The sequence below is a fragment of the Notothenia rossii genome, assembly GCF_949606895.1.
Source record: "Notothenia rossii genome assembly, chromosome: 4".
Classification (NCBI taxonomy): Eukaryota; Metazoa; Chordata; class Actinopteri; order Perciformes; family Nototheniidae; genus Notothenia; species Notothenia rossii.
The window spans coordinates 16,685,336-16,829,514 of NC_136902.1; the positions used below are offsets into that span (position 1 = coordinate 16,685,336).

The window sequence follows — 144,179 nt, forward strand, 5'->3', positions numbered from 1 at the left end:
GGGTAGATGCACCCTTAGAATTCACCTATACTGCCTATGCCAAGGGCCGGCCCTGAAATTATACACAAGGCAGCAGCAGGATCACTGTTACTCTATGCTGTGTTCAGCATAGTGATGCGTGTTTAGCTGGATCCTTTGTGACCTCTGTGAGCAAACGCAGTTCAAACAACACAAAACATCAAAATAAAACATGAGGGTTGCTCAGTATGTGGTTGCTCTGCACCATTTCTACCTTTTACTGGCACCCAGTGATCTGCTAGACTCGTGTTAGCACAGGAAGTTTGTGCAGAGCTTTGGTCTCTGCGTCTTGCTCGCTCCCCGCTGGACTGCAGGCCAGATGGGTCAGGGACTGTGGAGTCGGCCCCTTCTGTTCTCTGTGAGGGTCCACTCATGGGACTGAGACCCCAGAGACCAGAGTTACAGGAAGGTAGTTGGATTGCAAGCTGAGCGGGGATATTCACACACATATGCATTCAGTGCACACACACACTCAGATACATTGAGGAACAAAACGAAGTGTGCACACGCAGATTTGTTTTACACTCCTGGAGAAGAGAGATCTGTCAGAGGACATGATGTTTTTCAGATTAACATTAAAAAATGCTTTTATTGAATAAACTAGCAGTTGGCAGCAGAGCTTTTTATCATTTTCGACAAGCTGTTCAGGAGGGTTACATTATCCAAGTGAGATATTTCTTGCTATGTCATGTGGAAATTTAGTCAAGTCATCTTCAACTGTTATTGCAGTCCATTAACTCCATTGTGAAGATACATAATTGATGCAGCCTTTGGGTAGAGTTTAATCAAATGAGGGTGCTCCACACTCCACCGCCAACTGAAAAATGAGACACACGATCTTTAGCGATGTAGTTTGTGTGGTTAGACTATAATTCACACTTTGGATTGATTTATAATCATTTGACTGTACACTTCCTGCACAATGCCCAAAGCAAAACTCTTAAGATTTTTGATTTATGTGGTTTATTTATGAGCCCAATTTAAAACATATAAAGACACATTATGAAAGTATTAAACCAGACAGCTGTTTCTACCCTCGCAACAAGAACACTTGTACCGTGTGATTTATCCTCTGTACCTTTCAGGTTTCACATTTAATGTTTGATGTAGATTTATTTCACTCTTCCTCAACTTTTCATTTCCATATCAGTATTTGTTTTCTCTCGCGGCACTTACTTTTCTTTGAAATAACAGTGAACTGTGTGGGATGTGAAAATGCATTGTTTATGCTATTCTCCTTGAAATTAAGAGCTTTCTGGTTAAATTTCACAGGCAGCCAGCACTTATCTCTGTCAACTCCTGTTCAAGACACAAATGATTTGTCTTGCTTTGAAAGCTGTTGTCTTTTGTTGGTTGTGTGGACCTGAGCTGTGATTTCAAGCAACAAATGTACTACCTTATTTTATTCAGTCTTCTGAACGTGATTCATCTTTCATGCAGTCGAAGCACAACACATATGCAACATATTCACAAAATGCATGTTGCACTGGGTTCCTATTTTCTCCATGAATGCCTTTTTCTGACGGGGGAAATTGGGAGAAAGCAGCAGATTAGTGCACCAACTCAACAGTGAATTCTGAAGAGCATTTAATTTCAGTCAGCCGTCTCAATAACACAGCAGTCAATTAAAATCCATGAAGTCAGATAGGTTATTCTCAAATCATCATTAACTGGGGGGTAGATGGAATTAGAAGTTTGGATATGGAAGAGATGGGAGGGAAAAATGGCAGGAGAGGTATCACAGTTATTACAGCAGAAGCAACATCGTACTAAATCACCCAGCCAACAATGAGTGAAGATAAAGGAGGTGACTGAGCTAATTGTGTACTGTCAGAATCCATATCTCTAACGACTGTCAAATGAGCAAATTTCAAATGTATTCTGTCCACCCACTCAACTCGCCCCAGGAGCAAAAGTGGTGAGAGAGAGAGAGAGGGAGAAATAAATACCAGGAGACACTAATGTGATGAGAATGATGCCTGGTCTCTTCCGCTGATTAAAAATGCAATAACGCTGTGACAAACACACTCACGCACACACTCGCTGTGCAGCCTAAGCTGAGCATGAAGTAGGTCTGTGGAGTCAGAGATAAGAAATGTCTCAGAGTGACCAACACTAATTTATTACTTGCAAAAGAGGCACTGTATCTTTTTCTTGGATCGCTCGCAGAAAAACAAACAGCATCTCGCCTCAGACCCTGTTTTTAGAAAATGTAGTCTGCTTTAGTTGGTAATTAGTGCCTATGAGGAGATGATTCATATCTGACCAATGGCCATCTTACTGTAGAGCTAATTGTAAATTCTTTGTGTCACTATGTGCTGCTTACAGTAACTGGCCTCATTTCATCGGAGCACAGCAGATAAAGGAAGAGAAAAAAAGATGCCGGTAAACAAAAGGCCTCATAAGTAGGTTTTGAGTACAAGATGCAGCAGGGGGGAAATAAGAAGAGTGAAGAGTGTCTTTATCCACCCCACGTTATATCAGGCCTCAGTTGGTCACTGACGGGAAGCAGATAAGGTTTCAGTCTGGCTGGAGTTGGATAATTGGACATTTATGGAGAGATAGGAGAGCCCAGGGCCCAGGAGCCATGAAACAGAGCTAATCTAGACTCCACATCAGTAAATTGTCTGTGAAAGAGCGCATCAGGAGTTCTGACAAGATAAGGAAGGCTTTCTTCAAAGGCGGAGCTGGACCAAAGTGACATGAAAACTCGAGATAGAAGAAAGCCGTTTGGCGCTGGGACTTCTACATGTCACATGTGGCACACGCTGAAAAATACTTTTCGTCTAGCAGTGCTGTCACCTTGTCACCTAAATTGGGTCAGGCACACTTGTAATTCTTACACAGTGAGGACACTTTTGACAGCGTTAAAACCAGACAGCTCTTAAGAGTCAAGACTCTTTGGAAAGCCTGTGTACATTTTCAAAGTTTTTAAAGTACATTCTTCAACTTCACTTGCGTATAAAACCTGCGATTGACTGTCCTTAGAGTTTGAAACATTTAAACTCCTGGTGGAATGTGCCCTGCTCTCTATCAGTCCGCCGTGATTAATTTCCTCTCTTTGATGTTTCCCAGGAAACTGCTGCCTACAGAACAGGTGCGTACTGAGCAGGTGGGCCCTTACGTAGGAGCCTTGGGAGTTTGAGCTGGAGAAATGCATACCTCGCACTATTTTCAGTGAGTAAAAAAAGATCCCTGAATAATGCCATGTCATAAATATGTTCTGCATATCAATGCTTGCTTCATTCAATGTTTTTTCTTAATATCAAGGTCCAACATACTTCTGATGGAGCTGTTTACTATTGGTTTGCTTTTTGCTGAGCTGCAACTCTAAATCCGGTGCAACCTCTATGATTTCTTAAACACAGACACTGACACAGGCAATTAATTTGGTGGGGGAGAGGCTAGTCGTAATTGGGCTTAAGTGGGATTTTTCTTGGCTGTGTTCAACACAAAATGACAGACTGTGTGTATGAGAAGTAAAGACCATCTGGTCCCACAGGAGCTGAGAGAGAAGTCAGACAAATGGAAAGAGAAACAACAGAAAACCTGTGTGGGTAAGGATTTCATTCCCTCGTTCCCCCACTATCTCTCTCTTCCTCACACACTCACAGAATAGACGAATCAGCAACTCTTGGCAATATATCATTTGCGGGTGTAACAGCCAAGAGGGAGATGCTTACCGGGTGTGGAAACAGAAGTCTCTCATGCGTGGCCTATTCATGTTTTGTATAATAATCAATATTGAAAATACTAACATTATGCTTGCTGGCCGGCACAGGAATGAAGAGCGGTTAGCTCGTAAAGGCTGGCCCATCAGCAGGACAAATTGATCCGACATGTTTTATTATTCATGTAGGGGAATGGTGTTGAGACTGTGGTGGAGCAACAACGAGAGACAAACAACGGATGTGACAGAAAAGAGCAAAAGGTGAGTAGAGGAGTCTGATGGTGGACATCCCCTCCTCTCGCAGGGTCTCATCTTCATTGCATGGCAGCACATGTTCAGCGAGACGCTAATGTGCCCTGTCATGGGGCGAGACAGTAAACGAGAACACAACATTTCCATTGGTTTACAGAAGCCCATAAACAACACAGTGATTAATTATACTTGTACATACAGCAGTTTAAACATGCAGCGCTCTCTCGTGCTAGAAAAACAAACATGCCCACTCATACTCACGCACAAGCATAGAAATAACTAAGATATATGCTGTCTGATTTAATTGTATAAAAGATAACAAAATTATTTTATTACATGTTCATAATTTGACAGACATCACAACATACTTGCATGATTGTTCTGATATTTCCCACACAATAATGAGGCATAATTTACCCAGTACGAAACTATATTTAAAACAAACATGCTTGCAGATACAGGGAAGGTCAATTCAACAACAGATTAAAGCCATATTCTGTCATTTAATGAAGTTCAGTTCTGGATAAAGAAACAAACGGCAGAAGGATGCTGAGGCTTATTATCATTTTCAGGATTTATTTCATTTTTTTTTTGGTTTACATCAAATAGAACAGACATACATTGGCACATGCAAAGTGAACACTTTGTGGTGCTTTTCATAACCATCCAAATCCAATTGAACAAAGAGTGGATATCTATTTTTGTACTCCAAACATGAAAATACTCTCAACTATTTACAAAAAATATACTTATAATGCCCATCACTCTAACATAATATTAATCTGGGACTGATTGGAGTTGATTCAGTAAAACAAAGTACTGTATGTGGCAGAGCTTGCTGTTCAAGGTAATTAAATCAACTGCAAGAAGAAGAGGCACAGAAGAAAACCACGTAAACGATACAAAACAGAAATCAGATAATAGGAACCCCAAGAGAATATGGCTTTAATGACATTTTAAAAGAAAATATCTTGAAAGCACATCCACTGTCCTTTTTTTTTTGTTCGTGGTTTGTCCTCGTTCACAGTGACCCCTTTTAGCAGGCAAGTTGTTCTCTGTCAGAGAGAGGGGGCCACAACACACGTTTAAAACCTTCAGTTTAGTGAGGCGGAGCCAGCCACACTGACCTACAGCCACTAGTCTCTGTCAGGACTCATGTATCATGTCTGGATGAAGATTGGATGCTTTCCACAGTCCTGGAGTGCATAGGTACTGCAGGTGGTGCTGGGATGCCAGCGCTCGCTCTCATGTCTCTGTCTGTCTGTCTGTCTCTGTTTCTCTACAGCTCCCTTCCCTTTTCAAATCACAGATACAGTAAAGGACAAACGGCATTCATTTTCAAGCAGATCAGATCCTGAGGTTGTTGTAACTCACATATGTTTTCTTGGTTGCTTGACCTGAAAACAGAGAAAAAGCTAATTAAGATTCACTTCGAGCATGGCTGAAAGAAAAACAAGAAAAAGATCTTGAAGAACCAAACATCGACAGATTTTTAAAACTCTTTCTTCTGTGCTGTGCATCCTTATCACCAGCTGTGTGCAATCAGTTGCAATATTTTTGAGCTCAGTGTATCATTTCAACTCACAATGCCCCCGTGTGCAGCCTTAGTTTCTATTTTCAGATGTAACTAGGGATAAAAAACACAAACACCACAGAAGTGAGCACCGAACAAATGCTAGGGCATGCAATGTGATCCCAGCCTGGATTGCCATGGAAACATATCAGAATGTGGCTGAGTGCCTAGGTGCTGTGTGTGTCTGTGTGCGCTTCCTCCCGTTTATCCATCGTTATGAGAACCAATTACAAACCTTCAGAGTGAAGGCATTTCCGGCTTGTCGTGACTTCCGTTGAAGGTTGTTAGGTGTAAAGGTTGGTACTTTATTTACTTTAATGTGACATGATATTAAGGGGGTTAGGACGAAGGGGTGTGTGTGTGTGTGTGTGTGTGTGTGTGTGTGTGTGTGTGTGTGTGTGTGTGTGTGTGTGTGTGTGTGTGTGTGTGTGTGTGTGTGTGTGTGTGTGTGTGTGTGTGTGTGTGTGTGTGTGTGTGTGTGTGTGTGTGTGTGTGTGTGTGTGTGTGTGTGTGTGTGTGTGTGTGTGTGTGTGTGTGTGTGTGTGTGTGTGTGTGTGCTGTCTTTTCTGTACAGAGGAGGGGAAGATCCTCGTACATTTTCTTAATCAGACATTTCTATATAAATTCTTATTCTACTGCTTTAATGTTGCTATGGCGACCAGCTCCCATGGGCTATGCAATTAAAGTCGCACCATTTCTTTACAGCTGCATTTTGTAGTCTTGCCCAGCAAGTATGATGAATAAAACATTAGTAATACAACAGATTCTCGCTCTTAACCTTAAACCAGGAAGATCAGTCTTTTTTTTAACCAGTGTGTGTGTGTGTGTGTGTGTGTGTGTGTGTGTGTGTGTGTGTGTGTGTGTGTGTGTGTGTGTGTGTGTGTGTGTGTGTGTGTGTGTGTGTGTGTGTGTGTGTGTGTGTGTGGGGGTGGGTGGGGGTGGGGGGGTGGGGGTGTGTGTGTGTGTGTGATTTATACATTCCTTAGTAGTTCAATAGTTCAATCGCAGAGTAGATATTTAATCTCAGCCCATAACTTCCCCTTTATTATGTTGGCCAATTTTTGTAAGGTTAAGTTTTCTTCCCACAGTATTTATTGTATATTAAACGAAATCTGAAGAAAAACATCAACTCGTCCGAGAAAGCCTGCTTTGGTTAATCTATATTGGAAAAGAAAGTGAAGCATTTCAATATCTCAAATTTGCAAGGTCTTTTAGAGGCGTAATCATGAGCATATTACACAGTATCAGTATCAATGTAAATCTGCCGACCAGCTAATGCTCTTAATCCCGTAAATCACTCCGAGTCATCTAACACGGGGCTGATGGGTACTGAAATGGAGGTATTTGGCGCTCTGATGGTTACAGGAATTGACGGACAGTCTCACGGGACGGTTAAGGCCCGGTTCAGGTTTTCAGGGCGGTCATGCACATAAATTTGCGATTAATAAATGTCACTTATTTTGCAGTCAAAAAAGAAGGGCAAGGGGAGGAGAGTGAGCTGGGAGGGGCGATGAGGGGAGAAGACATTCAGGTAGGAGAGACAGAAGGTGAGAGACACACAGAACAGATGACACGGTGCACTTTTGGGAGGGCCTTACGTAGACTGCATGCCCTGCTTTGGGACTTTTGATGTGCTGCTGCGACAGATGTTAAGCTTTCACCCTCAATGAAGAGTGAATTTGCTCATTGAGCCACATGTGCGAATGGCAAGGATACGTTCCCGATCCCCTGATACTCTTGCATCAGCGGTCTGATTTATATGTGCGTAACTCACACATCCAGTCACACACAGTGAAACACAAACGCACAGATACACACTTATAGTTGTACGTGCACACAAGCGTATTCTGATACTGACAGATGAGTGGGACAACTGTTGGGTGTCTAGAGAAATTCCCAGTTAAATCTGTCATCTCGTAGGCATAATTCAAAGAGAGGTTTGAGGGACTCGTGCACCTGTGGGTGCCATGATCGCTCTGTGATTAGAAAGCGCTGCAGGAGGAGGCCTTTGGAGACTGTGATGTGTGATTTGCATGAGCTGTCAATCATTTTCGTCTCCATCCTGTCAACTAGACAAGAGCAAATCTAAATTCCAGCTTTGGCAGCTTTTTCTTCTCTCGAAAACCCTTTCAATTTGTGGTGTTTCTCGCCACAAACAAACACTGTCGTACCCAACTATTGAAGACTGTAGGCATCCCCACTCCCATCCTAAGACCCAGTATTATCTTTTCTAACAGGATCATGCTTACTGTTTTGGATGAAGGGTAGCATGAGTAACATGCAGCCACAGCGTCAGATTATCTCCTCCACTCTCGCATCAAAGCCCTGCTTCTCAAAATCTCTTCCCAGAGCCCCCCCCTCTCCCCCTTCTTTTGAGCTCACTGTTGTGCACTTGAGCTAAAGGTCTAACCATTTATCAGGGAACCCAAAATAACCAGGTCCATTCTAAGGGGAAATTAAATATACTTCTTACCCAAGTAACCACCCAATTAAATCCATGGAATGAAGGAAACAGGAGAAAGTAGCTAAAGACATCTCATCACCCCTCTTGGGAATATAGGATATACGACCAATCAAAAGCTTAGCACAGATATATATGCAGATCTCAGCTCCTTGCTCTCCTGGCTCTATAAACCCCTGATCTCTATTTAAGCTTTATTAACTAATTGGCAATCTCAGGACCCATTGACTATCTGTTTGAAAGCGATGAGTACCTGGGGGCAAAAGCCACTATTTCCAGAAGATCTGGTGTAGCCAGCGGATATCTGTGCCAAGATGACCTTTTCTGTGCGCTGCTAATTGTTTATACTCTAACTAACGCTAGGATGGAGTTTGAGTTGAGAGAAGACGTCTATGACAAGATTGTTTTACAAGTAGCTAGTAAACAAGCTAATTCATCAAAAGCTAAATCATTGGCTGTTTTCTGCCTGTTTTGCTCTCCACAAGGACCTTTTACATGCATTCAACCAAAGCCTGCTGAAACATTAGTCAATAATACTCAAACTACAAAGTGAAACCAAATCTTGTGTCATTCCTAAATATTTCTACATGTAAATGCATCATCTGTTTATCGATATCAACTCTTTGTAGTCTAAAGAGATAGACTGTGCCGACATGTTTGCAAACGCTGATGAATAATTTGACTTGATTTTGACATCCCAGAACCAACAGTGATATATTTAGGCTATGTGTTCAAACATAGAAAAGCATTCATGTTGTGTTTTACAAGTTATTAACTCAGTTAATAGTTAGCCTATTATACGCTCTTTGAATACTTTTTTTGGGGGAAAGTGTTTAAAAGAGTGAAAGAAAGGCCTATTGGATATTATGTTTGATTTTGAAAGTTGTGCTTGGACTTGGATACAATTACCACACTACTTTTCCACCAGGAAATCATTGGGTACGTAATGCTTTTCTTCACGATTTGAACAATATAGATAATGCGATACATTTAGAAATGTATTATTGTAAAATGTCTCATTGTGTTTTCTTTGTATCAGATGTGTGAACTTCCAATCATTCTTTCCCCTGACCCATAGAACAGATTTTGGGCAGACACGCATTACACATGCATTACGGCCAAATAACTATTGCATTCTAAGCTTGAAAGCAGTGGTACATATTTTCACTACACCATAAAAATGGTCTGAACGTGTGTGGTTCTTTGTGCATAGGGATACTCACTCATGGGGTCAGCAGCAGGGTTCTCACACAGCTCAGTCTTAGCCTCTCCGTTGGGTCTCTCGTTGGGTTTCTGGGCCAGACGGGATGACATTGTTGCAGCTGTGACCACAGCCTTGAAGCTACGCTTCCGCTTTTGTACGTTCATCTCAGGGTGGAAGATAATAATGTACACCTTGGGCATGTAGAGCATGCCCAGTGCTACTGAGGCACTAAGGTTCATGGAGATGGTCAGGGTGGTTGTTTGAATATACAGCTGGAAGAGAGCACAGACAGGAGAAAGGTGATGTTAGTACAGACTGGAATGGCAACATACATAATACAAAAGGGCAATTCCTTTTTATGAGATTAGGCAGTTCTATGTAGCACACACATTAGTAATTTTAAACCCTTATCAAGAAAAATGAGAGACAAAGGCGCTATGATGGTTTAACATCTGTGTCCAATTACAGACAGTCACACTGTGGAGCACAGCGAGGAGGCAAAACCTAATAATAACCATTGCCTGATAACAGAATGTGAGCATCCAGCGAAAAAAATTCATTGCCATTTCTTCAACACTGGAGTATAGAGAAACTTTTATCAAGCATCATTGGAGAATAGCTTTGTTTTACTTATATAATGCAACACTTTTTCATAATACCTAACTAGTTCTTTCTTTGATAACCAAATATTATAATCCGATACATACTGTAGGGATGTGGATATTTGCTATGTGTGGCTGTGGAGAACAGAGCAATCATGCGTACGGTGAAACAACCCAGCAGCGTTATTGAAAGCCTGACCTAGAGCTACTTAGTCAAGTTGAAGATTGTTCAAGCGAATTAATGACAAAAGCAGAAGCATCACCATGACTGTAGCAAAACATCCTCAGCCGGCCTCCTTTCTACCACTTTGTCCACCCAGACCCTTGATTGATAGACTTCACTGTCCGTCACATGTTGCAGTCTTCTTTCCTCTGCCCTCATTTTGGATCATTTATCTCCCCACTCACAAATTCATCAGACCAATGTTTAGCCGCTGAGCTACTTCCTCCTCCACTAAGAATTCCTGGAGCCAGTCGCAGTCCTAGAGTACAGCATGGACTAACAACACTGCATCTGCACTATACAGCAGGTCTACCATTTATTTTTCAAAAGCTCTGCATGCAGTGGAGAGCAGCCTGTGAAGGGCTCTCACTGTGTTAAGTGGCAAGATCATTCACAAGACTACCATTCATGGGAGCACTACACAGGTACGTTCTCTTAAATGTGTTCCACATAACATTCCCTTCAGAGGTTACATAACACCTTTCACATTCACATGTGATAATTACGAGCTTACATAACCCAGATCACGCTGCAATATAAGTTGACTCATATTTGATATTGCCACTTCGTCCTATGATGCTGATTTCACAAAAGGGTAGGGAGGGCAGTTATTCAGCACGTAAGAGCCTCTTTTTTCATGTAAGGGTCTTAGAGGAGAAAGAATTGCTTCAAGAGAGGAAATTATTGTTTCAAGAGCAGACCACCCAAGCCCCCTCAATAATCTACTGCACTCGAAAGCATTAGATGTCACTTATATGCTGCCAGCCACTGGGGATGGGAGCAGAGAGGGGATACCATTGTAAACACATCAGCCAGTGCAGTGTATCTGCAGAGCAGCGAAATGCTCACTGATTCATTGAGAGGCAGAAATGTCACCATTTGCATAGAGTTTTCTTGGTAAATAGCAAGACTAACAGTAATTTATTTCCTACAAGGCACTCATTTACATGCCAGTCATGCCTTTGTCTACCATTCTCCATTGTGAAGCGTGATATCATCAACATGCCAATACACTCAACTGCCTCTGTCTCTCTCCATTGCCTCCTGTTTGCGGAGCAGCATGAGAGGCAGCAATCTGGCTGGCGCACCATGCATAACTGTATGAATATCACAATGCCCTCAGTGAGCTCTGTTCTGTGTGACTCCGAGCTTTGGGTGAGCGTAAATGTTTTACTCTGGCTGGAGTCTGAGTTATGAACTCGTGATTAGATATTCGTGGCGACCGATCAAAGCATTGCGAGCAGTACATGGGGTCAAATATAAATCACCAGAGAATCTCCATCATGGGCTTTGCTTCCATGTTTGGTAGTTGGTAACCTGTCTGGTATCCATAGCAACACCACAGAGTTTGGTGAGAGCAACTAAACACAGCTGGAATAAGCTTTAATGAGATTCTGATACCTTCGACGCGGCAATGCTGACCCTATCAGAACTGATTTATTGACGATGCAGAGGAGTTGATTCGGAAGCGGGCGCACAATGAGTGTTTGGTGCTTACTTATATTCATATCACACAAGCAAACACACACACAAATAACGTGTAGATATGTAGGCTCCACTCTCTCAGACACAGCTACACATGCTCACACACACAACACACCAAATCCTTTTTCTTACTGCCTCTAATCACCGAGACAGGATTTATCATTGTGCCTCTCGATGAGCTTGACCCAAATTCGTAGCCCCTCTCACCCACCACTCGAATGTTTAGCTTGTCACAGAACATTCATAATTAATTCCCGTTGCTTTAACATAAATACATACATGAAGTAATTTTCACAACTGCTTGGCAACCCTGTATTTATAGCTGCAGTAATGATTTATTAACGTCCTCATCAAGCATCAAATCAAACGGTTGCTTTTGCATGTTACATCCCACAGACAAGCGAAATGCCAACAACAGCCACAAGAAGCGACATTTAGACAACAAGCTGTTGAAGGGTGATCCTCATAATTACACCCACCAGGGATATACTTACTGCAAAGGCAATTTAGTGTGGTATGGTTGAGTACTACAAATGCACATAGTGATAAGGACTTGATTCAGTAAGTGACAATTAGGATGCACTCTTGCCTGTTCGAGAATGCCTTCAATAATGAATCCAGGCGATTTGCAGTCTCCTCTAAACTACCTGGATGTCTCTTGTTGTTTTGGGTGGCCTACTTTCTAGCTGGGCTCGTCATGAATTACTCTGTCTGGCTTTGTGATGCAAAGACCTTTTCCAAATTGGAGGCAGTGCTCTCTGTGTGGACGGCTTCCCCTCATTTTGACTCTAGTTTGAAGCCCAGAAATAGGGACTTCCTGCACAGAAATAAATATGATGTGACACATATAAGCTTCTGAACATGTGTCAGGGCAGATCATTAGTAGATCATCAATCTGACATTCTTGCTATTGATGTTTCCCTGACATCATTCGTTGTGTTTACACCTGCTGATATGTTTGTCTCTCTAATTAATGCCTGTATCCATCAAGCTCGAGTTGGAAATCAGTGCTGCTGTGTACACAATTCTACTGGTGGCCCATGTTTGATCCAAACTTTAGCAATAAGGGTGAAATTGTATGATAGTTCTTAACTTTTACAACCAGGGCAATATTTATGAGAGGAGAAATGTTTTGGAAACGCTTGATGGCAATAACCTCTTGACATTTTTTGACACTTTCTACCGAAACCTCACAACTTGTTTTGCTGTGGGGAATATGCATCTTTCCAACAATGATTATTCTGTCAGAACAAAGAATTTACAGGGTTATAAATAAAACTTTTACTGCTCAAACCTTACAAACATTATATTCATGAAGAGAGGTAAAATGGCAGGGCTACATAATTTGAAACATGTGACCACATTGTTTCACTTTATTTCCCAAGACAGGCTAGTTTACAGAAATATATTATTTCTCACACCTGGACAAAGACCTAAAGTAGAACAATGCATGTTCTCAGTGGAGGGGCGTGCCACAGCCCACAGATGGTTTCAACATCTTTGCTTTGTGTTCACTAAACAACAGATGGAGTTTGTGTGTGGCATGTTTGGTAAAACAACGTGGATTGATAGCACTTATCATTTCATGGAGCTGAGTCAAATTACCTGCTATTTCAATTTGCATGAAATGTTTTTAGCCAGACGAGCGGCTTGCCAGTGTTTACTTAACGTTCATTATATAAATCAAATATTTCTACAAATCATTATTCATGCTATTTATTACATTCTCCAAGGAGATTTGTTTTCAATTTTTTTTCTCTGTTTGTCAGTGAGATAATGGAAGAAATACTGGGTCGACTTTTATGGAACGTGGTGGAATGATTTCCATATTACATTTTGGAGTGGATCCGAATCCAGGTAAAGCAGAGATATACCTTATTTGAATAACCTCCTATGTAATTTTGGTATATTTCAACATATATATTGTTGGCAATAAGTAACCTGCAAGTACTTCAGACACGTATACCTCAAACTGCTGAATGTAATCATAATTTCTACCTTGTAGAGGATGTTGTTCAAATGACGTCTCCCTCTCTTGATTAATACATCTTCTTTATCTAGATAATCATCATCATTTTCAAAATGAAACCCACAAACTTCTATAACACTTGAGCAGCACTAGAGCTTCTTGCCTCTGGTGCAATGTGCTCCGATTGAAACTAAGTAAAACAACTGAGGCAGAAGCTTTAGTTTATTAATACAAAATGGGGAAAACTCAATTTCTTACTTGGTTGTTATAAAAGGTTGACACACACACACGTAATCCCAAATCCACACATGTACAACAGGACCAATACACATGCATTATATATGGGGAGATGACGGGCGCTTCCAGGTCGGTGCCTGGTGACTTGCTACCTGTGACCCTTTTGTTCTCGAGCCGATTCATGAGCTACTCCTGCCTCTAAAAGACTCCCATATCTCCGCGAGAAGTGTCTAGTTCAATTCCCCTCAAATCCATTTGTTCTTTTGAGAGACACAGGAGAATTAGAAGTTGCAATTTAAATGTAACCCACTGGAATAAGGACGTGTTGGGCAAGTATAGAATGTCAGTACTAATGATACTTGGCAGTTTCGTCTCTTAAAAAAAGGCTTGTGGGTAAAGGAGACATCTTAAAAGGGCATAAGTGGTTTCTATACACATATTGAGGTATGTTAGTTTTCATGACATGAAGTTCTCCTTCAAGCGTGACTAAATCTTGTGGGTGTTTTACTAGAAAGTTTCCGTCTAGATGGATTCAGCCTCAGGGAAAATGTTTCAATCGACAGTATCGTACTCCTACTCCTCTTAACTGTGAGGTACATTCTGCTTTGTGGTCAAAGACGTAACCAAACAATTGACTTCTCATGTTTAGTGACAGCGACCTTTTACATGTATTCATTAGTGCCTTTGCTTAGAAAATAGCTGTCATGTTAAAAACAGTGTTTTGTGATTTTGTTAGTGCTTTTTCTTTCACAGTTCTATGCTGTCTGATGTTCAAAGCTCTGTTTGAACAGTGACTTGCCAGAGTTTCTTTTATGTGGCCCGAGGACAGCTGAATTTGGATGCTGGTGACTCTGATGAGTGTTAAGTAGTGTACTCAGGACATGCAGGTGCATCGGAGGCGAGGGGAGGGCTCTGTGATCTTTTGTTACGGTTTTCGCATGGCTTCCCTCAACATGGGTTTGAATGGGAAAAACAGAGGGGAGGGGGAGGGAGTCACAGGTGTGGAAAATATGGGCATCTGAATGGTGTTGAATTAAAGAAATTACACTCAGTGCACAGTCATGTTTGCACAATAAAACGTAAGGTCGACCAGCCATCATTTTGGATTATCACTTGCATCTGGCATCATTCTATTTTTGTAATCGGCAAGTATTATTTAGCCATGTCTAAAATTAAAGAATAGGTACTTCTGGAGTCAGGATATGGTGAAATGCATCACACTGTATCCCATTGAGCCTCCAACAGTTCATTCACACGCACCCCCAGAGCATCCATCTGTCATCTATCGCCAATGACACATTTCCTTCTTTTTGTTTCGGGATCTGGGGGATGTTGTGAGGAATGTGTGCTCATACTGAAAATGTAAGTATAAGAAAGCTGTAACAAGTCGATGATAAGGGAGACCTTTGTTACCCTGCAGATTCTGCAAAGGATGTGTTCAAGACATGCAAAGGCTCTTCTCACTTGCAGTGGCTAGGGAGTGAGCAGGAGTGCGCCCACAAAGGCCATTACACCATGATGCTGTGCTGTGAACTGAAGTTGAGTGCAAGGCAGGAGCTGGTGTGAAGAAAGAGTTAACTGTATAAAGGGGAAAGATAAACACATTACTGCCTCGCTAGTCGCTGCGAGTAACATAATGAACTCCTAATCGCCGCTGAGGGTGTAATTCATCTATGAAATCAGCTGCAAATTGAGATGAAGAAAATCAGTTTCTGATCCATCTCATGCGGTAGCTTAGTAGGAAGGATATTGAACGGCGTGCCTCTCAAAAGGTTAGGAGTAACACTTTCCTGTCAGCATCGATATTCTGAGAGTGGAAAACTTCCCCTACACGCCGTCATATACACACGGCCTGCCAAGCAGCAGGCGCAGCTCACAAGTCCTGCCGATGCATCTGTAGTCTGCCGTGTGCTTGCCAGATAAGCAATGACTAGCGTCTCGGGTCAAAATGTCATATTCTCAATCAACTCCAGTAGCAGCGAATGTCAAATGCTTTGTTGAGTAGAGCGCAACTGTCAAGAGAGGGAATGTGGTGAATCAAACTTGCATTTATCCCCCCCTTTCTCCATGCATTCCTCTTCTCCCTCCACGTCCACAGCCAGCTTGTCTCTATCTCCAGAATAATGCATAATAGTGAGGCCAAGGGAGGGGACGCGTGAAGTTGATGGCATCTGGAGCCGCCGGAACCCCCATCCGTATCAACCCTTTGGAATTTAGGATTCTTGTGCTTAACATCTACCTTCTCTCCGCCTTTCTATGCATATTTTTGTCTGGGGTGGTCCTAGCGTGGGTTTCCATGCACTTCGGAGGCGTGTGAATGTGAAATCAAAAGAAAATGAACTCATAACTTATACATTCACTAAATATGTGTGTGTTTGTGCTCCCTTTATAAACTGCTTGAATGTTCATGTTTGTACAAATACATGTGCGCATGTGTTTGAACAAGATAAAAACAGGGCGAAAGAATGAAAGAGACATTTGTAAGAGGAGGGAGAGAAACAGACAAAGAAAAGGGTGGCGACAAAGAGAGGGAGAGGAGGCTAAAGAAAAATAAATGACTCACCTTCTCCGCCGACTGGGCTGTGCCAAAGAAAATCGGGATGAATGCCAGCCAGACTATGCATGTGGTGTACATAGTGAGCCCAATGGGCTTTGCTTCATTGAAGTCTTCTGGTACATCCCTTGTCTTGATGGCATAGATGGTGCAGGTAACCATCAACAGGATGCTGTAGCCCAAGGAGCAGATTATCTGGAGGTCTGTGATGTCACACTTCAGCACGCCGCGGGCCAGCTTGGGGTTGATGGTTTTCTGCTCATCGTAGTCGATAATGGTGTTAGGAGGGTCCACAGCGAACCACATCAAAACGCCTAGCAGCTGCACGCAGATCAGAGTGGAGGTTATGGCAATCTGTGAGGTGGGACTGATGAAGCGAGGGGCCGTGACCGTCTGCTTGCCCTGCTCGAAGATACGATAGATGCGGTTGGTCTTGGTGAGCAGCGCTGCGTAGCTGATGCACATGCCCAGGCCCAGGAAGATCCTCCTGAAGGCACACACGGCTACATCAGGCTTGGCGATCATGAGGAAGGTGATGATGTAACACAGAAAGATGCCTGTTAGCAGCACGTAGCTCAGCTCCCGGCCCGATGCCCGCACGATGGGCGTATCATTGTAGCGAACAAATGTCGCCATGACAAAGATGGTGGCAATGATCCCCAGCATGGCCAGGAAGACGGGGATGATTGCCCAGGGAGAGTGCCACTCCAGCTTGACAATTGGAATGGGCTGGCAGGCGGTTCGGTTGGGATTGGGCCTCATGTTGTAGACACAGAGTCTGCAGGAAGTCTCATCATACTGGTACTGGTAGCCATCACATAGCTCACAGTGCCAGCAGCATGGCATGCCCTTTACCCTCTTCTTCCTCTCTCCAGTTTTGCAGGGCAGGCTGCACACAGAGATTGGCACCTCCTGCTCCCCATCTGGCCACTGAAGCTCCTCCAGCTGGTAGAGAGATGACACACAGAGCAAGAAGTTAGGGTTAGTGATGGAGCAGTAAGCCAGAAGTACCACTGAATATAAAAATGTATGGGGATAGTGTTGTGTTTTGTGCATGCCCAAACATACACTCCTAATTCCTTTATTGTTCTTCTCATGAGGTAACGTTCTTTGCAAAAACCAAGTACAATGCAGCGGAAGAAAAAAATTACCTAATACAGCAAAGCATCTTTATTGCCAATTTCAGAGGGATTGTCTTTTCTTATACTTGAATTTAATTGAAATCACCATGGCAACAGAGCTTACCTTTGTTCAGTGAAATAAAGAAATGTGAAATGCAAAAGACATTGTGTTGTAATACAGAAGCCAGTGAGGTATGAAATATGTGATGATAAAGAAGGAACATGGGACTCTAGGATTGCAAATGCCTCTTTTAGACGTTGCAGAGCTATTTCTATTTATGATCTTGTCATCAATATGAAAAGTGCAGTATACAGGCAGAGAAGAGTTATCTGAAAGTCCAATTCAAAAAGGCCCTGAGGTGTTTCATGGTTTAGGATCAAACTATAATCTCAATGTGCAAGTTGCCTTAAAAAACCGTGAAGAAATTGAATTTTTTAGGGTTCTTACATATTTTGTTAGTGTGCGAAAAAAGCTTTCATAAAACTCTGAGCTGATCTTTTGATTTATTTTGAAAGTGCACTGAACCATAACTTTAAAAGCAGCAGAAGATTAATGATTCTCCAATGTGGCAGTTCCACAGCAACACACGGTATGAGCCAAGTAATCAAAATAAATCATTTGGAGTCCAAAGAAACATAGAGAACTACATATTCCAGTAGTATGATGGTTAAACAGATTTGTATTGCCCTCTAAAACTGATTTAGTATGACAGATTTAAAGGGTGCTTTGAGACAATGAGTTTGAAACAGCCTACATTAAAATCGTTGAGTGGCATGGCATAAAACTATATTGAAAATGAATAGCAATTCATTTCCAGTATAATTTCTATTGTTTGCATTGTGCCTTGATGTGAATTGAATTCATGAAAAGGAACCCTGTGGAGATTCAGAGCTATAATAGCTCTTTGAAGCATGATCTAACGGAAAGTCATAGTATGCTGTAAAAATTCATAGTACTATAGTATGTCATAAAGTTAATACAATTCATGGGTAAGTATGCCTTAAAAAGTCAGAGTATAGTGTGCCATTAAAAGTTATTGCCTATAATTTAATAAAAGTTAAAAGAGGAACACTATAGTGTGTCCTGTACATTAACAAAGGTTCATAGTATAGTATTTAATACAGTATAAAGTCATAAAAACGTCATAATGAATTATGCCGTAACCAGTCAGGGTATAGTATATCATAAAAAGTCATACTGTATTATACTATGAAAAAAAAAGTCATGAAAAGTCATGTTGTAGTGTGTCGTAAAATGTCATAGTTACTGTAAGTATGCTGTAAAAATTCATAATTTAGTAAGTCATAATAAGTAAGGAAAAATTATAATTTAAAAAAGTCATAAAAAGTCGTAATATATGCTGATATAATGGTCATATAAAATCATAAAACGTCATAGTGAAGTCTGTCGTAAAAAGTTATAGTATTCCATTAAAAATAATATTAAATATCATTAAAAATCATAAAAGCTCAAAGTATAATATGTCGTAAAAAAGCTCATAGTATAATAAGCCGTAGAAAGTCGTAGTTTAGTATATCATTAAAAGGTTCAAAGAATATAAAAGTATAGTATGATGCTACATTTATAGTAAAGTACACATTTTTTACATTTAGAATGTTTGGTTGCAAAAAATCGTATTATCTGACTACAGTAAGACTGCAGGCTAACCCAACACAATTCTCCATTTTCTTTTAATGGTAAGATGCAGGAAATATTATCTGACTATAATATCATGACAAAGTATATGTCAATACATGTTTAAAAAAGCTAAAGTATAGTATTTTGAAAAATGTCATTAAAAGTCATAAAATATGATGTCTGAAATATTCATAGTTTAGTATTTAATTAAATATGTCCAAGTATAAACAAAGCAATAGAAAGGTATTTTGAAAAAGTCATACTACTGTATAGTTTGTCAGAATTTTATGAAAAAAGTCATAGTATGTTTAAAAAGATAATATTATAGTATGTTGAAGATGTCATTACAAATCACTGTACAGAAGGTCAAAAATGTCATTACAAAAATCATGTATGTCCAACATTTTAATAATAAAGTTATAGTGAAGTATGTCAGGCTGCCTCGGGTAAATATACGCAGATCGAGAAGCAGTCAAACTTGACAACCACCCTGGTCCCTGGTAGACCCCCCCCCCCCCCCCCCCCACACACACACACACACACACACACGCACACACGCACACACGCACACGCACACGCACACACACACACACACACACACACACACACACACACAGCAAAACACACTGTAACTCATCTGCAGTGCAATATATACTGTATATACTGTGGTAAACTTCTACTACTGGCTGCTTATTCTTTTTGCACTGCTAAATACTTGTCAAAACAATGTTGTAGCATAACAGTGTGCAATATATACTTCAATGTTTTGTACTTCATTCAGTTATTTCATATTTGTATATTCAGAATATTACTACTGACCTTTTCAGACTTGGAATTTATAATTATAATGTAATTTGATGCAACAGTGTAACAAACAAATGTCCCCTCTTTAAGAAAAATAAAGGAATTAAAAATGTCGAAAAAAGTCACACAACGGGTTTTTTATGCCGAAAGAAAGTCATATTAGTCATATATAGTATAGTATGTTGAATATATCAGAAAAAAACGTCCCGTATACCGAAAAATATCAGAATAAAAACATTATAGTATGTCGTGAAAAAGTAATAGGTTCGTCATAGTATAGTATGTCGAACAATATAAAAGTCATAGTACTTTATGTTGAAAAATACCAATATTTCTTTATAATGTATAATAATTTTATGTCAACCTTCTCTCTATTCCTCATTTCTAGTCTACACTGTCAAATCAAGGCAACAAATAATATAATAAAATTTATAGAAATGTCTTTTCGCACACACACACACACACACACACACACCCCCACACACACACACACACACACACACACACACACACACACACACACACACACACGCAGACACACACAGTGTTTTTATTGTGTACCTGTTTGACAAATGTGTTGTTTCTGTAGTGTCTCTGTAGATTATCATCTGCCATTTATCTGGGGGCATGAAGGTGCCATTTGTTATTTGGACAATGAATGGTGCACACTGGAAAACCTCCGGATTACACACAGCATGGTAACAGTAATGAGACCAACAGCTCTGTTGCTATGGAGACTGGATGCAAGAATGTTGACACTTTGGACTCATTTTCATTTGGGGTTTCACTTCAGCTGTTAATTATACAGTTAATTTGAGTTTTTGTGAACAGGAACAGCCTTACATTGAATTATCAAGGATCAAAACGTGTAAAAGAATATCCTTTGAATTATCCTTATGTGTTACTAAACAAGGTGATAGCTATTGGAATATAATGCACTTTAAGAGCATTTTGTTAGTAATCACGCTAAAACAGAATGCAGCACAAATCTCCAGCAACAGACGTTGTTCCACCTTTGCCATCCAATCCATTTGGTGAGTTTAATTATTGTGAACCAGAGCCATTATGCAAATGTTACCTCATCTGTATATAAATGTCATGTTTTTTTGGGGTGTAATCTGAGTTACGTAGAAATGTTCATCTTAGGTTTCATCCTTTCAAACAGTCTGGACATTTTCAACCATGTTTGCCTTGAAATAAAAATAAAACTCATCAGTTGCTTTATTGTCCACATGAATCACCCAAGCCCATTCTTGTGTTGTGACAGTGAGATCTATCATTGTAGCTGCAAACCAACACCTTTCACCTATAAAAAGCAGCACAGCGGCTGTGTTCCAGCTCTACACCTAGCCTGATATTAGGCACTATTTTTTGTGTAGGTAGTTATTCAAAGCTAGCATGAAATGAAAAATACCCAATCCATGTCGGTATCTCATGGGCTCAACTATATGCAAAAAAAAGACATCATTTGTATTGATATGATTTATCTTGCTCTATAGATGTACCTTAAATTCCATATGATTATAGATTTAGAGTTTAATCATGTATAGTAGGACCAGGCGTGGGGAAACTACCGAGCACAGGAGTAACATAGGAGGTGTTTATTTAGGTGTCAGTTCCCAACAACAGCTCTCTGCTGCCAAAAACTGAATATATATGGTTTGACAGTTTGGGTTAACAACATGTTTTTCTCCTCCACCCACTGAAATCACCGTCAGTTCTCTAAACCTATGCAGAGGGAAAAGAGAGATCTGAACAATGCAGTGCTGTCTGTTGGTAACTGTCTCTATTATTTTTTTTACTTTCTTACTTTGTAATGTATAACTCTAAAATCAAGCCCTCAATAATGTTAAGTCATGCCCTGATATCCTTTCACAAGAGGAAAAATATCAAACTCCTTTTAACAGCAAATCAAATGTGACACACTAGCATTTCCCTCACAAACTGATTTAAAAGAAAGATTGTCAGTTCAATTGCATGTTTTTTTGTATCTCTACACAAGCTTCTGGTGACACATTTGATACTGAATGAAGAAATAAAATGCTTCATTTAATTAAGTCTAGACTAAAAGTAACTTCCTGTAAAACTTTGGAATACGATTAACATTTGCCTTAAATTAGTAGGCAGCACATCAACTAAAGTGTGGGTGAACATGTTTCTCTTTTCATTGTTGGAGGAATATATTACTTGATTTATCTTCTGGGTGGAGAGTAACACTCCCTCTTTCTTGCTAAATTGCACAAACACAATCATTTTGTACCCGAAAAACACCAATTAGACTGAAAGAGAAACATGTCTGCACCTGAGCCCTCTCCGTATTTGAAATAATGTGCACCACCTTGTCATTTCAATTTTCAGAAACCACACAATATATTCAGGCTTGTAAATCTGTCGCATCACTGAGCTTAGACATCCTGTTTAGATAGTATTCAAATGGCATTTTGTCAGTGTGTTGTGTATCCAGTGAGTCGTCATACCCTGAGCTGGAGGTTCTCCACCCACTGTCCTACTATCTTATACTCTGGGGTGGAGGAGTTGGTCATCTGGAACTGGTACAGGTCATAGCGTCCTGAAGCATCGCCGTTTTTGTTAAACACAACAGAGGTACCGGCACTGCCTGTACAGAGCGAGAGAGAGAAAGGATAGAAAAGTGTTAGCTGTTGTGACACAGAGAGAAACACATACACTTTGAACCCTTGTGTTTTTCTGTGTGGTGTTGTACGTGGGCCACACCTGGGAGCACAGAGTGTTTGATCTGTTACTCCCAGTTAAAAGCTCAACACACAGTGACCGATATCCTCAACCTTTTATGATAATCACGTACAGGGAAGCATGCTCCCTACTGACCAATACAGCCCTTCCTCACCTGCTTGCTATGCAGCATCACGGCCGCCACAATGGCCTCTGGAGGAATATATTTTCATATCCCTAACACTTGGATATATCAACTCTCAGCTGTGCTTTCATATCGGAAATTCGAATTAACGCATACCTCCTCAGGTAGGAAGAAATGCATTTCAATCACACAGTGGACAACAACAGGAGATGCAGGGAGGATAAACAGGTCACCCGAAGCATCATACGGTCCCCATATGCTCGCAGTGTGCAGCAGCCTGTCTCAAGCAGAGCCCTGAAGATTTCTCTAATTAGCTCAGAGATCTGCAGACACCTGAAACATTACGCATGAGGAAAATGCATTTTTTCAATTTGAGGGAGCTCTCGAGTCTGTCAGTTGTGTCTACCTGTGCATATCACTCAATTATGACTGCAGATCATGTGCAGAGTAGTGTGTTAATTCCAGGTTAATTCAGATGTCAATCAACTCGAGATCTCTCTTATAGCAGTAAATGTTGAATGGCATTAATGTTTTCCCATTAATGCCATTCAACATTTACTGCTATAAGAGACTGTAGTACTTTATTTTTATACATGAGGTATGCATTGTTAATGAAGTCAGTTGAACCATCCCAGAATGTTTAGAGACAATGAGGTCTCTGCAGGTCTCCCTTGAAAAAGAGATCATTGATCTCAATGGGATTTTACCTGGATAAATAAAGGTTTTGAATTGAATTGAATGAACAAGTGGTGCGTTTCACAAGTCTATTCACCTTGACACTGCATATAGTAGCTTGTAAGCACAAATGGAGATACCATTTTTTAAATGGGACAGGGGGGAGTCTGATGCCACTTGGCATGGGAATTAAGTACTTTAATAGCTTTGGCTATAAAAAGTAAAGAGAGAGGACCAGCAGCATATGTCCAAAACACTTTGGGAACATGTTGTCTTTTGTATCTGGAACAGTGCTCGTGGCTCTTGGATGCAAGGCCACTGCACCTTTTCCTTAGTTTCCAGCCAGGAGGGAATTTTGTCTGCCTCCAGTGTTTCTTCCAAGGACATTTGTCATTGAGCATTCAACAAAAGTTTCTGGCCAAAAAGACTCTTGTTAAACAAGAAAGGCAGAGGTAACACTAGCAGGAGAAAAAACAATGTCAGACAACAGAATATGAGCCCAGTGTATTAAAACACTGTGGACATGCACCCAAAGGCTCCTTTTTGACCTTGTGACGCCGCTGGGCATTGAGAATGTCAGTTTATAAGACTTGAAGTGTCCTTTGCAATGTTGATGCAGAGCCACAAATCCTTTACTATCTGCTGTTGCGCTTTGTGACAGGACAATATATATATTAACGATTACATTAATATGTGCAGTGAGAACCGCAGAGCGCTTCACCAGGACGGAGCTGCCATCCATGGAGGACCTCTACACCCGGCGGCTCAGGAAAAAAGCTCTCAGGATTATAAAAGACAACCATCACCCCAGCCACAAACTGTTCTGTCTGCAGCATCAGGAGTAAAACCACCAGACTCAGGGACAGTTTCATCCTACAGGCCGTAAGACTATTCTTCACCTGAGCTTGCACTATTTTTATTTGTATTGTTGTTTTTTATATTTATTTTGTTATATCTTGAAGAACCTGCGATCTGAGTTTTTTTTTAAACATTACATAACTACACCGTAGCTGTGTATATGTTATGACAATAAACCTTTGAATCTTGAATGCAGATATGCCAATACTGGAGTAATTTGCCGGTGCAGTCTTTTTGTTTCAAAGTAGAACACTAATCATAGCTATTCATGTGTCTGCACAGAAAATGAATCAGAATTAATTTTGAGTGAGTAGGTGGTGAACACTCTCTTAGTGTAAAAACCCAACAAAGAACTCGGTGGGTGACAGTCACCCTCCTGTCACTTCTGCTTCCACAAAAACAGAGAGTAGACTGGTTGACACAGTGAATAAAGATGTTGACAAGGTATTGACTCCTGTGAGCAGGAGCCCTGGCAGGGGAGCGATCCTTACTTTACGCTTCAGCAAAAACATGCATCAAAACAAACAAACACACAAAGTCATTCAGTAAAGTGACATGAGTGATTGGGCACTTGGCGCTCTTCAGCTTTAGAGCAAATAATTAAGCCGTGTCTCTGCATGTGGAGATACAAATGCATTAGAAATTCCTTTTTTGTTTTCTATTGCCTGATATTTTCAAGGGAGCAAAATGGTCTGTATTGGCTCCTTAGTGAGAACGCTGTCTAAGATGAAAGATTTATGCATTTGCATGTGGCTCTGAACTAAAACATGACAAAAAAGTTCACCACCGCTGTGCCGAGCAGAGTGGGTGGACCGGGGATCCACTGCTGTGTTTCTCTCGCATCATTATTCTCTCCTTTTCTTCTGCCTCTCAATCTTCAGCTCTGTGACTCCAGCACAGTGGGGAGATCAACAAAGGAGGCTTACACTCCTTCGCTCTCAAACATACATTAGCAGAGGCACGTACACAGAATAATGTGCGTGGTTCCAGTCTTTGAATGCAATAAGGGGCAGTGAGATGTGCCTGACGGAGCCTCAACCGAACAACCTCTGCCTGCCAGGGAAAAGGTTTGAGAATATAAAAGCCAGACAGGAAGGAGAACAGGAGGTGAAGTAGGTATTCTTGGCTCGGGTGAAATGAACCGGCTTATTTGTCAGCGCCACAGGAGGGTAAATGTTTTTTAGAAAATGAAAATACCCCCAAGAAGTCAACACAACCTCAGAGGGTTATTTAGATTTAGGACTGCAGATGCTCAGTCCCATGCATGAATTTACCTAGTTAAAGTCTGCTGAAAAAGTTAGCCGTGCAAAGGCAATTTCATATATTTGGTACTTTAGTTCCACCTAAAAATGTCTCCTCACCTGCTGGAACTCTGCCCTGCTGCCATAGCGACAGAGTTAAAGTAGAGAGAGGCTCTTTAGGCTTTATCTCACTGACAGAGGTTTGGTTTCACGTTTGTTTACAAGGAGTTGTAAGGCAAGGCAAGGCAAGGCAATTTTATTTATATAGCACTTTTCAGCACGTGGCGATTCAAAGTGCTTTACAGATTAAAAGACATTTAAGAACAAATACAGCATAAATACATTATTAAAAAGGCATTTAAAGACTTGTAAAGACTTAACCGTGTAAACATGATCAACATGCTGCTTACACTGATAAAACAAATGTGCATAGGATCAATGGATTAATTTATATTCAGGATGAGATGCTATTGTTTTAATCCCTTAAAATAAAGATTATGGAGACATTTCATACTTTTTTTACGATCCCCAATACCAAATAAAAACAAAAAGGTCACATCAGTGTGCACCAGGTGACATGCTCCCTCATTGTGATAAATATGGTCTAGTAATCTGCAGCTAGAAAGACTCCTGTTTGAGTAAAGTTTGCTACCATCTATTATGCCCAAAAAATACTAAGCCTTTAAAAAATGCAATTATACATTTAAGACATATTTATAAGATTAACGTCTTCAGTAGGAATGAATGTGACAGCCTATGCTATAGGGAGGCAGAATAGGCAAGTCAATCTAAAATATAGATATATTTCAACGCTGTATCCAAATAGACTAGTAGAAATGTCAGAAGTTGGATCCTGCCCTCTGCTTCACTCAGCATAAAATGAGGAATGTTTTACATGAAGCATAATGGATCAGGCTTTAGCAGCATTACCTTGTGAAACCCTGTGTTGCATCATGATAATATATGATCCTTGAATCTGGTTCTCAGCTGTAAAAATAGGTCTGTGTTGTTAGTTGAAATTATTTTCAGCCAAGGTTACTTATAGGAACAAAGATCTTCCTGTGCCAGAGCCAGAGGAATTAATACAAATCAAGAAATAACAACTCAAAATGTATGTTTCGACTGAAACTGATCTCAACGGGATGGATTTGTCACTCGCTTACAGATTAATTAGGAAGACACAAAACAACACAACCTCCCAAACTGAAAGCAGCTACCATGACAGAATAATGACGCAAAATTAAATGGCAATTTAGTCGTATAATAAGGCTAGAAATCTGTTCAAACTCCTCAAGTTCTACCTCTGTTAATGACTGATGACACTATTATAGCGGGATTTAATCGGTTTTGCTACCGAGAGTTTGTTCTTTTTTGAACACGTGACACACTGAATGAAAGAAATATTTTAAGTTTTTAAGTTACAGTATGTTTTAACAAAAGGTATTTGAAAGAAATATGAATCCAGAATGTCCATGTATTGTATGTTCATTCATTTAAGAAACAACAAATATGTTGTTTATTAGAATTAAGTTTATATTTTGTGCATAATTTTATGTTGAAAATATACACTGAAATAAGACATAATAAAGAATAGGGTTGCAAAATTCTGGGAATTTTCAAAGATGGAAACTGTCCACGGGAATTTATGGGAATAAACTGGGAATTTTCAAAATTGAAGGTTGGCTCTTCATAGGGAACTTAAATATAGTTGGGGAAAGTATATTTTAGCATAATCTTGACTAAAACAAACAGATGCCATTCAAGTACACTTGAATATCCATGCCATAGCACACTGCTTACTGCATGGCTATTGAGACCACACAAAGTTTCGCAACAGACTCACAAATGTGAGAGTGGAAAAACTGGTTGGCATTCGGGCAAACCTAAGGCTCTGTGAGCCTGACACAGAGCCATCCTCAACAAGGCTGGACAGTGACACTAAAGAGGAAGTCTCAGAGTGTGATGTTGATGAGGCAGGAAGGGCCCGTTGACTGAAAGGGTTTAGCAAAAATGCAGAGGATCGCTTGAAGGAAGATGAGCATGTTTAATGGGACTTTTTGGAGGGAGAAGGGCTCTTTCCATTTAACATTTGAATGGGACTTTGTGGGGATTTTTGGATGGGAGGTGCATTTTTGTTCATTTTTTAACGAGTGGGGTTGGGGGGGATGAGTCATATTTAACTCAACATTCCTGTTTTCGTTCTTCAATGAAACAAATAATTGTTCAATTAAATAATTAAAACTTGTTCTGTTCTACTTAAAAAGAACAGAAAAAAAAAAATCTGTTGAAATGTCATGTTCTTTGTTTAATTTTGCATCGAATATTTCCAAAATTCCCCAGCTTAACTTCCCATGGAAACTTTCCAGAAATTTACCGCAAATGTTCCGCCCCTTTGCAACACTAATGAAGAATCAGGATCTAATCTTTAGCTAGTATGTCTATCCCACTGAGTTTTTCCTATATATCTAATAAAAACCCACATGGAAACATTCAACACTTAAGGACACAAAAAAAGATGGGCCCTCCTTTCAAAGTAGGCCAGTTTTGTTAGAAGATAACGCTGATTCTGTACTTTAAACAGCTGAATCTTATCCAGAACATTTTTTGAAGACACAATGTACTTCAGAAGAGCCTATAATGATCAGTGGCTGACATACATGCCAGTACATTTGTAACGACAAAAGGTTTCTCTTGTTTTAAACTCATCTCTCATCTGGCTCTCTTCCTCCACTCACTCCTGCATTTCAGAGCAGTTGTCATTAATATCTATTTGCCATTAATTGTTAAATATCTTCCCCATCTCTGAATAATGCAGAAGTTCAAGTACTGGCAGACCCATAATATGTCATATTGGCTCATAATATAACACAGTTCAAGAATATAATAATGGGTTTGAGCTATCATTTAAATGCTGTTTCAATTTAAATTGAAGCCGACACACAAGCAAGTGCATATGGCAAGTATAGAGAATGGGGGGGTATTTACTTTTTTCTACTTTTTTATTTACTTGTTTTAGTCTGAAACTAGCTTTATGTCCACACTTATGATTTTCTCTAAATTGTATTTTCAATTGACACTGGGGAATGATGTGGACACGGCAGCTTCGAGCAAATACTTGGAGGATAATCTAGTAGTTAAAGGAATAGATAGCACGTTTTAAGAAATACATCTATTTACTTTCTTGCCAAAAGTTAGATAAGAACATTCATGTAAACTTTCCTCTCAGGGCCAGTGTGTGGCGAAATACCTATCAATCCAATACCAATCCCTCAAAAAATCAAAACAATGATAGAGCACACCATGTTTTTTTTCAGTTTGAAGGGTTCTTGTTTTGCTTTGGATGTTGTATTTTGCTTTGATTTGACCTTTTGTCAGGAGTACACCTCCTCCCGCTCACTCTGCCCACCCTCATCTGGTCTGCTAACCATCCCTACTTCACGCCTCGTCACCATGGGTGCTCGGGCTTTCAGCCGCTCTGCTCCCTGACAGTAGAACTCCCTCCCGCCACACATCCGACAGTCTGAGACCATCACAACATCCAAATCCACCTCAAAGTCACCTGTTCAGATATCCTGCTCACTGAAGGGCTCACCAGTCTCTACGTGTCCCTGAAATGTTATTGTTCTTGTCCCCCTCATTTGGGTATTTGGTTGTTTGTATGGTGAACACTGAGGCGGATAGCTACACATGTTTTGTTAAAATATATTTTATATTATGATTTACAGAATTTGTATTGATATACTTTAGATTTGAGAAAATATTGTCCAAATATTCAATCAACTCTGAGCAAGAAGAACATTTTACAGAAAAATGTCCAATCATTTTAAAACCACGTCTTTAAAGGTCCCATGTCATGCTTTTCCGGTTATTACCCGTCCCCTTGTGTGTTATGAAGGTTTTTATATATGTAAACAGTCTGCAGAGTCACAAACCCTCAAAGTACACCCTGTAGGGAGTAAAACTCTAACACAGAAAAGACCTGTCCAAAACGCCTCATTGGAGATTTTTCATTTTCTTCCTGGGTACTCTGACGTGGGGATACCCAGAGGCCACACCCTCTGCCAGCCTTTCACGAAACAAAGCTTCCCAAACCTTTCAGCGATTCATGCCGGATATGTACAGTGTAGGGCACTGAAGAACGATGCTGTTCCTACTTTGTTTGGACCAGCGGGAGATTCGGGTACACAACCTGTAAGTACTCATTGTTGTTTGTGTATTTATGATGTTTAAAACAAACAAGGTATCTACCACGACTGTTAAATGGGTAAACGTTTTTCGGGCTGCTAAGTTGGGATCACGGAGAAATGCTCTCCGCAGACCCATGCTCACAGCGTTATAAACCTTTTTCTTACTCAATATCAAGCCACACTTATTGTTTTTACTTCGGCTGTGAGTGTTTGTGTGTGCTCAGGATGAATTTCGCGTGTTCTCGCTGTATCAACGAGAGGCTCGTTCGCTCCTCTCAGCAGATTGCAGCAACGAGCCTCTCAACGTCCCGACCAATCAGAGCACAGCGGGCTCACAGGGAGGGGGTGCAGGAGCTCCAACAAGCCATTTAGGACAGAGAGTGAATACACATACTTTACAGAGATGCTGTATGAGAAACCAATGTGAGTTTGGAAAATTGCACAGTATGAATCTATTCTAGTAGACCTCAACAATGGAATTATGATCAGTAGAAATGGCCATGACATGGGACATTTAACTATTCTTGTTTTTTTCATGAAATTGTCCAAAACTAAAAACAAGTTTTAACCTTTATTTTCCCCTTCACACATTTTGGCAGTATTTTCTGATCTTTACAATGCGATACTCACCGTTGAAGCTGGTGTTTCGTATGTACTTCAGCAGAACCTTTCCCTCGGCAGTGTCCATTTGCGGACAAATGCCAGGATGATCAGGACACAAGTCTCTATGCATGTTGTGCAGAGCGTGGGCCATGGCGTACACCGCGTCAATCACAAACTGCACCTTGCCTTCCTGCTCGTACTTAGAATCTGCACCGATGCGCTCCTTGCCTGAGGGGAGAAAAGGAAAGAGGAGGACTTGTAGCAAAATACACCATGAGCCATTAGACATTACATCCTCCCCGCACGGCCTATCATCTCCAGCTTCATTTTTATTCCTCCATTTACCATTTTCTGCCAGTGACTTCAATTGTGATTTTGTAGAAATGAATCCTAAAGGGACAATGTGGCACAGCAAATAAGAAGACACATTTAATTCCCACATGGAAGATATCAAGCCGGGCTGCGAGACAAAGTGTTTGTCAGAAATACAGCCGGCACATATTGAATTACTGAGGTGTATTATAAAGTAATAAGCTGCTAAGATTGGACCTCACTAGTCCCATCTGCAAGGTGATGAAGATCCCCATGAACTTTTGTAACATACTCTTGTTCAGGGGCTTCCTGCTTTTTTATATCCTCCTTCTGGAGCACTGCCCTTTCACTACTGGCTGCTGTAAAGGTGTTGCCTCATGCTGCTGATGCTCTGCATGAATACATAATTTACAACCTCTGCTGGATTTCTGTTTTTGTTACGAAACGGAATTAGCCTTTTATTTCTCTAGTAGATGAAAGCTGTATTTCAAGGACTGAATGGAAATTATAAAAACAAAAATACTGCCATTATGTTCAGTAATAATCATTATAATCATCATGAACATCATCATAACTTCGATATTCAAGCTCCCAGATAACAAAAAAATGCACCACTGAGGAAATAAATCCGAATACTGTAATACTCTCCTCACTGATAGCTTCTCACAGCTCACATTGAGAGCTCAGCAGGGGGATAGATGTTGATAACAACACACATATAAGGAAGTGGGAGACTTCCATAAAGGGTCACTAGCATTCTGTGCTGACATTTCAAGTAATTCTTTTCAGATCTACACATACATTTCAGCCCACACATAACCTTTTAGCTTTCAGAGCTCTGTGCTAAATGGACAGGCTTTGAATGCAAACGCCTCCCGTTTTTATTTAACATCCATAAATATCAGCTCAGCTTGAGGTGTAAAAAAAGAATATAGAAACAGTTGTAAAGCAAGAAAAGACAAAAGACATTTACAGGCATTTTAAAGCGGGTTTGTGGGGCTCAGTGAGTGGACGAGCATCTCCTGTCTTTGACGCATGATAAAAGACACCAAACAGGAGATTATAAAGGAAACACAATCCCCCAGCAAACAGTAATTTGTGTCAAACTGCCATTACCGTCATCACATATGCAAGCAAGATTAATACAGCATCCCACATCACAGGCATCATCCCCTTTGATAATGAATGCAGCGCAATGCCTGTCACAGCGTTGACAGGCAGGGTTTAGGTAATAGGAGAATGCATCACTGTTAACAACACTATCATTAATGTTTCCATAAAGATGGTAATAAAGCATAATGGGGGCATGTGCCGTTTTCACTCAGCTTTTGTCATTTTGCCTGTAATTTGCAAGCTAAAGAAAGTGTGCCTCGGCTCTGTGCGGTTAGCACACACGGCACGACTCTGCTGAGCTGTCAAGGTGACTGGGTTAAGGAGGAAGAGGGTGGGAATATGGGATTTAAGAGTTACAGGACATTAGCTACAGGAGCAGCCGGTGTGTGTAGTATGACTAAGACAGGTAATACATTATTATTCTAATAATAAACTCTGCCTGTCCTGCACCCGCTGGGTAAAAACACCTGGTGTAAGACTTTCTTGTGGGAATTAAAACCCAAACAGTGGATCTGCAGTTAGTGATGCGAATAAAAGGTCAAGTTCACATCAACCTGACAAGCGAGGGTGAAAATATGCATCGTCTATTAGTGTAATACAGACTTGTCTTACATTGTTCGTGCCAAAAACTCATGTACCTGTGCATTTACGGCTCGTATCCTCTCTCTTCGAGGCACTGAGGAGCCTGCAGTCAAAGTTTTCCTCCCAGAATTCAGCAAACCACACGTTTCTGCGGTTGTTCTCCAGAGTGAGCCCAGTAAAGTATTCATCAAACCCTGGGAGCGGAGGAGAGAGGAGAATGGCTCAGTTCCGGACCAATTATCAACCAATTCAAACCTGGGGGAAATGAAGCGAGACTTGCTGCAGTGGGTGCCCTGGAGGTGGGGGTGCCGGCCGCTAGATGTTGGAAGCACACCGGCAAGCACTACTTCATAAAAAATTGACCACGGAGTTTCCTCTTCCTCTCAAGCCCCCATGGAACTTTAATAACTTCTTTCATCTAGGAAATTACATTAATTAAAAAACAGGATGCATAATAAATAACGCAGAGATTGTAAATGGTGCTGCAGCCTGTTGCCCCGGGCTGCGAGGTCCTGCAGGTGCTGAACAGGTTTTTTATTCCCTTCATTTGATACACTACAATGGAAAAGGATTGAAGGCATGATGCATTCGCTTAAGACTAATTTAAAAAGGAATTAGACGCCTGTATCCAGAGCATTTGCTTCAGGAAGGGTAACTTGCTGCAACAAAGGAAATACAAAGCTTGTATGGTGAATTTGTTCTTGTTTGTGCAACTTTACCACCCAATGTGGGTCAGGGAAGTAAGCTGGAACATAACTTCATTTGTGATGCAGTATTTTTTTTAAAACCTGTTTCACAATTCTCTTGAGAATAATCTGTAATTTCACATTTTTACGTCTCTCTGTCTGTGTTATCCAGTCATATCAGATGAGTCGTGGGTAGAGGTGATAATGGCTAATCAGAGCTGAATGACTTTCTTTTCAAAAGACCATCAATGATGCATGGTGGATTAATAATATCCTCACTGCCTACAGAGCGTACATTTGTCCTGAGTAGACCTCACTTAATTACAGGAAGCTTCATAAAACTCAAGACTTTCAAATTTCCTCGATTGTATTAAGGAGCAGTTATTGGGACTGGGAAACTGGATGGAACATAAAATAAATGGCACATGCTGCGAATACTCCATTTCTGCTCAATCTGTTCAGTGTGTAGTATAAGTTCTTCCTTTTTCTTGTTGGTGAACTACAGTTTAAAATCTACTCTTAATTTGAAAAGTTATTAATAATAGTATTTCTTTTGGGGATATAAAAAAGAAACCCTATCAGTTCTTATTATTAAAATCTGAATTAAAGCTTTTCTCCAATCCAATTATTCAACAATGATACCGTAGAGACCAGAGATACTAATTCCTCCGCAGCAGGCTGAGATTTAAGATTATTATTATTATTGCACAATTTTGTAAAACCACACGAATGAATGTACCTGGGATGACACAGCAAAGGCTGAAATAGTTAAATGTAAGAGTTTTGTGATCAAAGTACCCAATTTGCCCATACTGACTTTAGTCTGGTCATGTACTACCCACGGCCAAAGGCAAGAACAAGGTCACACTTGTTCTCTGAGGATTGTTGGAAAGTCAATGTGAAAAGTAGAAGATTGCCAACTAAAGTGGAAATAGATGAGGCAGAGGGCAAAGTGGGTGCACCATTTGTATTTATGTTGTGAAAGGGGTCACTCCAGGTGATGAACCCAGAGAGAACGATCACCTGACTCTGCATTTCCTCTCAGGTAGGGGCCCCTAAGCTCTAAATCGTTGTTAATGCTAAAAGCAGCTGTTTGCCTACAAATTCACCATATCAACAGTTTAGGGAGACCGGATGAATGTGTCTGAAGTTTGTTTTGCTGCCTCCCTCGAAAAAGATCCCCCAAAACAGCTGTGATCGATATTATTTATTAACAACAGATTGCACGTCTACTTCACCCAAATAGAGCCAAAAGGAGATTTAATAGTAAAAACATGACTCCAAATAAATGCTTAAGGGACCCTTGAACTGCTGAAAATGTAAAAAGGCAATGTGAGTATGGGGATCACAACTTGTTTTACATAGGTGACCCAAACGAACGATGATTGCCTGATATTTTTCATAGAATTTTATAATAATATCTTTGAAATGTTTTCTTTTTTTTGAGTAATTATTCACACACAACCTACAGACACCAAAAAGACTACACAATTGAGAAATACACTGTACATTTTGAGCAATAATCTGGTTTTCAGCATAAATATGTTATTAACAATATACCATTGTGTACATTTGATATTGTATATTTTATACATTTTGAAATATTTATGGTTTTTATAACTGTAGTACAATGAGCACATTTGAGCTCTTAAGTTGATGTAAATACATATATTTTGTTGTATTTATTTTATTTTCATTTTGTTTATATATATGATATTATTTGATGTCATTCTAAAATGAAGCGAACGTAACAAAACCAAATTTCCCTCCTGGATTAATAAATTATTCTGATTCTGATTATAGTAATACCAACAATATCTAAATGAAAATATAAAAACAACACGTGGTGAAGTATGACGTGTGAGCGTACCTTCGATGGAGGAGCGTTTGGGCAGGATCGTGACGGCTCCCACTGCTACATCCTCGAGCTGGAGGATTGGGTTGCCTTTGGACCCCCAGCTGTCAGATCCAATCCACAGGAAATGGCCCACCTGATTTGCTCTCTTGGTGGCATTGAGAACTCCCCTGCAAGGACATCCATATGAGAATTAGGAGAGAGCACAGGGGGTATGTGCAACCTAATATATATTACACAAAAGCACAGCTGGTTTAAGGACTTGGAAATTACACCTCTGGTTTGTACACTTCTTCAATTTGTCTCGTTAAAGCTGAGAGAAAAAGGAGAGGATGTATTGTTATGGTTTTCTATTGTTTATATATGTCATGTGTGTTTACGATAACAGGGAGTTATAATAATTAACCACCATGTCTTCCACTCCTCTTTTCTTTTCCATTTCATGAGCATTCATTCTAAATGTACAAGTAATAAATATTTGATTCTTTGCTTCTTTACATAAATATATCCCAAGGGGAAATGTAAGAGAAACAGTATCTCTCTGTTGCTTTGTTGTGATCTGTATTTCAACTTCTCCCGCAAGGCATGATAGTGTTTGTGTTGTTGGAGGTATGTTTGTGTAGCAGTGATCCTGTATGCATTGCAAATCGGTGCCTGGAGCCTGTCTTCAGGAGCTGCTACTCAAAGATTAAAGACCTCAACGTGGCAACCCATCAACGCGCCTAAACAACACGAGAGCAGCCAGAATGTGCAGTGCTCCTCACCGTATGTCTTCTTCACTGGCGAAGATGATGACTGCCCGCGAGTGCGGCGTTTCCAGCAGTTGTTGGATGGCTTTGTCAAAATCCTCCAGCTTGGGGTTGTGGGGAATTTTCAACGACTGGGCCATGCAGATTCCACCTTTTTTACGAGGGAGGAGTAAGAAATGATAAGGCCTCTGGGATGATCCACCCATTATCACTCTAACACACAGATGTACAGTGGGTACACTATTACAAAAAAGCCTGGGGTCACAATAGCTGCTGTTTTCCGATGGAAATCTCAAGAATATTGAAATGGTATACATGTCAACACAATAGTGAGATTTGATGATGCAATCATGGTTGCAATAGAGCCTAAATGATGGTCTTACAGTGTATACATTTACATTTTGGCAATGATATGAAAATCACAGGGGCATGCAGTATAACACTCAAACTGCAGCTTTCGACTGAGCAGTGCAGTCATTCCACAGAGAGAGGGAGTTATAAACATATCAGCTATAACAAATTCAATAATCCACGCCAACAGGGACATATCGCTACACGTTTCATAATATGGATTTTAGAAAATCCAACAGCTTGCCATTGACTTTTCATTAAAAGTCATTATCAAACATAACTTGTTGGACCAATCAGATAGCACAGCTGGCAATAACAAACAAAGAGGATATTAATACTGACCATAAATCATTCTCAGACAGGTCGCTGCTGATGAGTTTTTACAGGATGAAGGGTACTGATTGCTTCCATGCTTCTATTAAGCTCAATATTTTGTGTAGAAACAAAATTATATCTTAAAAAAAAAAAGTTGAGCTTTCCTCCATTATGGTAATTACAGGTGGAGAGGACAAACTGACCTTTGAGGCCCTTTGGATAAACAGATAATAAGATCACCTGTGCTGTGCAAAGGAACTACTTTAGGCCTGATTTGAGGGAGCAGTCTCTGTCCTTAGTCAACAGCAAAGCTCTACACAAACCAATTAAAATGTATACCACTCAAGCATTTTAATAGCCTCGCCAATAACCTTTCAGTTTGAGTTTCCCTGAGTAGACATGGAAGAATCTTCTAATTGCCAGTCTCCTCAGGCTCATTACTTGAGTATAAACAGCTTTTAGCTGGCAGATCACACATCTCCAGGCTCAGTTTACTGTGGCATTTCTAAAGGAAGAAGATGGAAAAATGACAAATGCTGAGTCTCCTCTTAACTGTCCATTTTTAAGTATCAGCCGACAGAATTAGGAATATTTTCAACGCGAGAAAAAAAATGCGCCAAAAGACCGCTGGGATGGCTGCTGTTATCCTCCCTAAGTGGACTCAACACAAAAATGGAGATCCTGCAAATGGCCTAGCTGTTGCTTAAGGGTTTGTGGGATCCTGTTAAAGTGTAACGTGTTTGGTGTCAATTGTGCAGAGCAGACAGCGTTGTAGGTCTCCAAGGGACAGCACTAAAGCTCTCTCTCAGCACAGGGATTTCAGTTCAGCCAGAAATCCTACAATGACACTGCACTTCTAGGTTTATAGTTCAGGAACTCCTAGCACTGTAAAACATGATATTCTGGCATATAAGCAGCACCTTTCAGTTATAGGGGGATGGTATGTCTGCCGGTAGTTAACACATTAGCGTTAAATCCAGAGTAGAAAAAAAGAAAAAGCCTATGTTTTTCACTGGTAACTTAAAGGTAGGGTAGGTAAGAATGGAGAAACCACCTCGAGTGCGCTAGAATTTGAAAATACACTTCCTTCAGACTTCCTTACAGAGCCCCTCCTCCAACACACACAAATGCGCACATGACCAATGAGGGCACGAGATAAGTTTGTGCACAGATGGAAGGCTGACAGGCAGGTAGGCCATCCAGCTATTTTAGCCGGGCCGGCTAAAATGATTGGTCGTGCTTTTTACAGCGCTACGGCTTCCACAGATGAAATGTTTTTATGTATTTATTGTCAAAGCATTTAATATATTCATTGCTCTCGGGATGTTAAGAGCATTCCATGGAATATAACAAAAAGTGTTTCTGAAGTGAATTACCTACCCTACCTTTAAGTCTCATGAAAATGCATTAACTCCATTAAGACGTAAAACCTTGGGGGCTTGTGTGAAGAGTTATAATGGTATAACAGTCTTGAACAGAGACATATTAAAGGTCACAACAGTCAATAATACAGACCACAGAAGCCACTGATAAAGATAAGAAGCATTTGGAGCAGATCCCATCTTCAGAGAGAGACGGAGCAAAGAGCTGAACACTGAGCGGGATTAAGGATGCCCTTAAGACTGCGGCTAGGCAGTTAAGCAGCGGTGGCTAAATTATTGAAAGCCTGCAGAATACCTCATCTGTCAGTCAGTCGGATGGCCAGTTAGTCAGGGAGTCAGACATGATGGTTATGAAAGTATCGTATCTATACTTCTAAAGTGGCTGGCTGTGGGTCGTCACGCCCTCACCTGTCACTGAAAGACAACTCGACTCAAACCGTGGGTTTCAAGAAGAGTTGCATGTCTGTCTTGGCCGAAGGTGTGTGATGTGAGACAGCTAAATGTCAGGCATGGGGAGAAGAGAGGGTTTAACTCCAACTCGTTGAAGTGTTATCAAAGAAATAGCATTGTATCAAAATAACGTAGAGTGCATTCTGGCTTCCACTAACATGGCAGTAAGCGTCATCAGAAATACATGGCAGATGGTCACATGGATAACACCGAGGGGTGAATTCATTGAAGGATTGTACACCATTTCTTGCCGCTAAGTGCAAGTGCAAATTGGATAAAAATGAAAAGTATGCACCCCATTCTGCTATGCCATGCAAAATGCGCTTCCTGGGCTATTTGCACACATTTAAATGTGGTAATATGCATATATTTGGCGTAAAATTGGCTCCAATTAATGCAAATGAGCCCCATTGCAAAAACACTCCAGCTCTTCTAGCCACACGCAATAACAATTCGCTTATTCAGATAATTTGAAGTATCTGAAACCCATTTAAAAAGGATGGACGGTACTACTCAAGCCATGTCATTAAAAATAAATTAATACATTTCCCGGTACTGTACAAGGCATGTTTTTGAAAATGAGGAAAAACAAAAAGAAAGATAAGGTTTATATAAACGAAAAATTATTTCTTCCCTCTCCGTCCTTTCCCAAATCCTGGGCTTACATTTTTCGCTTTCCTCACTCTCAATTGCCTTCAAGAGGATTTAAGGGAAGCGGCACATGGCAAGCCTCTCCTGACAAGACCGCTGACTGAGACTGACTCTCAGCTTTTACAACCAATCCGCTGTCCTCAAACGCTTTTTATAGTTTCACCACCATCAGATGCACAAACATTGAAATTGCACTTAGCCTTACAACTTTATGGGTGTGTTTGTGCTGTAACAACTTCATTAGTGCCATATGATTTGTGATTCAGGGTAGAGAGTGGTTGCCAGAGACGCACTACTCTTGATATCAGCGTCCACAAACCCTTCTTTGGTGCATTCACCCCTCAAAATGCTGCATGCTCACATCAGAAGGGAGTTTGTGACACTGCCATTCGTAGCAGAGCTTTACTCCTTTACCTAAAGTATCATCCTCCAACATTGGCCTAATTCAAAAACTAAATTCACCATAAACTCTACCCTCTGCTCCACATTTGATTAATATATCAAAGACGACATAATAATCACGATGGCTAAATTCATCAAGCCCTTGGAAGTTCTCCGCTTATCTGTCTGAGTGGCATAGGTCATGCACTGCATTAACTACTTCAATTATTCAACCTCAACGCCCTCGTTTCTGAAAAATGCACTCCACGGCCAGGAATCCAGTTTTGCCATTTTGCTTGGTAAAATACAAATCCTTTTAAATTAAAGGCTCTTGATGGATTCGACCCCCAGCCCGCCTACTGAACACCCTCCAAACCCAAACCCTCCAGGGGATCCATTATGCTGCAATTATATTTATCCCCTCGGCAGTCCGAAGGCATACCCGCTTTCTCCAGGTTCCCCCCTCAACACGTGGGAGCACATCAAAATGAGCTGACATGTGGCTGACATTCACATTCTACATCTGTGTGCCCTTCTACTGCCGGTCGGGGACTTGCCAATGTCGGAGGGTCATGCAGAAGTATGGTGCTTTTTTTAAACGGTCTTTAAAGATGTGTCAGGCTTCCTCCCCAGTCCTCTTCTACTGCTAAACATCAGTGCCTTACTTATCTGGCAGAGCCCCCCGACAGTCATCTAAGAATGCATGGTGTTGGCAATGTGCTGCAATCTATTCCACAGTGATACTTTGTGGGAGGTTTTCCTCAAATGCAAGTCTTTTTATCAAATGGGAAAACTGAACTCCATTGGTCTGGCTTTGGTCCAGACAGACAGAGGAAAATACAAACACGATTAATCTCTGCCAGATTCACCTGGAGCCAGGATGAAGGTGCACAATGGGAACAGTGCCTAAACAGGGGGAGAGAAAGTGGAATGAAAAAAAAACAAGAATAGAAAAAAACAGAAGAGATCAATACAGGCTGACCATCACTCCAGACTCAGCTTGGGGTAATGGGTAGCCATATTGCATTAGTCCACTAGATGGTTCTGCTTGAAGTGGTGAAGCGAGGATCCTACTAATGCATCTGACGTTTCACTGCAACCAAACAGGGCAGCCACACAAAAAAACACATCTAGAGGCCTTACTGAGCAGCTGCAGGGATGCTGCAAAACACCTACAGCAACCTAAAGTGTTTGTTGTTGTTTCACAGTTTCTGTTAAATACAACCACTCACACCCTATGTTCTTTCAGATATTCTCTTTCTATATTCCCCAGGACGTCTACTTCTTCAATCCATTGCAGTCTGTTCTGGTGCAGAACCGATGCCTTTGAATGGATTCTCCGGATGTAATGTTATGCTATTACATAATTAATGTGTTTATTAAAGATAAGATGCCTTGGGTACTGGAAGCTTTTTACTTTGGAGAAAATAATTCCAATTTTGTATATGAACACAAAATATTGCAAAGTAACTGCCGCTCAGTAGCAATAGGATGAGTCAACAACAACAATGGCTTATAATTTCATACTCCTTGTGAAGCTGTTCAAGAGTCATAATAATATCAGTGTGTTTACTCCTCTTTGCATAGTAAAAAAAAGAGAAACATCAGTGAGAAATGCATCTAAGGAAACTAGCTAGAAGAAACTGCTTATCCACAGGATTTAAGATAAAGGGGCATTTCCAAAATAAGCCTTAAATCAGAGGCTTCCCTATTTGTTCCTATACCGTTGCCTTCTCGCTCTCTGCATCGATGCAAATTACACTTCCACAAACAGCTTCCTAACATTTTAATGAGCAATCACACTGGACGCGAATGCACACAGATAAAATATTCATGCACGCTGGACTTCTGATCAGTGCCTGTGGGATATCATTAGCTTTCCTCATTTAAGAGGTTTCCGTACATTAGAAGAGACAGAGATCACTCCCTGCAGATGTACAGGAAATGGATTGGGATCCATTGAAGGTTGACGTGAGAAGCAGAAAACACTTTCTCTTATTGTCTTGAGCCAATGGGGTGTGTGAACTCTTGAGATCTACGGGATATTTGTATGGTAGTGCGTTATGTACACACTGAGTAGTTTACTAAGACGGCCTGCTGGGTACAGCTCACCACATCAATGTCAATGTTTGTGTGAGTTTTTTAAACCTATTTTAATGTATACTCTAGTATTTCTAGGGGATACAACAGTGTCATGGCAGGTTTATTACTCAGGACCAAAGGCAGCACTGCGTCGTGTTTGAAGTTGTTTTGATGAGTGGTTTAAGGGGAAAGCTGCAAGCAGCAATACCACATGCCAAGCAATCAGCCTGTTCGAAAACAGGCACGTTTTGAAGAGGCACTGCATATTTACAAATATGGAAAAAGGGATTGGGAACAGCAATTGCCAACACTTTTAACTGCTGTTAAAATAATCAGTAAATTCAAACTCACTGGACTGTATTATAAAATGTATCCGTGTTCTACTCTTGCAGAATTGCTGAAGGGCAGCAGATTGTAAACCACATGATTTGACAAATATAGCCGACCCGTTGTACTGTATAGCAACGGAGTGTCTCCTGGCGACAGCAGTGACTGCTGATTCACATGTACCACCACATGCCCACAACGGCATCAATGTGGAAAGAGCAGGTGAGTCAAGCATGTGCACAATTGTCAGCCCAGTTACAGGCAGAAACACGCCAATACCTTGTCTGAATGCACATCTCTGTTGTGAATACTCTTCAACATCCTTATTCTAACCCTGCTAAACCAAAATGGAAACTAAATAACTTAACACTTAAACATGAAGAAAAAGTATCATAGCCACTTTAAACAATCACCATTAATGTTGCATTACAACAAACAAGACAGTTTCTAATAGCTTGTTTCCAGCTCATTCAGTCGGTTGGCTCTCTGTGTAATCACGGCTCCTGAGAGAAATGTCTAGAGACATCTACTTAAGAAGGCTGGCTTCTTCTCTAAAAAGACTTAATATCTAAAATGCTGCGGCTTCATGCACACAACCAGGCCAGAGTGGTTTGAACTGACTGACAACGAGGCCGACTGACCATCATTACTACCCTCAGAGTGCCGCATTCTCACTAGCAGGGATACCAAATTGAGGTTGAGTGAAACAGAAAAGGCAGAGAGTGAAAGAAAATCGTGTCTCCCACATGACCCGCTCAGACCAGTCCTCTCTCTTCTGTGCTGGCTAAAAAGAAGAAATTAGACATTTTTAAACAATTCATTTTCGGCGTCTGCGAACAGCTAAATTAAAACTACTATAGTTACATACAGTATATTACATTGACAAGGGCACAGGCTATGCTCATTATAGTGACGCAGCAGCTGTTTCTCTAGTTTTTTTCTTCCAGTCACAACTCACTGGGGGACTTAAACAGCAGTTGCCAAACAGATCAATAATTCATCCACCCAAAACAGATTTAATGTTAAATAGGAAATGCAAAGTTGAAAAAAGTATATGTTTAAATCATTGAAACAGTAACATTAAATAATTTGTATTCTGTTTAGTGCCCATTGCTGATCATCGTTTCTTACCTGCTTCTTTGGAGAGTTGTGTGAAGGCCTCCACGCCCTTCTCTCCGTAGCTGCCCTCTGAGGCGATGGTGGAGACGTAGGACCAGCCCAGGGCTTGGATAATGTCCACCATGGCCTGGGCCTGGAACGAGTCTGGAGGAACCACCCGTGAGAAGAAGTCATAGCGCCTGTCATCACTCAACTCCGGGGCTGTTGACGCATAGCTGATCTGCGGGATCTTGAAGGGGACAAGAGGGGTCGGGAGGGCAAGGAAATGTTAACTCGGAGCTATTCTGGTAGTGATTAATAGTAGAAGAATCACAGTTTTTAATGGTTGCGTTGAAAATCACTGACCTATTTAGCAGTTAGGGGTAAACTGTCTGCCATTTAAGATCATTTAAAAATGTAGGGTCAACATGCCCTTAGTCCAGTGTTCTCAATCAAAGAAATATAGCGTATTTTTTACATGTTAGATGCAAAAATTACAGTTGTTGCCAGGATCAGCTATTTTCTGCCTTTAAGGGATACGTTTGACATTTTGATGAACATGCTTATTCGCTTTCTCGGTGGCTATCAGACTATCAATAAAACTCTCATTCCTGTGCGCTACAAATGCAACTACTCCATCAAACTAGCTGTGCTTATCACAAAGTCATTTATTTCTGCTGTTCTACTCTATCCAGCTGCTGGATGTTACTCAATATTAAACATACATAGGTGATAGTGGTATCAATCTTACCACACAATGCTCAGAAAGAAAGCAAATGCCTATATTCCCCAACATATACATGTTATATTAATGTGTTACTTTATTGTGTGCTGGCAAGAAAGATAAGGTTCAGCTATAATTTAAGTTGACACCTTTATGCATTGTTTATAGGTGAAATAACTATGTAGGCTATGAGAGAATATTATGTATCATTAATAAAATATCCCTTCCCATGAATAGATAATAGCAAAGTTTTTATTGCATACACATTGTCAGATAAGATACAGTAACTGATTTTCACATAAGTTTCCTTTATGAACAATATATTTGTCTCATTAATTAATAGATTATACATTTGACTGAAAATATACTTAGTTTGTAGCCCACATAGACAGCTGATGCCTTGCAGAACAAACAAACGATACATGTTTCATATATTTCACATTACCATGTCAATTGATCATCTTAGAATATACTTGCATTATGTTATGTAATATTGTACAGAGCCTATATTGGGTCTGTTACCTGGGCAACCTGCTGTGCTGTCACTTTCCTTTTTCAACATATCAATGGAGACTTACCGCAGAAATGTATTTGCAGCACTTTTTGTATGAACTAGCAGCACAAGCGCTCCTTTACACTTCCCTCCTGGTGAGACCAAGGTCTGTCTTCACCACCCCGCAGCAAATCAAGATATTAAACCTTCTATTAAATTCAGTTTTCAATTGCATCTCACAATCTTACTCAGCTTTCAAGTCTTTGAAGAAAGACGGTTTATAATGTGACCCAGGTTCCCTACTTGTCAAAAGATGAAAACTCAATCTGCTGAGGAAGACAGCAACATACCATTTAAAGTTCACGATAGCTTTTCTGTCAAACTGTCAATGATCAAGAATTAACTTATGTGGGGAATTTGTGAATGGAAGTTAAATGTGTTACTAATCAACCTAATAGCTTAATGTTCCCTCCCTAAGAAAGGCAGCTTAATCACACTAAATTATAACTGAGGCATATTATCAACTGGAACAGTGAAGATGTAGGTAACTCAAAGAATCTCATAGGATAAACATGGACTATATCAATCAAGTTCTTTAGAGGAAATGCAAGATAGGCATTTTCCTAATGTTCAGGAGCCCCCTTAATAGTCGGCAGGTGTTCTTGTCACCCTTCTTTAAATTGCTCTAATTTTTTAGCAAAGCTTGCAGCATTGCTCTGGAGAAATGACAATCTGTGAGTTAACATGCTGAGGTGGTGATCATGGAAAGCATTACGCCTTCTTGGCATAAGCATCTTTAGTATTGTCATTTTCATCATGCCAACCTTTCCAAATCCAAAAGAGGTAGGTTTGTGCGCGGCAAATGTGCACACCCAAATTAAGTAATCAGAATAAATGGAACCCCAGAAATGACATGTATAAACCATGTATTTAACATATATTGCATCATTTTATTCATTTTTCACAAAAAGTGGTAGTTTGGTAAACAGTGACATCAACGACATGTTGGGTCTGTAAAATGCCTGAAAAGTAAAAGAATGGGAGATAAATATCCCAAAGTCATTTTATTATATTTTTTATGTGTTTCTGGTCCTCTTTAAGTTGAGACAGTGTAGATGAAGGATGTGTCAGGATGTAGGAAAGCCAGAACTCTTGCGTGAACATTGGATAAAGCCAGGTTCATATTCTTGTTTCATGTTGTTGACATATTAGAGTCAAAGGTTTGCACAGAGCGAAATATCTTTGTGTTGCGCCATAAATCAGAAACTACTGCATTAAAAAAAGTACTGCATTTCTCTACTGATAAAGTGTGATATAAATAATGTACAGGCTTTCAAATTGCTGTAGTTCACTAAACAGAGGCATTGACGAGATGTTTGGTGTTGAAAATGTCAGAAAAAGTGAAAGACTGGGAGATAAATATCCCCAAATCTCAAAATGGTATTATATTTTGTGTGTGTTTGTGGTCCTCTTTCAGTTGAGACACTGTAGATGAAGGATGCTTCAGGAAAAGACCAAACACTGGATGTCTTTCAGTCGCCAACATGTATTTTCGAGACACTGATATTAAGGGGGAAACCCTGCAGGACTCAAATGCCTAGTCTCTGTTCCCCAAACTCATTTGGGAGTGATTACCCATCAGCCCCAGGGGTAACGCTGCCCTTCCTCTGCACGTTGTTTCTCTTTCAGAAACACAGAGGACTGTTTGTATGATGGGATCACAGACACGCTGCAAACGCTGTCCGCCAAAAGTCGAGTCCAGTGTCTATGTAGAGTCATTTTTATTTTTTATTGTTTGGGAAGATTGAAAATCGGTAGGGAAAGCCAGCTAAGTCGGTAGGCGGTAGAAACATGTCAAAAGTGGTAGACTACCGCCCAAATCGGTATGGGTTGGCAGGTATGCATTTTGAGCATGTTAGCAGGCTGGAGTTAGCATTTAGCACAAATCTGTACTGCCTCACAGAGCAATGGCCAGTTTGCCAGTGGTTCTTTGTTGTTCTCTTTCTTTGGGGCAAATACATATATATAGTCCTAGTTGTCAAATGTGCATCTTGTTCATGCCAGCTAAACCTCCCTGAACAAGTAAAATAATTACATTGGATTTACATATCTGAATGTATTCATCATCACAAATCAAGATTAAAGTAAATCAGTTGATACATGGAGGTTGTTTGAGGTTGTTCACAACGCTGCCTGCTTAAGACCTTAATATCTAATCAGCAACTGTGTTTGACGTTTTAAAACAGCAATCACAGCTGGTGAGACGTCTGGGCTCAAACTGGATACCCCCATTAGAGAGGTGGATGCACATGCAGAGACATGAATCATTTTCTCCTGAACCCATCGCAGAGCGTCATCACAGAGTCTAATCTAAGCACTCGATGAATGCCATCCATTGCTGTTAGGGTGATCAGAAGCAGCCGGACACTGGGGAAACACAGGAATGAGGACGCAGCGGATGCTGATGGGATTCCTTCAACTCACAGTGTGTGAGTTATAGCTTTAACCCACAACTCAAAAGGGGTCAACCGCACCAAAGCTGACAAATTGAGGAGTCAGACTCGAGACGACTCAATAGGTTTCAGTTGCCAAAGAGAAAAATAATGGAAACTACAAAACCGGCAAACAAAAGAATCAGCGATGCAATTAAAGGAATTCACAGGTGGGAATCCTGCCGCGATGCCACACGTTAAATCACTCCAGGGCTGCCTGAATCGAGTGTAGTGGGTCAAAGAGGGATCGCTGCAAAGTAATGGAAAAGCAACAGCAGCAGTGATTTGCATTTAAAAAGACTCTTCTTTCCAAAAAGTAAAGCATCTATTTGAAACATTTGATAGGGGATTTATTTTTAACAGAGCAGCTGAAGTAATAGTATGCAGTCAAAAGGTGTTATAGGTTTGTTGAATCACGTCCCATCTTCGCCCCAGCTGGGAAAATAAGCTGCTTGAACATTTGTCTCTCGAGCTTTTTGCTGCAGGGAACCATTTAAGAAGGCAATGTCTTTTTACTTTGTCCTAGGCTTGTACGCTGCTGGTATCGTTTTTCAATTCAATATTCCCCAGAAATCTAAAAAACCTCTATGTCTTCAGACTGCATATTTTTAATTACCACTTTGACCTCCAGGTAACACAAGTGCTAAACCTTGATTGATAATTGCAAGGGTGTGAGGATTAAACCTGCTGGAATTATCAAACAAGGAGATACTAACTAACTAATACTGATAAGAATATAACACCTTTGTATTTTTAACTCTGGAAGAGGATGGGCTGCAAATCAAGTGGAACCCAAGTTAGTAATTAAACCTTCTTTATGAAATAGAGGATTTAATTAAAACCTTCTCAACTTGATTAATATCTTTCTGAGTAGATGAAAAAACAGAAAGTTTAACTTTGCCACTTCACAGCTACATGATTGATTTCCCGATGGTTTCAACAAAATAAGCTCTTGATCTGCACATTTAAAACAGATTTGAATTTATTGATAATGCCAAGATAATAGGGCGACAAGAGTGTATATTTTATCAACATTTTAGAACACTTGATATTAAGCCCAGAATGAGGAAAGGATTATTTTCTCTAAATACTTAATCTTTTATAGGATTTTGCATGTTTCACCGTTGCTTACCATACTGCTTGCATCTCCTTATTTTATTAAGTAGGTTTTAATCTATAAGATTTGAAACATGGCGTCACACATCAGAATATAATCACTGCCCCTGTGGCAACAAGGTGAAAAGGTGAGGGTGATGCCTGCAAGCGTTCTGATTTTGACAACTACTACAGAAACCGTAAAACCGATCATGAGCAACTGAGTTGAGGCCAAGAGAGCGATGATTAACGATGCCCCCTCTCAGTGTAACAATTACCCAAAGCTGATGTCTGGCACCTGTCAACTGCTGTATACATCAAAGTTAGGATTGCAGAGGGTAATGGCCTTGCTTGCTCTTGAATGTATCTGTGCTGACAGGATCGATGGAAGGAAAACACAGAGGTCTGTTATGGGGGACACTGTTTTATTGATTTAGCACCACAAAGTGCTGTGGCCAACCTGAATATAAATCTGTTGCTGAAGTCTAAAAAAGGTTACGAAAAAAAGAAGGAAGGGGTTGGGAGGTGGTGTGTGGGGGGGTGGAGGTAGTCTGCTTACTGACATTAAATGAGAATTTCAACCTGGGTGTTTAAGAAAAGATGTGACTAAGCGAGGTTGTGTAAAGGTTAGACACGTTCACAGTAAGTGGGAATGCCAGGTGAAGTTAATTAGAGTGCCTTGGCCTTTCTGTTGCATTTTCCCATACAGCAGTCCACAAGCACCACGGGCAGCTCTGCAGAAAGGTGAGAGAAAGGAATGTTGTGCTATAATCGCCCTGCTCCGCTAATGCAAGGGTGATGCTTCTGACGAGCTCAGAGCAAACCTTGCAGCTAGCCCCGCTGCGCTCATCCGTCTCTTCTCTCACACGTTCGATGCAGAAAGAAATGTTATTTGAAGAAAAATGGGCAGCATATGGCACAACACGACTCTCAGTTGGGGTAATGGCAACCATCTATCCTTGTCATCTGAGAGGAGAGCAATCTGCAGATATGAAAAGACAGAGGGGTACGACAGTCCACGAGTTCTTAAACAAAAACAAAAGCCATCTTTCAAACGCCTAGCTTTTCCTACAAAAGGCAGCACTGAGCAGACACCACTCAGTGTCGAAGATTAAGCAGAGAGAAGTAGAGTGTTGTCCATACTGGGTTTGGTATCCATTAATCTGAGAGCAACCCTCTAAAACATAGCTGTGAGTGGCAGAGCTAAAATGTTTCCCATGAATGGCTCTAACTGGGGCGAGTGCTGCCAGGCAGTTGCTGTTGCAGGAATCCCTGTGCTTCTATTTGCTGCATGATTAGCTTCTAAGTATATCTTGACATCAGTCCGCTCGATTCGGCTGTTTGCAACAATCTCCACGGTGACGGTGGAAATGACAGCGGGTTTAGACCCGACTCTAACCCCATGCTGTCTGTGGCCGGACGCCAGTGCACAGATTGTCCTTGTGACACCAGCACAATGACACAGTAAGTATGATCCCATGGACTAGCCAAGGAGCCATTTTGAAAGCAATTCAAAAACCACACACCCCACCTTTGATAGAATAAATATTTGCTCACAAAAAACATCCCCTGTCAGAAAATGTATTTGCAGCTCCACAGCCTGGCGTTGAAAAGCAGCAACGGTCGATATCCTATAAACAAAATAATACAGTATGATACAGGCCCATAAAGATATTGAGTAGTAATCAAGTTGTACATCTTTCCTGCTATATCAAGGCTTAGCTACTCTGTGACAAAGGGGGGGAGGGGGGGATCAGACAGTCACTGGTTTGTATCCAGACAGCAGAGTTAGCAGGGCAGAGGTAATGACTGTGTCCATACATTCAACCTCAGGCTGGGCATTGGTAATCTCCCTCTCCCAGAGCATGGCACTGCCAACAGTGTCGCGGAGGCAAGGAGGAAGGGCGGGGAGAACCGACAGCTTCCCCTCCCTCACTTTGTCACTCACTCCCCCTCTCTTCCTGCCCATCTGTGTCTCTCACTCAAACTCTGCTTTTGTGAAGGCTGTGTTTCATCATCCTGCCCTTACACAACCTGTGACTTTCAGCCTTGCTCCACTGTTCTCCGCCCCTCTGTGTGTTTCAGCCCCGTCAAAGAGGGTGAGACAAGTGAGTCTCATCTTCCATCATCCCTGCCTCCCTCCATGTCCTCTGCCTGCATGCAGCCCAGCCCACACAGATGATCAGCGGACACTTCCTGCCCTGAGAGGTCCTCTGGCAGCCAATTTCCCCCACAATCAGAGACAATCTGCACTCAGTATTTTGCTCACATGCCACCCAACTTTTCCCTCCTAATCTTTTCCCCCCTTTTTTCTCTATAATTTTCTTCTAAACCCTTGCTCCTAATATCTACGCTCAGGTATGACCCACTCGCATTAGTAGGTACGTTTTGTCAAAAAATGTAATTCCACCGAGCCACGGATTTCATCAACATTGTAACTGTGAACGTTTATTTTCCAAACAATATTTGCACGTGGCAATCATGATTATTATTCTGATGGTCGTTTTTAGGAAACTCGAAACTTTAGTTTGAATTATAATAATAGATTTTAGCAACATAGCGGAAACACACAACTCTAATATATTCTGACTTTATAATAATACAATTGGCAAACGTGTTAAAAAACGTTTGCTCATTAACACATCTATAGGACTCTTATAGCTCTATTACTGGTCCACATGGTTCATTGATCATGTATTGTTATTGATTAAAGCAGTTTTGAGAAAAACGATAGAAAAATGATAGTCACAGCTGACTATTAAAAAGTATCTCATACTTGTAGCATTAGATGAGACAAATTAGTATATTTAGCATAATTAGATGCGTTACTTTTGAATTCCCTCTCCCCCACACTTCTCACCAAGGCAAGCATCACATCACACTCCTACTTCATTCCACCAGTTACACGCCTTTTTTATTTTTTGCAAGGAACCTTACCTGAATAGCGTTTACTGTGCTTTGCTGAAGCTTTCTGCACCAGGACTCTCCAGATTGCAGAGTTGCCCACACGGCTGAACTACACTTTGTGTTACATGACGGAAAGTTAGGCTTTTGTAATCCTTTATCCAACACGACCTTCCACGTCTCCTTCTTTCCGCCCACTTCTGCTTTTCCCAGTCGATTCCCTCACCCTCCGTCTCTCCCGCTCGAACCACGCCGGTCCCCCGGGCCGCTCCAGTGCTCGGTGCCGGCCTGCAGCTCTTGCATGGCTGCCCTGCCAGAGTGTATTTTAAGACAACCAGCATGTTTCTCCACGGGTACACAGGCTAGGTATGACTCACGAATCAGATATTTGACCAGCAGAGCCACCCAGTAGAGTAGAGCCGAGGCGTGGGAGAAAAGTGTGGATCGCTCACAAAGGGAACCTGACCGACCTCTTTCTTCCCATCTGGTAAACAGACTGCTATTTCAACTCTATTGCTGTTTCAAATAAATAATCGTTTCCAAACACTCAACAACTCTCGAAGCCACATCGGAGACAAGTCTATACTGAGGAGAGGCTTTATGTATAGAATGAACTGTAAATGTGCAGTGATGCTGGTATGAGCACATGCCATAAATGAAGCCTATACAACGACTTAAGGATCTTGCCTTCCAAGCTGACATGACAGTCAAACCTTTACGCTGTCACCCGTGAGAGTTATTTGTACAGATACTGTATCTTTTCAAGTAATTTTGTAAAGAACCTTTTTGACTTAAGCTTCAAACAAAGCGAGGCCCTGCAGAGAACAATGCGGTTCAGAAGAGCAGCCTTGATCATCGTGGCTGTGCCGTGTGCTCTCTCAAGGTGTGACACAAACTGAGTAAAACACAGCCTGCAGGTTTATGACTAAGTATTATCAAATGTATTCCTTTATATCCACAGGGTCTCACATTACAGATGGCTGTATTGATTTTTCCCGACTGCAAAGTGCACTGGACGCAGCCTTGTTTTCTCTTCTGTGCTGTTTTACAGCCAGCATGACTTCATTTTTTTCTCTCTCAGAGAAATATTAAATATCCATAAACCAATATTGAAATATGCACGACATTATGCCCCAGGTCAGGAGAACAAGAACAATTATTCCAACAGAAACAAACTAATACAAATCTCTGTTTGTGTTTGGGGGAATTGTCGATGTGTGCAATATCTTTTCATGTCTGCACTGCCTCATTGCTCTGTCCATTACTGTGACAATCTGTGAATCACTCACACATTATTCACCAAAGATATGGCATAGGTGCATGTTTTTTTCCCCACCTACACCTGGTGCATCCAGGGTCTGACACATACATTGTCACTCGTGCACCTGCAACACTCTGACCTGCATTGCAATGACTCCCTCTGCTCTTCTCCCCCCCCCCCCCCCCCCCACCATCTCTCCCTGTATAGCTCTCTCTTCAGACTCGACAGAGCATCATCACCAGGCCCATTTCTCCCCTAATAGTGCAGGCAATGCGGGTGAGCCTCCTCGATCTTATCTTCCCTCTCTGTCTGATCCTCGCAAAGAATTCTTTAGCAGGGCATGTAATTACGAACTGATCACAGCCGTGGAAAATATAACAGATATCCTATTCCTTCAGTTAGTGTGTCTGAACCTCTACTTGATGCCATGCACTTGAGATATTCGGTACCAGTTAAGTACAGACCGCCACACTTTAATAGGCAGTTATTTGAATGCTTGGCAATTCTTCGGGTGTTGCCTTGTACCTCTCAAGAGATTATAGTATCTCATCAGCTATCCCTAAATTCATAACATATGCCAAATCCACTGTCAGCCCGTATGGATCTGGAGTGTCAGAGAAGTTGCAATGTCATTAGGAATGCACAGATGAATACACTTTCCTGCAAAACTTTCCGTGAGCATTCAAATTGCTAGAACGGATGTTATGCCTGCTGTTTTGAGCTATACATTAAGGAAACTGCAACAATTTTCACAGGGGGGTGTTTGGAAATGAATGTATGCAGCCGTCGTGTGATTACGCAGAGATTACATTCTAGAAGGAAAAATGCAGAATATGCTGCTTAAACTGCTAATCACACGAAGATACTCACTCATCGAGCAGTGCTTTAAAATACTGGAAAAAGAACATTAACATCTTTAAAAAGGCAAGTCAAATCCAGAAACACATTTACAAGAAAAGTAGTTAAAAATAAATGGATAAACAATTGAAGGAATAAATGAACAAAAACTAAAGATAAAACATCCAGACTGTACCAGGATAAAACTACAAGTAGGCAAAACCCCGAGTACACCAGAGGATAAGACTGATAATAAAAGCAATTTGAAAGACAACCTTGAGTGTGGGTATGAAAAAAAAGTCTTCAAGGTAGGGCATTTCACAGTCAACGAAAGGACTTTGTTGTAGCTGCAGCGGCAGACCTTCCTCCAAGGCTTTATACAAATCTCTCCTCCTCTGCTAGAATTGTCAGATTCAGAACAGGCTCTTACATTTACTATCTGTAAGCATAAGCATTTAATTGGTAGACGTTGCTGATGAAAGTGTAAACCCCCAACCCGGGAGGCTCAGTTCAGGGCACTAAAGTCCCTTCTCTCCCGCAGTGTTTGCATCCTGGTGGCAAAAGCACAGTCACCTTTCCTCTACTGTCAAGACAGGGGACATTCAGAACGGCCTGAAGATATCATGCTTAACGTGACTCATAAGAAGAAAAAAAGAAGGTCTGCTGAGAGTCAGAATAGCGGTCGGCTATATGTCCACAGATCATAAAAATGTTCAAATGAGAAAATGCTAAAATCAAGAATGTATGGTCCCTCAATGGTTCTGAAATTCTGTCTGCTGCATTTTTAATGACTCGGATGCTTGAGGCAAGAACATGGAAAGTGAAAAGTCAAGCTCTTAATGTAGAGGCAAATATATGGTAAGGGTTGGTTTTGCAAATGGTTGTTTTTTCACTTTTCAGTCACATGTTTCTAGGATTGGCAATTCTGTTTTTTTTGTCACTCTACGTGCAGAGATTTAATATGACACTTCGGTTTATTGGCCATTCAAGTGGCATGGCTTTATTGATGGAAATTGTGTCCTCTCAGTCTACCACTTTGGTCCAGACTGAAGTATTTCAAGAATTGTTGGATGGATTGACAATTTTGTTCAGGTTTTCCTGTGAAATGCCTTAAAAATGGTCCGCGGAGAATACAAATAACTTTGGTAATCTCCTGACTTTTGCTATAGTGCCACTATGAAGTTGACATCTGTGATTTAAAGTAAAAAAATGTAACTGTTATTAGATGACTTGCCATGAAATTGGGTGCAGACATTTATGTCCCCTTAGGCTGAATTCGAATCACTTTGCGATCCCCTCTCTTCTAACCTAGCGCCATCATTAAGCCAGAAATGGACTGTAGTTTGCCCAGTACTGGTTTATGGCTCAATAATGACATTGGCATCACCCTCAACTGTTTTATGTTTTTAGTACTGATTAGGTATTAGCATGTTCGCAGGGTAAATTAAGATTGCAAACTTTCAAAAAAAAATCACTGGGTTAGCAATATCTTTTTGAGCATGCTAACATTAGAATTTTGTTCTAAGTAGTACAGCCTCACAAAGCCGATTGAAGGACTGTAAGCGTTTACTCTTGTTAGACACTTGTGAGTTTTATAAGGCTTAATTCTATCACCTACAGTCAACTTATAGGATTTAAGTTGCTGATTACTTTATTTAATTATTGCAGTCTGCACAGGCTGCTGTGCTTCAGACACTTTAATGCATGTCTCGTCTCAATTACAGGCATCCATTGTCTTCTGTTCATTTCTACAAAATACAAATATATTATTCAAATGTCTTGAGTTGTGTAACCCATCACAGTTCACATCAGATCTGCACTCTGTTTTGTCACAGTCACATATAAGTGATCCGGTAATGCAGTACAGACTCCAAATCATTCTGCTCTTTCAGTGCATTACTCCGCAATGATAAAGTAACATTAGGCAAACACGCTGGTACGGTCATTTAACCTTTCAAATATTTAATAACACTACCACTGCGACTACTGCTTCTAATCAACATCATACTGTTCTGTGAGCAATGGGGTGTGAAGAAAGGTGGCTGTTATATGGTTGAAAACGTTAGGTAAAGATTATTAAAGTCGCACTATGTTTGCTACTTTCACTGCGGCTCACTCTGAGGATAATGATCCTGAGTGCAGTCGTGATCTCTCTGCTCTGTGCTGCAGGTGTGGAGCATCACTCAGGGCATCTGACCAGGTAGTCGTGTCAGCAACACACTGGCTCTGCCACGTAGCCAACAATGGACAATGGTGCTCTCAGTGAGCACAAAAAGCTTTATTTTGTTCCATACTGAACAATTTGCCAACTCCGAATGAACTGGACACAGTTTTCCAAAGAGCTTTTCTTTGTCAATAGACTCATTCTCACTGAGATCATGATTCATCAGAGCAAGTGTCTTGACTAATGGACCGGGAAGATTTATGTGTAATGTGTTTTTGTGACACGCATATTTCACATAACTTCCACTCGCAGTGAGACAAAGTGTCAGAAGGCTGAACACTGACATGTATTTCAGAGCCAGAAGCAGAGATGCGCAACAGACGCCAGATCAGACAATTACCCTCAGACAAGTTAACCAGCCGAAACAGGAATAGACCCAGATGAATACAATGGAACTGTCACACACTGCTACTGAAGGCTTATCTTTATTTTCAACAAGAGCACTAACATGACTCTTCCCCAAAACAACTCATGTGGAGATCAAGTCTGCTCAAAACACAATCTGTCAAACGAGATGAAATAAGACAAAAACAATCCCTTGCATAGAAGATCTGAAAAACAGGCTTTTAAACGTGTTGCCTTACTGATCATTGAAAATAAGGAATAGTGTTGATCTATTTCACTTAGTCTTTTAAATGTGAGTTATATTAAGTATAACTGGTATAAACAGATTGTGGTTTTAAGAATCAAGAGGACAATTCCTCTAAATCAGTATTATAAAAGCTAAACATATGAACACTGGCAGAAAAGTATGATGTTAACTGCATTTGGCCTAAACAGATACAATGTTAAAATATTCATGGTAGTGTGACTGTACAGAAAAATAAATCAAAGTCTTCGGGTAAACTCGATTACTCACAGCCACTTGTAATATGACCAGCTGAGTGGGTGAATTTAAGTGCCTTGTGTTTATTTATTTATTCATTTTATGTTCATTAGAGCACATTGAAAATCATAACATCTGTACGGATGGTTTCTCCAAATAGAAAGATGGGACGTGTTCCCAACTGCGCACAGGAATTGGAAAATTGAAGGTAGGATTAATGCCACCCTAAAACTCACAGAATTCTAGGACATTGTAATTACACATGTTCAAAGCACAGATGTGTTTACCTACCATTAACCATAAACACAACATGTCTAACTGCAACCCTCACCCCAAAATAGCCTGAAGCAAACACTAAATATAGCAGTATAGTTAATAGTTAACCTTGCAGGGACCAGCGTTTAATCTCCAGAGGTTTGAGACCTTGTAATAATCAATGGGAGTATACGTGACTTATCTAGAGCCAGTTGAGTAGCACTTGAAATGTTTTACAGTAGCTCTATGAAACCTGATGTACTTATATAATTCTGTTTTCTTCAAGTTTGTATTTTGTTGGTCGAACGCACTTATTGTAAGTCGCTTTGGATTAAAGCGTCAGCTAAATGTAATGTAATGTAATACACACTTGCCTTGACTCAAGATTGATCTAAAGTTGTTAATTAGGGGCTTATTGCATGAAGCTGCCAAAGCTACGCTTTAGGCTATGCTGTGTCAGAATTGGGCCGCCATAAAAATGTGACAATACATTCGGTAAAAGAAAACCCATGGGAAATGCAAGAACTGGGACAAGTCTGTTTCTGTTTCTGATGCTAATAGTGAAGACGATGTTATGGAAGTTGAGTTGAAACACTCAGTAGTGTTCGCCATTAATAAACATCGAGCGAAGAAATGGAAAACCTTCTGTTCATTGAAACCCCCACTCTCTATCGCAGCATGATGGAACGTAAACACGGCCACTGCTCAGGGAGTACTCGCCAGTTCGGTAATGAGTCAAGGCGAGATACAGTAGGCATTTAACCTGGATGTAAGTATTTGTGTAGCCCATTGCTGTTCAATATACAAAGATAATGGAAAAATGTAAATAACAGTTCATGTGGGGAATACAAAACAAGATATAGTCTTATCACGTACAATTCATGTGTCTAGTGTTGCTGTGGTGCCATAAACTGGTGGATTCTGACGCTAAATTATAAATCAAAACCTACTCTGGGGGCATCTGGCGGGGTCCTGTGTTAACCACATGCGTCAAGCATAAAACTGGGTTTCCATAAATTCTTTGGAGACCTGTTTTAAGCTTAACCACTGCATGCCTAGCCATAATATCACTCCTGCAGTAACCAGAAACCAAATGAAAGCCCTGAGATGGTTAACCTTGAGGGGCCACCTCCCCAGGATGTGAATATTTTAACATATTGTTGTCCCATTAACATGACTGATGGATGGAAATAAAAACAAAACCATCAGTCACAATATGGAACAAGCTGACGGAAGTATTTCATCAGGTTCGTACGATAGCTTTCTTAAAACAGATCATAATCCTCCATAATAAAATATCAAAAATATATTCTATAAGTGTATCTACTGGCAGAAGTGGGGGAAAGAGATGTTCTGGAAGATGCATACAGATGGTGGTGCCTCCCAAAGGTCTGAGTATATTTACAGTCAAATATTGTCCTTCGACCTCCAGGTAGAGAGCTCTTGACAGCTCTATGCATAATCCATTGATAAATGACATGCTATTGATCCTCCTCTCTTCGTTGAGGGCCATATGCGAGTGCTCCAACACTGATAAGGCAGTTAAAAAACACTACATTCTGTCAGCAATAGCTCCCGTCCACTAGTCAATTTTAGTTTAAGCAACCCTATTTGAAAGGAAAGAGCTTAATTTGCAAAACGTCAATGGTGATTGAGGTCTTCCCCGAGATCAATGTTAGTGTCAGAAGCAGGGGTTCAGGCAGCGCTTGAATCCCACAAGATTTGCATCTGAAAACAGTTATCCTGTCAAAGGATTTTTTATGTATGCTCTGGCTGCTGCGGTATACTTTTCAAGCTCAAAAGAGCAGAAACACATGACTATGTTCAGACAGAACCGACACGCCACTGTACAGCCAACCAGAGAAAAGAAAAAAACCCACGCTTACAAAGCATCGTCTCGAGGGGAATAGACCAAATTCAATTGAATCTAATGAAACACCAAAGTTACACTCTTTCATTTCATGTAAAATCAACAGGTATTTTAGCATAACTACCCGAGGCCCATGCTGCACTCTAATAATTTAGTGTTCCTTTAAAGGTCTACACTGGACTGGCTGATATAATGGTTATATATTACTGAGTGTTGTTAGCAACCGTTATGATGCACCCTCAGGCCCTGCTGTAATATGAAGGACAAGGAATGAATCCTGGTGACAGTTTATTATGTATACTGTGAGCACACTGGATCCTGACATCCACGAGATCCAAAAGTACACACACACATCCACACACACGCAGTCCAACAAGCGCACATACATTTTTCTGCTACTTGATAGTTCAACCTCTTCAAATTTCAGAGGGGTTTTTACACACAAAACATATAATCAGCTTAAAAAAGGTCATTCCTATTGTAATAAATCAAGCTATGAAACAAATATATATTATTTGAAATTTGCTTGACAGTCATAACAGTAAAATGCTATTTACACAATTATGCAACATTTATAATATTTAAATAATTAATACAAATTATAATAAAACCCTTGCATGACCGGCTTGATACTAGAGGTAACACTGTGGAAGGACTATTGTGTTTTCTCTCCCTCTCTGCTGCGTGCTGCTCTTCAGTGGCATGCCATCTACATTAGAGCCCTCACATGGGTGTGCAGTCTAAACAGAGCCTCGTGCCACCAGCCTCCAGAGACAGTAAGACAGCCCTGTTAGCTGTGCACCTCCTGTCCCTTTTAAGTTTGCAGCACATTGCACACATTTCTTTAGACCCTGAAGATGTGTGCATCCATGTGCAGAGCGTGGATATGAAGCTGTTGTTCTGTTAGCCATACTAGGGGTGTAGCTTTCGGCAGTGGTGCTTTGTATCCTCAGAAAGCAGAGCCCACCCTCTACTTTTTTCCATATTTCATGACGCCATCACCCTTTGTAAATTACTGCCTGCTCTTTCAAATGATTTTCCATGTCTGTGGATCTTTTATATAGTGCCAACTGCTTTTTCCTCAAATAATTTCTGACCTTTACCTTTTCCTGATATCATTTCATTTTGCTTGGCCACATGCTGTCTTTAGCTAGCGTCTCACCACAGATGACACATTGTGTGTGTCCGAGACACCTTCCTATCCTTCATTAAGACCTACGTTAAGGTAACTCTTGAGATGTAGCCCTTGCTTTTTATTTTTCTACTGATGAGTCATCAGCACTTTTTCTCACACATTCTGTGTCATTCATTAAAAACAGGGATGCTCTGACTGCAGGAATAACGAGGACGAGCTGCTAACAAGATGGTGAAAGTGACTCAGAGTCAGAGTCTTTTATCAGAGGTGTTGAGGTCGTAGAAGGGTGGTCTAATAAGCAGCCTACTATTTTGAGCACAAAAATATATATATTTTTAAAATAATTTGATGTGAAGCCTTTTATAAAAAAGATCCAGAAAGTGTGTTGTTGTGATTTTAGATAAGTAAATATGTAAATCTAACTTTGACAATATCAGAGCAGACATATCTTTGCAAACCTCTGTGATCCTTAGCGCCAAGGGGACTGTCCCATGGGACCATTGTTTGTATTGGTGGCGAGTCTGACGGTCTACATTGATCCAGACTAAATCATCTTGACAATTATTGGATTGGATGGATTGCCATGAATTGTGTACGGAAATGTATTGCTAGAAATAACTTTGGAGATCACAAGCCTTTTCCTCTTGTCCCATCATAAGGTCAATTCTGACTAATTACAACCAAAGACCTGAGAAACATACCCACTAGCTTTAGTTTGAATTGTACGATGTATTTAGTACCAATTAGCAAATAATAATTACCACTCCCGGTTCCCTCGTCTCAGAGTCAATTGGATTTCGCCATAGGATTTTGGAAAATAGCTGGAAATAAGGTCTGTGGTTGACACAAATTTAAAAGACGGATCACATTTTGTTCTGCAAGATTAAATACATCAGCAGCAGTGACCCCACTGGTGATTTTTGAAGTGTCTGAAAAACGATGGTTGTTAACAAGTGGCTGAATAGGACTACAGAAGTTGTCGAGGACATTGTACGTAATTACTCCCACTAAGTTTGTTTGCCCCTGTTCTGCCTGTAAACAGGTACCTGCTTCTTGCAAACTGTTAAAACAAACGCCTCAACTTGTACAATTTTGAATCTGTATTTTTGAATATCGATCTTAAGTTGTTGTGAACTTGTGACGTTGAAGTCATGCGACCCTGCTGTACTCAGCTGTATAGTTTGTTTATAGCATAACGTTAGTATTTTGCTTCTGACGATTAGATTTATGATTCGAAAATGTTAAAAGTAGGCAAGACATGTGTGGAGATTATCCGGCTGAAAAAAACGTGCATTTATCTAACAGGTTCGTTTTCCACAGACCTTATTTTTAACAATATTCCAAAATCCCATGTATGGAGAAGTCCCATTGCTTTTTGAGGGAAACCATGCGCAGCTTACTTCCAGGTCGGCCTACAAAAATACGTCATCCCTGCACCACTCATTTAACACTGCATTAGATCAGCCTCACAGAGCCATTCTTAGTCTTAACCTTTTTTGCTTAAAATGTATCTTTTATGTGTTGCAAGGGGATTCTCCCTGACAAGTAGATCCGCAGGATTAGTCTTAAGTGCAATATACTTTAAAAGGTGCAATGTGGTTTCAGAGCAGGGGTGGGAAAGTGTTGAGAAAGCGATAAAACAGAGAACAAAGCACAGATATAGGGTCTGAGAGGAACTGCAACAATATACCTCTGTTTGAAGCAGCAGATACTCTTACAGGCAGCAATAAAAGGCAGCCGTTTAACAATTTCACTTTAAACTCATTTAGCAGAATTTGAGGAACTGTGAGATGAGAGGGATGTGCCTCACAAAAACAGATCATATTTAAAAGGCACATTTCTTATTGATCTATACAGACGTTTCAAGCTCAAATAAGGTTTTCTACCATGGAAAAATACTTGGATGATATTCAGAAGTCTGCTATGGCTTAGTGACTTTGTAATCCAACCAGAATGTTGCCTGAAACCGACAGTGGTGCGTTGCAACAACTACAATTAACCCTGTTATAATGCCTTTCAGCCCAAATCGTTTCCTGCTGAAGCAATGGGGGCATTTTTCCTTTTAGGAGGGATGAGTGAGAGGCCATCCAGAGCCAGCAGAGAGCTCCTCATGCTTCTGCACACATCCGCGTAAGAGGATCGGACGTAATGGGGTTTCCTCTTCTGTGGCTCCTTCTGCTCGCCAGATAAACTGCAGAAAACTTCCGACAAAGTCTAAGAGTGCTATTGTTGTCACACTTTCCAGTCATTGCCGACAATATGTTTTAAAGGAACGCGGGTGTGACCTCAATCGGAGCAGAAATAAGCTTTTAAGCAGGTGCCTTCTTCTCTCGCCTTGCATGAAGTGGCAGAACATGGCGGTGATAGCCAGACTGGGACAGTCAAGAAGAAGATGGACCTTTATTTATCAAGCTGCTGCAATCCTCAAGCAGACTACAAACCCATGAAGGATGGGACCTCATTAAAGATACAGAAGCAGTACTAGCTATAAGCACAATCATCACAAACAAACAAAATATGTCTGAATTTAAATGACAAATGGAACAAGTGAACCAGCTGTATTTTCATTGACAAACATTTATTCATATAGCATGCCATTATGTTGCTGAATAATAAAGTACACCATCCCCCAAAGCCTTTGGGAATAGCTAAGACCTTAATATCAGCCGTGCACGGTTTCATTTATTCTCCTGGTGGCAGGCTGCTGACCTAATGACCTCATGTCAGCCGCAATGACAACTTGTTTGACACAGGGATATGTTATTCATTCTATTAATATTGCATTAATGGCTCACAGTGCCTAGTGTTTTTGCATGTGGATATACACCTGCTCCACTGAACATGAGAGCAACAGCAATACAAACAACACTATGTCCCGCAAAAAGGTCAAAAGCATGAGAATTAAAATAAATAAATTAGTCTCACAGGCAACCCTTTTCTGTTATCAGTTTAGTTATTGCCTTTGCAGGTCTGAATTGTCCCGAAGTATAGTTTGTGCTTCGGAAAACAATTAACAGACATGGAATTGTATTTTGCAAACATCCCAACTCGATTATAAAAATAATGGATTTTTTTGTTTGCAATATTTCCAATTCCAACACCAGATCTATGCATATAGTTGGTTAAACCTGGGACTCAGAGTCGTGCTGCCAGTTTTTCCAACCAGATCACTTCAGTTAAATGCATTTATCTGCATCCCAGTATAACTACTATGTTCATACCAAAAAGCTGCTTCTTGTTTTTAATTGAACTCATCTTGTTCACTCCTCACTGAGTTCAATCTGTTAAATCTCCAACCTGAAAGATAGCAAGGCTCACCGGCCTGCTAGCCAATTTGAAAGACCAGGCGGGATTGACCTCTCCTTAAGTACCTATTGATTGTTTGCATCCTTGTTTCTATAACTGCATGCCTAAAGAACACAAACAGCAGGACAAGGTTCATGCTTTCTGGCTCTCCATTAGTGCAAGGATAGAGATAGTGGAACCAAAGAGTGGAAAGTAATCAATAAAACAACCGCACGTTTCTCAACCTGAGGAATACTTTTGTTAGTTTGATGGCCATGCTAACACCCTCATGTAATGCATGGTAACCCAGGCCACATTACTTCCTGTCCTACCTGCTTTTTGACACAGCATGCGAGTAAATGTTACCTTGCCAATTCTGGTCTGAGCGGGCCATAAGTCAGCATGTCATTAAATGGATGGAATAAAAACCAGCAGGGCACTCGGGCCCAAGGACCAACGAGGATAATCACTGGACTGAAGATTATGTATTTAGTATATCCATGGGACAAGTACAAAGTAACACTTTTAAAGTTCCCAAAAACCATGGTGACGGGGCTCTATTTGTCCGTTCAAAAAACACAGGCCTAGTCGGTTGGGTTAAGCTCCAAAACTTTATTTACAGCAACAAAAACAAAAAACGGAACAACAAAATAAAAGTCCAAAACAGGCCGTCCATCACTCATTAGAGTAAACATGCTCCGGTATTTCCTTCATTGCAACATTCTTCCTAACATCTCCCAGTTGTTTCCTTCATTGCAACATTCTTCCAAACATGTGCCAGCTGTTGCCTTCATTGCAAAATTCTTCCGAGTGATCCCTTCCAGAGCCAAACCCCGTCCCTTTTGAGCTCATAGCCTCTCCCACAGGCTTACCGTCAACAGGTGACAACAATTAAACTTCAAACCACATATCAACATAAAAATCCGACGCAAACATAAACAGGTTAACCACCTCTTAACATAATCATTCCCCATAATTAACAAACGTAAAACAAATAAGAAATTGCGAGACCTGCGCAGTTGCGATCAACGTCTTGCTAGCGCGTTGCATGATGGTTAGTCATTTTGTCCGACTTGCTCTGGAGGCTCGCCTACATGAGACGTTGAAATCTCGCGGGACAAAGACGCCCCCAGACGAGCGAAATGCTTGATGGGAAACGAACTTGGATGTATAATAAGAACAGTCACCCATTTCATAGGCAGTAGGCTTGTTTGAGAAGCGTTGCGGCTCGCCTCGAAAATAGATGAGAATAGCCGATCGCAGCCGGGGGAGGTCTCAAAAAGCTCGCCTGAAGTCAGAAAGCTCCGAGTTGTCTTCTTCTTGTTCTTCTTCTTGTTCTTCTTCTTCTTCTTCTTCTTCTTCTTCTTCTTCTTCTTCTTCTTCTTCTTCTTCTTCTTCTTCTTCTTCTTCATACCGCCACCTCCGGACTCGGCTTGACTCGGTTTGCATGTGTTTAATCGTTAATGTCAGATATGTACTAAGTAAACACATTTGTTCCTGCTCAAGATTAGATTCAACTTTATTGTTATTGCACAGATGACAGGTACTGAGACAACGAAATGCAGTTTAGCTTTCAACCAGGAGTGCAACAAGCAGTAAAGTGAAAAGTAATGTACACAATCTACAGAATAAAATATAGAATGAATTGAATGATGAATAAACAGTGAGGGGTATGAATATACACAGCAGCCTGTGAGTAGTATGAACAGTGTGTATGAATATGCTAAGATGTATAAAATATGAAAACGGTAAGCAGTGCAAGTATAGTATAACATATATATAGATATTAATTTCATGATGATAAACATTGTGGAACAATTATGAAAAATGTTAATGGAGGGGGCGACGTAAAACTGACACAAAACAACAACAAACTTTTGCCGAGCCAATTGGAGAGTTTCATCAGCAGCACGTGGTAAAAACCACCAATGAGCGCTCAGCTCGAGATACCAGCGAGTCGTTTCCCATCAAGCATTTCGCTTCCGCAGCCCGTGGAGAGGAACTGCGCCGCCTCGCCGCGCCTTGCTCTCAAGGCTGCGGGCGTCTTTGTCCCGCGAGATTTCAACGTCTCATGTAGGCGAGCCTCCAGAGCAAGTCGGACAAAATGACTAACCATCATGCAACGCACTAGCAAGACGTTGATCGAAATTGCGCAGGTCTGCGCAGGTCTCGCTTGTCTCAAACAAGCCTAGTATCCTAGTTCTATAGGTTATGTATAAAAAATATATAAATGGTTCTACAAAAATAGTATGAATTATCAAACATTTAAATCTTGTCAGGAATAATGTTATTTATGAAAAGAGTGTCATTAGACTGTAAATCAAGTGCGTTTATAGTTCTGGAGAGGAGACCTTCTTTGGAGAGTTGTGTATGCAATGTATTGCTTTTATGCTCTTCGTGGAAACTATGACAAAAACCAAACGGTATGGTTCTGTTTTGTTCCCTTGTCTTCTTTTATTCTACATAGACGTAATGCTTCAGACACAAATTGTGTCCCTCAGGGCTGTACTTCTTGATGTAACTGATGTGAATTTCACATAGGTACGATGTTATTCTTCCTACTAGTGTCTTCACAGCTCATCTATAAATACAGGCATCCTCCCAACCCCTTACCTAAGGTCATGTCCATTTAGAATAAAAGGAACATTGGGAATAGGATAGATGTGTGCAGTTTTTTTTGTTGCAGCTATTTGTTAGCAAGCTGCTGTAAATACGTTTTCATATGAATGTGTGACTTCTACATGAAACAATCGATTGAATTGTAGTTTTTCTTCTTTTTGAGTTTTTGGCCAAAATCAAGCTTAAAATAGAAACCATTTAGAAAGTCAGATAGATAGACTCACATTACTCATTCTGATTTAGTAATTCCCTTGTTCTTTGGTCTAAGAATTATTAACATTGTGCATATTCAGCCAGTTTTCTACTAGGTGAATCCCACTGAGCCTTTCTCAACCTGTTTTTTGTATTCTTGTTCATAATAAATGGTCCAGTCTTGTTCGACTTTCAGACTACCTGACTTTACTCTTAGCTATAAACAGGAGTCTCATTATTTGCTGTAGCCTACCGTAAATGAGAGTAAACTAACTAACTGCTGCCACCCAATAATAGCATCTTTACAAACACACACACGTATATATATTTTATGTGCATAAAATATATATTAGATATATACATATACATAAAATAGCTCATATGGTTTTCTCACAAAAGGCTTTACCATAAATTGGACAGAAATGTCAAGATAGATGAGAAGTGGAATTACTTTGTTTTCCATTTTCTCACATTCTTGTTATGAAGAAATAATGCACTGAGGGGGGTCTCTGTGTGACACTTTGAATGAATAAAAGCCAATTAGCAAGCGATGGAAAAAAATATAACGGCCAAAGCCACTGGTGTGGATCATGAAATATCCATAAGACGATTGTGTTTGCATTCCTTCAGAAATGGTAATTGAGCTCTTTGTATGCATATATATATATAGATGTGTGTGTGTGTGCGTATCTAATCATATAGTGCATACGTGACATACCAACAGTGTCCCCTATGATGGGGCTGAACACAGTGCTAGAGACGTGAGCAATTGACCTGCACTAGCTCATGCATCAATGTTCAAAGGGCAACAGTGTTTAGAAAAACAGATAATATAATTAACCTTTGACATTTTGTGTGAACCTGTCACTCAAGTCAAACAACCAGCAGTCATATTCCTATGGCGTCCGTCTATACAACAGTCTCTGGAATAGATCACATTGCAAGTCTTCAATCTCCTTCAAATCAATCACGGTGGTGATTCTGTAAAAAAAACGAGATAAAAAGCCGACCGGAGCCTGTCAGGGCTCTGAGAGCAGAGGACGTCAATGCCTCACTTAGACAGCTCGTCTGAAGGGGCTGCTTCCCCAGACACGGGGACAACACGCAGTTCACCTGCATTCAATACAAAGTTTTGCCCCGTTTAAAAAAAAGAGAGATGGACAGAGAATTGCAAGCTGAACCCCCTGATGTAAATGTCATCTGGATAAAAATCAATTTCATGATTCATTCAAGAGGCCAGGCCTTACAAATAGACACATTTGCCGGGTTTTTTCAACAGTGTCGTCCTCCCCGAGAATGACTGGGTGCTCCATGAGCTACACAGAAGGGATTGGACAATTTTTCAAAAGGTGCACACCATCATTGCTCCTGGTAACAATTCAAAAGTTTGGCTGATTGATTTTTTTGTCCTCCTGTGGCATTGTTGCTTCTCATTTCCAACACAGCATGAAAGGCAGTGAAATAAAAACATCTTAGCAGCAAATCGGCCTCACCATGGCAACAGTATTGATCAACCCTCCTAGGTCCTCAGAAAAATCTTTCCCTCATGTCAATTTCCCAGCATTAACAGTTCAGCAGCTACTCATGTCTTGAATAGACAACCGTGGTGTTTTGCACATGGAAACACAAATCTACAATCAACATTAAGCTGCACTGATCATTTATTTATCACAGAGGGGAGACACCAAATCACCTGATGATATTCACTGAGAACAAAGGGTGAAAGAGGCTCAGAGAAAAGCTCAGTGAGAGCAAATTGACCAAAAGCTTAATGTGTAAAGATTTCACTTCAAAGTCCATTAGACTGCTTAGTTGTGGCCACGATCGAATATAACTCAAATTGACAAGGACAAGAAACACTTTTCTTCAGAAGAAAATCGGCTTTGCTTCATTGGCTTCATTAATCATAACTGAACAGGTGTTATTATTAAACTTTTCATTCTTTTGGCTTGAATCACTTGATGCTTGATGGATCGCAGTTATATACAATCTCTGACATTTGTAAAGGCTGCAACACACTAATCAAATGCAGTAAAACTAATGAGCGTAAATTTGCTGGGAGCTCTCATTTCTGCTAAGTATTGATTATACACTACCAAGTGGCCTCACATTTAATTCATCATCGTTTATTATCAGAGCTATCATCACCGCTAAGAAAAACAAGTGTGCTGAAGGGCAAACGGCTTCAGACTGGATTTATCGTGTGTGCAGATTTGACTGTGGTTATTCAATTCACCTCTCTGACAACTTTTGAAGGGAAATAAGATGAAATACAAAGTGTCTGACAGAGCTTCACGAGAACTGCCCTTCAATCCAGATTCCTCAAGCTTGAGCTCCAGATCAACATTTTTCATGGACTACACCCTACTCCTACGCTTTACATGTAAAGACATGCTGGTATGCCTGACATGATGAGAAAGTCTGAATTTCCCAAATATATACAAGTTGCATTGCTTTCATGCACAAAAAGGAAGTACTGCAATCTTCCCACACTGCGAAAATAACAACTGTATTGAGGGTGCTTCAAAGCATCGCTAGAGGGTTTACCAACTTGGATAATAAAAAAGTAATTTGTTATCTCAGCCTATATAGGAACCAAAAGCTGAAGGTTGTGGTTGGGACCATCGGTCTAATTGTCCAGTCTATGGAGCCAGAAAACCCCAAGGGACGACTGCTGTGAAAGAAAAAAAAAAGTGTTGCATGTGTAAGTGGTTATGTGCATGCGTGTGTGTTTGAAAAGAAAAGGAAGAGGAGGGCTAAAAGCATGTTAAGCACTTTGATGGTCTTGCAGTGCAGTTAATCAGCTACTTAAAGCCAGGCAGCATGATTTGTCCAATTGAACTGAAACAAAACACAAGACGACAAAACTATGAGTTACAATCTGCAACAGCAAATCATTAGCACTAACTCTGCCACTCTGATGATCCGCACTGCTGTCTTCTCACAAGAAAACTGCATAAAAGTCTTCACATTTGCATAATCATCCACATGGTAGTTCATGTAATTAGACATTTTGCTATGGAGATGTGTCTTAAATAATTCATCTACTGTATTGGTGCCCTGCTGTGTTTCCTTCTCCACTGCAGCACCAGCAGTGGGCAAACACTATCAGTCGACTCTCATCCAACAGGAATAGAGATGCTTTTCCCATGAACCCCAGCTAACTCATTCTGAAATTAGTAGTGCAAATTCATTTCATTAACTCGCAGCCATCGAGCTCAATTAGGACACGAAGAGTTTGAAACTGTTTTCAAAGAAGGTGCCTCCTGTAGATAAAAGGAAGCCATAAATCAAGGCGTTTAGGTTCAAAACAATTCATAAAAATGCCTGCAGTCACTCTGCACAAGAGGCTCATATAATCATGTGCAATCACATGGAGCGGGCCTGTTATTCTCAGGAGGGGGTTGTTGAGTTTGGGTGTGATTGTGTCAGGCTGTCAGTGCCCACTCATCCAGACTCTGGATTGAGACTGGAACAGACGGGAGCTGTTCTTCACCACCACCGGGGACAAGCAACAGCAACTCAGCTGTCTCACCCACAGTGTGGTGGAGGAGAAAACCACCAAAATCACTTCGCCTTTCCTTTGTAACAGTATGTTAAGATAGAGAAATCTAGAGGAAATTGTTATAACATGCCCCAAATTTAAATGGGAGAAAATGAAAATGTATGTGTAAAAACAGAAGATTTTTGTCAATGCCAGTTACTTTGTGAGATAAGGTTTTATGGTGGTTACTAAAGCCTACTCCCTGTTCACGTCTGCTTCCCGTAACTGAGTGGGTTGCAATGAGGCAATGGACACTCCTCTCTTTAAAACAGATTATGACAAGATGCTTGGACACTAGCTGCATCAGTGAAAACACTATTTTAAAAACCCACAAAACTATCGCTCACGCTCAAAGACTTACCTGAAAGAGGCGTAGGATGTTGGCAACCATAATCGATACTGAGCTCGCCGAGGCTCCGATGACTCCCACCACTTTTTCAGGCTTGACAAACACCGGTGGCTCCCCGTTAGTGCATCTCACGTCGGAGGTGTCCTTCGTGATCAGGGCTTGAACGAAAGTTAAAGATTGCTCCAGTGCGTAGGTATCCCTCGAACACGTCTCCAGTACCCGGGCGCCTAAGGTGATGTTGGGTAGGAGTATATCGTCCTGGTTAATTTGGTCCAAAGCGTACATCATGGCCTCAAGCCGCTGGATCCCGTTCTCCTTTTTGAGGTCCCCGCACGGCATGCCATCGGCCCCTCTGGCATGCACCGGGAAGAGTCCACCGAGGGTCAGGTGCCCCTCAGTCCGTATTGAATGGGGCGCATAAGTCTCCTGAGGCAGCGCGAAATCTACCACAGTCCTCATGAGCAAAAATGCTCTCCATATAGTGCTCAGTTTCACGCACGAACCTGGACCTGCCATGATCAACTTTTAGGGAAAAATGGAGTCTGCAATACGCGGAATGTAGAACCACAGAGGTAAAAGAAGTTTGTTAAAACGAATCCATTATTTTTCAGCAAGGAGGAGATTCAACAAGCTGGGCTGAAGAACCGAGACGCAGTGGATGGTTCAGACAAACTGCGCCCATCGCGTCGCTGCCAGGAGTGAGCGGTGCAGCTTGTTGAACAGTGAAGCTCCTGACGGTAATACAGTTCCCTCGGAAAGAGACGCTACATCCATTAGTCAGAAAACATCAGTAATAGAAGATAACCACCCGCTTCTGATGAACTGGCTTAATTTAGTCTATGTATGCTGATTTCCAAGCGCGTAACGCAATAAAGCTGCTGCAATCGTCACTACCTGAAGCAGTGATTGCACAAGATTAGAAATATAGTGATTTTTTAAGGAATTAGCTTTCAGGATCAATACTTAGATGTTAGGACCGGCAGAAGTAGGGGACATTCTTCGTGCTCAGACCAACTCCACGGGAGCGCAGGGACGCATCGCTCGGCTGTGGTGTCTGTCTCCCCCGGGGTTGCATATCATCTCCACAGTCTCCAAATAACAAGAAAGAAAAAGAAAGGAGCTGAAACGAGCTGAAACGATTTGAAACGATCGGCCGACTAGGAGAACAATCCAGCTAATTAAAACACTGACTCTCCGTCCCTGCAACCGCTTGCGTTTATACAAAATGAATGAGTCACAGCGAAGGAATTACTGTGCGCCGAGTTTTCAGCCCCCATTCCCTGCGAGACGTCATTCAGCTGGCTAGAAAAAAGAGAAAAAAGAGTAGCATCACTTCGTGGCAAGGTTTTCAGGAAGTTGTCTTCATTCAGCTGAACGAGAAGGTAAACAAGGCGAACAAATGCACCTATAGACTTGAAGACAATTGTTCCTCTGAGTGCATCTCGGTGCGCATTAATCTATTTCTCCCTCCCTCAGTTATTCCCCCTCAAACACACACAGAAAAACACATGCAGAAGTCGTAGAATGTTTTTTTCCTCTTTGCTTTTGATGTTAGCTGTGGCAGTGATGAAACAGAGATGTGTGGCATTAAGAAACAAATCAGAGCTGCAGGTATTGAGGGCTTCACCCGCCTACTAAGAAGTGCCTTCCTGAAATAGTTTTGGATTCATTACTGATGCACCTTTAAAACGGAGGAGGGAGGGAGGGAGGGAGTGGGAGAACAGACACGTTTGGAGGGGTCCAGGCTGGTCTCCCAGGCAACCCTTCTTCAGAAGACACTCCTGATTCATCCTGTGCACACACACAGACACACACGCCCACACACGTACACGCACTTGGTGAGCCTCATGCTGGCATGCACGCTGGCTGGCAAACAGACTGGTGAGAATTACCACACCTTTAGGAGCAAGGAACCCTCACATCTTCCCAACAAAACACTATCATCACCAAACTATTTAATTGCACAGATGGCGCTTTTACAAACAAGGAGATTATGATAATTTGCATTCAGTGGGCATGCATTAGCCAGGGACCCGCTCAGCAATTTGTGGAATTAAATAAAAAAGCTAGTTTCTATGTGTAATTCAAATCCCTTACAATACAAAAGTGTAAGACTAACAATGACTGCTGTATTCATTTCAGTGGGTTACAGTTTTAGAAAAGGTGCCGACTGAGCACTCAGATACATAATTAATGTACTGACCACCACTACACCACTGCCACAAATCCATCAATACTATCCACAGGGATGCTATTATCAAGATATCACAGCAACACTCTGGGACACTGTCAAACAGGACGCAGTAAACGGATTATAGGATGAGTCAGTTAAGTTGCTTGATCATTGACTAATAAACAGCCTCTGAGAGTTGCTTTATCGCGAAAATGATTATGAGGCATAGAATCACATTTTATGAACATGTTCGTTCCATTCGTTTGTGTTCAATTAAAAGATTAGAAAAGGCGATGTAGCTCTAATTCAAACATGTCCTATTGACTTTACAGGCTTGGATGGACAAATTTGTAATTAATTGAATTGAATAAAGATTAATTCCAGCCTTATCCTACCCATGTAGTGTATTTATCTCCATTAGCCGCACTGATTTTGCATGAATATTTTCGAATAGGCAAATCGGCATTTCACACTCCAAGCATGTCAGTATGGTTGTGGGGTGCAAAAACAGCTTGTGAAGGCCAAAATTCATGAGCTGCACCAAAAATACATTTTAGGACAGTGTGAGAACTGCTAGGAAGAGATTGCTGAGGAGAGAAATGAGGAATGTGAGACAGGAGGGAGGCAGATGGCCTCCTACACTGTGAGCGCACTGAGAAAGGAAGGCAGGCTTTGAAAAAATGCTGCAAAATTCCCTACAAATGACGCCCTGAGAGACTGGTGGCGCGACGCACGACACTAATTCCACCGCTCGGACTCTGCGGTGAGAGCCTGACACCCACTTACACTGTCAACGGAAAGGTTACTTTTGAAAAATGGGGCCCTCACCGTGATTTAATTTACTGACTAACCCCAAGAAGAGGGGTCTTTTCCCCAGGCAGGCAGTGTGATTTAGACTGAGATCACACTTTGGTTTGGATCTTCTCTCTTTCTCCTCACGTTCATATAGACACTCACAGACAGAAACACACTCAGATTATATCCATTTTCATTTCGTCCTGGGATAAGAAAGCTACAAGCGGGGAGAATTGCGAATGTGTTCAATATAAAGCTGACCACACAAACAAACACTGCAATGGTTTCCATATGCCGGGGGTGCACTACATTCCAATGTTTCCCACTAGAGGAATTACGAGCTCCTATGAGAGACCAGAGCTTTTGTTTCAAGCATTCAATAACACGTCTGCTCGATGCTGTCTTCTTCAAGTCAATTACAGGGCTGGCACTGTGTGCTCCTTTAAAGAAAAGAACAATAAAAAGTCAACCTTCAGGACAAGAGGCAATAAGGCTTCCTTTTGGGCTGACACTGGGCACAATGGGGTCTGTCTGTCAAATTAATTATCCTGGAAACCTGTTTAATTCCCAAACTCAAATGAAAGGGCCGTCCTATCCACAGGAAAGAAATCACTCCAGAGCAGGAGGTAATTGCATGTAGGGGTGATTTGTTCGAAAGCAAGCAGGCCACCAGCCCCGTTTGGAGTCATGCATATTCTGTGAGGTTGAGGGTTAATGTTAGATCAATGTAGGGGCAATGTTAGATTAGCAACATGAAGGTCACTGAGCTGTCGTGCACCCATGTCTCATTTTGCACCATCTGCTTTGGAATAATAAAATCAGGCTATCTACAATTTTCTTCATCAGTGTTAGCAGAATAAGCTCCCGTGAAGAGGGGAACAAACTGGAAGGTATTGTAATTCCACAGGCACGCTGTATGGGAAGACAAATTCTTACCTCCTCTGCTGTTTACGCCAAAGACAAAGCAGGTGCACTGCAGCTAGGACGATACACTCTCCACGCTCTCAATTATCATTGTAATCCATCTGTCATACCAGCTCCCTTCTAATTATGTTTCTGTAAAGTTGCTGCTGTGAGCCCAGTGCCCATTCACACTCGGAAATGTGAAAGATAGACAGATAATACACAAGTGGCCACCGGAATACATAACTGCAGGGGTAGCTTGGGAACAGGAGGTTTTTCTCCCTGGGCTATCTTTGAAACTCATGAGTTAAATGACAATGAGTTTGCTTAGATACACAGAATGTGGCCTTTGAAACGAGCAAGCGAACACAAGAGAAAAGGAAAAGCCAAAGGAATATAAACTCTTCACCGCTAGTTTTTTTTTTACCGCTGTTACAACTGTGGGTTCCTGATTGGTGGCCTGCCTTGATAATAATCAGATGTATTATATATGACAGTAACAGACCAAAAGATGCTGACCTTCCACCCACACAGTCCAGGAATCTTCCGGAGACCCTATTAGTGGCTGACGGGGTCTTTGTTTTGATGGCTAACCTCATGGTCCACTGGGCTTATGTGATAAGTGGGTGCAGCTGTGTTAGTTAGCCAGGAGGACTTCAGTCACAAATTTGATTGTGATAGCAAATGCCTCTCGCCTTGTGTCTGTTAATTAGCTGACCTTATGAGCCGCTCTGGACCTGTGTGAATCATTTGATCAAACATGCGCCTTCATGGTACATTGTGAAGGCGGGGATTTTGTCATTAGTCTTTATGAATGACTCATAACAACCCCTTTCTATGTGTCTTTGTTTGTTTTTGTGTGTGCAGCAGGGGGGTGTAATATACCTACGTACAGAAAGGTACATATGACAATCTATTCATAATGAAAAATGTCTCCATTGCAGGTTTAGTGTTTATTTAGCAACATTGTAGAATAGTGGCTACAAAGATGAAAGGGAGGAATAAATTAGGATCTAAATGAGGATTAGAAAATATGTAAGAATTATAATAACAGACCATTTTTGAAGTGAATCATACCTAGTAGTTACATGTTTCTGTATGTCACTCTTCATATTCTTTTATTAAGTAAAGGTAATCGTTGTCAAACCACAGCAGAAGTCAGGAAAAAGATAAATACCTGCACTGGCATAAACATCAGGTCCTTTTTGTGTGAAGATAGAGTGTTTTGATCTATGATTCAACAAAGGTTTGCTCTTGTTTTGAATGATTTCTGTCTCCATGGTAAACATTGCCCAACAATATAGCTATTATGTGAAAGTACAGACTGTAGCTTCAAATGTAAAGTGGCTCTGCACTCCTGACGTGACACAAAGAAGAGATGGGCTTGGAAAGAGGCAGGAGTGCCAAATGTCGGCATGTTTAAACTAACGTGTTTGGGCAGATTAAAACAATCTTGATGTTAGAGAGGACACCATCACTGAAACACTGCACATACGGACATCATAACCTCATCATCGCCTCACTTTGGCAGGCAAGCCTCTTAGTTATTCATTTCAATTTATGTTCTGGCAGCTGGTTACATACCACCACAGTTAATTAGAGTCTCATGTGTTAGCATTGCAAAAGCCTTGTTTCAAAGTAAATTATTAAAAAATAAAATGTTGAGTGTATCATTGCAACGCAAATCAGCTCATTCTTCCATTTCTCACGTGAACTTTACACTTGGAAAGTATTACAAGTGTGTGAGTGCATTATGGCTGTGCTGCTTGAATTAACTGCAGTGCTGTTTTTGTTGCAAATAACATATTTTCTTCATCTCATGCAGTTCATTACCATATGGAGCTGCTAGCAAGGACTGCGGTGGAGGACAGGCCTACTTATTTTAGATAAGTGCCCCTGCAGTCTTTGCCAGAGTTTGAAAAGCATTCACAAAAGGTATTTTCACACACACATGCGCACACACACATTTTGAAGAATTTGCTTAGCCTGACTGCTTGCCTCTGTGCAATTCATCATACACATAAATTAATCTCTCTTACTCATTTGGTGGAAATTAACTCTGTTGCAAATTACCGCACATAGCTCTCGCAAAAGGTGGAACAATGAATCATACTGCCTTTATGTTTAATAGCCATCTGCTTAAATTGAAGCTTATGGCTGCTGCCTCATACGCTGTACATGTATGTCACTGTACATGTATGTCACCTACTTGAGCTGGAGGCTGTACTCAATTAAAATAGGGTCAACGTTGCCCATTTCTAACCATGTGCAAAGCTGAAGAGCATGCAGTTTTACAGTAATCCCCTGGGTTTATCTGTTCAGTGAGCTCAGTGCTCCCGTGGTCCCCAGAAGCCCCCAGCCTCTCAGCCACGGTCTGACACCCTTTGGGCTCCCAATGGCCCGGTGGTCCCATAGGAGCACTGTGGCTGGAACTGTGGATCACAAAAGCTGCCTTTTCCCCACTGTGTCGGCACACTGGATGCCGTTTTTCATCCCAGCTGATCTCTCACAAAAAGAAGGAAAAGTGGGGTTGAGGAAATGTGTAGTTCACAGCGACAGGGGTACAACAGTGATGGCTAGTTTTGGAGTCAAGTTGAAGTCAGGGCGTTTATCCCTAAGTGACATCTCCTGCTGAGAAATCACTGCTTCAAAATGAAAGGAAATGACATGAGGCATTGCGTCTTTACAGAGTTTTGAGGAAGGAATGATTGTGTATTGTAGATATTAATGGGATCCTGACACTGTGGAGCGAAAGTGAGTCCTGTCGGCACAGGGCACAGTACAATACAGGCTGAGCAGAATGGGACTTCTTATGGTTGCTCTGGGATTGAATAAAGCTCAGTTAATTTGCCACATATCACATTTTGTTACATGGTTTCCCACAATTCCTCATATTTCATCTGTGGAGCTGGCAATGGTCGTTTTATATCCTTCCTATTTCCTCCACCTTTCAGCTCGCTTTAAGCTCCTCCATGTCATGATGGTGATTTTCTTTTTCACCCTTTTTGGAATGTCTCTCTTTTTGCTTTTCAAGCTGAAAATCAAATCTATAAATCAAAGGCAATGGTAAAAAAGACACAGGGACTGAAGGGCATTTAAATCCTTTCATAGATCCCAAAGCTTCAGAGAGCGAAATAAACAGGAAATTCAAATGGAGCTGGAAATGGTAGCAATCCCTCTTTTCAGGGGATTGAAACCAGGTGTATTTTTTAATGCTTCTTCCTGATTTATATTCTGCTTTGTAGGGAATGAATCCATCCTCCTCTCCTTTATTAATTTCCTTGAAAGGCGAAAGGAATTGTAGTCTTTGAGGAATGCTAGAAATGGCAAAAAATGTCCAATGATTTTTTTTGCTGAATTGTTTTTGAGGTTTATGTATTTCAGTCATCAAAAGCAGTTGTTGTGCTTAATGTGCAAAACCATACAGTTATCAATGTGCTTTTAAATTGTATCCCACATGGGCTCAGTCTTTCATACTGGATGAAATCATGTTTGACATACTCTGCAACCGTGCCTGCTCACCTGGCTGTGTTTTATCAAAATATTGATGCAGAACAAAGCATTTGGCTCACCTTCAGATTTAACGTAATTTGCATAAAAGCATATGATTAGAGAAGATTTAGCCACCAATAGAAAACTATTTTGTTCACACATGACAAGCATTGACTGCATTCATGAATGAGCGACAGGGCACAAATCACCATTTAAAGCTCAAACATGTGAGTGACCAAGCAGCGCTTTAGCTAAATGCAAACATACTCACAATAAATGGGGATCACCAAATGTATTCAAATGAATCATAATCAGAGCATGAATGTATCATATTTCAAGCCAATCGTACAAAGGTTGTTAAAACATTCACATCCAATCACAAATGTCAGGTTCATGGTGCGACTAAGGCAAAACTCAGGGGATAAAATGTTTGAGGACCATGAATGTCCGAATGAAATCAATAAAAAATTCATCCAAAAGTCGTTGACGTATTTCAGTCAGAAAGTGGTGGACTGACAGATATTTCCATCCCTTGAGTCACAGACTTTGTATTCTTATCCAAGAATCTGGTTTTATGAGTCCAGTCCCATGACACATTTAGTTGAATGACATATCCAGAGTAAATATATGAATGTCACTGCTATATTTGTGTTAAGAGGGAGAAGCAATCACAGAAAAACATTATGAGACATGTTATTCTCGAACAGCATCTTGCAAGAATTTTAATGAACCCTGAGCCTAATGCCTACACATGGATCACACTTTCCCTGAACACCAATGTAATACTATTGATTAACAACCTATAGATCTTTCCACATAATGTCAACACTAGGGTTAAAATTGAACATTAATTTCAGGCACGGTTTCTTAATCAAAGGCAAGAGCCAGGAGGCCACCGCTGCACAAATACAAATAGATGTAATGCTCGTAGCGCGTAGATCGATATTTGTTTCTTCATCGTCTTGAGTTGACGTGTGAAGGAGAAATCCGAAACTCAAACATAATCACATCAAAATGACTGTTGTATGAAAAATGATACGTCTGCTCCTTTTCTTCAATAGACTCCCATACTATAAATTGCACACCATCAAACTGAAGTTATAAATCACAGCACTCTGAGGCATAGGCAAGAATGAGAGGCATGCTTTCTTTTTAAGTGGAGGCTTACGATTGAACCTCAGGCACTAGAGTCCATAAATCGCAGCATCAATTATTAACCAAAATCTTTTTTAATGTGCCAAAAGAAACCCCAGTGGGAAGGCTAATGCAACTAGCAGGAAACGAGGAGAACAGATAAAGTGACCAGTGTGGCCAGAGTTGGCCCCTTTTTAAGTCGGGGATGGTGTAGAGTGCAGGAAAGCATCAGACGCAAGCCCATCATGTCAGATGTTAGGGGCTGTCAGGAGCCATATTAGCAGCTAAATAATAGAGAATTCCATTCATTGGAGAGTGGAAATATGCTGGTGAGACATGATGACATAATAGATGAATATCTCAGAGACATTTCGGCGCACAAGGGAGATACTGAGGCCAGCAAAGCAAAAACATTCCCTGTTCACTTTCCGGATGCTTTTTAGAAAACGTGTGTTCAAGTTCACAAGGTGATTAAAGTAATTTGAAAGTGCAGTGAAAGTAAACAGCAAACCATTGGCAGACAACCTTAGCAATCACAGCATAGCTGAAGGGAAGTGGGTATATCATGATGGCAGGCTGAGACCAAAAGCAAACACAAAATCCATTCCCTCCAGGGTCAGTAATGTTCAGCACGCTTTATTTTGCAGTAACATTTGTTAACCTGTTGACGCTCGCAGAGCATGCAGCAGTCACAAATGCAAAACATCTTAAAGAAATGCTTTGCATGAGGGCTTTTGTGAGGAGAATTCAGGTAAACACCATTATCTTTTAATAATCTCAAATCCAATCACAAACGTAGATGAAAAAGAAAGAGGTTAGTGAAGGATGCTTAAGCTTCAAAAGAACAAATTGTACGAACGTTTTTATCACTTCAGGAAAATTCAAGTTGAGGGCACTGATGACATTTCCCTGGCTTCCACTATTTATTATTTAATTATTCATCATGTTTTCTAAGGGGAGAAAAAGGGCATGCTGATACGGATGCAAGTCCTAATTTAGAAAAATGGGTGCTTGCCAGCATACCGTAGCAACGCAGTAGCCTCCAGTTGTGTACGGTGATGAAAACCTGTTAAGTGTTTTTGATTTTCACACATTCAAACATCGATGGGGCAGAATCTACTTCTGCCTCACATCGAGCCAGGCAGTCAGTGGTGTTTGTTCTTACTTTTTTAAGCAATCGGCTTTATTTCTTCCAAGTGATCACTGGGAGGCTCTCCAGGAAGCACTCAGATCTCTTCCTTCATCTGACAGAGGAGAGGAGGGGAGGGTGCGAGAGGAACACTGAAGCTGTCTTATTAGTGCTAAACTCTCCGGCTCAGGCCTTTAGATTGACGGGGGAAAAGAAAAAAAGTGTTCATGCACGCTGTGCCATAAACAGTGGCAGTGATAAATATCTACTGTCACTTCCAACATGACTCACTTGTCTGAGTCTTAGCTTTACTGCACACAGAGGAGGCTGGAGCAGAGCAACCATACACTGCTGCTAAATCTTTATCAGATTACAGATAATAGATGCACTCTATAAAATAGCTTATATTACTAGGGAGTGAGTTGAAGCGGAACACAGTTCACCACCAAATAGTGAATAATGAGAACAATTCTATAAAAGCACACACTGGCATTGATACAGGTAGAAAGCCATACAAGCGCTCATTACTCTTCAAATTGAAGGCCCATTCAGGTTGTTTAATGTAGGCTTCGCTTTCTTACTACCTTAAAGCGTGCTGTCTGAGAAGGGGCCACTTCAGACCTCCAGTCACCACGGACCTGTCTGTGAGTCAGGTTTTTTGGTTGGCAGTTAAGAAGATGGAGGATGGCAGTCCTGCAGAAAATGGACCCGAAACTAAAGATGCAAAAAATCATATTGGGCCTGGAGTTATTCAACACAAATCCATAGTCACTTTAGACAATATATTTTCTGTGAAGCACTGGCTGTGTGACACTGCATAAAAGCATCAACACTGGATGGGGGTGATTCAGGTCCTTTGCGTAAAAGTAAAGATTCAGCAACATAGAAATACTCCATTGCAAGTGAAAGTCCTGCATTGAAAATGTTTGCATATTTTCAATAGATTCTATTAGATCTATTAGTATTTAAGGACCATAACGCAGCAAAACAGCCTCTTTGTGTGTTGAAGTGTTATCTATTAGCTTATTCCCTTTACCAAACATATAAATGCTTTTTTTGTTCTCTCTCATTTTTTTATGGTTGCAATAAAAACACTTTTCCTAAGCACAAAAAAGTTCTGTGCACATTATATTTGAATCACTCCCCCTGACAGGTGTGGCATATCAAGATGGTGATTAGACAGCATGGCTATTACACAGCTGTGCCTTTGGCGAGTTACAATAATAAAACCCCCCTGAATCTATTTCACATTATTAGTGTTACAAATACACATTTCTTGATCACTCTGGATTCTTCCATGAAGAGAATATGTCTCCAAAATGCCACTCACCATCAGAGGTTAGCATTTGCCCACTCAAGTCAGTTGTAGCGACAGAGGATGACGAGCCCACAGATGAGATCGCTGAAATGGTTTCTGTCAGTTTGTGTTGCTTTTTTTTTTTGGTTGTGCAAACCAACTGTTGCATCAGCTGTTCTGGTGGCTGATCGGAGACGATGTTGACATACCGTGAAGTTCTTTGACAGGCGTAGTTACACGTGGTCCTTTGTGTAAGGAAGGTTGTTTGTAGCCTTCTGACAAATTCTCAAAAATGACATTGGTGGTAGATTATGAGAGTGAGACTAATATTCATTTTGTGCTCATCAACATTGATTTGAACAGACACTAAACCTGAGAAGGGAACATTTTGTGTGCATAGAAAAGTCCCTAATCTTTTATTGGACCTCATGGATAATAAGAGGGGAAGTCATTATATGTTTGTACAAAGTATTATCGGATAGTTATAAATAATGCATTAAGTAGCATTTGATTGTTTTAGTTGTTTTTGGGATGGAGCAAATAATCTTTATCTTAATTATTGTACGGTTTATTCTTTAGAAATGCATCATATTTAACAAAGTAACTATTATGACATGTCAAGTAAATGTGGTTCAGTACAAATAACATTATTGCTCTGTGAATTGTGGTTTTCATATTCTTTAAAAAAGTGCTTTTACAAACATTGAAACCTGAGATTAACACTTGTTGCTGTGGATAATTGATACATCAATTTTAAATCGTTGGCTACATCTGTTCAGAGCTTGTTCATTTGGCTTTCCTCCCACTCTAAACACATGCAAATCAGGGGGGTTAATGATTCTAAATTACCTATATGTGTAAATGGGACTTTGTATGTGAATCTCTGATTGCTCTTTGACAAACTAACAGCCTGTCAGAGTTGTTTTTCTGCCTTTATATCCAGTGAGGCTGAAAGATTTCTTAAGCTCCTGAATAAGATGTTGATAACAATGACTGAATCTTTTGCATTTAGTTCCCCATTAGTGCAGAATAAAAGCGAGCATCCCTAATTACTGCCAAGCTAAGATCAGTATAATAAAGTCTTTGGGCCTTTATATTACATTAGTTAACATTCATTAACCAAAAAGGATGGTACTCAACATGCACAATACAAGTCATTGACATATACCTTTGAAATACTTAAAGAAAATGTAACTGTAGGAGTCATTAATACTTTCTAAAAAAGGCACGTGTTTAACTGATAATGAGACAAACATAATCACTAATAGAAACACTTTCTACCAGAGACTAAAAATGCTTGGCTAGTGCACATCCACTCTGCTCTATCATTTAGGCTCTCTTTAAATTAAAAGGCAAGACCCCATCAATGAACCAGTGGATCAATTACCTTCTGGAAAAAGAGCTGCATAATGCAATTTATTAACGTTAACAACTCCGGATTTGATATCTTATAATAGCGGACATTAAGCAGCAGACATCGGTTGACCTATAAAACTCATGTGCAGTAATAATGACTCATTCCCTGCAGATCTACATATTCAACAAAAGGTGAGTGAGTAGACATTTTTTTTCCAACCTTCTGAGTCCTGTTTTTTTCTCAAAATCCCAGCTCCTTGGAGGATTAGTTGGGGCTTTTGGCAATATAGAAGCTAGAACTATAATCAATGTGTTTTAATGAAATCGTGTTTACTCGCATGATCATCTATATTTGTTATCAGGAAATGTCCTCTTGAATTTACCTCTGAGAAAAAGAGATTGACTACCTCTCGTAAAAACCACACACAACGGAAATGAATTGGGATCGTCAGCCTTTCAGAGTCCCCCCATCTTTAATTCCCAGCATAGCGACAACATGCAGAGCACATATGCTGCCAAACAGCCTTTGTAACCAAAGAAAATCTCCTCCAACCTGCAAACAAACATTTCTCTACGTGAAAGCATCAAGCGGCACGGGAAACGGCATAATAGTCCTATAATCTTACAGCTTTTAGAAAAACCTAATGTGAGCACACTTTCCCGTTTGCAATAATCCACTTTGTTGGCTGAAAACTCGCCAAGTGTCAAAAAAACAGCTGCTATCTCTGCAGTCTCAAGGGGCTAGTTAATTTTAGAAAGATAATCTCCTGCAATGTGCTGAGGGATTAAGACGTTAAAAGTCCCAGCATGGGAAGGCGATAAGGCTTTTGTAGTCATGGACAGAAAGAAGCATCTAGTGCATTTCAGGAACAGAGAAGTATGTTACTTATGATAATCAGCATGCAGATCAGGAAAAGCAAACACCAGTTGTTCAATGACATGTCTTTGTAATTTGCCACCACCCCTCTGTCTGTGAGCCACACATTATGACCGTGATGACAGCAGTTCATCTTTGGCTATTAGCATTGTCTCCCAAGGCTCTATTGCAGTACGTTCTCGAGAGATTACCTGCAGAAGAGGAATGCCACACCGAAGCAGGGGAAGTACTGTTCCATGGCTTAATCAATGTCATTTGCATATGCAGGATAAAACTAATCCTCATCAGGGGGAGGTTCTCCACCTGAGGCCTTTTCTTGTCCTTTCCAAGCAATCCTTCTTCTATTAAATGATCCCTTGACAATATTCACCTTGCCAGAGAGAACAAAGCTATACTATCACACGGTGTGCAGAGGAAGGGATTCTCTACAGGGAGGCTTGGATTCAGTAGGAAGGTGTGATGTGATGCAGTGAATAAATACCTAAACCTTTTATAATGCAGTTTGGGTCTGGAAGTCAACCAAACAGCAAGTTACAGGTGAATATCGATGTGTATTTGCAGGAATCGGGTTTCAAAACCGTGGCTTGGTCCAGCCACCCGCCTGCATCTTGGGCAGCTGCCAGGGTTTTTAAAACACCCAACACCGACAGCCGGAATACCCTGCTGTTTTTCCGCTGTGCTTGAACGCAACACAAAACACAAAAGGGTAACAAAATAGAGGCTAATGTACCTGAAGCAACCTGAGAATGGAGAAGCTATTCCACTGTTGGAGGGATTTGTGTCACATAAGAGGGATGGCGAGCAGGGAAGAAGCGGGTTTTTCTAAAGATCCCTTAGGCCCACGTTCTTTGGAGACAACCTCTCTCCTCTCACAGGCGCCTTTCACTATAAGATAAGCAAATTTACACTGAAAGACAAACGTGACATTTTCCCTACGCATGAGCTGCTTAGGAGGGGGCTTCATAGGTGGGCATGGTTGATAAGACGACAGCTGGGATTGGAAAGACCTGAACACCAGCGTGAAAAGAAGGTGACAGAAGTCAGCGAGAGGGGGAGTTTTCCTACCCTTTCATTTTCAACAACATCCTTTGTGCAAAGATCCACCACCAGGGATCGGTTGGAACGTGATGACCTGCCCACACTAGACCGGTGCTCCTCTTCATGGTTATTTCTTTATGGTAATGTCTACCTCAGGGGTCTGTTTGCCTGCCTTTCCTGGCTGGGGCTCATAAAAATCTCACCCTGTTTATAGGCTATCAAATGGATTACAGAGTCATTATCAACAGTGTCGTGTGGCCATATAAAGCCTGTCATTTACAGCACATTTCCACTGTGTCAGCCACAACACCAAATTCCATGGCTAGAGAGTGTTGAGATGTTTGTTTATTTCTGGGGTATAGAGAAAAGTGCCTGCGCTAAAGGCAAGGCGGATCCGTTTTAACACGCTGTGTGATTTCTGAAGTTGGAGCAAAACGATTGGCCATTGAGTTCACCAACAGCCAGGGAATTACTTACGAACAGCAGCAGTGTTTACCCCAGTTTAGAAAAGAATGAACGGATATTACTTCTTTCTTTTTCTGCTCTATTTTTTTTTTCTCGCTGACCTGAATGCAGTGCTGCACTAAACTCTGATATGCATGGTGGAGCACTGCTTTGTGGCATGTTGGTGTGATGTAATGCTGTGTGAGGCTCTCTGAAGGTCTTGGCTAAGTGACGCCAGTGACAGTTTAACATCACTTGGCAATGTGAATTTACCTGCGAAAGGTGACAGGAGAAGAAACTAGTATTATTCAGCTTGAAAACGACAAGCATTGGCCATAGTCTCTCTAAATCAGATTGATGATCCATTCTCCCTGCCCCGGGGCCCCAGTAATGTAAGGGCCTGGGATCCACCGAGGCTGCACAGAGACAGATGGGACCTTGTCTGCTATGACCTTGCTGAGCTAATATTTCTCCCAGGCCTTGTCTGTTGCCTCATCATTAAAGGTGCATCGGCCATTAACATTGGGGGAATACTTCAAAGACACTGTTTACTTGGACAGGACACAATCCGTAGTGTTACAAGGCAAAGAGTGATTGTTTGGCAAATGGGAGAGTGTCATGTGTGTCGATTTGTTTCACTGATGCCTGTGCAGTCTTTGAATACCATGCAGTCCTGTGCATATGCTGTACCTTACACACCTTTAAACCACAATCTGCAGTTTTTTTTTCTGATAAAAAAAAAAGATAATATATAAATATGTAAAGTTTCTGATTAATCAATTCATCAAAACAATTAGTTGCCGCCTTAATTGAGAGACCGACTAAATTGGATATGGTGGCAATCCTCCTCAAAGCACTGTTTGTTGTACATAAATCGGGGAAATAAAATCTGTCAAATTGTTTTCATGGCAGAATGTTTTGTTTGTGATAAAATATGATGCTCCCTATGAAGCTGGTTTGTTCCGCTGAACAAACAATAGGCGATGCTCTACCCTGCCTATGGAATATTTACACAAGGCACTGTATGAATGATGCTGGAGAATAAACAAGGATCCAAATCGCAGATAAAATGCGTTTTTCTCTTTGTTGAAGGTCGGGAAGAAAGTACCGGACAAACCAAGCGGCTCAGGAAGAGCTTCTACCCTCAGGCCAACTGGATCCGAAATGAGGCTCTGGGACCTGTTTCACAAAGACAGAATTCTGCAGTGTAAGGTCTTCATTTTGCTCTGATGTTAATCAACGCAAGTTAGAGTATTTCTAAATATGTCTAAGCCTAAAAAGTCAACCAACCTGTCCAAAGCCTATAAAAAAGCCCTGTTTCCATGGTAACAATCAGTGGCATCTGCTGATCAATGTTTCCATAGAAACAGTTTCAGGAACACCTTCTGACCAAGGCTAAAGGTGAAAGTTCATTGATTGTTATTGTAAAAACATAATGCAGTTTGAAGCTGCTCCATGCTACACAAGATAAAAAACAGCCACGGTCAGCCAGCCATGTTTTGTAGTTTTAAAGCAAGAATTCATGTCAATGAAATCCTACTGAAGATAAGAACATGAAAGCTTTGTGTAACAAATGAGTCAGAATCTAAATCTATCTTTGAGACGCTGGTCCCAGAAGTCAGGTACCACTCACCTTTAACCTTCTTTTTGTAATTTCTACTTTATTGTGCCATTCTTTTGCCGTTTTGTGGGGGTATTAGGCTTTAGAATAAATCCACTGACATTAGGAATGGATAGCGTTATAGGAGTCAGACTGGAAAATATGGTCTAGGAAGCAATCTATCGGGTCACTGTTACTCACCGCCCGCCAGTAAAAGAGAGATAAGGGAAAAATCAAAACAGAGAGACGAGGGCCACCTCAGCCAGATTGCACTGACAGATGGGCTCCAAGTTTAATTATTTGGTAGTCTTCTTGTCTTATTGTAACCAGCCCACTAACGCTCTCTCTGTTGATATGTGCTTGCTTATGCAGACTATTTATTGTTTTATCTGCACAATAAAGCAAAAAGGAAAAACACCCCCCAAGCCCAAACTCCCTTATCTCTAGCTTCTTATCTTTCATTAGCTTTGGCCTGTGATGTGTGTTGGGGGTTTGCAGAGGGGGGGGAGGGCTAATCTATTGAAATATGGTTTCATTTTGGATAGACTTTATCAGGAAAGCAAATTACATTTAGATAATGAAGAACACTGTGAATCCCCCAAGTGCCCTTGTACTGCTGTGTACATCCAGCACAACAGTACACAGCGGGTGGTAATCATTGTGTAATCGCTCAAACAACAGTGCACAGCCAAGCCCCCCCGGTCTCTAGCCACTCCCCAGGCAGCCCAGCCCCTGATATTTGCTGGGCTTATGATTTGTTCTCGTTTCTAAGCAATAAGTAAAGGCTCCTTGTGGCCTTGTAGCCAGATTGAATTGCAAACGTGTTGCACCTGCTGCAGCTGAAGCAGGAAGGAGCCGCAGCAACAATGTCTGAATCCACTATCTGATGGCTGCAACCTTATTGAAAATCTGATAATGATATTTGGTGAGCTTAATGGATGCCCTCTGCAGGCTACAATCAGTCTCACTCAATTCTGTTTTCGTACCCACCGCACCACCATCCCCCCCCCTTTTCTTTTTCATCTTCTGCCTCACTTACGCAGCATGCGGCTGACAGCGAGAGGCATGATCTACGGTTGCCTTGCTCAGTTTTAGAACCACATCATTTATATCCTTTGCATTTTGTTTTCAAATAGAATGAGTTTCTTCGTCACTGAATAATCAATGAGCATCACTGCAGGTGATCAACACGTGCCTGTCCGCTTCTTGTGTGTATTCTCTTCTCCTCAGGTTCAGCTGCAGAACAGCCGCTCTGGAGCCGGGATGGATTCCTGCTCAAGGACACTTCAGCAGTAAAGAGAGATGCTATTGTCACAAAGGTTTGAAGTTGGACTTTCATCATTAAAGGAAAGTCTGTTTCCTCATTACACCCCCTGCTCGTTTATAGGAAATGTAGGATGCCAATACATGGTATATGTTCAGAGCTTCCCTCTAACATGAAGGTGTAATGACCCAATTTGCCCACAGGGAACATTAAAGTTTCATCTAATGTGTTCTAATGGCAGACCTGCAGACGTTACTGAAAGACAGTGTACATATAAAACCATCAATCCGCTGTTTGGCTGGCTTTAAACTTTTATTAGGAGTTCTTGCAGCACAACCAATACATCACTTTCTGTAAAGTACCTAGAGGCTTTCAAACTGTATTGGCATTTCCATTGTAACGCATTTGCAATAATTAACAGAGCTAACTTTTTTATTGTGATTAATAATAGAGTAGAAGATAGCATTATTGAGCCACACATTAAACTGCACTCATTACATTCACTCTCCAGAATGCACCAACTCAGACTACTAAGTAGGACGGTGGAAAGGTCAATGTGATCATTATATAATTATGATCGAGAACAATTACGAAATGGTCTAATAAGAGTAATTTCTAATGCGCAGAGCAAGACACACCTCCTTTTCTCTGGAGCTAATGTTAAGATCCATATCAGAGCGTGAATGCAATACAAACATGTAATTACAATCTTTTGGTTATTAAATGTAATGCTGCTGAAGGTATTTAATAACAATTGTATTCCAAATTGTATTTACTTTACTCCACTACAGCTGCCAGTTATAGTTCATGTTTTTTCGATGACAAACAAGGTATTATTATCCAATATTTTTAGAAAGAAATCCAAGTTTAAGAAAAAAAGTCAAAAGGTGATTTCCAAATTGTTGTGGCAGAACCTTTTTTTTCTCTGCTCTGTGCCATTAATCATCTTCAAACCACCTAATTAAACTACTTAACAGTCCATAAAGTAATTTATAAAACTAGCTCACCCACCTGTCTGCAACAGGGAAATGCTACTTGCAGAGCTATGCGTTGGCATGAACAACAATATAAGACAATAACTTAATAGAATTGTACTGAAATGTGCACATTTATGTTAGCTACTTTTAGTATTTTTGGCTGATACAAAGGATTTTCAATGCTAGTCTTTTACTTGACAGAGTAATATTACATTTCTGTATTGCCTTAAAGGTCACCTATTATGCAAAATCCCTTTTGTATGTCTTTTATACATAAACATGTGTCCCCTCTTTGTAAAGACATTCTGAAAGTTTCAGGAAAAAAAGATTTGTTCACTTTTTCTCCTGATCCATTTATATAAAAACCTGTATGATATCATAACGTTTTTTTGGCTTGTGTAACCATTAGCCAATAACCAATAACCAACCAAGGCAACCCCCCCCCTTATCACCTGAGTCTCCTCCGAGAGCACCATTGTGTTATTTTTAACCATCCTTATTTTCATTTAAAGTAGCAGGGGTAACAGGGCTGAAACAGAAGGGATTATGGGATGCTGCAATGATCTGTTTGGTATTTCAGCCAAACACTTCAGAGACATGTTTTGTATAGAGACCTATCATGTATTGATGAAAAACAGTATAATGGGGGACCTTTAAAGAATATATGTTCTTAAACCTCATTTTTATGTCCTTTGAGAAAACAAGCCATTAGTTCCTCTGTGTCGAGCACAAAGTGAATTTGAAAAGCATATCGTCAAAGTTTTGTTCACCCTCATCGGCTCCGCTACAAATTCACTCAAAACAAACTATCTTTCCTCCTGTGCAGGCAAATGCCTTTGACACGGGGGGCTAGGTTGGGAATGGTTCCAGAAGACCAACTCTTCATTTTGCTAGCTTCAGCACTCAATAGCGCCATGATTAAAGCCAGTCTATTTTATTGATTGAAAAGGAAGGAAAGAAAACCCAGAGCCTTTCTACTCCTCAGAGCGCTTCTCTATCTGTAAAAGTGGTGGAAAAGCCTCCCTTGACCATGTCCAGGCAATTTAGGTGAAGCGGGCCTCTCCTGTTGCACTCAGTGACTTTGGCCATGCTCTGTTACCTCATCTCATCAGCTGGGAAAGCATTTCTGCTTGTATCGCCGGAGAAGGCGGCCACGAGTTAAATTGAGTTACCTGTTCAGAGATGGTTTCATTTTCCACGGATGGCCCCGGAGATCCTTGATGGAACTGCTAACTGCTCATCACCCCGCATGTCCCCCAGTGTCTGTCTGAGCACAGAGCTGCGACATGGCGACGAGGCTCAGGTGGCGAAGACAGCTGGCTGCAAGGATCCATCACGCTGCCTCAACGTAGGAGTGCAGTCGGATAAACCAACACATGAGACATTGCTGTGTTTTATCTCCCATCCTAGTGTTCAGATTCTCTATCTGCCTTTTCTTTATTTAATATGTGTATAAATCATAAAGTAAAGTCAACTTCCTGACGTATTCGCTGATTCCTTCAACTTTTCTTATTCTTCAGAGCACAGAACAAATTGTCTGCATTCATGGCCATTCACAAGGACAAGCAACCAGGCATATCAGATGAAATATGGTCTTTGGACTCCCTGAGTAATGATAATGATTAATTTGATAGCTGTGATTTATATGAAATCTCTAAATAATGTACATTAATCCTTATTGATTAGGACATAATGGACTTTCTTAGATACGTCAATCTAGCAGCAATCTGGAAGGGGAAGAGGTGAGAGGCTCGGCTCATGTCCCGTCTGTCTCTGTTGATAACCACAGGGCAGGAGATAAAAGGCGGAGAGGAGAGGTGTAAAAAAGTGATCTGGGGAGATAAGAGTTGAGAGGATAAATGAAAGAAGAGGAGTAGAGGATGAGAGGAGCAAACAGCAAAGGAAGGGAGCAAGAGGAAGGTTTAGTGGATGAGCAAACATATATAAGAAGATATAAGAGCAGAGGAGAGGGGGAAAAAGAGAGGACAAAAATAAAGAGAGGACGAGAAAGGAGATGTGAGGATAACAGATAAAAGAGCAGACAGCCTGCCACCCCACAGTCACGTCACACAATTTACCATGTTCTGGCCCATAATGTTTTATAGCACAATCACTGATAGCACAGTAGTCAGTAGTGATCTCATTTCACAACCCATATCCTTCGGTAATGTGAACACAAAGAGAGAAGCAAAGCCATTAGCAGTGTCCAGATCTCCTCTACAGCTACTCATGCATAATTGGCTTCCATGGTAGGAAGCAAGAAAGGGTAAACAGCAAGCAATCATATTAACTCCTGTGAGTCCTAATTGAAATCCGTTAACAATCAAGGCAGATGATAGAGGCTGAGGAGACGTGGGGCCGTTCATACCCCGAGCCCTCTTTCTCTCACGCTGCTCTCTGTGTTGACACGCTTCAAGACGTGGGTCTGCATAACAATCAAGAGTTATGCTTCCTCAGCTCATGGGCAGCGTAAAAACAGCAGTTTGGCATCCGTGCATGTGAGCGTTTTACCTCACTCTGAGATTTGTTCAAATTAAAATCAGTTCCGACAACGTTACACATTGGCCATTTGGGGGATTTTCAATGGGGGAAATATACAGGACTGCTAATGTAATCATGAATACAATAAATAAGATAATGAAGGAATTCATTTTTTTAAATTACATTTTCCAAAATATTTCCTTTCACTTTGTTGCCGATGTTCGATGACATCGTCGATAACACTCCCTTACCTGTCTGTTAAATATAAAGCTACGGCCAGCAGCCTGTTAGCTCAGATCAGTATAAAGACTTGAAACAGCGAACAGCTAGCCCTTCATACATGTGAATGTCAAAAACAACGTTTCTTCCTCACTATTACGTTATATCATATACAATATACAAAAACCAAAGTGTAAAAATGTGCTTAAGAAATCAGGATATACTCAAGGAATCCAAGGAAGCAGGACGAGTGAGAAAGGGTTTGCGGCTTGTAAATAAAGTTATTGAACAAACAACAGAAATGTATGAAGGCGACAGGTATGCTAGCTAAGGCTACAATGCAAGATGAATCAATGAAGTGTGGAGTGTTATGGTAAGAATTCGAAAAATAAGCCCTTTACTTTATCAAAGACATATGTTGTGATGCCACCTTGTAGTCCCTAATTAGTAGCAGCATAGACTAGTTTGCTGCTGACGGTAAGCCACAGCAGTTCAATGATAAAGAAGTGTAGGGGGGCGGGGGGCTTTGCATTTGTAATGTTTATGATGTATGAAAAATGCACCACAAATGAGATGGTTGTAGAGTATAGTGCGAGGAGTATACTTGCAATGTAAAGCTCTAGTCATATCTAGTCAGAAGCATAACACTCGGGATGATAATAGGTCCCACTCTGGCCTTGAGCACCAGTAATAGTGAAAGTGGAATTGATGGAGTGCACCGGATGCGTCACTGTTCCAGTTGAGTCCTACACCACTAGATGGTGTGCTTGTCTCTTCACACTTACAGAGCGCTACATCCACCAGATGGGTTGTATGGAGCAAAGCTCTAGCTAGAGACTCATATTGTCATCTAGCATTATCTAACACATAAAACCGCTTTCACACCAGGTGTTTGGGGTTTTGAGTGAGGCTTTCTTCAATAATGCAGTGCAACCACTATGAATACACAGCATATGGCGCAGTAGAGCCGCTTCATGTGACAAGCAAACAATCGTGTCTGAAACTGCTTCTCAACAGAGAGCTCATCCAGACTGCAAATTCAACTGCAGAGAGAAATGAAATAAAAGTCAATCCTCCGAATCTTTATACAGTCACTGACTCATTCTTATTTGAGTCTGGCTATCAGCCGTGCTAACAAAAAGCAGTTCAAAAGCAGGAAAAACACTTAACAAAAGCCTGTGTGTGTTGAGGTTCAAGGGTTCAGAAGTGGCAGACAGACGCTATGGAAACCCTTTAGCTACAGTTGCTTTTAACGTTGGATATTACAGTGGGTGCACCATGCATCACTTTGCAAACATACTTTGCAATAATGAAAAGATTAGATGTTTAATTTATTTCTCTTCAAAATCACATTACAGTATTTTATAAAAAGACACAGCTAGATGGTAGCCTATACAACTAATATAAATGTTATTATTATTATTATTATTATTATTTTAAGACTTGGTCTTTATGAGCAGGCATATTTAAAGTGTACAAACTAAAGACTGAAATACTGTATGCATAGCCTACCCTTAATTTCAGTGCTTCGTACAAAAAACATTCTGCATACATCTGAGCACATAACGCGGTATATTATTGTCTTGTAGGAAGCTTAACCATTTTCTCAACGGTCGGAGAGACTCGTCTTGCAGACATTTCTTTGCTGTGGTGCGTTTCAGATTTTTTTTTTTTCTCCTCTGCAGCAGATGGTGAAGAGAAAATCACTTTCTACTGGGGGCCGGATGCATCAGGGTCAGGGCTTAAGCTTTGAGGTCCACTGTGAACCTGGACGATTTGAGAAGACTGTTTTGCATACGCTGAGTCTAATCAAATATATGCGAAAGAAGGGGGCGGGATTTGCAAAACAGCTTGATACAAGGATACTGATTAGATTAGGGATTTTACAAAGCAGCGGGCTGTAGACACACAGTCCAGTCTGTACTCAGGAGCATGCAGAGAAAAACGAGACTCACAGAGAGATGTTTAGTCGCCCCAGTGAGAAAAGCGGGAATAGATAAAGAAGGCGTTAATATTGACATTCTCAGAGGACCTCATTCTGTTAAACTACACACACACTAATACTGTATGACAAGAGGCAATCAGCAGTCAAATGCCGAATAATTGTCTTGCAATTAAAAGGAATTGAAATTTGCACAGAAAAACGACTATCTCTGTCTTGTTTACCTGTTCATGCTTTGATTCAATTGACCTCCGAGGACACTGATAAATGATTGGACTCGAAAACGACGGAGCCTTTACAGAAAGACAGTCAATACCAAAAATAATGAGGCACTGAAATGTTCCAGTATGCCATTGTTATGTCAACAGCAGAGAAACAAGGGCTGCCTGAGAAAAATGATATGCTCCGCGCGCAATTATACTGTAGCTAAAAACAAATACTGGAATCATGCTGGCACAATGATGCACCTTATTCAAATGCTTTTATTCTTCTGAGCACACGGAAACATGAATCATCACCAGTTTATGCAGAAGGAACGACTGGTTTATATGTTAGTGTGATGCATTTACAATTAGGGACTTCATATGTGAGCATACTGTACAAACAGGAATGTAACATAATACCTTAAAGCAATGAAACCTGCACGTTTAAAAACTCCGACCAAGGTTGACTTTACAGTAAAACAAATTCCCAGGAAAAGAGACAAATTACTTTGAGGCTATTTGAGCCATGATAAGCCCACATAAACATAACACCTACAAGAAGGGCCTGCTAAGAATCCTTTTCTAACATATCTCTGATGTACATGTGTGGGTGTATATATTTCTTACATGTAGCAGCCAAGCTGATGACTAGCCTTGGGATAAGATTGTGTGTAATGCCACAATGCCAAATCTGGTGGTGTTTTTTTCATATTGACACAAAAACATTCATGTGATTTCTGATCCTTAATTATATTCATAAACACGTGGAGGGACATTTCAAAGTGATCTCAGACTGAAGCCTTTGCACCTTCCAGCATACATCTTCCTGTGGACTGCACATCTGTTCGCTTTTGAGAAGTGAACCCCATCCAGCACGCCTGAATCCATGGGGAATCGGCTATGTGCTTCTGCACAGTAAGTGAGTGAATGAGTGGGAGTCAGTCAAAGCCCCAAGCACTTATAGGGAGGGGTGTGGAGTTTTGGGGGTAGCAGTGAGGGGGTGGCAGCTGAGAGGCAAAGCTAATTTACTGTGACAGAAATCAGAGCTGTCAGGGCCACCATGACCAAGCAGCATGGACAGCATATATCCAGTCAAACCCACAGCCAAGGGGAAGCAGGGATGTCGGCTGTCGGGGGCTCAGAAAATAAAGGGGGGGGGGGATGTACTGATTAAGGCTCTTAGAGATAGAGAAAGAGAGTGTTTGTGTGTGTATATGTGGGTGTGTGTGGGTGTGTTCTAGGCATCGGGGTATGCAACATCCATCCACTCAGAAACCCCTGAAATAGAATCAACATGGTATGGAGGCACACAGGTAAAGAGAGACTTTCACAGTCAGGAAGACATTCAACACAGGAGCTGACAAAATACACAGAGAGATGGAAAGGGATGGACAGGATTTGCTGAATTAAAGAACTCACAATAACAGGTGTATTTGCAATGATAAGTAAACTGACATCCAGGCAGGACTGCATACACACAAAAAAGTATAACATTTTGAGGGCATAGCTAAATTCCAGTCCTCTGGGATTATTGGTGGAAGGTTACGGGATGACGCATGTAGGATTCATGAGGAAAGCTCCTAGGTTCTACTAATCTGTAATCAAGTGAAACCCTAAAAAGTAGTCATGTTAAACTGAGATAAACAGATTTTGGCAATAGAGGTACAAATAATAAATAGAGAGAAAGAAGGGCAGCCATCAGAATCATTACTTAATGATGACGGGGGGAGACACAAGGCTGGTTTTAAAATGACACCGAGAAGGAGGAGGGGATTGTGGGAGATTAAGTGAGCTCTGTTTGTTGTACACTGAAAACCACTGCAGGATGTTAGTTTAGCGGCACTCTCATTTGGGATGAAGACAAACCCAGTAGGGAGACCTTAAACTTGGCTGGAGAGAAAGGCGAAAGCATTTTACTCGAGTGTCTGGGGAGGAGGATTTTAGTAGAAGATAAGGATTAGACAGCAATGTTCTGGGTATTCATGATGGGATAACTTCCAAGACGCGCAGAAAGTTGGAGCCTCATGTTGTCGCTAAGTAGTCTACTTTGGTTGTGTGGTTTGAAGTGTTTTTCTTCTTTTTCTTGGAGGGGAGAATGGGATTAAGTGAGTGTGCCAAATAGCTCACTCGTCTGAAAGTGGTATGAACTTTTCCCCTTTCTGCCTTCAAATTCATACAGACATGCAAGTCAGTGGCGGAAAATCAGTTTGAATTGTCTCTGAGAGCCTTCAACTTCACCTGATAATAACCGAGAAGAAACATACTTCTAAAAAGGTGAGGTTTTTCTATCTGTGCTCATATTGCTTAAAAAAGTTTCCTACTTGACAATTATTTAAAGTGTTGAGTCATGCAACAGGGTGTCAATTTGCAACTATTTTGATGATGACATTTACTTTAAATATTTTTTAAAGTAATAGAAAGGCCACGATTCTCGTGTGCTTCTCACTCAATTTTCTGACATTTTGTAGACTGATACAAATGTGCCTTTTGTTGCAACCCTCCAATGACTACTGCACCAAAATAGTGTATTCATTCTGTTCATGTTCTTTTTCCCAATTATATAATATAGGGCAATTATTTCTGCAGAGGCAAAATAAAAACAACAACATAGGGCAAGACACGCAAAATCAAAAAGCATATAAATGAAACATTATAAAGTGAAAGCAGTTACAAAACGCAAGTACAAAAGCAACTATACTTACTTCAAAGAAAGAAAGATATGTGCTGATGCTAACCAGACTTTAAAGAGTTGAGAGTTTACAGATCTGTATGTTTTGTCAGAGGTGGGAACCAAAGAGCAGAAACTTCCATTGTAAGTGAAGGGGTTCACCTTTAAAAGATTCTATCCTGACTGTACAGTCTTTTTTGTTTCTGATTTGATTCTTATCTGACCAGGGAGAGCCGGAGGGATTAGAAACCTCGAAGGATCATTCCACAAAGATGACCTTCAGACTGTATCCTCTGCTGGTGCTGATCTGTCTGCTTCACGGCTCTGAGGGAGTCTGTCCCCCCATGTGCATCTGTGTATCCGACACAGCGGGCTGCAGCTCCTGTGGCCTGACCAAGATTCCTCAGTCCCTGCCGACCTACTCTGTCATCCTCGACCTCAGCCACAACTATCTGTCCTGGCTGGGTGTGGGCAGTTTCAAAAAGATGCCCAAATTGGAAAAACTCCTATTGACCCACAACGAGCTTGTCTCCCTGGACGAGGGCGTGTTTACAAATGCCTCCAGCCTCAGGTACCTTGACCTGTCCTCCAACAAGCTGCGTGTGGTGGAGCAACACTACTTCCAGGGGCTGTGGAAGCTGGAGGAGCTCCTTCTCTTCAATAATAAGATCACACAGTTGGAGGCTGGGATGTTGAATGGCCTCAGCAGTTTAAAAAAGGCCTACTTCAGCCTGAACCAGATCACATACTTCCCTTTCTTCTCCATCACAGACCATAGTCACCCTTTCATGTCCATGCTGGATCTCTCGTCCAACCGTTTGAGTCGTCTGCCATGGGTGGATGTGAAAGCTTTGCCCATGCTGGTGCAGCGGGGGCTGTACCTCCACAACAACTCTCTGATCTGCGACTGCTCCATGTACAGCGTTTTCTGGCATTGGGATCTTAGGGGTTACGAAACACTGAGGGACTTTACGGAGGAGCACACTTGCACCATCCATGGGAACACACGATCGTTCGTGCGGTTCCTGCGACAACCCCGCTTCTTCCGTAACTGCACAGTGGAAAAACCCATGTCACTCCCGGTGACTGTGTTCCTGTCTAAGCTGACGGTGACAGAGGGAGAAATGGTGCGTCTAGACTGCGAAACATCCCTGAGTAGCAGAGACCTCTCATTTGCATGGCTCACCCCCAGCATGGGGTACATAACCCAGACGAGCATAAATGACACTCTAATGAGCTTGTTTCCCAACGGTACCTTGGATATTCAAGCAACCAAGATCAATGACTCGGGTTTGTACGTGTGCACAGCTCAGGATATGAAACAGGCACTGAATGCGACCCGGGAGGTGAATGTGACGGTGGTGTTGCCACAAACCGAAACATTCAACACAGGCTACACAACCTTGATAGCCTGTGTGTTGTCCTTGTTGTTCATCTTCGTGTACCTCTACCTGACTCCGTGTCGCTGCAGCTGCTGCACACAGCCGGGACCTCGCTCTGTTTTCTCCAGCTCCAGAAGAAGCCATCACAGTTCTCAAAGCAGCAAGCGTGTAGTATTCATGGAGCCAATGTTAACTGAAGAAAATACTGAATGGCCACCTAAAAGTTAATGGCGAACACGGTGTTAGTTTTCCTTTGTGGAAACAAAAGACCCTCTGGACAAAGGAAAATTGAGACTCAGGAATTAGCGCTGAGGTGTAATAGAAATGTGTCAAGGCTCTGAAAGGAAAAAAATCACGTATTTTTGCTGATTGCAGGCTCCAGTTAAAAGGCCTCCTGAACAAAAGAGCAACATTTACTGTTCCGTTTCTCCCTCTCTCTGTCATTAAGTCCAGAAGTCCAGAGAAAGTTTCAACTTAGGTTTATTACCCGCAGTGTAATGACATTTCTAAATCACTGTGGAGCCGTTGTCAGACCTAAAAATCAGCTAATAACTTCTCTGTGTACTGGGGTTCGGCACTAGGGAGACATATTTCTTGTGGGATCGGAGAGTGAATCTGGCTCACTTTTCACAGAAAGTATTTAACGAGGATTAAATGCTACTGAAAAACGCTGCAAGTTCATGACTGTGACGGACTGCAGGAAGGAAGTGCAGCCTGTGTATCTGGGTTGAGTTGAAGGGCTCCATAATTAGTGTGGCAGAGATAGGCACTTGCTGAAGATAAATGTAATATACAGCAATACTTCTAAACCCAAAACTCTTTCCAACTCGTGAAAACTTCTGTTGCCTGACTTCCTAATAAAAGATGTGTTCCCTTCAGATCAGTTACCTGCCCTGGTGATATAGCTTTTTATAAGCAATTTCAGAAAAAGAAAAAGGAAATAAATACAGCTAGGAATAAACATTTCTGTGCTGAAGCCATAGCATTCAATAAACATTTGAACATCTTATCTAGCAGAAAACAGAGGTGCATCCTGCAGTGATCCATCATACATATACATTTCCCATCTGCACCTGTTGCATTAATCTGCCAGCCAAAAACAATGACTCTCTATCAGCGCTCTGCTTATCTGGCAAATAAGTACATGAATCGGGAGTGTCAACAAACCAAAAACAAACAGCAATTGGAATGCTTTCAAAGACTGCATCTCTTTGATCAAACACAGCAGAGCACTTTGAACTATGCAGAACAAACGAAAGCACAACATTTGAACTGAAGTGACAAATAGCCTACTTCAAGCAGGTCTGACGCAAAACCCTGAAGGGGGCATTACTTTGAAAAGCTTTGTATTTTTATTTAAATTAATTGTAACATGCTTCAAATGACAGAATTACACACTGCAATGCCAACAATGAAAGATGTTGAAGAAGGCCTTGCATGCACTGCTGTGAAAGAACATAAGTGTTTGAGACGAGAACATTCATTTGATGACATGAAAGACCAAAGAGAGCTTACGGGTGGTCGAGGATGTAGGGATTTAAAAAATCCAATGAGAAAAAACACTGGCCTCAAAAGAAACAAATCAATTTCTTTAAACCCATGCAAACACAATGTTTTGAGATTGTAGTTTAATCGTAATGCAAACACCGGGTGGGACTAAGGATTGCACCAAGATTGAATAGGATTAGATGTAATCCTTCATATAATGTCAAAGAACAGTTGTCAGTAACCGCCCATCTCAGAAAAGGAGAGTATGTCGTTAGAATAGGAGCCTTTGATTATTTCTAAATCCTTAATTAAAACTTGACTTCTTTCAAGCCTGAGGGGACTAATACTGTTGTGCAACTTGAATGTAAATTCAGAGAAAAAACGAGGGAAATCTAAAATCAAATGGCGATCCGTGCATGCAAGTGGGACAGACGAGTTCTTTCACAGTGCAAGTTTCATCACAATTAAACTCTCAGGGATTAAGCCAAAATCCGTTAGAGTGTATTGTGATGCATCACTCTGTTTAATCACACAGCTACTGACTTGGTATATTTAACAAAGTTGTTTCGCTGTGGTAAGCAACATTCAAACTGCTGAACAAAGGTTACGCAACATGCCGATATGTGCGTGTGATATAACATCTTGTATCAGTGGCATGACCCGTTGTTTTTCAGAAAGTGTATTAGAGACATCACATTGTGTGACGATTTGGGGTTAGGTTTGAGGAGATTACCACGAGGATAAAAACCAGGTGCTTTGTCAATTTCAGTGTATTTAAATCCCTCTAATCTGGTTCTTCTCTCTGACACAGAACACACAGCTGGGTCGGGATTTAATGTTTTTGATATGATTAACAGACGGGTTAAAACATAGAGGACAGGATTTGAGCATTTTCTATTCAAGGGCTTTTTAGGTCCACATGTGACCCTGGTTATGTAACCATTCCGCTGATTTCGGGAATCAACCTCAGTGTGTAGGCAGAGTAGAATAAGTGAAGTTACTATCCGGATGCCATTTGCTATCCAGTGTTTTATTTCAACCTTCTCACGGCGAGCACTTCACTGATATTGAGAGGCCTAAACACTGCATTAACTACATACATTATATATTTTTTGCTCATTCAGATTGATACACATACTTCTAAATAGAAATATCATAGAAGTGTTATCTAATATTTACACATTATTGTATAGTAATTAAAGCTGCACATTTCTGGGTAGCTTTGAAGTGCTGATAGCATGTTAAAGTGTTGTCTGTATAACTCAATCTATCTGCAAATTATCCTGAAGCGATCTTACAAATTACCCAGATGTAAAGGGGGTACTCGTTGATGCTTTAAAAGATGCCCCTCTCCAAAGCAAAACACTCCATCGGGCTTCAATTAAAGCATGCACTCGTCTTTCCAGATTAATTGTTTTCCCATAGTTCAGCTGGGCTCCAAGGGATTTGAAATCATCGTATTCAAGAATCTAATTACTGTGAAAGGGGTATTTTACTGTGAATAGCACAAGCTGAATTGCTCCCAATAGTGAAGGGCTGCTTTGACTGTCAATAGGGGCTATTACTGAACTGTCAAAACAGTCATCAGCCAGGAGTGGAGGCATCCAGCTGTGGCAGATACTTATACATCTTTTAAGACGTGTGACACCCACATACACAGCCTCGGTGCAGGCCTGATGCCACCAAACCCAGTAATAACCTTATTTCATTATAATTGGACACTTGGAATATGTGCTCAAAAACATAGACAGTGCTTGTTTCTAAAAAAGTCCACAACCAGCTATACTTTATGTCTCTTTTTAATTTATTTTTTTTAAGAGGCAAGCAGGTTGCTTCCAAAAAAAACTTTAATAAATGTGGACTGCTGCACACCAGAGAACAGGCTCTTTATCTTGCCTCTGCACTGAATATGAATGCAGGCCACTTTCTGTGTTTTCAAAGGAGGATGAACCAGCCAGATGTCCACGTCTAAAACTGGTCTCAGTCTTTTTCACTGTGGGGCACATGGAACATGAATGCCTCATTAATCAAATGCATATATATTTCACATTTCCTTGCAACAGCAGAATAAATGCAGTGATACTTTGTTTTTGCCTTTTATCTGTATTGTTCCTCTGAGACTGTTATTGGCTGCAGTGAGTAGAATGTGGATGGATATAATAGGATTTGACACACGCAAAATGCTTCAAAGTATACACGTTTACATTGTTACACTTGGCCACTTTTCTCAGACATCCTCTTGTTTTGTTATGCTTACTCTGTGTTCAGCTTGTGTCCTTTCTCCTACCAGCTGTAATGTAACATGTGGTGATGGCACTTCCCTTGTTATGTTCTGTCACTTTCAGCCACTAAAAGAAAACGTGAGCTGTGATCAAATGTATGTTCGTAATACGATTAAAAAAGACTTGTGCCCTCAGTGATGGTAAAGGAGATGCTTTATGCATGTGCTACTGTGTTAGTGATATTCAATAATGTCGTTAAATGGTGCTGCTTAAACCAATATTAATGTATTGTCATCCAAGCGGCATGGCTGCAGGGAGGCAATGTTGGTTGATCAAACACTGGTCCAGACTGACATATTTCAAAGACTAGGGGACGAATTTTAAAAAGACATTAATGGTCCCTGTTCCCAAAGAATGACACCTGTTTACTTTGTTGATCATTGAGCGCAGCCAGGACATTTACATGAAGGCAGTCAATTTCTAAACAACGAGTGAACGTTTTTTTATGAAGTTCGGTAGAAACATTCATGAATTGTTGTTGGGGATTCCTTAACTTTTTCTCTACAGCCACTACCAGGTCAAACGTACAATATGTGTAAATGAAATATGACCAAATACGTGCTAAACCTATAACATTTCCATCAGGCTTGATTGAACTGAGCTAATAGCAAATATTAGCATATTACCTAAGATGCAAACATTAGGCTACATATGCTTAAAATCCACATTAGCATGCGTATTTCCTATATCATTGTATAAATAATCCTAGCATTTGGCTCAAAGCAGCGTGTCAAAAAACGCCCTCACAGAGACGCTAGAAGGTTGTTGCTGACGTAGCCTCACAAAGCATTACTGGATTAGGTTCTTCTTCGGTGCAAAGACAGCCTCTGGGATTGTTTTGTGTGCCTACCTACACCATCCAGTGTGGCCTTTTTAGCAGCTATATGTCATATTTCTATATTATCTCTCCCTGGCACCATTTCCGAGGCAATGTTGCATCACAGGCTGCACACTAAAAAAACCTGTGGAAGCTGAATGATTTGCACGGAGTTGGTGTAGAGGCACATAACAAGAGAAGTGATAATTGGTTACACCATTACGAGAGCAGAGCTACATTTCATTCTAGCCTAAAGCTCTAATTCCTGCAACGGCACCAAGAAACTCCTCAGTTTACTGATCCCATTAGAACAACTACGCAGCTGAACATAAAGCCAACAGGTTCCTCTTGACCTATTTAATATGTTAATTCTTGATCCATTGATATTTGATTCAATTTAAAAGTGGAATCAAATAACAGGGATGTGTTTGTGAAAGAGGTTGCTTGTGGTCAGTGCTGGATTAATAGATCCATCCTTTATTCCAGTAAGAGTACCAACCTAACAATAACAAAATACCCCAATACAAGTAAGACATTCCCTTATGTGTGTATTTGTTTGAGCTTAGTTCTTGTGAAATACTTGGTATAGTTATACCTATTTGTGCCTTTAGCATGTATTTCAATGTAACCATGTTAGAATGGATAATGTCTGTGGTGATAGAAAATGTATCAGACATCTGACACATCTGAGACACTACAAGAATGTAAGAGGTTTGCAAACCAAGGAAAGCCAATGTAGTATACATTGTTTAATAACTTTAATAACTTGTAATAGCAATGTAAGAAGTTACCACAGTTGTACAAATACATTGAGTGAAAATATAATATACCTCTCATACAACAACAAGAAAGCTAAAGAGAAATATTCAAGTGCCTAAACCTACATTGAAAAAAAACTAGTTACTTGAGAAACTGAATGAACAAAGATGTAAGCACTGGTCAATGCAGCTGAAGTCTTTCACCTGTAGTTTAGTTTTATAGGCAACTTTGAAAGTTTTAAGTCATTAGAAATCAGCCCAGGCAGCTGTCTTTAGCGATAAAGTGTGGATAATTCTGCGGTATTATACCTGCCTAGCAAGCAGGGATGGCCAAGAGGCAAAGTTAGCGCCCAATACATTTTTGGAGTAAGTAAAAGGGGGTGTCATTTCCTGCTAAGAGCCAGATATTTCCCTCTGGAATTTGGTGGAGAACAACACTGATCTGAAATTAGTATACATATTGGACTTACATTCATCAGGTGGACAGAATCCATATTTCAGAAGGAATGTAATGTACTGGGTCTGCAAACAGCATGGTAAACAGACAACTCGTTGCTAACATGTTAGCATTATAGACTTTACAGGTGTGTGTGTGTGTGTGTGTGTTTGTGTGTGTGTGTGTGTGTGTGTGTGTGTGTGTGTGTGTGTGTGTGTGTGTGTGCGTGTGGGTGTGTGCGTTTGCGTGTGTGTGTGTGTGTGTGCATGTGCATGGCTCACCCCCAGCAAGGGGTACATAACCCATACGAGCATAAATGAGTGTGTGTGTGTGTGTGTGTGTGTGTGTGTGTGTGTGTGTGTGTGTGTGTGTGTGTGTGTATGTGTGTGACACATGTGACGTGTCAAAGGTCAGTTCACGGCCCGTTTCGGCTCCCGCTGGTACTGGTAGTAGTCTATTTAATTTAAAAGGGAAGTTTTATAAATATTATTTAATTATAATCCCAGGTTATGATTCCTTGAAATTATACTCAACTAACCCCCCCCCCCCCCCCCCCCCCACACACACACACACACAAATAATTCGGAATATGTCTTCATTGTATTAATTTAAGGCTTTACTTTTCTTAACCTCTGTTTTTTACTTTCATTAAAAAGTGTTTCGTTTTCATTATATATTTTCCCCATCACATCAGTCAGTGTAGTAGAGTAATTAAATCAACGATCAGTATGCTTTTTTCCTCCATCATTAACACCTCGGAGAATGACAATGAACACAACCCTACTCAGCCATAGTGGATTAACACTGTAATTGTTGGAAGTATTGCAGGTGTTAAATGTAGCTCTTTGAATGTGAATGAAAACCCATCAGTGTTTGTGTGTTGGGTCTTAGCTACAATTGATTAAATGGGGGTTTGGGGGGTAGGGATGTTCTCACAGTTTCCCGAGTTACCATGGCATCTATTTCACAACCAGAATGAGACTCTGGAGATAAACCGTTAACCTATTTTCCACATTAAGAGTAAATGGCGCCCTCTGGTGATTCATTACACCAGATGCACCACTGTGTTAACAATGCAATGTACGCACACATAATAGAGGACCCTCCTAATGATCCTTTCAGTGGTGGGAGAGTTAAGGGACGAATTGCACTCAGCATGAGGTCTCAAAAGGCTTTTAAGTGTTGCATTTCCTCGAAACGGTTCTGCACACACTGCTCACTCAGCTACAGAAATTAGCTTCAAATAGTTTTTGCTGCAGTAAACTGTGTCTTCTGTCATGGTCAGTAAATGAGTTTTTAATAGAGTTGAAAGGTTTTTGACTACAATCGTTTTATGAGCACTAACATCCTTCCCCCTGGGAATAAGACCTGTTTTTTATTAGAATATGTTGATGAAATCTTATTACCTCAGATTTGTCTTCCATATGACCTATTTAATTTGAGTTTAGGGCTCTTTCAGGTTAAATTATCCAGCCTCATGCTGAGCACATAAATCATAGGTAGCTGAATACAGTATGGAGTTTAAGTGAAAGGACAGTAAGACAGTTCTAATTCATATTTTTAATAGTTTGCTTGACACCGTCATCAAACTGGTCACACAAACAACTTGATTTGTTTATTTCAATAGAATTTTGGACAACCAAATATGTAAAATAAAATAAAAAAAGGAAACAATCAGCAAAAGAGAAATTTCATTCACTATTTTTTTTTTCCTTAAAAAAATATCAGCCTTTCCCCTTACCGTTTCAAAACTTGGAATTACAGAATGAAACAGAAATTACAAGTTAAATTCCAAGAAGCTGGAAGGCCATTAACATTTGCTGGCAAATATAAATATAGTGGTTTGAACAGGGTCTCAAATAGCTCACATGGAAAGAGTGTACATACAGTTTACACAACAGTAGGACACTCGGCACTGCCTGTATCAATTTTTATTAATGTAGAAAAACCAGGATCCTTATTTACTGATTCAAATAAATGTGTTTATGACAAGAAAAATATTTACATTCAGCCATCACTTATAGTCTCTGGAGGTTGGCTGTTGTGTGGCCCCTTCAAACATGATTGTCTATTCAGGAGCATAGTTGTGAGTGTATGTGTAGTCCGAGTAGTAGTCCTGTGCCCTCCCCCTGCCTGCTGGGTAACCCCATGAGCAGGGTCCACCTCCAGACCCGTTCCCCCGATCATGTCCTCGTCCAGGCCGTGGCCAATGCCCTACTGGTGGAAGTCCTCTGCCCCGATAGCCCACTAAAGAACCAGGACCCATTCCCCCCCGCATGGGCCCGTGGTCCATCTGTCCAGGGATGCAACCATAACCCGCATCGCTTATTAGATGTGGAGGCAGCTTAGGTCTGACCATCGAGCCCTCCCTGGTGGCCATTGTGGGCAAGCCCACAGAGGCTCCAAGGTTGTTGGTGCAATTCACCTGAGTACTGCCCCCCTGACTACCAGGGGTGTTTCCTCCGAGGGTTTCCCCAGTGTTAGAGAGCACGCTTGGATCCAGTTGGCCAGCAGTGACCCCACCCTGGCTGCTGGCAGTCTGAAAAGTGCTGATACCTGCTGACCCCCATAGACCCTCCCCATGTCCAATGTGTGTTCTGTCTTGTTGCGTAGGGGTCCCGCCAGCATGTGATGGAATGCCAGTCATGTAACCCGGCTGGGCTGAATTATTGTGGTCTGTGTAGGGCTGCGTGGTGGTGAGCGGAGAGTTCCCAGAAGGCCCAGCTCCTCCGGTGTCCGAGCCATATGTGTGTCCCAGCATCATGAGGTGAGGTGGAGGAGGGGGTCTGACCTCCATGGGGAGGGAAGCCAGGTTGGCTAGAGGTCCTGCTGAGGCAGAGGCTGGAGCTGGGACTGGCCGGTACTCCTGCTCCTGGGTGCTGCTGCAGGGCGAGGCAGGGTAGGCGGGGGAGGCTGCATAGCTGGAGGAGCCAGTGTAGGAGGACCACGAGGCTGAAGGACACAGGAAGCTCTGGTGAGGATTCACAGGAAAACTGCCCGGGGATAAGCTGCCAATGTCTGAAGAGCCTATTCCCATCTGGTTGGTGGCTTTGAACTGAGAGATGGCTGTCTTGAGAGCACTGTAGTCAGACAGCGTTGGAGTTCTATCAGGAGTCGCCTGCTGGTCTGGAAGCGGAGGACGAAACTCCTCCGTCTCCGGTGGGGGCGGCTGCGGAGCGCTCTGAACTGCCTTGTTCTGCTCTGAGGGATCCAATATGGTGTTTGACTCACCATCATCAGAGTCTAATGACATGTCCTCCTCTTCCACACACTCAGCGTTTACTACTGGGAGAGCAGGAGAGGGCAGAGAAAGAGAAATGGAAAAGGAAGATATTATCAAGGAATGCGTTATAGATGCATTGCCGGCACAAAGTGTGTTTTAAAAGCGCTGCTGGACAATACAATCATATTTTCACAGGCGAGATAAATGAACAGAACAAAAAGGCAATTTGGCAAAGCAATTACACTGCAGCAAAACGACAGGAAATCTCCAGGGTTTTTGTGTGTATGCCTGATGACGACGTTACCCACCTGTGGAGGGCGGTGTCGGGAGCTCATTCTGATTGATGGAGCCAATGAGACTGTGGAAACCGCTCATAACATCATCAATGCTCCCTATCACAATCCCATTTCTGGAGTACTGCAGGAACATCTCAAATGGCCTCTCTGTCGAAACACAAGATGCAATAATTCAGTCAGCAATTTAAAATGAATCTAAGACAGCGATACACATATTTCATACTTTTACATCATCTACATTTCCCTCTACATCATTTGGAATAGGGATGTCTTGAAAACTGATACTGTAGTGTTAAGTTGATGCCAAAATCTGAAAATGTGCAGGAGAGCTAGTCAACGTTAGCTGTTAACAGCTGGTAAAGATATGTTTTACAGAGTTGCACTATGGTGCATGCAGTTCAAAGGTAGTTATAAGTCTGTCATGATATTTACAAACGTAGTCTTGTCAAACATGGTTTTTGGAAAGAAACTTGAATAAATAATATTTTCTTTTTAACTGAATTTCTGGTAAAGCAACATCCCTAATCAAGAAGTTAAACATTTCTAATCAACACAAAAAAAAACATACATTGTAGTTTTATGCTACTTTTAGAAGACTGATGAATGTGACTTTAGTTGATAATGATGAAGCTGATTATACCTGTGAGGAAGATAAGGTGCCGTTGCTGTGTGTGCTGAGCTTGGAGCTTGATCAGGCATTCGAGATCTGGAGCCTGACGTGACTGGGTGTCACACTCGTGATACGGGAGGAACTCCACGAGATGCTTCTTCTGATACACGGTGAGGAGGTTCAGCAGCCCCATGGCGTTGGCGTTTAACCTTAAAGAGAACGGAAAAAAAATAGTATTTGATTTGAATTACAGTCTGTCAAAATAAACATTTTCTCCATTTATTATTAATAATGCATTTTAGCTAGTCACCTCGCCAGTTCTTTAAGCTTCTTCTGGGACTTGCAGTGCACCTTCCACTGCCAGGGGTGTTCAGGGGTGCTCTGCTCTTCCAAGAACTTCAGCAGCCCCTGCAAACGATCTGGAAAAAACAAGCCACATAAGCTTTCAAGTTAACATTTACCCCTTTCTTTTATTGCCATTCCAACGCTTAAGAAATTAGACCTATAACATATACTCTCAGGACTGGCTTACACTTTAAGTTCCTGCAGTAAAAGCTAATCTTGGAGACACAGCTTTCGGACGGTTTCCCCTATTGGATTGAAGAATTTGCAGAGAAGGCTGAAACTTGACACACTGATATTGATAGGGTGATTAAAAATGTGTGTTCTATTGGCTTTGGGTGTGCTGGTTTAACATGAAATACTTGTCGTTTTATCTATTTTTCATACCTAAACCAAGGATATATTCAGAAAAAAAATTATATTCCATCCAAACATTTCCATGAACTTGTACACTTCCCACACAGAAAAGTCAAACTTACCCTGCGTGATAAGGTCAGGGTTGAGGACGAACTCATCAGACACCATGAAGCCTCCGGTCACAAACAGCTCGTTATAAGTGTGGTTCTTGACATCGTCCAGAGTGTCGACTCCAGCGAAGCTCACTGAGGGCAACTTCTTCAAAGACACCAGTGCTGGGATCTGCAGAACAAAAGGTGCATTTAAAGTTATTTTATTACATTTGTATTGAATGTATGTATATCTAAATATATACATGTTCATATTGTCTTCAAAGGGTGTGCATAGAACCCTATAGAATAATTAAAGTCAGCAGCCAGATAAGAAAAATCTGCAGCAGATGTTGAATTCAATTGGGATGCTAATATTAAAGTTTGATCACTGTGTGGATCAGCCATGAGACTGGAGCTGAGATGAGGATAGAGACGGGAGGGGATCGTACCTTGTGCACGTGTGCAGCGATGTCCTCGTTCTGAATGATGATGAGGAGCTTATCTAAGCTGCTGCTGTTCTCCAGAAACGTCTGCGGGCTGCACTCGCTGTTGCCGAGACTCTTCAAGTAGTCCTTTGTGACAGACAGGAGAGACGTAATTGTTAAAGACAGACGGATGAACAAGTCCTTCTCTCTTTCACCTCACATACCGACTGTCTGCCAGATACAGGATGAGCTCAGGGACACGGAACACATAGTGGCAAAGAGCAGCGAGTGTAACCTTTCACATTCCTGCTGTCGGTCTGCAGCTGCACTTGTGTGTGCCGACACAGTGTATTACTGCTAAGAGCTGCGGAAACTCCAATAACAAAATGCTATCTCAATCTGTTCCAACAGATAAGGACATTGAAAGAAAACAGACGTTCAACTTTATACAATTCATAACACTTAAAATAATTAAATTAAAATATTACTTAATATACTGTCAAATAAATCAACAGCACCAGTTTTTTAAATGTGAGGAATGTTTTTGAGTTGTACTTATAAACTCGTAAATATTTGGGTTTTTAATTATTACAGAAAACACCATTGTGAAAGGTTCTAGGAACTCTGTGAGAGGGGATTTCCCACAATTTTCTGACATTTATTGACAAACATTTAAAAAGCACAAAACAATCCCAAAGATTATAAATAACCATGAACAGTTCTCCACTTTCAAAAGCACATTGAGCTCTTGTTTTGTACCTTGATTTCCTTGCAGACGGAACTCTCGCCCCCCTCGTCCCCGGAGTAGATGTAGAATTTGACCGTATTCTTGGTGACGTCCTTAAAGATCTCCACCAGGCTGCTGAACACCTCAGGCTTCAGCTGACCGATGAGGCTGCCAGCCAGCAGGCCCGGCCCACTCCCAGAAGGAGGGTCTTTTTTATGGGTCTTCAGCTCTGGAGAGTCTGGTGTGACCTGAGAGGGAGAATAGAGCTCTCCCTTAACCTCTCCCGACGAGCCTTCTGATTTAGACTTAGCGGATCCTTTGACAGTGCCCGTTTTACCACCGTGAGAGGAGGGGGTGCTTTTCGACAGGGAGGGGTCTGCTTTACTTTTAGGAGTCTGTACGGGAGTGGGGGGTGGTGTGGTAAGATTAGATGTTGTGACTGCGGGAGGTGGAGAAGTGACCTTGGGAGGAGCAGGTGGGCTGGGGATCAGCTTGTCCATCTTCTCACACAGTGCTTTGACCTCCCCTTGAGTGGGGACGGGCGAGACGTAGGGTATCACAAAGTCGGAGAAGCAGCTGTTGGGCAGCCAGCTGTGGCGAGGGAGCAACCTCGGGGAGAGCCGCGAAGAATAGCAAATGTGCTGAGTCTGCATGATGTTTTTGATGTTAGAGGTGAGACTGTGAATCTCCTGGTTGAGTATGGTGTCCAGGCTGATGGAGGGCCTGAAGGGAACTTCCTCTACGACTGGTACCGTGGGGGGTGCGGCCGCCTTTTTTACTTCCACCGCTGCGGGGGTCTTGGGCTCTGGGTAGCTGTCTGCCACCGTCACAGATACTGGCTCAGGCTTAGGCTCGGGCTCAGGAAGAGGCTGTGCTTTGTCTGTAAGGAGAGAAGACAGTAAACGTGTCACAGTGATGAATCCGATCTAAATATGTCCAAAAAGGCCTTTGTAAAGTGACAGCTCTGAGGTACCTTCTTTAGCGGGGGGAACCCATGTTGGGTTGGCTGAGGTATGAGCTTGCTCTGTTGGGGATACGAGGCTGAGTGGACTACCAGGGCTACAGTCCATGTCCTCCTAAAAAGAAAGAAAACATATTTGTAGGGTCCCAAAAAGGTTGATTTCATGGTGGAATTATTCTGTAATAAAACAGCTGTTCATATTTCACCTCTGTGTAGTTCGTCTGAGGTACAGGCTCATTTAGTTTGGCGAGGTCCGGCTCAGGGAAGGCAAGCTCCGCCCTCCCTGAACCCGTCGATGGTTCCCCGGGGTTTGGCGGCACCGCCATCGCACCCTGAGCCACGGCTTTGTTGAGAGTGGCCAGGAGGATCTTGAGCAGGCGCTGAGTGTCGTTGACTGCCGTGGGGTTTGCGTTGCCATGGGCCCTCAGGTCCGTGTCATAGATGCCCATGCTCTCCATCACTGCTGTCAGATTGTCGCTCTGCCCGCCCTCGTCAACGAGCTCATCTGCTGTGGCGCCTAGCAGGGTGCACACAATAAGTTAGAGACATTTGCAATATTAGTGTGTAAGAATGTATTGTAGACTTTCACAATTAAAGCTGTTCTGTACATATGACAGAATACTTGAAGAAAGATATGCATTATTATAAAATGTTTAAACGTTACTCTAGGTGTAGGAAGTGAAACTACCTAAGTTCAGAGGAAGCTTTTCAGGTTCTGATGAACTTAACTCTACAATTGTGGCAGCAGTTGATGAACTGGCCACACCAGTATATTAACAGATACCTGGATGAGCCCCGAACATGCTTGACATTTAAAAATGTAAGCAATCATAAAGTAATTTGTAATCCTATACACTGGCTCCATGTCGATATGGTCCCGATGGGGAGCAATGTCGTTTTTAGTTTACAATGCAATTACTCAGAACTCATCAGACAGTTTTGTGAAACTAATATAATATTCATTATTTCTAAAGGAATGAACCTTCGAGGGAGTAGGTGGAAATGATCGGGAAAATTAAATTACACAATTTAAATAAAGCCAGAGAGAGAGAGCTGCAGGTGTCTGTCCTCACCTCTGCTTGGTTCCCCGTTGCTATGCGGATCTGTGCGTTGGTGTTTGTTCATGCCCCCCCTCTCCTCTCCCTCAAACTTCCTCTTTAGACTGTTGGCGTCCCAGGCTGCGTCCTCTCCCCGTTCCTTGTGGGGAAGTGCCTTCTTATGAAGCTGGATCAGCTTGAGCAACTGTTTCATCTTGTCCTTATCGTACTCATTGTGGGAAAGCTTCAACTTCTGAGGGGCCTGAGCCGGGGTCTCAATGTTCGTCTTGGGCTGCGGCTGGGCCCCGTTAGAATGGGCCAACCCCTGTCTCCGCTTGCTGCTGTCCGGGGGGGGCTTCTCGTGTGCGGGCTTCTCGTGTGCGGGCTTCTCGTGTGCGGGCCTCTCTGGAGGAGGCCTCTCCGTGGGCAGCCTCTCTGCGGGTCTCTCTGCGGGTCTCTCTGCCCGGTCTGAGCCCCTGTCCGAGCCGCCCCAGTCGGAAACGGGGCTGTATTCCACTGGGGCCGGGGCAGGTGTGGGGATGGGTGTTGGGTGCTGTATCCTTTCACGGATGTCCTTCATTTTGTTCAGAGGTAAAATCGAGTTTGCAGGGTTTTTGACGTAAGAATGCAGCACGGCTTCCATGTTAAATTTGGGTCTGGGCACTTGGAGCGGGTTGGTCCTTTCGTCCACGTTTTGTTTGTATTCGGGCGGAATGAAGGGCCGCACCGTGCCTGATTCCATACGAGTTAGGTAGTCTGTGGCCTGGCGCTCCACCCCAGAGCTCAGGTCCTTGCCAGGGTTGGGCCGCAGCTTGAACAGTGCGTAGTGCAGAGCGGGGATGAAAGGTTCCATCGAGGACACGGTAGCAGGCTTGGGCTCCGGTGTCTCTGGCTCGAACAGCCTGGATGCTACAATGGAGTACACATAAGTTAGTGTCATGTAAAATACTTTATCTACACTATTAAATGTGTAAGAGACAGGAGCTTCATTACAGGAGTTGGGGTTGTCACATGGAAACATCACAACTCGTTTTTTTATATGTGATTTTGTCATTCAGTAAATATATGCGCTTGTCTTATCCAAATATTCTCTATTTGCCATTAAAACATTGAAAGTGGGGAGCTTCATGCAGATTCGGCCACTGCTGGTCAGGGTTAGAATAGGAATGGATGGTGTGAACAATACTTACAATACTTGACAACCATCCTTGACTCCTGAAAGATGAATAATGCTTGCAGGTTCTTCTCACCGCGCCCCCGCCGCTCTGCAAAACAAACAGCAACTTGTTTCAAAGCTTGAACCCTCACCGAAGGAATCAAGTAGGTGTTTTACTGACACAGAGAATTATGAGAGGAGAGTAAAAGCTTTTTGGCACCTTTGGACTCCACCATCTGCGATGAGGACAACAGGAACAGAAAGCCCCTGTCAAACAAGGACTTCACCAGCACCTGGATGAGAAGAGGCAACACTGCAGTCAGAAGCACCGGGGTGTACCATTATCAGATAATGTGAGCTATCATAACACCAGTTTGGGGCTTGACAGGTTTTGTTTGTGGAGTGCGCACTACAAACTGACTAGATCAAGTCAAGGAAAAACAGAATAGATGTTATTACCTGATACTTTCTTTATTGGGGGAAATAACTGCTACTTGTATTACATTGAATGATTATGTTCAATGCAACAGTGTGTACAAATAGTTGATTCCTTTATTTCTGTGTGCTTTCTCAGATTGTGAAATAAGGGGGATTCCAAGGAAAATACTATGTTTGGATCTGGACATCCTGATTCTTTTAATTCAATTTGGACCCAAGTTTATTGAGTTGGTAAACTGGGATTTCGTATCTTTTTTGTTTCCCTTTAGGCTGACTCACCATCCTGTCCCTCTCCAGTTTGTGGACCAGCGCTGCCAAGCTGCCATTGGTTGGTTTTCCTTTTCCGTCAGTCACATCGAACAGGCTGCAGGACATCCCACACCTCATCACTGCGGACGAAGAAAAGCAACTTCAAATAAACAGCAGACCCATAACTCGTCTAAAGAAGTTGTTTTCTGCATGCTCAGTCAATCATACACATTGATTAAGTTAAGTAGCTGTTTCTGTAATACAAAATGCAGCGTATGCATTTAGAATAGCTTTAATGAATTGAAATTCAAGTAATGCATTGCATCCTGCATCACCAGGGCATTGTCCTAGCATTTCATTATGAGATATTCACATGTGCAGTTCGGACTGACCTTCCCGTGACGCGCTGTAAGTGTCCCAAGAAAAAAGCACAGAGGGGATCTTTCGCTTCACCTGCTCCAGCTGCATACCTCGACTCAGCGACAGCTTCTCGGGCCTTCAGGGGAGAACACACATTTGAAATAGCAAATCATCGGTCTTTTCGTTGCACACATTCATTTGAACCTCCTCTTGGCAGTGTTACATGTAAGCACATAGAGGGGTTTTATGCAAAAAGGGGTCATTAATAATTAACAGTGGAAATTCTAATAGCACTGTGAAGGTCATTTAGAGATACACAGAGTGATGTTAGAGACTAAAAGGTTGACTCACAGTTTGTAAGGGAGGTAGGAGCGTGAGGAGGATCGTAAACAGATTGGGAATAACTCCTGGCCCTTGTTCACCAGTACACCGCTCCACACAGTGTAGCAGCTTTTCCCTGCAACAGGAGCAACAGCAAAGGTCAGAGGTCAGACAAGATACAGAGAGAAAGGAACGCTCAAAACTGCTGGAATATCCCTGAATCCACAGAATCTCTTCTCCAGAAAGTTTTTACGCTAGTCGTTGAATTTGGACCATTTTGAAGGTGCGTCACACATATAGGCTTTTTAGTTTTATTCAATATTTATCAAATAAGTAAGATTTAAAATAGTTTTACCTCGCCTTCCTTCAGGTGAAATGGTGTTGAACCTGTTAAAAGAAATTTAAAAAAAACAGGCTCATTACAAAACACACAACACTATGAAAACCTCCCCAGTTGCCGGGAGATAACTGCCAAGTTTCATCACTTCAAAGTCAGCTTTATTGTCAAAATTATTACATGTGTTATGCATCAAGAAGTCTCGAGATACCATTTCCCTCAGTCCCACAGTGTGACATATATACATAAAACAAAAAAAGGGCCTAGATAAACGGGTATCCAACTAAGTAATAGTTTTAATAAGTGCTGGTTAATAATATATTTTAAATGGTCAAAGTACAGTTTCAGTGCAGGAGCAGTGGAGATGGGCAGATAATACGCACCTGTGTGAAGTCATAGGAGTTGCTGCAGCCTCCTTGCCTTTGTACTGAAAGGAAACCACAGCGTAGGGGCACACGTGCCGGGGTCGTGCCTTGATCTCATCGAATGCAAACTCAAAAAAATATTGCTAAAAGACAACAAGAAATATGTGTTATTAACTAATTCTGTCCATGGCATAAAGTAACTTAATTTGAAAGTACAAAACATAAATTAAGTGAAATAACAAAGAACTCTCGTTTACCTGTGTGAGCTCAAAAGCCCTGTAAGACAGCAAAGACGTGACCCTATTGGCACTTTTGGACAAGTGAGAGTCAAACTTTTGATTCGGTTCCATAGCGTTCTTAGGCATGTTCTCATGGATGTGCTTTATTCGGCCCTGAGAGACAAAACAGACTGATGAGCTTAAGATCCCACGGGAATAAGAAATCTGTCAACAGCACAAAATGAAAATAGAGTTGTAGACATACCCTCATGACTTTGAAAATGATTATGTCTCCAGACGAGCCCACTTCGAAGGGATTGATTTGTAACAGATCAGAATATTTTGAGACATAAACACCTACAACGACAGAATAACTGGATTAGAGGAACAGCATCATAATCATACTCCATCAGTAATGCATTAAAGCACATGTGTCAAACTCAAGGCCCGGGGGCCAAATCCGGCCCGTGGTAGATTTAATTTCGGCCCGCAGGATAATTTTTAATTACTATTTGAATCTGGCCCGCCGGTATATTGCACGCACACCTTCACTCAATCCTGAGGATCTCCTCAGCTCAGAGCCTGACCCCAAACATTGATGAACTTGCACCCGAGATGCCAAGTATCTAGCTCAAACTAGCATCACAGCAGCACACTGAGTTTCAATGGATGTTTCCTTCTGCACTTTTTCTCTTGAGACAACAGGGCATGTTTGGTTTTCTCTTTGAGGGAAATAGTTTTTTTGAAGCTGTTGTTGGCCTGTAGAAAAACTTAATCATAAGAAAAGCTGCAGATAGAGCCATAAGAAATGAATGCAAATAATTTTTAATGTTGTTTTTATAGGCAATAATTTAAGCTTTGTTAGTTCCAGGTTTAAAATGTGCAATAAGTTAATTTCAATACGTTTTGCAATAAACATTGAATCAGTCCGGCCCTCGACTAGAACCAATCTTTTTCATTTTGGCCCACTGTGTATTTGAGTTAAACAAAAGGTCCTTGGCTGCTTATCAATCGGCTAACACATTAAATATATTCAAATAGGAAACAAATACCGCTGTCAATGCTAAAACAATAACATGACATAAAGAACATCTAATCAAAAACAATACTGTCTCCCTTTGAGGAAACAACATGCCAGAGACTAACTCACCCGTTGAATTGTTTCCTAGTGTAGTAATCCTGGAGTGTCCCACCGACAGACCCTTCTCACAGATCCACTGGAGCTACACAAACAAGAGAACAAGAAGAGCTCAGAATCATGCCCAATGAGTAAACATCATTATTTTAAACCATCATCACCACGTCCATTATTATTATTACCTTGGATTTGTCTGGGAAAAGGAAGCAGTATGACTCGGCCAGCTCTGGTTCCGTCCGCCCCTCCTGCTTCATCTCTCTCCGCTTCTCGATGAACTGGCACAAAACATGGAGCAGACAGCCAATGAAATACAGCAGAGCTTAACATGCATGACTGGTAGAATGTGTAACTTGTAAAGATCCCATTTTATTACAGCCGGGCCTCGACATGATCTCTATCCTGCCATGTGATCCACAAGAACAGTCGTTTTACCAGCTAAGCCGTAAAGACTACTCTTTATCTATCTTACGTAACATTTGCTTTCAACCTGCAAAAAGGATCCATCAGAGCAACTGAAAGTGTGGAGAGACATTTTGCGGCACAGGAAGACTTTGACCTACCTCCTTCTCCAGCAGCTCATTGTGAATGAGCCTTGCCTTGCAGTAGGAGAAGGTTCCTCGTGATGAGGAGTCGAGGTAAAACGAGGAGAAGATCTTCACAAGGTCTTCAAACTCCCGGCTGTCAGGGGGCAGGAACTGGTACAAGCCTGCACACAGAGAGGAGATCAGTGCATTAGAAATGTGCAGAGTAGTAGTAAAGCATTCCAACACTTAAACTCAATCCACAGGAGACGGCAACATCAAGCTGATAATCATCCTCATGTATAGGGTGATATGGTACCAATATATCTTTCTTACACGAGAAGAAGATACATAGGACCTGTGTTAAGACTTCAGTTATTAGCAGAAAGTCTCTCTCTCTGTACATTAAGTGAATCTCACTGGGGTTGCACTGACCCAGCTGCCTCTACTTCCCATGTGCTAAAGCCAGCTGACTAGAATAGATTACCGAGTTGTCCTTTAAGGAATAAGCTGAACACTGATCAGCAGTAAGTAGGAATCTCTTATATCAACAAACACGTGACGAAACCTAGCTTCTGTCTGTGTTTACAAAAAGGTTTATTTTATAAATCCAAAAACATATAAAGAAGAGAATAAGCACTTGCTAAATACTGGACGGAGCAGTGTCAGCCTCACTCAAGCTGTGGGGTAATAAGAAGTGATAAATATTTCAGGAGAGAAAACACGCTGACTGACTGAAATCTGGAGATGCACACAGCCTGGTCTGTCTCACATTTAAGTTTACCAAAAATAATTACATTGTTTTTGTTTTACATATGAACCTTGATGAGTTGACCAGATACTGCAAGCGTGGCTGCTTAATACAGGCTCAAGTCTAGCAACTTCAGCTCAACTTTGCATATACACAAACAAGTGATGTATGACAGCAAGGTTTGTAACAACCACTCTGCTATCTCCTTTTTGAGACATGATGGGGCCAGTGTCGTTGTATTGTACTGTGAGGTGAAGGTGTAAGAAGGATGCTCTGATACACAAGTGACATCAAGCTGGGACAAGGGGTGGGCAGCCCTACTTATTGGTATTGTGAAAACCTTTTTTAGAAGTTGGGTGGATTATTCATGCCCTTCACCGAGGTCAATATGACACCAACATGTTGTCAGGTGATGGCTGCAACAAACTCATGACACTAGCAGCGAAACTCAATCAGACTATAGTCCCAGGAAAAAGGTAACGGCCAAACAAGGTGGTCTTTCAAACGGGCAGTGTGTTGCTTTCAGGAGCCTTCAAGGGACAAGTAGCCAACTGCTGTAACTTGGGTACCTGGGTTGGACCACCAAAGCTAGCTCTGCTAAAACAACTCACGCTACATTAGTCCAGACTGTCCGATAGCTTACATACTACGTCGTTGGTTTAATCTAAACCCGTGGACATTAAGTTAAACTAGTAAAACTAGCGAGGCCATCCAGCTAGCTAGCAGGCTAGCAACATGCAGCATCAGAATTATGAAAGACAGGACAGGCTCTGTTCAAAATAGCAGCGATATGGCACCACCTTTCCGTTCTCTTATCTTCCTCGGGATTTGGAAATTCTTCCGTGGCAGCTCGTCGCTTGGTCTCTGGCCTTGCAAGGCAGAACTGCCAAAGCTCCGGGCATCTGCCTGCACGCTCCTGCGCCGCTCAGGGGCTTCTTTCTCGGGCATTACACCGTCTCCACATCCAGGCTGATCGCCATTTTGGTTGGCTGTGGCCGAGGTGGCGGCTGATTTCTTCAATGGTTCGCCTCCCTCCAGCTGCATTTTGTCCGTCGCGGTACTTTCTGAGTCCCTTCTCCCCACCGCGTCGGGGTTCAGGGCCATTTTCGGGCACCGTGCACGTATAACGGGCAATGTAGCTCAAACGATTACGGCGGCGCTTCACTTACACACACTCCTCCTCAACCAGCCTCCGCCATTGTGAAAATGACGTACACGTTCTTCTCCACCACTGCAAAACGCTGCCGTCACGATGTTTACAAACGCCACCCAGCGGCTGAGCGGGGTACTGCCGGACCGGTGATGAGTGATGGATGCAATAGTGAGTGAACATGTTGGTGAAGGATGTATGCAAATGTAAACTAATTTAGGACACATTCTATTTACAAGGCAAAATGTATAAAGACCCACCCATTTGTCACGTGCTACTATAATGAAACCTAAATGTGTAAAAGATCACTTATATTACCAAATAATGTAATCAATGGAATATCGTTATAACCATACAAATAACCAACACCATTATTATTCTAATTGAATTATGTTTATCTAAATGGTTTATGCTGCTAAGTACCATTTTGGTACAAGAGCTGTTGTGTATAGAGGATACACATTGTGTAATTGTAATGATTCCCTTAATGTTTATAAATTAATTGAGATGGTTTTAGATGACAAATACACTAGCTTTAAACGATACCCAATATATACATTTTATATATTGGTATCGTTTGTGGGATTTGTTCATTTCATTTATAATATAAATGAAACCTATACAGAACAAATCCAACTTTTGTAATACCTTATTATACCACCAGATAATGACAAAGAGCCAGAGACAGACTCAAGAATCAAAAACATGTTTATATTACATTGTTAACACTTTTTTTATGCATACAGGTTTAATGCTTTAAAGCCATCTCACTTTTCGATTTTTTTGTTCTCATATTATAAAATGGTGATCTTATTGTTATAAGACTGATTGTGAAACAAAGATACATATATTCTCAAATTGTTTCTTTAGGACCCATTTAACCAGGTGAGTGGTAATAAAGGCTAGCGATAGAGGATAGCAAGTTTGAGTCCCACTGCAGTCAGCATGTCGTTGTGTCCCTGGGCAAGACACTTCACCCCAAATTGCTCCTGTGGGGATTGCCCACAGCATTGAGTATGTAAGTCGCTTTGGATAAAAGCGTCTAACAAGTAACATGTAATGTAAAAAGAAAGAATGCCAAAAACACTTACAGGTTTGTACAAATATTATTTCAATCATTAAAGAACATGAAAAACTTAAATAATGAACACTGATTGTCTTTGTCCCTTTATTCCAGTTGTATCTGTGGCAGCTAATGTGTTTTCACTATGGGTTCACCATGCTGCCTCTGCTGTATACATCAAACTCTTTGTAGCGTATGTAGTCTTTCAGCCTGGGAGGAAGAGGAAGATAGTTGATGAAAACTGGGGATCTCAAGCGCAGGTGACTGAGATGCTCCCTTATCCGCAACCGACACAGATGCTTCAGGCTTCGTGTATTACCTGAGTGTAAATCAAGTCAGTTAAATCAATGAATGCAAAAAAATGTAATTAATATCCTTCAGTTCTCACTTTGAATATGACAGATCTCCATCCACTGTTTCTGCTCCTTCAAAGTGTCCTTGAGTTGGGTGCAGAAGGAGACGTGGTCGGTGTAGTCCAGCATGATGCGCACCACCTGAGCAGATAAGTGCTTAAGCCAGGACACTGTTATCACCTCACAGAACTGGAAGGACAAACACAAAGACACACGTGGCAGTCAAAACAAAACCTTGACCTACTCCACTGATTCCCCTGCCAGTTTCTCCTTGTTCTTCAAATGTTAACAGCATTTTCTCTCACAGACTAGCTTCACCTCACCACCAGGTCTTTGATGATTGAGGTCGTCCAAGGAGCATAGTCATGGGAAGTGTCCCCATACGGACAGTCAAAGCAACGCTTGACATCATATCCATGGTTCAGAATCATCCTCAGCATGACCTCGTCTTTCAAGGCGTACTGCAGAGCTGAGGGGAAGTGAGTGGTGTTGACACGAGAGTAGTAATTTACATTCGCCCCGAACTTCAGCAATTGGTTGATCATTTCATAGTGGCCCTGTCTGAGAGCCAGCTGCAAACAATTGATAGGATCCTGGTTCACCATTGCCCCAGCCTCCAACAGCAGGCGGGTGCACTGAAGATCATTGTTGGACACTGCAAAATAGAGGGCAGACCTGCGCTCATCATCATAATTACAGCGCACACTTGTGTGAAGCATGAAGTTAGGATCGTAGTCAGCTTTGAGCAGTATTTCCACACATTGAGCATGTCCCCCAGCGGCTGCAGAATGGAGAGGACTCATCCCGCCTTCCTTTACAGCCTCCAGTTTAGTGACTGGGATGAGGCGCTCCAGTGCCCTGTTGGGGAATAATCCTAATGTCAGAACATGACAGGGGTTCAACCTCTATTTTGAAAGTAGGAAAGTTAGATGTAAGATATTCCTCACAGTATGTGTCCATGGTAGGCCACACGATGAATTGGCAGATGGCCACTGGAAAGAGGTTGGTTGGGATCTGCTCCATGGTCCAGCAGCAAGGAGATAATGTCAGGGTTTCCTGATGCCGCTGCATCAAACAAGACAGGGCCTGACTCTGATTCGCAACACACATTGGCTCCTACAAAATAGATAGAGATGCTGTTAGAATTTACATTTAACAGCCATTTTTCAGACCTGGAAAATATATGTCATTAATCTAAGAGGGTCAAACGCACAGTAATGTAATGTAGTAACTTTGGCCAGGATTGTCTCACCAAAATCACTCTGGTGTGAGTTACTCCCCTCTAGTTTACGAAAACAAAAGCGCTTTACTCTGAGCTTATCAGGTGAAATATTAAGCCCAAAGTGGAAGTTAAATCATTTTAACTATACCTTTTTGTAACAGGGCTTCCACCACATTCAGATGTCCATTTTGCGCAGCCAGAGCCAGAGGAGTTTTCTTTTTGATGTCACGGGCATTTGGGTCGGCACATGATTCAAGGAGCAAATGGACAAAGTTCTCCAGACCTAAAAAGGCTGACTCGTGCAGAGCGGTCCTGTTTAGAGGTCCTGTTTGGTCCACGTTGGCTCTGTAGCGAAGCAACAGTGTGGCCAAGTCGTACTGGTCATTCAGAATTGCTAAGAGGCAAAGAAGGTAGATATACAAATGGGCTAATATCTTTGGGTGGGTGCAAAATGAGATAAACTTTGCATTCAGATGTCAGATACCTGCCACTAATGGAGAGTCTTGCTCATCATTCTGGAGATCTGGGCTACTGGCGTTCTGCAACAGGAATGTAGCGTTGTCTCTGACTCCATGAACCACAGCCAGAAACAGTGGTGTCTCACCCTTCAGAGTACGACACTGTGCTGCACCTGGAGGTGATGCTGGAATATAAAACAACTAATAAACTTGCCTGAATAAAAAATCCAAAAGAGTATTACTTTTAGTAACATCACTACCTGAGAAGATAATCTCTAGTATCTTTTTATTCTCTTGTGCCGAAGCCTCATGCAGCGGGATCCATCCTCGTTCGTCAACTCTTGACAGAGCCTCTGGTTGCAATGCCAGTCTGTTAAGGGCATCTTCATCACCTAAACACGAGTACATTTTCTCAGAACTATGGCAAAATCTAATGAAAATGAGTTTGGACAGGTTTAAGAATTACATCAGCTCACCCTGCTTGATTGCTTTGAAAATCTCATCAGGGTCTTTACTGGGTTTCAGATCGCTGTTGAGAGAAATGTAAATGATGAAGAGATACTGTATAGAGAAATAGTGTTATTTAGGTGGTCGGAGATCAACCTTGGATTCAATCCTTTGAGTTTTCTATATTCAATCAGGCTTTGTTCAATTATACATTGCGTCGCCTCATCCTCATCCAAGTCGTCCTCCGATTGATAAAAGTCATCTTCTGTCTCTTTGTTCATCTGTAGGTCTAGAAAGGGTCAACGCACAAGGAACTGCGCTGGGGAGACAGCCATAAGGGAGACAATACTTTTAAATATGGCACCCGAAAACTCGAACACCACCTGCAGCCCTGAATACTGACAGGGAAAAGTTCACAAAAGCTCAGTGCAGTTAATCACAGGAGTTGCTGACATACTCATTCCCGTCGTTGAAGTAGATTTAAAAATGGGCTGACAGATACCAAAACAAAGATTTGGATTATAATGACTCCATGCACAGTCCTTTTTTGTCCTAGATTTTTGCATAGCAGCACTAACTTAACAGGCCATGTGAGATCAGATAATTTACAGAATACACCTCTCATGGTGATTGAATTACATGAATGGATATTCAAACTGCATGAATGATTGCAGTGAGCATGTACTTAATATTAATCTTAAATTATAAAAGGCAATTTAACAAGAAATACTTCAACAACAAAACATATTTTTACGAAATCCCAAATGCTATCAAGTTACCTGACACATTCAACAACATAACATGGAAGATTGATAGCCACATTTAAACATGTTGCCTACACAGCACACTCATCACCCTCATTTTTCACCATTTGCATTATTTATTTATTATCTGGTGTTTACCTTCAGTCAGATGGCTGTGCGCCTTCGTTGGCTTTCAAAACAGTATTGCCAGCAGGCTCCTCAGCACACACACACATGTTGCAGCTATTTATACATGTCCCACTATAAATATCAGATCACGGGGTCTTCACAGCCAGCCTCTAGCTTTGACCCACTGAGCCCTGCAACAACTGCCACCATGCAGCTCATGCATGTGCGCTCATAACATTATTGGGATAATAAAAAAATAAAGAGTAGGCTATTATTCACATATGCATGACTTAGTGTAAGTATATGTTTTCACCGTTTATTTTGTGATAATTGATAGCTAAAGGTTATGTCGTTGCTGTACTGTTTTGTGCTGGAACTCATGAACGCCTGTATAACAACGAGAGTGCAGCAGAGAGACATGAAGTATGGCCATATCAGCTCCTAAAGAGGCCAAAATCATAAAAATATAAGAAAGAAATATAACTCAAAGTGCCGCTGAGGCACCCGTCAGCGACTCTTACACATGGGTAAAAATCAAGGTCTGAGCAAAAGTCGTTTTAGTGCAATTTATTTATACACATATACAAGCTTTTTTCTTTGTTCTTGCCTGATGGTAAAAAATCATAGGCCTACCGGGTGCGCCGCCCACTACCACCTGTTTCCCAGATTTATAATGAGCAGGTCTCCCATCCCCCGGTGCCCAAAGGCTGCCTTTACAAAACAGAGGCATAGTACAACTTATTTGATAAACTTAAGAATTAAAAGGAAGATTTACTATAAACAAAAAAGATCAATAAAATAAATGGATAACTATTAAATAATATAAGCTCCTAGATATGGCTTAATCATTCCGGCCCCTAATTGTGATGCAAAAGCAAATAAATAAGAAAACATTCTATGGAGCCAGGTAACACCTTTAAATATGTTAAACTACGCAAAATATGAAATCCCATTTCTGTTTATCATACTAAATCTACTAATATGCATATATACATTCAACAAGTCATTTAAATTAGATCCCCCCCCCCCCCCCCAAAGTTCATGCTGCATCAGTGTCTTGTGGTATCACCACTCACTGTCCGTGAGGCAGGAGACAATAGGGAAAAGGGTATCAGTGTAGTTTGAAATAGAGAGGTTTGTGTATGGAAAGATGTAAGAAAGATAGTGTGCGTGTGTGCAGGGGATAAGGGGTAGGGCATTGGCTAGCTCTTGGCTCAGTTGGCTTCCAGGAGTAGACAGAGCTTACTAATGGGCCTTTGCAGGATGTTAGTCTTGGTCTGAACCAACACACTTCTGACCAGACCTTTGGGTCCAGGCAGGGTTTTAACCACATGGCCGAGGGGCCATGAGTTCCTTGGTGCTGTTTCATCGACGATGACCACAATATCGTTGGGTTGAAGATTCATTCTAGTGTTGACCCACTTTTGCCTTTGCTGCATGAGTGGGAGATATTCTTTAGCCCACCTCTGCCAGAAGAGGTCTGCAATGTATTGAACTTTCTCCATCTCTTTTTGGTGTAGAGGTCTTTGCAGAAGAGTCCAGGTGGTAAGAGTGGTGTGGTATGAGGGGTTCTAAATCATTAGGATTAGCTAACACAGTTGTGATTGGTCTGTCATTGAGAATAGATTTAACTTCACAAAAGGTTGTTTGTAGCATTTCATCATCCATGATCTGATGTTTAAGAACTGAAAAGAGTACTTTTTTCACCAGCCTGATCACTCTTTCCCACACTCCTCCAAAGTGTGCTCCTGATGGGGGATTGAACAGCCACCTGACTTGTTCAGAGAGCAGGGAATCCTTGATCCTTTTCTGATCAAGCTGGTTTAGAGCAGTCTCCAGTTCTTTCTGAGCGCCTACAAAGTTGGTCCCACGATCTGTTCTGATTTTTAGAATTGGTCCTCTTCGACATGAAAACCGCCTTATGGCGTTGATGCAGGAGTTAGTATCTAAGGTACTCGCCACCTCCAGATGAATAGCTCGACTCACAAGGCAGGTAAATATTACCCCCCCCCACCGCTTCACATGGCCTTGACCTCTTTTAACCACGATGTGTCCGAAATAGTCAACTCAACTCAACTTTATTTATTAAGCCCTTTTCAAAACAGCCGGAGCTGAAACAAAGTGCTGTACACGCCATAAAAAACAAAAACAAAACAACAATAAATAACAATATAAAAACAACAAAACCAATGAAGCATATAAAAACAAACAGAAACAGAGTCTCATGCTGGCTTAAAAGCCAAGGAATAAAAATGGGTTTTTAGGCGAGTTTTAAAAATGGACAGTGAAGGGGCTTGTCTAATGGTCAATGGGAGGCCATTCCACAGTTTGGGAGAAAGTCAATTCCCACATGAGAGAAAGGTGGAAGGTCTGGAGCCACACGATCTTCAGGTAGGTCAGCCATTTTTTGTTCTCCAACTCTAGCCTGCATGCGTCTACAAAAAACTCAAGCCTTTATTATTTTCCTTGCAGAAGAGTTGGCAGAGGGTAACCAGCATTTCTGGCCTAGTCTGGAGAGCATGGTTCCTCCCAGAGTGTCCGACCTGCTGATGAATATCGCGTAGAATCAGTTTGGATATGTGGGAGTTTTTTGGAAGGATTATCGGGTTTCTCAAATTTACTGGCATAGCAGATTTACTTATGCGTCCTCCAATCCGTAGGATACCTTCATCCAGAATCGGATCAACTTTGAGTAAGGGGCTGTCAGCTTTAACAGCTTTTCCTTTCCTTAGCAGCATCAGCTCAGATTCAAAGTAGCGCTCGTGTTCATAGTGAATGATGGATTTCTCTGCTTCCTCCAAATCCTTCACAGATAGTCCTTGTTGTCTTTCTGCAGTTTTGGAGCGGGTCACTGGTGCTTTAGCTCTTTTAGATTGAAGCAGTCGTTTGAGTTTCAACAACCAACCAACTGCTCTGTGGTTTTTTCCAAGAGGAGTAGTGTTCAATGAGGTTGGTGGTTGCACAGTTATTTATTTTCAAGCTGTTAACAGAGATGTCCTTTTTAATCTCTTGATCATTAAGGAGGATATGGCCAAGATCCTCTGGCACTTCGGGCCACCTGCCTTCCTCCTTTGAAAGGAAGTCAGGGCCATTCAACCATCTTGTGGACTCCAAGAATGGTTCAATATTCAATCCATGTGATGCAAAGTCTGCTTGATTGTCCTTGGAACTTACATGCCTCCATTGGCTTTCTTGGGACAAGTTGTGAATCACTGCTATCCTATTAGCAACATAGGTATGGAATATTTTTGTTTGGTTGTGGATGTATTTTAGTACTGATGTACCATCTGTCCAGAAGGTTGATTTCTGTAGTTTGATGTTTAGTTCCTTCTGTAACATCCTGTCAACTTTTACAGCAAGTGTAGCAGCTGCGAGCTCCAGGTTGCGGTCGGATAGTTTAAAAATCAGCTCCTAAGTTCTAACCCTGTCTCCTATTCCTTGACCTCTGAGTGAAACGTCACGGGGTTAAGGGATAGTGGATAGGAGAATTCAAAAGGACGTAGGAGAAGAGACTGCGGTACTTTAGAGAATCCAAATGAACTTTCACTATCCGACGTGTTTATGATGCGCCAGCGGACGTCATTGTGTGCGTCTGCTGCTGTGGGGAAACTATGGAAACTACAGTTTTCTATACAACGGACTACAACATGGATGTTTAATAAGAACGACGGACTCATCTAGAGACTCTGCACCGTGCTCTGATGCTGTTGCTTTATGCACAACAGAGAAACATATTCTTCATAACCAAAGTTGTAATTGAAATAAAAAAGGAAAGTGAAAGTTATGCTCGTCACCCTCTTCCTCCGGTCCACATCAATACAAATGATCCCAATACGTATGATTGTATGAAAATATCTTAAAATACAAATGTATTTATTATAAACGTTAGTCCTTAACATCTATCACTCTGTATATCACCATTCAAACATCTTTTAAAAGTTGAACAAACCCCACACCGCTCAGTGAAATGTTGACTTTATTTGACAATTTCCCATCCACACTTACAAATGCAGAGTCCTATAAGGATTTGCTTGGCCTTGAGGATGAATGGTGAAGGGAAACCGAGGGGGTCGTAAATAGAACCGACAATAGAAATAACTGTTCTTCTTGTAGGAACTATGTTTGATGGCAGCAGTGAAGGTAAAAGTATCTCACGATATTCCACTGGATGCCTAGAACTATTTCTAGAGGTGTTTTTTCTTTGTCCAGATCTAGTTGCTCAACTGGCTTAGCTCTGTGCACTTCAGGGATGGTTCTAAGCACGTCTTGGCTGTTACTCACCCATTTGGTAAGAGTAAATCCTCCTTCGGCACATGCCTTCATTAGATCCTTGGTAAGTTCGATAGCTTGAGTTGTAGAAGCCACAGATTTGATCATCCACATAAAAGCTGCGCTGAATGGTTTCCAGAACTTCCATGCTGTATTTACTGGTATTGTCTCTTGACACTTGTTGCAAGGCAAAGCTGGCTATGCTTGGGGATGATACTGCACCAAAGAGATGCACATTCATCCGATAGACCTCTAGTGGTTTGCTGTTGTCTCCTTGAGGCCACCACAAAAACCTGAGATAGTCACGGTGGTCTTCCTGTACTTGTACCCGATAGTACATGGTCAGCCATGATTGCAATTTTTTCCTGACGGAAACGAAGCAAGACGCCTAGAAGGGGATTAGTCAAGTCCGGACCTTGGAGGAGTTCAGCATTAAGGGACTTTCCTTTAAATGAAGATGAACAGTCAAATACAACCCAGAGTTTCTTCTTTCTTTTATGGTAAACCCCATGATGCGGTATGTACCAGAGCCTGCCGTCTGATCTTTGAAGTTGATCTTGTGAAACTTCTTCGGCATAGCCCTTTTCCAGTACCTTTGCCATGAAGGCTTTATATTCTTCAGCGTAAACTGAATCCCTCTTAAATTTCCCAGCAAGGTTGGTTTTGCGATGTAGTGCCATGTTGTAATTGTTAGGCAGGGCCAAGTCCTTATCACGGAAGGGTAAAGGTAAGTGGTAATGTCCGTTTTTGATGATTGAACTTTCAGCCAGGTCCATGAATTTCCTGTCCTCACATGACATCTCTCTTTTTTCCTCATATTCCTTTTCAGGGAAATCCTGGTTGTACTGTGAGACTAGCTGGTCCCTCAGATTATCCAGTGAAATTCTATTGACGGTTGCTGACATTGTTTCAGAAGTATCCATAGCAGTGTGAGATTTGAGGGGCCCATTGACCACCCATCCAAACATTGTCTTCACTGCATATGGTCCATTACCCTGACTGTGGATTATATCCCAGGGTTCCAAGGCTTTGGGAACATTCATCCCTGTCAGTATTTCAATGTCTGCATCAATTTCCTTGATTTGGATCTGACTAAGATGAGGCAATTTTTCAAGATCGGATTGTGTGAGAAGGTTTTCCTTCGAGACAGGAATCTTAGTTTGTGTGTACACTTCAGACAAGTTGATAAATTGTCCTCCATCTAGGTTTCCCATTTCCAGTCCTGTGATTTCATAGCTTTTTGCATTCCCTTTTTGTCCCATTGTGCGGAGTATAAGTTCAGTCTTTCGTCCTTTAGTATTCAGTTGGTTCATTAGGTTTTCAGTACAGAATGTGGCCGTGCTCCCAGGGTCAAGAAAGGCGTACACTGTAACAAATTTTCCAGTCAAATAACAGTAAAGTGCTGGCAGCACAGACGCCTGTACTTTACTGTAATACTACAGTACTCATACTGTGAAATGACTTTACAGCCTCTTACTGTAAAAATAAAACAGTATACTGCTGTATTTTTTCAATTAACAGTAAAATACTGGAGGCAGAGACGCCAGCAATATACTGAAATTATACAGTATTCATACTGTTGAACAATTTCAGTTTATTAATGTAAAAAATGTAATAATTCACAGTAACATTCTGGTTAGGGGTTGCCAGTAGATTGATTGATAATACAACAACTCAATTTAGCTGTTTAGAATATCTAAAAAGTCATTATTAATTAAATTAACATTAAATATCTATTGTTTCTGCTACATACATCTGCTTAAAATATGCATTGTTATGAAAATTATGCAAAATAAGTAATAAACAATTTGGAAAGGATTTAATGCAAACACTTTTATTTAAATTGGCAGTGTAAACATAAATACCACTACTGTAAAAAGAAAAAACATCAGTAAGAACATTTTTGAACAAATGCATTATAAGCAACATTTAGAAAACAAACGGTACTATTAAGAACATTTTAAAAATGTGCATTAAGACCAATTTGAAAATATATGTCACGAGTGAGCCCTCTATGTAATGGCCCACTTGCTGGCACCCAGTTCTTTAATCCCCCAATCAACCCACACACACGAGGAGCAGGCAGATATCAGGTAACACAATAATCTTTATTATAATCTAAGTTCATGGACAGTAATATGAGGTAGGTGCATGCTTAACTTCAAGAAGATTCTGGGTGGGTGTGGACCGTTCTGATACAAAGAGGAATCTTCTGGTTCAGGTAAGGATGACCAACCCCTTGCTGGTCCTTGTTCCTCTCCTTACCAGTGTTGCCACTGTAAAACAGCAACAAACTAAATAATTAATCAAAAATAACTCTAGAATCGGGAATGTACAATAACAATGCTTATAAAGCTGGTAATACCAAAGTGTCTAGTGGCATAATGTGGCAACGTCAGTCTGTCAAAACAACACATGGAGTGAGAGACGAGAGAGAGCTCACTGACCTACAGTATATGAAGTCCCATTCAAAGTCAAGGAGGTTCTTCAGTAGTGTGGAGACGTGTGTGTTGACTGTGGCAGACTGCTTCTGGACGATCACAGCAGTCTTCTTGGCGACAACCCTGCCCCGGATGGCCTTTGTTCCTCTCTCTGGGTTGATACCAATGAAGCGCCAGAAATCAGAAATGTTTTAAGATCAGAGACTGAATGGAAAACTATTAGGAACACTTTGTTTTCTTAAAGGGGTAGTTTGGTTTTTATTCCATAATGTGATATGAGTTACTAACCGGTACTGACATGAGGTATTTAGTGTAATTCCGCTGCTTGATTTTTCCTATCAGACCCTTCTATATCTTGGAACTATTTCATACGTTGAAAATTGCCAGTGTATTACTACGCACTGGAGCCAGTTCACATATTACGCCTCTATTCAAGATTATTGGCGGCTTGATATGGGAATCGGCTCCACTGAATAGTAATACACATAATTAACAAAGAAAATAATTTCAACATATAGAGAGTTCAAGCAGCAGAATTACTATGTTGTATTCTCGTGTGAATGGTTCATGTTTTTTTTTGTTGAGGCTTGACATTTTTTTGTTTACCTGACCCCATGTTCTGCATTTTTGCCTAACAATTGACCAGCCGGCAGGGACATTTCTGACTGCCTGCCTGAGTTAATGTCTGTGCCAATAGCGGTAAGTAACTAATACCAGCATCTTATAGTGGAAAAAAATCCAAACTATCCCTTTAAGTGAGCAAAGTAATGATTTGTGGTTATTCAGGTTTCAAAGATTTTAAAAATTGTAAATAAAAAAGATAATGATTAGAAATGAAAGGAGTCTTACTCTTCCTGATACTGCAGGTTGAATATATAGTAGATCGCAAAGACAGCAACAAGTCCCGTCAAAAAGGTTGGTGTGATGACCTCAGATATGACACTGCCCTCAAGGGTGATCATCCATTGTCCAGTAGATACTTGCCCGGTTCCACCTGAAACTTAAAGTAATAGCAACATCAGAATGCATATCACCTTCCTAAAAATCTGTAAACTCAAAGAACAATCTGATATATAATATGTCTATCAATGAAATGCATACCAAGCAGTATCAGACGAGGACTTGCAGGTAGAGTGAGTGTTGTCTCAACGTCAGCTGCGGTGGCAGACACCGGTAGAGAACAGACAAAGACACTAAGCAAATGCATAATGAAATATTATGCATTCATGTGGATTAGGCTAAAATATGTCAACAAGAAGCCCAGTATAATTAATTACTGGCTGCTTTTCTGTACCACCTGTATCAATATTCGTGCTGAAATTTATAATAAACCAAGTTGGCTATGAAATCAACATTGAAATAAATCAATAAACACTAACACACATTAACATCAGCTTGCTCTCCTCTCAAAACCACCGTTCTACTTATCCCAACTCCATTCCAACCGTCAAGTTTGTTTAGTGTTTTTTCGTCGCATTTGCAGCTATCAACAAGGGGCAAATATATCAGCTAGCTAGCAACAACCGCTAGGCTGCCAACACTCACGCATTGAGCGTGAGAGTCACGCAATCAACCCATATCTCACGCCACACTTGCCTTTCCTCACGCTAAGTTTTCGTCCAAAATAAATGTATATAAATATAAAAATAAAGTGAAGGAACTGCAAACCGAGCGGTCTACTAAATGAGACGGTCTTCTGGCTTAGTTCAGTAAAGTTGGAACGATATTGGGAGATTCTGATTTCACTGATCAATAACTCATGAACAAAACGTTATTCAGACACAAATGACGTCTCCTAAGTACCGTGGTAAGGTTGACAACGAACTACAATCACATTTTGATCCCAAAAAAAAGCACCGTCCTCCGAGCTGGACACGTTACATTGGTCTCAATCCGCAGCCGGAGAAGAAACGAGTGCTCAGGGACCGTCTGCAAGGTGCAACTCCGAAAAAAGAGAATACAATAATATTCAAATCACTATTATACAGCTTATTACTACCAAACTCACACATCAATAGACTGTGTCATACTACAGCAAGGTGTTTGGAAGAATATGCTTTTGAATAATTTTGGGGAATATTTATAATGTAAATCTTCAATAAATATGGCATCATCTTAAATAACTTTATTATACAGTATATTTCTACCAAACTCACTATTTGCATTGTTGTTGTTAGTTAGCTAGCTGCGCTAACTGATATTAGAAGCTGTTTCTCAAACAAGGAGAGGGAGAGCTCTGTCCTGTCAGACTGAGAGATAACTACAGCTCAGTGAGGTAAGGGACTCTCGTTTTAGATAGTTAACTTTAGTCTAGTTATCTCAGCGGGTCTCAAACGTTTTGGTCACCATTTATGAGAATAAATGAAAAACAGTTATGAAATACTATATTACAGTAAAACAAGAATACAGTTTAGAAGGTGAGTGATTTGTAAAATATCCATAAAGAAAAAGAAAATCTGTTTAGAGTTCTGTTTCATATGGGTGTTGAGAGATGTACCCCTAGATCTCTTAATGTTGCTCTCAAAATGCACCAGATTGATGCATTTAACTTCAATATTTAAAAAAGAAATCTTCCCGGGGGGAGCATGCCCCCGGACCCCCCTAGAGGAGGTGAGGACCCCCCCCCCACTTATAAAATAGCACTTTACCTCTGCTTACACCTATATGCCATTTTATATGCTGTAAGCTGATTATCGAGCCTTCATTGTAAGAGTCGCGGGTACACTGTGTATGTGCGTGTTCCACTGTGGTGCCCGGTACATTCATGGGAAACCCTAGTTTGTACATGTTCAATACATTTGTAACACTGCACATGAAAGTTTCTTTTTTCGGTTCACCAAAAAATAAAATCTCACTCCAAACTGAACTCAAATGTTGGCAGTCCTTAAGAAAATCCACAGATGATCCAAAACGGTTAGCATTTGATAAAACATGATGAATCTGAAATGCAAGGAAATATACATGTTTGAGCTATTGAAAGAGGCCTCATAAGTGACATTTTAAAATCACACACTCCCTAGCTAACTTTAGACAGCTGGCTGGCTGAGCATCAGTTGGATTTTAAACATGTTTTGAAGTAATGCTAGAATTAATAATATAGCCTACTGGAAAATAAGATGGTTTTTAATCACCGTCGAATTTGTAGATGCACAACCTGATCGATGCAGGACTTCTTGTTGATCCGCACATGTCCTCCGAAATGCGTCCTTCTCGGGAAAAGCGGCTCTCCTAATGACGTTTCTTATCCAGCCCCAATATTACCGCCAATTTCCAAAAAATACTGTTTAGGGTCCCTGTGCTGCTGCTTCACATTGGCCAGCCCACAATGCATTGCTAACTATGTAGTTAGCAATACAAAACCTTATTACATGAATACAGTAGATTAGTGTTGAAAATTGGCTGTAAATTAACAGCAATTGCTTACACTGTAGGTTTGAATACTTGATTCCTTTTGCTGCTTTAACTTGCACCGGAACAATAGCAAGGGCACAATCCTCACCAGCCCCTGTTGACTGATCAGCTGATACTTTCGCACTGTTGATGGACGCTCGCTTTGGTTCTGTTCTACTGTTTTGCAGGGTGACTGGCTTTGAATTTAAATCATCAATATGCAGCAGTGTTGGATGTTTCCTTTGGAATGTTAAACAGTTTAGCTTGAATTTAGAGTCTTTGCTCATGTGACCCTTCTTAAGGCAACCAAAACAGTAAAAATGTGTCTTTTAGTGGGATTTGAGTCTTTAATTTCTCCAAACACTGGGTGCAATAATATGTCAGAATGCTTTTCGGTGAATTCGACCAGATGTTTGAGTTTGAATCTAGCTCTGATATTTTTCTTTTGAAATTCATACGCTGTTGTGCGCCATCTTTCCCTGAGCTTATATGGTAGCTTGGATACAGTTAGTCTTAAAGTTGATGTGACATCTAGCTCATCCATGTACTCCAAGTCCTGCATGGCATTAAGGCATTCTCTTAGGTAATGAGTAGTAGTAGTAGTAGTAGTAGTATGAGGTAGTGAGTAGGCATGAAGAGATTTTCCATCATCTGGCTTGATAGCTGTCCAGTTGAGTGCCTTATCCAGATAAGCATTTTCATAATGTCTCTTTAAAAGTTGCATGGCCTCTGAATATCCTCTTTGTGCATCCATGTGAAGACAGCTACGGGCCAGATCTCTGGCTTGACCTGATGTAAACTGTTCAAGAAAGTAGAGCATGTCCTGGTAGTTAGGCTACTATAGTTTTTTCTTCAATTAGGTATCTGAATGCAGGCATGAAAGGTTGATAAGAGAGTGGGTCACCATTAAACACAGGCACCTCTCTCTTAAGTAGCAAGGATAGATTTTGTTGCATTATCATGAGATCAGCTATGTCCTTTTGTCTCTGTGCCAGTGTGTTGAGGTTTTCCTGAGTGAAAGGGTCGATTGCAGGATTTTCCAGTTGTGGGCTTGATGCACATTTTGCTTGCCAAGATATTTTATGGAAATCCACAATTGTTCTATGTAGTGGAGTTTTAGGTACAGCAGCTACTTCAATACATTCCAAGACACGTCTGAATACGTTTGCTCATTGTCCAGTTTACCTTCTTCATAAGCATTCATAGCATCCCCAAGATGATCATCCTCATTTAGGCTGAGAAGTAGCCTACCCTCATTTTGGCATAGCTGCAGCAATCTGCGATTCCATCTCCACCTTTTCCATTTTTGATTTGAGAATTGTTTCCTCCAGTCGCAGTGCATGCACGTCCTTTAAAGCAGCAGACTTAGCCTCCAGAGCTGTCCTTTCTGCTGATGCTAACTTAGCAGCAGATGAGGCCCTTGATGTTGTAGTCCTTTTTGGAGGCATTGGAGATACTGTCAAATGGATCAACTTGTAGTTGTGCAATACGTTCTCTTCTCCATGCTTTAACTTCCTTTGCAAAGTAATTAAAGTTCATAATTCTGGGTTCATACCAGTCTGTTACATCAATGTCCTTTTCCTCTTCAGATAAGAGTTTCTGGAGAGAATGATGCACTTTATTGAATTCATCCATAGCAGTTTTAAACATATCCATACAATCATCAACATTTCCACCGTCAGTGAGTAGGGCTTTAGTTTCATTTAGTTGTCTTGTGCACACTCAGAGCTCCCCTCTGCGTGTGGCCGTGAGGGATTTTAAAAGATCCTCTGCCGCCATGACAGTTTTAGGTTCAGTCATTTTTACTTGAGAGTTGCTTTTAATTGTATTACATTCCTTTGATCAGATTGCGTCTGCGTTAATCCTTAACGTAAAACTGGCTTGCACAGACGTCCTTATTAATTATTCCATCCATAACATTTGACACGTTTGGCTCATATGCGTACTGTATACATCCATTAATGAAATCACAACAAGCATGACTCATTCATTTATTCTTTTTGTTTACTCACGAGTCCCACGCGCACTGCCTCGCGGACAAACATTTCCAAAACGAGGCCGGCTTCTGTCTTCCTCTATTTTGTCTTTCCAAGCGACTCACGGAAGTTTCAATATGGACATCATTTTATCCTTCTTTGCAGCAGGCCATCCACAGAAAAAGGGTTTCCAAAAAATAGTATCCATTCATGTGGCTGGTTTTTCCACTATAAAGCGGCCAAAAATCATACAAATATAAGAAAGAAATAACTCAAAGCAAAGTGCCGCTGAGGCACCCGTCAGCAAATCTTACGCATGGGTACAAATCAAGCTCCGAGTAAAAGTCGTTTTAGTGCAATTTATTATACACACACAAGCATTTTTCTTCGTTCTTACCCGATGGTAAAAAAAAACATAGGCCTACCGGGTGCGCCGCCCACTACCACCTGTTTCCCAGATTTATAATGAGCAGGTCTCCCATCCCCCGGTGCCCAAAGGCTGCCTTTACAAAACAGAGGCATAGTACAACTTATTTGATAAACTTAAGTAAGAATTAAAAGGAAGATTTACAATAAACAAAAAAGAACAATACAATAAATGGATAACTATTAAATAATATAAGCTCCTCCTAGATATGGCTTCATCAGCTCCCAATGAGGAACCAAGAGACAAGCGGGTGACAAACAGAAGCAGGCGGACACTTTAGAAAAGGAACAAATGCCTTAGTTGGCAAGAAAGGTAAAGAATATTTGCAAGTTTTTATAGCAGCAGCAGCAGCTTATAAAATCATCATTAGTAACCAGTTTTCCTGGTTCCTTTTATAGGCCATCTGGTTTTAATTTTAGGAAGCGTTCTTTTAATTTGAGTTGTGGTCACATTAGTGTGACAGTACATGAATGCAGATGTGTTCCACAAGCAATGTTGTACATTTAACCAGCTCCATGACAGCAAAAGGATGTTTCGAACCGGTGTAAAACTCAACGGCACAAGTGGAGTGCTTGAATCAGGATCAGAATAGAGTTGCTGTACAAAAGGCAGACTATGCACTGTTGCCAACATGTGGAACAAACTTGTAAAAATGTCGAAGATGTGAATTTAATGGCTGCATGTTTCTAATGTTTGTTTAATATAATAAAACCGATGCAGTGCACTCTTGTATACCTTGTTTATTGAAATGTCACAATGTGTCTAATGCACATCCAGGTGAATTTAAGTGTTTTCAGTTTCTTTCTCTTTTTTTTGTGAAATCGTGTCAGAGAACTGTCACAATCTTTATTTTGTAGCAGCAACTAATAGTGTTTGAACTAGAAAGCGTATCAAGCGCAAGTCCCTCATACCTCCCATAGCTTCCACAAAAATGCTTTATCCATAACTTTCAAACAAATACTCTCTAGGTCACAAACAGATGGTATGTTTAATGTTGCATTGTAAAGGGACAGAGAATCAAAAGAAGGCATCAAAGTTTTAAAAGTGTCACTGTGAAGAGTCTTAAATAGTTTGTTGTCTGATTCAGTCATCAAGTTGGCAGAGCATAGCCACACCACGCTTGATCCAGTGTTGAGGGCGATTCTTTGTTGGCAACACCATGGAAATGACAAAGTTGGTGGAGTGGCCTGTGGTGGAGAGGGTGCCCTTCCTCTCACTGGTCTTGTAGAGAGGGCAGACATACAACTGAGTTTGATCAAAGCTCTTATTTTTAGCTGCATGGGGGCAAAGGAAGCAAAAAGGAAAAGCAAAGTCAGGATGAACAGCAAAATAAAAAGTTACACTTTTACAATTATGGGTTGGAAATAGACACCTGAAGACAAGGATGACAGGCATTTCAATTGACATGCAATGTGCAAAATATGGAAATGTACTTACTGGGTTTGACCCAGATGATTGGCACCACGTCAAACAGGACTTTGGGCTGCTGCTCAGCTAGAACTCCACTGGTGTTAGGGAGACAAACAATATAGGTTTATCAAGTTTCCCTGCACGTCTTTAAAACAATGATAGTTAAATATTTCAAATAAAAAAAACATGTATGAATATTAACCTTTCTTTATCCCATCGAGCTCCATCCAGAAACATTCCATTAACGTAAACGCCATCCTCAGGCGATGTGTCTGACTCATCAATAGTGAGAACCTATGATATCAAATCATGAAAACAAAACCAGAGACTTTTAGTTAAATAAGAAGATCTCTAAGGTGGTGACAGAGATCACAAAGCGTGTGTTTTTTGACCTGAAAATCAAAGCCTAGCAGGTCAATGGGGATGTGGTATTTCCTGGCGTAGTTCTGCATAGCCCCAGTTAGGAAGGCCTGGGTGAAGAAGAAGCCAGAGAGCCAGAACACGTTGGGTTTGTAGTTGTCGTACCAATCCTACAGACACACAAAGGGAAACTATAGGTGTAAACACTCAAAGTCCTATCTCCTGTTAGTCAAAATTAAGTTTTCTCACCTGCAAAAACTTGAGTCTTAAGAGAAAATCAGTAATGTAGCTGCCCAATGGCATGAGGCTGGGGTATGAGTACTTTGCCCATTTCTCTGGGAACTTTCCAACTGCCAAACTGCCAGCAACCGCCTCCAGCTCCGCATCCATCACTACCAAACCCTTGATGGCCTTCAACAGATTCTGCAGACTGAGACGGATCGTCCCACACAGCCTGAGAGAGCGAGGGTGGAATCAGAAACAGCCGTCAAGTCATATAGGTGATGATGTGTGTGTGTTTTAACTGTCTGTAGTGAGGTGTTTGTTCATACGTGTTATAACGCTCCATCTCTTGGACGAGCACAGTGTTCATACTCTCCTCGTACTGCACTGGGAACTTCAAGAGAGCTGCTTCTGTGTCAAAGTTAGCTGGAAGCTGGAGGAAATAAGCAAGTCTGTTAGTGAAGAATATACAGCTGAGTGAATGTAGATTAGATTCAAGGTAAAGGAAACACCAACAGATAGTGGCACATTAGTGAAACGCTACACCTATGCATTTCTTTCCAAAATATGAACCGTACATCCAGAAAAGTCTAATTTAAAAAGAGTTTGAGTGGTTTATACCTTAGTAAGGATATCATTCGCTATGTCGTACAGCGTGTTGTCACTCCCACTGCTAGCCCCTCCCTTAGCTCCTCCACCCTGGGTGAGTATCAGCGAATCAAACAGCAGCTTTGTCTGCTGGAGATCTTTAGAAATGTCTACATTTTCATGCATCCCAAACACCTCTGGATGCTGGCTGAGAGGAAGCTCCTATAGAACACACAAAAGATATTCATACTTAGTAAAAAGTCAAACAAATTCAATTCATATTTATCTTGTTTGTGTGTGTTATCTCGAGCCCTGTACCTTTATAAACTCAAGGTAGTCATCATAGACAGACTTAGGTGGGGCAAAGTATTCGCCGCTAGGTGAGAAGGGGTAGCGAGGTTTCTCAATGATGTCATTGTTGTAGAAGTCAGCCAAGATGGTCATCAGGAGCCTCCTGTCCCAGTCGTCTGTCACGCGGCCGCCATAGTTACACTCCCCGGTCAGGTAGGTTATGGCCTCAAAGGGCACCTCGTCGTATTCATTCACAAACAGCTAAATGGAGAGATAACATCAAATGCACTTTTAAGAATGTTGTGATGTAGAAACGTGACCACTGAAACTCTGAGTGAATACCTGTAGCTGTCTGATGCTCATACGCAGGTCAGACTCGTTGAAGCCATAGGGAATGTTCCAGCCCAGTGGACCAAACTTCTTCCTCTCCTGAACAAGAGCATGGAAGAAGCACAGTCCATACAGCAGCTTCTCCCAGATCTGGTGAAGGAAGAGTACGAGATGTCCTTCAAAGTATAAGACAACCCTTTTTCAATAAACAAATGCAAAATAATCGTATATATAACACTCACCATCTCCTTGTTGGGGCAGTTATTGAAGAAGTTTGAGTCAGACAGAGGATCTGACACGTAAGACTGCAGCAGGTTGAGCCGGAGTCCAGTAGGAGGCTCATTTGTCATTTTCACCCCGTTCTGAAGGATGGTTACTGGAAACTGATATCAGAAAGAATGTTGTTTCTTTAGGACTATAATGCAAATGAATCTCTGTCTTTCTATTTAAGGTTTGGAGTGTGTACACAAGAGCCAAATGAGATGCATGTTACCTTGGCTGAAGGGTAGCTTGTGAGCCAAAGGCGGAATTCTGGGTGGCATGTTGCTGGACTGAAGTCCTCGCAGATCTTCTCGAGGCTGGACATCCAGGAGACGGCCAGGTGACAGTTCTGCAGACACACCCACGTCCCGTCCTGCATGGCTGTGGTTATCATTTTGGCAGCGATGGGTCCCTGCCCCTGCCCCAGAGATATGGACTGGAACTTGGCTCCATCCATGTTCTTGTCAGTGGCGAACTTCAGCAAGCCTGTGAAGGGATGTTGTTATTTCTGAAGCATTATAAAGAACCTGGATAGTCAATCTTGTTACTTACTAGCCATGGGATCAGCTCCTGGAGACAGCACAAATACGAGTGGGACGGTGGAGTTGGAGTCCAGGTAGCTCTTACACAGGTCAAATGGAGGGGGCTGGACGAATTTCTTCCCAAGTTTGCCAGTCACATATTTAATGACAGCTGGAACGATCTTATCAGGTCTGAGAGAGCGAACAATGATCATCATATGCAGGTCATTTAGTTTCTCACACCACTGAGCGGGCAGAGGAGTGTTGCTGGGCTCTTTGCTGTCATAAATAGATTTAAAGTCTTCTGGGTTTTTGATGAAAGCCTCTCTGTGGAATGAATAATACATTCACTCCATTAGGATTTTGTGTGTGGAAAAGCAGAACAGTTTAGCACTAGACAAAAGCCGGAAAAAGCATTTTTGGTTGAATGAGTGATAGGGCTGCTCAATTAATCGTATTTTAATCGCAATTATGATTATGGCTTGCAACGATTACGAAAACAACGTAATCGAAATATAACGATTATTTTTTTCTTATTCTTATTATTATTTTTTCCTTATTAATTTTTTTTTTTTATTGGTTTTTCAGTTTAGTTATACTTAAAGTTCAGGGTAATCAACTGTTAAAAACATACTGTTCAAACGTTTTTTCTACAATAAATTGATGTTTTCAAAGTAAATGGATAATCGTTTTTAATAATCGTGATATTCATTATTGACCCAAATAATCGAGATTATGATTTTTGCCATAATCGAGCAGCCCTACTGAGTGATGCTTTTTACTTTATTCCTTGTAAGCCAGACAGGTCACTGGCTCTGCAGATCTCATCCCAGCTCTTGTCCTGCAGCCAGCTGGGGTCGGGGTTAGCGATGGTGTTCTGCAGGCCCACTCCTCCAGTCAGAAAGAACATGAAGTCAGAGTATAAAATCTCCTTTTTCGCTCTGAGGGGAAATAGAAAAGGAAAGCAAATATTCACATAGTACATCTGTATCTGAGAAATCAAATTACAATGATCTAATTAATCCAATCAATACTTCTCTAGTAGCTTTTACACTTACAGGAGCAGATTGTTGCAGAGCAGGAAGGAGAAGAGGAGTTTGTCTTTCTCAAACAGAGAGCGACAGACGTTACAGTACAGGTTGTAGGTGAAGTGATCGATCAGGTACCGAAGCCTCCTCTCCAGGATCTTGGACTTGTTACTGATGAACAAAACAAAAAACGAGGGAAGCTTCAGATGAAAACAGACTCACTCCTAAAAGTTGTACAGTATAAGCCTAATCTGAAAAAATCAGTTTGCTTTCAATTAGTCCTTAATCATAAGGTTTCTGTGGGGTTAACTGAATTGACCAAACATTAGGGATGATTTGGAAGGAAAGTTGCCAGTTTGTGGGCGTGGGTACCACTAGCATTGTCACTAATCTCTTCCAATTCAAATTGACAACAATTCTGACTGAGACAATAATTGAGCCTGCCATTGAAATAGACTCACAGGGAGTTGCTGCAATAAACTTCCTCATTGTTAAACGTGTAATTCTTATATGATAGTCAGGTTTGTGTTGATGTATAACAGTGGAGATGCATGTATTTAAGTCTTAGACCCCATTTACATGGGAGCGCAAACGCAAAATCAAAAAAGTCTTCCGTTCACACGCATTCGGCTCATTTAACGTGTCCTTTCACACAAGACCACTGGAAACGCTGTAGTACATATGCCGGGCCTGTAAGTGGCGCTGTACTTCCGCACGAGACCGCTTGACCCGCTGGAGACGCTGTAGTACATATGCCGGGCCTGTAAGTGGCGCTGTACTTCTGCCACAAAATATACCAAAAGCAGCGAAGAAGACCCCCTAGCATGGTTGCCATGGTTGCCCTTCTGTTTATGCCCCACGGTAGATTTAGCAACATGTAGTTCATGTCATTCTCCATGTCCGCTTGTTGCTGATGGTTGTGGTAGAGGAGCTGTAGATTTTGCACTAACATCTGTATCATGGTCAGTAGCAATAGCACTAGCAGTAGCTACTGACCATGCTACGGCAGTGAGCAGCAGAGGTGGGGCTATGGCTAATCAATGTAATCGTTTTTTGGGACACTGCAGAACACAGTTCATGTGCATTACTCACCTGTCATGTATGGAGTTAATGTAGAGGTTGACAAACCAGCTGAGAGAGTACTGGTACATTGGGTCTATGTTGGTCAGATCGGCGATGCTGAAGAACAGGATGGAGGAGTGCTTGGCGATGGCTCTGTAACCCTCTCTCGACTCTGCTATCTTGATCTCTGTCTTCTCTGCAATCTAGGGAAATATGTGAAAGAGTCAAATAGATTACCAATGAGCTGACTAGTCATTTTCACAGTCCAGGTATTGTGATTATTGCATTGTCCACACCTGCTGTTTCTTGCTAATCTCATTGGACATGATCTTTGCTGAGTCCAGAATCTGAATGGCACTTTCATCTTCCAGGATATTCCCTTTAGAGGACTGCAGTGTCTCCAGGATATTGTCCTCGATTTCCTTTAGCTGCCTTTTATTTTCAGCTGACTGCAGGATAAGTGCACATCTCTCCTCTTCCAGTTCTGGCCTGCAGAGCAAATAGAGCAGAAACAGTGCTCTAAAGAAGAGATCAAAAGTATTTCAGTTTGTGCACCAACTTGTCCTTTTTATGGCTGCTACCTCTCCTTGGCAACCACAATCCCCAGCAGCTGGTCCTCTAAGCCCTCTGGTGTGATCATGAAGTTGAGAAGGGACACCTTGGTGGCCAGTTCTGGTAGGTAGTGAGGGTTCTTCAGCTTAGTGGTGATGTAAAAACGGAAATCACGGGAGTACTCAATCACACTCTCCCCCAGCTTGATGCAATCCACACCACCTGCGTGAAAACAAAGAATAAATGTTGAACTCTCACAGTTTTAGTTTTACATTCAAGTATTTTCTTTCCACCAAATATCACAGTCACAGCACCTTGTTTGAAGGTTTGTTTGAGCAGCAGTGGTTCCAATGATGGGTCTAGCTCCTCTCCTACATTTTCGAGGAGCAATGGTGTTCCAAATTGAATACAGTTTTCCAAAGTTCTCATGTAGTCCCCGTCTGTAAGCTTGATTACACTCAGCTTGTTTTCTTTCTCTGAATTCTTCACCCACTTGTTGGCCTGACCCTGAGGGTCAATCATCAAGGGCCTAAAAATGGATAAGATAAATCTTAGGTCGAATTGTTCAAATTTCTTGACACATTTTTCAGCAACTTCACTACCATTTTTTCAGCAATACAGACTTACCATCTACGTGAATTACTGACAATAACCCCGTTGTCAATGGAGAAAGAGTCACTGGGAAGACCTGCGATGTTCCACGCTCTGATCTTAATGGGATCTCCCAACGTCTTACTGAGAGAGAAGTCATCTGCTGATGGAACCTTCTTAGACTAGACATATCAAAATAGGTGAAAAGAATATAATAAGTATTTTAATATGCCAGATAAAGTGATCAAATGGTAGGATAAAGAATGGGAGGAGTGTTACTTGGCAGAGTTTGGTCCATGCCATAGTGCAGTCCTGTCTGAAGCCAGCAGTGAAGGCACCCAGATAGGCGATGACCCCCGCGGAGATGAGAACATCTCCAGTCAGGTTGTCATATGTGTTCTGCAGGTCGTCTGCTGCCTTGGACCATCTAAAGCCACGTTCAGAATCAGAATCAAGTTTATTGCCAGCTACGTTTACACATACAAGGAATTTGCTTTTGGTATCTGGTGGTGCGAACATAAACAATCTAAGAAAAATAATTTGCAATAGTAGGTGAAAAAAGGAATATATAAGAATAATACAAAATAAGTATTTTTAAGAAACACGTTAGCATTGAAAAAACATACTAAAGACAAGTATTTACACCCAAAAATATGACAATATGACAATATATGGCTACTACAGTGTATTATATTTTAAAGTAGAGGGCTGTGCAGACATGTGTGCAAACATGCATTGTTATGAGTGGAACATTTTAATTATCTTGCAGCCAACAATAAACAATTTAATATGTATGCAGATCACCTGTTGTAGGAAATTGAGTTATTAACATTATATATAGATGTGATGAATTCAACCAAAGTTCATTTATTACTTGCATAACTTATGTGTGGTTTAATTATAAGTGAAAATGGAGTATACAGGAGGAGGTAGACATTCACAAAAAAAAGTGCGACGATTAGATTATAAAAGAAGGAGACGCAATTCCTGACCTGGTCTTCTCCCCGCCCAGACCCCCAATGAGTTTCTCAGCCCTCTCCAACTTCCTGGCACATGATTCCACCTGGGACTCCAGTTGGGCCTTCTCCGCTGTTTTCTCCTCAAAGGTTTTCTGAAGGGCAGCCAGCCGGTCCTCCACCTCCTTCAGCTCACCTCTCTTTTGGTCCAGCAGGGCCATGGTCGCAGCCAGGGACTCCTGCGCCTCCGCCAGGTTGGCCTTCTTAGGAGCCACCACCTTAAACCAAAGAGAGCGGTTGATTTCAAAGAACAGGAACAGGGTATATGCAGGACTCCTGAAGTCAAAGGGAATACCTTTTAAGACCCTTTCCATACATTTTAAGACCTCATCGCCACTTCGAGTTTTAAACGGTTACATTGGCGATACATTTACTATATACAGCATTGATTGTCCTTCCTCCTTATCTTCCAACCATTTGGACGCAGACTTGCATTTCCCCATAACGATGTTGTTTAACAACCGGCGTAAACGGACCTTCGCGCGTTATCAAGCAGTGAGCGTGCCATGTCCTGTTCAGATGACGTCAAATCCAACGGGATGCCATAAATAAAGTACACAGAATCACACTACACACCTACGCAATGATTACATTCAGGCACACTGTAGAATACAACCTCTTTGGACAATTGATATACTTATTGAAAACAAGCTACAAAATGTAATACCTTGGGAAATCCCGTTTAATACTTTTTAATAGCCTTAATTTCCGCTAAATTGATTTATCAACTTGTTTTAAGACTCCGCGGACACCCTGAGGAAGCAAACATGCACGTGTTATCATGGGGGAAAAAAGTCTATTGAAAACACTACACCTTTGCCACTCTGTCGTACACCTCCATTGCTTGGATCCACTTGCACAGGCCCTCTGCTGCAGAGGAGGCCTTTGCTACTATACTGGGGTCAAAGTCGGGGTTTGTCATGAACTCACTGCGGATCTTTTGCATCACATGGACCTGCAAAGAAGAAATATGGCCGTTTGTCAGAGCACCGGTGAGTGTTTAATAAGCAAATGAGCAATGTAGCTTTTCTGACACTTACAGGAATATTGTCCTTGTCATACTCTCTTAGATCTCGTAAAAAGTTCATATCGCCCAGAAGCTTCTTGCTTGGGCCCCAGTAGTCCAAAACCTTAACAATAAAGAAAACATGTTATTTATTGAGATACTAATATAAGTTGCAATGACAGACACTCGTAATGTCTTTTTTCAGTCCAAACCTTTTTGCCAGTCCCAGCTGGGTCAACTATCTTATCCGGCTTTATGTCCTTCATCACACACACCGCAGACATCACCAACTTCACCCCTGAGGGAGGATTTTTCATCGACTTCACGATTGTGACATCAGAGGGCTGAAAGAAAACAAGCAGCTCAACTTATTTGACGGTCTAAGCTGCGAGTGGCTAAAGTTGATATTGAAGAACAGCTGAAGAGAGCTGACCTTCAGAGTGTTCAGGGCAGAGAGAGCAGCCTCCAGCGCGGGGATGGCCTCAGCCAGGTCACTCTCACACTCATTCTTCAGAGCCTGAGCCGCATTTGCTTTTATAGTTGCTGCCTCCTCATCGACACGCACAACTTTACTTTTGGCTTCTACCTGAACCGACTCCACTTCAATCACCTGAAAGTCATAACATTAAACAATTGAATTCAGTATATTCATATGTACTGGTATTCTAGGTTGACTTGAATGAAGATGCGATTCTCATTCACCTTCATCATTTTGTTGTTATCTATCGTGGCCTGTTCCAGTTTGGGCTGCAGGTCTACAAGTTCCTTCTTCATCTCGCTAACCTGCAGAGAAACGTTTAAGATGAGTTCAACCAAAATATGATAACATGTTTTAATTCAAAAAGAAAGAAATGTGGTGCTGCATATACCTGAGATTCAGCGAAGGCAAGTTTGTCCAGCCCGTTGGTATACCTCTGTTTTGCTTTCATGACAGTGTCTCTTTTCTCAGAGAGGAGCAGACGGAAAGCTGCAATCAGCTCCAGGTAGGATGTGGGTGTTACATAATTATGGCGACCTAGCTCAGAGAGGAATCTGCGTTGAAAACCATTTAGTTTAGACTCTTGTCATAGTTTACCTCCGAATGTACACGTTGTTAAAGACCACAGGTCATACAGTACCTATCTGAGAGCTGTTTGGCAGATG

At 41.3% G+C, this 144,179-nt stretch overlaps 5 protein-coding genes and 2 long non-coding RNA genes across 15 annotated transcripts in view; 1 reads left to right on the forward strand and 6 right to left on the reverse strand.

Moving 5' to 3' along the window:
* Window positions 1-4,496: 4,496 nt before the first annotated feature.
* LOC307034668 (metabotropic glutamate receptor 7-like) lies at window positions 4,497-70,049 on the reverse strand. Of its 2 annotated transcripts, XM_079673502.1 has the most exons (11): window positions 68,664-70,049; window positions 42,580-42,796; window positions 35,525-35,660; window positions 34,776-34,930; window positions 32,276-32,413; window positions 30,240-30,440; window positions 22,290-22,429; window positions 16,258-17,193; window positions 9,198-9,450; window positions 5,526-5,567; window positions 4,497-5,337 (listed from the first exon to the last, which is right to left on the reverse strand). In XM_079673502.1, the coding sequence occupies exons 1-10, from the start codon at window positions 69,165-69,167 to the stop codon at window positions 5,545-5,547; spliced, it is 2,703 nt and encodes a 900-aa protein (XP_079529628.1). In that variant the 5' UTR covers window positions 69,168-70,049; the 3' UTR covers window positions 4,497-5,337; window positions 5,526-5,544. The 2 variants fall into 2 exon arrangements, with proteins under 2 accessions (XP_079529628.1, XP_079529627.1); XM_079673501.1 differs by lacking the exon at window positions 5,526-5,567 and having other exon boundaries at window positions 68,664-70,044.
* Window positions 70,050-93,799: 23,750 nt separating this feature from the next.
* On the forward strand, window positions 93,800-99,929 carry LOC307034672 (amphoterin-induced protein 3). Of its 2 annotated transcripts, none has more exons than XM_079673511.1 (2): window positions 93,800-94,249; window positions 94,871-99,929. In XM_079673511.1, the coding sequence occupies exon 2, from the start codon at window positions 94,916-94,918 to the stop codon at window positions 96,251-96,253; it is 1,338 nt and encodes a 445-aa protein (XP_079529637.1). In that variant the 5' UTR covers window positions 93,800-94,249; window positions 94,871-94,915; the 3' UTR covers window positions 96,254-99,929. The 2 variants fall into 2 exon arrangements, with proteins under 2 accessions (XP_079529637.1, XP_079529638.1); XM_079673512.1 differs by lacking the exon at window positions 93,800-94,249 and adding an exon at window positions 94,677-94,787.
* Window positions 99,930-103,351: 3,422 nt separating this feature from the next.
* tasorb (transcription activation suppressor b) lies at window positions 103,352-117,019 on the reverse strand. Of its 2 annotated transcripts, none has more exons than XM_079673500.1 (23): window positions 116,531-117,019; window positions 115,019-115,164; window positions 114,641-114,733; window positions 114,471-114,543; window positions 113,586-113,677; window positions 113,360-113,494; window positions 113,121-113,245; window positions 112,756-112,787; window positions 112,431-112,536; window positions 112,112-112,215; window positions 111,750-111,859; window positions 111,253-111,325; window positions 111,067-111,141; window positions 109,913-110,785; window positions 109,046-109,356; window positions 108,852-108,954; window positions 107,911-108,758; window positions 107,176-107,298; window positions 106,757-106,916; window positions 106,246-106,354; window positions 105,966-106,144; window positions 105,338-105,472; window positions 103,352-105,088 (listed from the first exon to the last, which is right to left on the reverse strand). In XM_079673500.1, the coding sequence occupies exons 1-23, from the start codon at window positions 116,832-116,834 to the stop codon at window positions 103,875-103,877; spliced, it is 5,523 nt and encodes a 1,840-aa protein (XP_079529626.1). In that variant the 5' UTR covers window positions 116,835-117,019; the 3' UTR covers window positions 103,352-103,874. The 2 variants fall into 2 exon arrangements, with proteins under 2 accessions (XP_079529626.1, XP_079529625.1); XM_079673499.1 differs by having other exon boundaries at window positions 103,352-105,091.
* A 551-nt stretch (window positions 117,020-117,570) lies between these two features.
* asb14b (ankyrin repeat and SOCS box containing 14b) lies at window positions 117,571-121,293 on the reverse strand. 5 transcript variants are annotated; one of them, XM_079673506.1, is made up of 10 exons: window positions 120,580-121,292; window positions 120,453-120,505; window positions 120,237-120,368; window positions 120,003-120,161; window positions 119,667-119,912; window positions 119,244-119,412; window positions 119,057-119,154; window positions 118,620-118,951; window positions 118,332-118,485; window positions 117,571-118,262 (listed from the first exon to the last, which is right to left on the reverse strand). In XM_079673506.1, exons 1-10 carry the CDS (start codon window positions 120,702-120,704, stop codon window positions 118,087-118,089), a joined length of 1,644 nt encoding a protein of 547 aa, XP_079529632.1. In that variant the 5' UTR covers window positions 120,705-121,292; the 3' UTR covers window positions 117,571-118,086. The 5 variants fall into 5 exon arrangements, with proteins under 5 accessions (XP_079529632.1, XP_079529634.1, XP_079529631.1 ...); XM_079673508.1 differs by having other exon boundaries at window positions 117,571-118,153; window positions 118,620-119,154; XM_079673505.1 differs by having other exon boundaries at window positions 118,620-119,154; window positions 120,580-121,291.
* Window positions 121,294-127,377: 6,084 nt separating this feature from the next.
* Window positions 127,378-128,848, reverse strand: LOC307034674. The gene is made up of 2 exons (XR_013806964.1): window positions 128,012-128,848; window positions 127,378-127,840 (listed from the first exon to the last, which is right to left on the reverse strand). It is a non-coding gene; the product is annotated as an uncharacterized lncRNA (long non-coding RNA).
* Window positions 128,849-128,852: 4 nt separating this feature from the next.
* On the reverse strand, window positions 128,853-133,800 carry LOC307034675. Of its 2 annotated transcripts, none has more exons than XR_013806965.1 (3): window positions 131,505-133,800; window positions 129,107-129,198; window positions 128,853-129,005 (listed from the first exon to the last, which is right to left on the reverse strand). It is a non-coding gene; the product is annotated as an uncharacterized lncRNA (long non-coding RNA). The 2 variants fall into 2 exon arrangements; XR_013806966.1 differs by having other exon boundaries at window positions 131,137-133,800.
* Window positions 133,801-134,767: 967 nt separating this feature from the next.
* dnah12 (dynein, axonemal, heavy chain 12) overlaps window positions 134,768-144,179 on the reverse strand; it is a 24,957-nt gene continuing 15,545 nt past the window's right edge. Inside the window, exons 45-72 of the mRNA XM_079673593.1 lie at window positions 144,155-144,179; window positions 143,906-144,068; window positions 143,739-143,819; window positions 143,470-143,646; window positions 143,249-143,380; window positions 143,071-143,160; window positions 142,845-142,985; window positions 142,007-142,248; window positions 141,294-141,441; window positions 141,051-141,196; window positions 140,738-140,952; window positions 140,453-140,645; window positions 140,168-140,360; window positions 139,902-140,074; window positions 138,840-138,980; window positions 138,564-138,722; window positions 137,813-138,108; window positions 137,493-137,746; window positions 137,242-137,382; window positions 137,012-137,149; window positions 136,697-136,930; window positions 136,412-136,600; window positions 136,120-136,223; window positions 135,818-136,022; window positions 135,601-135,738; window positions 135,411-135,502; window positions 135,236-135,303; window positions 134,768-135,072 (exon numbers count right to left, since the gene is read on the reverse strand). The exon at window positions 144,155-144,179 is cut by the window's right edge and continues 109 nt beyond it. Coding sequence (XP_079529719.1) covers window positions 134,882-135,072; window positions 135,236-135,303; window positions 135,411-135,502; window positions 135,601-135,738; window positions 135,818-136,022; window positions 136,120-136,223; window positions 136,412-136,600; window positions 136,697-136,930; window positions 137,012-137,149; window positions 137,242-137,382; window positions 137,493-137,746; window positions 137,813-138,108; window positions 138,564-138,722; window positions 138,840-138,980; window positions 139,902-140,074; window positions 140,168-140,360; window positions 140,453-140,645; window positions 140,738-140,952; window positions 141,051-141,196; window positions 141,294-141,441; window positions 142,007-142,248; window positions 142,845-142,985; window positions 143,071-143,160; window positions 143,249-143,380; window positions 143,470-143,646; window positions 143,739-143,819; window positions 143,906-144,068; window positions 144,155-144,179 — 4,469 coding nt within the window. The 3' untranslated portion in view covers window positions 134,768-134,881. The remainder of the gene's footprint in view (window positions 135,073-135,235; window positions 135,304-135,410; window positions 135,503-135,600; window positions 135,739-135,817; window positions 136,023-136,119; window positions 136,224-136,411; window positions 136,601-136,696; window positions 136,931-137,011; window positions 137,150-137,241; window positions 137,383-137,492; window positions 137,747-137,812; window positions 138,109-138,563; window positions 138,723-138,839; window positions 138,981-139,901; window positions 140,075-140,167; window positions 140,361-140,452; window positions 140,646-140,737; window positions 140,953-141,050; window positions 141,197-141,293; window positions 141,442-142,006; window positions 142,249-142,844; window positions 142,986-143,070; window positions 143,161-143,248; window positions 143,381-143,469; window positions 143,647-143,738; window positions 143,820-143,905; window positions 144,069-144,154) is intronic.

Coding starts and splice junctions, on each gene's coding strand:
- LOC307034668 (XM_079673501.1), bottom strand. CDS start 69,167: ATGGCAGGTCCAGGTTCGTGCGTGAAACTGAGCACTATATGGAGAGCA. Junction 17,194..22,289: donor TGGAGAACCTCCAGCTCAGG/GTATGACGACTC, acceptor TCTCTCTACCAG/CTGGAGGAGCTTCAGTGGCC. Junction 9,451..16,257: donor CAGCCCAGTCGGCGGAGAAG/GTGAGTCATTTA, acceptor GCTCTCTTCCAG/CTGTATATTCAAACAACCAC.
- LOC307034672 (XM_079673511.1), top strand. CDS start 94,916: ATGACCTTCAGACTGTATCCTCTGCTGGTGCTGATCTGTCTGCTTCAC.
- tasorb (XM_079673499.1), bottom strand. CDS start 116,834: ATGGCCCTGAACCCCGACGCGGTGGGGAGAAGGGACTCAGAAAGTACC. Junction 113,495..113,585: donor TCATTTTCAAAGTCATGAGG/GTATGTCTACAA, acceptor TTTGTCTCTCAG/GGCCGAATAAAGCACATCCA. Junction 111,326..111,749: donor AACTGGAGAGGGACAGGATG/GTGAGTCAGCCT, acceptor CTTCTCATCCAG/GTGCTGGTGAAGTCCTTGTT.
- asb14b (XM_079673505.1), bottom strand. CDS start 120,704: ATGAACAAAGAGACAGAAGATGACTTTTATCAATCGGAGGACGACTTG. Junction 118,486..118,619: donor CAATCATCAAAGACCTGGTG/GTGAGGTGAAGC, acceptor TTGTCCTTCCAG/TTCTGTGAGGTGATAACAGT. Junction 118,263..118,331: donor GGAGATCTGTCATATTCAAA/GTGAGAACTGAA, acceptor ATTTACACTCAG/GTAATACACGAAGCCTGAAG.